Source organism: Delphinapterus leucas, chromosome 1 (assembly GCF_059928025.1).
Source record: "Delphinapterus leucas isolate spDelLeu-1000000601 "Yukka" chromosome 1, BTC_Dleu_Yukka2, whole genome shotgun sequence".
In the NCBI taxonomy this organism is placed as follows: domain Eukaryota; kingdom Metazoa; phylum Chordata; class Mammalia; order Artiodactyla; family Monodontidae; genus Delphinapterus; species Delphinapterus leucas.
This window is the reverse complement of record NC_143129.1, coordinates 176,267,700-176,410,991: the sequence shown is the minus strand read 5'-3', so window position 1 is coordinate 176,410,991 and position 143,292 is coordinate 176,267,700. Positions and strand designations below refer to the sequence as shown.

The window sequence follows — 143,292 nt, the reverse complement described above, 5'->3', positions numbered from 1 at the left end:
TAAGCCCAGGCCCAAATGATCCCAGAGCCTGCCCTGAACCACTGGGTTTACCACTTCAAAGCCATAGCCTCCCCATGAAGCAGTGGACTGACAAGGCAGTGGATGCCAGCTGTTTAAAACTTTTAAAACAAAAGAGAAGACATTTCTTTCTCTGTCAGAAAGAGGACCAGGATCCCAGTGGGAATTAGACGCTGAATCTGGGGTGGCTGAAAAACATTATGAGTGCAGTGCCAGGCTGAGCTGAAGAGGGACATATGTGTCCCATCTGTTTGAGCAACTTAAAAACAGTTCATCTCAAAGAAACATTTTCCTGAGAGGCTGGTCTATGGCAGGTCCTGTTCAAGGTGGTTCCGAAACAGTTGGGAAGTTGGGAAGAGACACATAGAAAACTTCACTGGCAATGAGTGGGGCTCTGGCCGAGGGAAGCCCGGGGATGAGTGGTTCCCATGCCTGGATGCAACCTGGAGGCCATTTAAAGGGCCAATACCGGACCCCACCCCAGCCAATTACATCAACATTGTGGTGGGGTGGGGTGGGTAATTTTCGAAGTGTCCCAAGCGATTCTGAGTTGCAATCAGGACTGAGACCCCCCTGACTCTCTGGGAGGAGGCTTGAGGTCTACCCAACAGTGTATCTAGGCTCATGGGGTGCTGAAGGAAGGTGGGAAACCAGGGAAACATAAGACACAGGAACTTCATTGAAATCCATGCTGGCTGCCATGCGTGCTTGAAATGAAAGTCAAGAAAGGGGGGCAGTGCAATGCAAAGACCCCCAAAGAGGCCAAGACAAATAAGCCACAAAGTTGCAAGAGTAATTTTATAAACTATGGTTTATAGTTCTATAATCTCCAATCAGATGTTAATTCTCATTGTCTTATTTTATCATTTTCTTCATCCATTAGCATCCTCCATGTTGAATGTACATCCTTCAACAGATTTTTGAAAAATGGCTCTGTGTGCTTTATGAATTTACATAAATATCTTTGTGCTGTGGATTGTCTTCTGTTTCTTCCGTCCTCAGGTGACACTGAACTTCATCCACGTGATTGTGCTGGAGCACCAGCTCTGTGTGCTATGTAGCCTTCCATCAGATGTTACCTCTCCAACCCCTGAGGGGTGCACGCCCGGGTGGCCTCCAGCTCCACACACCCCACAACTCCACAGACAGTGCTAAATGAACATCGCAGCACCAGCCCCCTTGCAGACCTGGCCTAGCACCCAGCAGTGGAACTGTGAGGCCATCAAGCACGGCTGGATAGCCCAAGGCTGTCCTAGGGGGATCTCATTGCCATTTTCCACATTGATGGTTTTGTCCCAGAAGGACAGATTGGCCCATGAATCCCATCTCCAGAGCACACAAAGTCCATTCACACAGCGTCACATTCAACTATAGTTCCTCCATGACAGAAGAACAAACACTGTGAAGTTAGGGGTATAGTCCACAAGATCACCCTTGCTTTTGACTCTCACTCCTTTCAGACTTTGGGGGTCAAGACCATGCTTAGGTTCAATAATTTGCTGGAAGGACTCACAGAACTCATTGAAAGTGGTTCCACCCACGATTATGGTTTAGGACAGCTCAAGGATGTAGATTAAAAACAGCCTAGAAAAGAGATGCTTGGACAGAATCCAGGAAGGCTCCAAACACAGAGCTTCTTGCCCTGTGGAGTCACAGATCATGTTACCTCCTTCCGGAAAATAGGTATGGCGATACCTGTGCACACAGGCTATTGCCAACCAGGAAAGCTCACCTGAGCCTTGCTGTGCAGAGTTTTTTTGGGGAAGCCGAGGCTGACTGCCCACGTGGCTTACCTGCAGTCTCCAGACACTGGAGGTGGGGCTGATCCTTTAGACAGCCCCTGTTATATCTGCCAGGAGAGACATGGCTCTGTGCAGAGGCAGACAATCCCCAAAGGTTGGTGGCCCTACACAGTAAAGGTTTGTTTTCTCCTTCGTGTTCCTACACCATTTGGAATGCTTGGGCCCCCAGGTCACTGTAGCTGAGAAGGGAAGTAGGGCTGAGGCACACTGGCTCTTAATCGCCTCAGCCCAGAAGCTACCCATCATCTCCTCTCCTGGAATTGGCCGCATGGCTCCAACTCACCGCTGTAAGGCAGTCTGGGAGATGTAGGGCCACCCGTGGGATATTTGTTGGGTGGAGGCCCTTCCCCAAGCAGCAGCCTTCTGAGCATGAGATGATCCCCATCCTTTCCCATCAACCCAGGGGAAGTAGATGGGCACTGATTGGGAAACAGTTCTCATGGAGTCAGTCCATCCATGCCCTGTAACCGGCCAGAATTCCTGGAGAGCTCCCAACACCCCATGCCAACTCCTGAGAGGCTGAGAACATCGAAATAATTCAACCAGCGCAGACAGTTGATGATGAAGGAACGGGGCTGTCCCCCCAGGAGAACAGAGGGAGTGAGGGAGAGGGCTGAATGGGCAGGGGCGGCCTTTCAACTGTGGCTTCTGCAAGGATCTTGCTAGCAGTTTGGCCATTAGGAATTCCAGATGAGGCTTTGTCACAGCTGAGGCCAAGAGGGGACTTGCATGGACTCAGAGTCCTTCATGGGGATTAGGAGTTTTGTCCTCACCTAGCTCTGTGGGCAACTTGGGGTTAGAGTCCCTCCAGGGCCACCATAGGGCGTAGAGCTTCGCTGGTGACCAGGGCTGGAGGCGGACCAAGGATACTGCTAGGAGGAGTTCTGTGGTGAAGCTGGGTCTCCCCATCCCCTTGCAGACACTGAGGTCCTTGCAGTGAAGAAAGACAAGCTGCTATGACCCCAGAGGAGCCCTGCTCTCAGCCAGGTCCTTACTCTGTTCAGGAACTATCACATATACTCGGTATTATCTCATTCAATCCTCACGACACCCCTGCAAGCTACAAATTATTACCCCCTCACTTTGCAGATGAAGAAACTGAGGTCTAGAGAGGCAAAGAAAATTACCCAAGATCATACCAAAGGCAGTGAAGCTGGGATTTGAACCCAGACAAGGAATCAGTATCCACACTTCTAAACGCATTGTATGATGGGAAATTCTACAAGAGTAAAGATGTAGCCATCACCTGGCTTCAATAATCATCAACTCACCACCAAGCTCATTTCATCTGTACCCTCGCCCACTTCCCCTCCACATCCATGCTTTGGAGCAAATCCCAGATCCCACCTCATCTTATCCTTAGATATTTCAGGAAGTGTCTCTAATAGATGAGGAAGAGCCCACATTCTTAACCACAGGGCCTGGCACGGAATGGGCATCAATAAGTATTTGTTGAGTAAGTGAATGATATCTAAGGGCCTATCAAGCTGAAAATATATCTACAAGTCTCTAAAAGGCAGGTGGGAAGATAATGGGCTTTACCATAAAGTTTGGGTTCAGACCCGGCTCTGTCCATTGCAATGGCTATGGGACACTGGGTGAGCTCATGGACACCACGTGAACTTCAGTTTCCTCCTCGGAATCTGAGCATCATGACACCGTGACTTGCAACGTTGCAAGGCGTGAACGAGAACATGAATATGGGCACATGCCCAGCAGACTGCCTAGCTGAAGCGGGTGGTCTGCAGGAACAGGGGTCAAGTGACTCAACTAATTTCTCTGTGCCTGCCTCGTCATCTGTGAAATGGGATAATAATAATACCCATTCCAAAGGGCTGCTGTGAGGATTGAGTTTGTCTATGCCTAGCACTTAGTAGGTGCTCAACGTGAGCTATGAAGCATTAGAAGCCTGATGCATGGACAGTAACCATTTAGGATAATGGTTTTCATGCTGTAAAGATGGAACAGATAAGGAACAGGCTATGCTGCGGGTTAGTGATTCTCAACCAGGGGCAATTTGGGTCCGCCCAGGAGGCGTGTAGCAGCCTGGAGATCATTTTGGTTGCCACAATTGGGCGAGTGGCCTGCTCCTGGCATCTAGTGAGTGGAGACCAGAGAGGCTGCTAAACCTCCTACAATGCACAGAACAGTCCCCGCAGCAAAGAATTATCTGACCCAAATGTCAATAGTGCCCAAGTTGAGAAATTCAGGATTAGAGGAGGACCAAGAGGGGGTTAGCTCCATCACACAGAGGCTGGGAGACTGAGACTTCAGGCATCCCACACTGTGTCCAGACTCACTAAATTAACAGAATTTTTCCATCTTTATCAGACAGGGTAGCAGCTGATCTGGTCCTTTCCGGAAGGCAGATGGATGGGGCTACGTGTCCGTTTTCAGTCGGGTATGCTGTGGCGTATAAAGTATCTTCTCCACGCTTGTGCAGCTGGTCTGGGAGTGGCCAGGTCCTGGAGGATGAAGGATGCTGCAAAATGAGGGTCCCCAGCTCCCAGCAGGAAGGGAGGGGGAGGAGAAGTTCCATTAGCAGCTGTATGTGTCTCTGGTCCCAACCTGGAGACCAGGGGAGGGGTCTGGGATGGGAGGCGCAATCAGAGCAGAAGCGCGGTGAAAATTGTGCTTGGGCTTTGGAACCAGATGGACCTGTGCTCAAATCCTAGCCCTCTCAGTTACCACTGGGTGACCTTGACATGGGACTTAACCCCTCCAAGATGATTTGTTTCCATCTACAAAATAGGTGTAAAAATACCTACTTCATAGGAGAATTTATTCCAACAAATATCAAAAGCAAAGGCCCAGAGAGGACAAGGGTGGTTGTCCAAAGTTCCAGAGTAACCAGAGCTTGAGCCCATGTCTTAAATCTCAGTCCAGGCCCTTCCCAAAAAATTCATTCATTCATTTGTTCAGTCCGCCAATCGGGTGAAATGGGCTGGGGCCAGATAATGGGAGGCCTTGTAGACTCTGGCAAAGAGTTTGGATTTTATTTTAATAAATTATGGAGTAGAGATTCAACAGGCCTGTTCAGCCACGCTAGAACTGAGAATTCCCAAGTGGAGAAAACATCGCCTGACAATCCTGTATCTGGAGGAGAGGGTGATGCTCCACGGGTGACTATGGAAGTTTGGTTGGTATTAAAGTTTGGCTGAGACCACTTAGGGAGTGAGTGAGGTAGAAAAGAAAATAAAAGAGAGCCAAGGACTGGGCTGCAGTTACTCCAGCCTTTAGAGTTCACAAAAAAAAAAAAGAAGAAGAAGAATTCAGGGACAGGATCAATGAAGGAGCAGCTGGGGACAAGAGGACAAGCAGGGGAGGATGGTGCCAGAAGCCAAGAGGAGAGGCAGGGGATGAGGCAACACACTGGCACATAGTAGGTCCTTAGTGAGATGATGTAAGCAAAGCATCTAGAAGATTCTAGGCCAGCAGTAATTGGTAAATACCATCATTAATGCTTAAACATGCTTGGAAGATTGCCAAGAAAGCACCCCATCTGCAAACTCTTCGCCACTGCCCATCAGTCCACTATTAGCCCCTCTTCAACGATGCAGATTCTCCCCAGCCAGGCAGGCAGGCTTGAGGCCCCAGCCCTCCAGCCCCAGGATCCACTCTGGTTGAATCATTTCAACATTCTCGGACTCCCAGGAGTTGGCACAGAGCGTTGGGAGCCCTACAGGAATTCTGGGTGTGTATGAGGCATGGATGGACTTGCCATGCGAACAGGTCCCACCACCCCAGCACCTGTTCACTTCCCCTGGGCTGATTAGAGAGTATGAGGATCATCACATGTTCAGACGGCTGCTGCTTGGGGAAGGGCCTCCACCCAACAGCTATTCTGTGTGGATCACAGAGGGATGGGTGAGTGGGGCGGGGCGACAAAACATACCAATGTCTAGGCTCCCCCAGACCCATTAAATCAGGACCTCTGGGAATGAAGCTCAGGCATCATTATTACTACTACTACTGCTGCTATTATTATGATTTTTTTTTTTTTTAGCTCCCCAGTTGATTCTGTCACACAGCCAATATTGACAATCAATGGGGAAACTGAGACCCTGGAACTCTAGCCCTAAATCTCTCCTACCTGAAATTCCCCCAGGCTACAAACAGAAGGATGGCATTCTCTTCCCTTCATAAATTAATGTCCAGGGAAGAAGTGTGTTGGGTGGTGAGAGCCCAAGAGACTTCATTTGCTCAGGCTGCTATAACAAATTACTATAGACTGGGGCTTTAACAATAGACATTTACTTGCACACATTTCCAAAAGTTGGGAGTCTGAGGTCAGGGTGCCAGCATGGTCAGGTTCTGGTGAGGACTTTCTTCCTGGCTTGCGGATGGCTGCCTCCTGACTGTGTGCTCACATGGCCTGTCCCCTGTGCACTTGGAGCTCTGGTCTCTTCCTCTACTTATAAGGGCACTAATCCCATCATGGGGCCCCACCCTCATGACCTCATCTAACCCTAATTATCCAAAGACCCCATCTCCAAATACCATCACATTGGGAGTTAGGACTTCAGCATATGAATTTGGGGGAACACAAAAACGTTCAGTCCGTAACTGAAGCATTGATGAAAAACCCAACTAGGTTAATTTTTAGCTGTGTGGCCTTGGGCAAGTCATCCCCAACCTGAGTCCTAGAAAAGGTAAATCCTTAAATAGCAATTGCATGACTCTTTACAGTTGACAAGGCATTTTGACACACACAATCTCCTTGAATTCTCCCCCATAATCCTGTGAGGGAGAGGGAAATTATTAGTTCCATTTCCTGGTTGGGGAAACAAGGTTCAGAGACAAAGTCACTCACCAAAGGACACTCAGCTTGGGTTTGAGTGCAGGTGTCTTTCTCCTTTGCCAAAGGGAGCCTGGTATTAAGAGGAACCACATATAGTCTCCTTCAAGACAGTGCCTGGAACATAGAGATGCTTGGAAATTGTTGGATGAAGGATGGAAGGAAGGAACGAAGGAAGGAAGGAAGGAAGGAAGGGAAGGAGGGAGGAAAATAGGGAAGGTGGGAGGGGAGGAGGGAGGGAGGGAAGGAGCTGGGCTAAAAGATGGGAGTAGGTGCTTCTAAACAGGGTCCCCCAATGACCAAGGAATATGTCCCAGTGAAAGGAGAGCAAGGAATTAACCACCTGGGCAACTACTATATGCCCAGGAACATGCTAACCCTTTACACATGACATGGGGCACTTGAAGTTGTACCTTTGCTAGAAGGGATCAATTTTACGTGGAAAATTAAGGCCCAGAGTAGGTGAATGGAAAAGAGCATCTAAATTCTGGTCCAGAGCCCCTTCTGACACTTCCGTTTTTTATTTTAAATGCTATATAAGTTTTTTTTTTTTTGGTAACTCTGGGTAAAATTCCTCTGAAAAAACAAGGCCCCAGTTATGGTTTTGGCCCCAATGAGAAATTCTGTGTCTATAAGGCAGATGGTAAACTGTTGGTAACTATTGCATAAATACTGGTTGATTGATTTTCTTCCTGACACCCAAACTTCCTTAAATCTCCCACCCTGTAGTAAATGCTACCAAGAATTGATGCTTCTGACATCCCAGACACTGGGCTGAGCACTTTACCTATGCTGTTTCAAGGGTTGGCAAACTTTTCCTATAAAGGGCCAACAGTAAATATTTTAGCCTTTGCAGGCCCTGTGGGCTTTGTCACAACTACTCAATCTGACGAAGAGTAACAGCAGCCATACATAAACCCAGGAGCGTGTCTGTGTTCCAGTAAAACTTTATTTATAGACAAAAATTTGAATCTATATAATCTTATGTCACAATATATTATTCTGTTTTTGATTTATTTTTCAACCATTAAAAAATGCAGAAACCATTCTAAGCCGGCAGGCTGTGTAGACAAGTGATGGACGGATTTGGTCCACCGGCCATCGTTTGTTGATAACAACCAGATGAAGTAGATTTGGTTTTTATCCATTTTAAAGATAAGGAAACTGAGTTTCAGAGAGGTTAAAGAATTTGTGTCAGATCACAGAGCTTGCTAGTGACAAAGACAATCAGGCAAAGACAGCCAGACTCTTAACCACCCTGCTGCCATGTGAGCACAGAAACTTCACTCGGGGGAAGTCAAGCTTCCGATTTTACAGACGGGAAAACTGAGGCCCAGAGTGGGGATCAAGGCTGCAACCTGCTCAGGGGTGCAAAGTTAGATGGAGAGAGAGCCCTGCCCGGCCCCCCGACTCAGTCCCAGGCTTGTTCCTCCACATTGTGTAGCTTCCTCATTTATTCCAATTATCATTTGTTAAGCAGATCTGGAAATGCTGACATGAGAGTCGTAGGTGTGGGGGGGGGACGGCGGGAGGGGGCAGAAGTGAGATGGACAAGAGGCACTACGGCATCCACATGCATCCACACACATCCACACGCACGCACACACAACGGCTTCCATTTCCTGAGATGTCCACCTGCTTTTATGAATATAAGTGGATTTGTAACAAGAATTGCAGCTGCATATAAGGCATTCAGACATGGAGACAATTTTACTAGATAATAGACTATCACGCAGGATACAATTTAAATTAAAAAATGCAATTTTCACCTTGAAATGAACAAATGATTACAATTTCTATACAAATTAAGGCATTCAGCCTCTCTTTCAGTAGTGGCACCAGCCCATGAAATATGACATAATTACCATGAAATACATTTTCAAATATTTTGATTTTTGTCCGCCGCTTTTTAAAAAACATAGGCCGCCTTCTAGGTCTCCGAGTGTGCGTTGGCATTTCCCACCTTCTGGGAAAAACACATTAAAAAGAAAAGCCAAAGTCCCCGAAGATGAAGTTGGCCCCCCTCGCTGCCCCCCCATCTCCCATCTCCTCACCCCTCAGAGTTCCCTGCCCTCCCCCTCCCCCTACCTTGGCTCAGAGATAAAATTGAAAAAAGGCAGACGGAGGAGAGGGGACGCAGGCGACCCGCTCCAAAGCCTGAGATTTATCTAAATTGCTACGCTTATCTGAAGAATCGCCTCTGTTGGTTATCTCAACGCCAGCCACTCCGACCCTCCATCTCTCTCTTCTCTGGAAATCGCTTCCCCAGCCCCCTGCTCTCCCCTACCAATGCACCCCCCTCTGCAACCTCCAGTCTTATTTTTTAATTATTTTTCCATCCTGTTGTCTCTTTATGGCTGAAGACGGAAGGATGAGCAGCCCCGGCCTGTGGCTTGCTCCAGCCCCCATGGGTTAGATAAAGAACTGTGGGGTTCAGCAGGGGTGGAGGAAGCAGGCGGCCAGTGGGTCTTAGTTCCTGGGTGGGGCTCTCTGTTCAATGCCCAAGCTGGGTAACTTTGATGAAGGTCATTCCTACGCTAATCCGTCTTTTCCCTGTGTCTGTAAGCCCGCCATCTTGAACAACCCATCCCTTTGGTCTGAGCTTTGGGTGGATGGACCTCTTGGACCATTAGGTATGCATCCAAATCACCTAAGAGCAGACCTCCAACCTTTCACCTGGTTCTCGGTCTTGGTTCTGAGCCTCCTGCCCTGACCCATCGTCTGCTGTGGGGGCCTCAGCACCCCCAAACCCCCCACCGCTGCCCTCAAGACTTGGTTCCTATCGGGTGTGTGTTCTCACGTCACTCTCTCTGTCAGCTGCGTCCTGCCTTTCCCTCCTTGATGGTAATCCTGGCTCAGCAGCAGTCCATCCTGGGCTAGTCAAGAGCCTGGCCCGAGTGTCCTTCATTCAGCATGGTCAGCCTTCTACCTTCTCTTTGAGATGTAAAAGGAGCCTGAGGAGAAACCCAGATGATAAGATGCCGGGCTTAGAGCCCCTGGCTTTTTCTTAGCATGTTTGCTTTTGTTTTCCAAGCACTTTCGCTTGCTTCAGCTCCATCCCATCTTGCAACTGCCCTGCGTGGAGGACCTCACCCACAAGGAACACACAGAGCATGTTACCGAGGAAGTAACCAGGTATTCTAGATCCATGCAGGAAATTGCCAAAGCAATTCCATACCCCTTGCCATGGCTCCCAGCTGTTTGTCTGGAAGATACTTCATGGAGCTTTGTGAACTTGGACCATAACCTCTTCCTCTGACTCCCTCCTACCTTATGCTCCACCCACTCACCTACCTTCTGACCCCAGGGCCAGAGGAAAACTGGGTCATACTCCAGCTCAGAAAGCAAAATGGGCTGTCCTAGTGGAAACAGAATGGGTTTTAGGGTCAAGCATTCAGAGTTTCAGAATCTAACCTCCATCTGTTTCTTGCTCTCTGACCTTGGCCAAAGAAATTGGTTTCTGTGCCTCTGTTTTCTCACCTAGAAGATGGAGGTAATGATACTTCTACATGGAGGCCGTGAGAACTAACTTTGAGAGCATGTGGCAGGCTTTCAGCAGGTGTGAACTTCCTCCCCTCATGCAGTGGCTCCCAGCTTGCTAAGGGATTTTGAGATATTAAAAAAAAATCTTTCCAGTTCATCAAGAAGCCCCAAGCCCCATAATGTCTATCACTTAGAAACATGTTGGAATTTGGGAGCGAGTCAAGTTACTCTGCATGAAGCAGACACCAGGGTATTGAAAGATGAATGTGTGAAGGTCCAGGGAGGGGTGGTAGGAGCTGAGGGGAAGCAGAAAGGAAAGATTATTATTTTAAATTGTTACAAATTATTGTTATAAATAGAATAATGTTTGTTAAGTAGCTGCTCTCTGTTACAGGCACTGCGCAAGGGTCATTTTCTCATTTAATCTGCACAAAAATATTATGAGGCTACTTTCAGCCCCATTTAACAAAATGGAAAAACTGAGTCACAGAGAGGTTATGTTACTTGCCTAAGTTCACACAGCTAGGAAGTGGCAGAACTGGAGACCTGGCTCTTGAAAACTGCCATAGTCAAGTGTTCTAGGTAGACCAGATGACTGTATTTTCCCAACTATTTATTTTTGTCAGTAAAAAGATATGAGCAAATATTCTTTTTTTTTATATTCCATATATATGTGTTAGCATACAGTATTTGTTTTTCTCTTTCTGACTTACTTCACTCTGTATGACAGACTCTAGGTCCATTCACCTCACCACAAACAACTCAGTTTCATTTCTTTTTATGGCTGAGTAATATTCCATTGTATATATGTGCCACATCTTCTTTATCCATTCATCTGTCGATGGACACTTAGGGTGCTTCCATGTCCTGGCTATTGTAAATAGAGCTGCAATGAACATTGTGGTTGTCCCAGGAAACAAAGGCATGTCAACAGCTAGTGGGTTGAGAATGACATGTGCACAATTAGCTTTATTCCAAGACAGAATTCACTGATGCCAAGTATAGGAGGCAGTGTTACCAAGCACCCCTGTGGCACTCTGGTCACACCATGACCTAGGGAGCAGCTGAGGCAGTAGGTGTGGGGAGATAGGGGATGCATAGTTAGGAGGAGGTCAGATTCCACTTGTGGCTCTGCACAGCCTCCCATGTGGCTTGACCAGATCACTGGGTATCTCTAGACCTCTTCGTCTTCATCTGTAGAATGAAGGTCTCACCTGAAATCAATGGTCTGCCCATATTTCCACAAGCCTCCCAAGGTACAGAAGAGGGACCATGGGTGCTGTGCCCAGGGCATTTGGAGAAGGCAAATAACCCCAAACAGCCCACCCCAAACCAACATTCGTTTAAATGGTCACATTTTTTAATCTTAAAAATGCATTCTAGGGACCTCTCTGGTGGCGCAGTGGATAAGACTCCACACTCCCAATGCAGGGGGCCTGGGTTCAATCCCTTGTCAGGGAACTAGATCCCACATGCATGCCACAGCTAAGATTTCGCATGCCACTACTAAGGAGCCCGAGTGCCGCAACTAAGGAGCCAGTGAGCCGCAACTAAGACACAGTGAAACCAAATAAAGAACTAATTTTAAAAATGCATTCTAATTTTGCATACTGTTCCCACGTGCATGCTGTAACATAAAGATGGTGCCAGTTCACTTCTGAAATTTCCCCCTCACAATTCTGTCTATAATTACTACTACCAAGCCCCCGAAAAGTTATACTGCCTCTTTGCTATGGCTTTGCCTATCTACAGATTCAGCAAAAGACAAGATCCTCTTCAATAAGCCCTTCCAAAGACAAAGTTCTTCTAGTATAATGTTCTATCGGTTATTACAATATCCACACATTGAAGTCATTTTAACACCCTAACGTTATGACACTGTCACCCTTGATTATAACATTGTTCTAACAGGCAGGCGCTGCCTCGTTCAGACATTCAATCTGTCTGGTCTCCACCGAAGCCCTCTAATCCTCAATTCACCTGTATCTGATTCTGTCATGGACAGGATGGTGGCCAGACCCTTGGCGGGCCGGTGCAAACAAGCCCCATGAACAAGCCCTGGAGAACCTCCTGGTAGGTACCCAGGCAATATCAGCCCCTCCCCTCCCTCTTCCGCCACACAAGGGGAACAGAGTGAAGGCAATTGGTCATCCTGGGGCTTCCCTGGTGGCGCAGTGGTTGAGAGTCCGCCTGCCGATGCAGGGGACACGGGTTCGTGCCCCGGTCCGGGAAGATCCCACATGGCCCGTGAGCCATGGCCGCTGAGCCTGCACGTCCGGAGCCTGTGCTCCGCAACGGGAGAGGTCACAACAGTGAGAGGCCCGCGTACAGCAAAAAACAAAACAAAACAAAACAATTGGTCATCCTGAATATGGAGCAAAGTGACTATCTTATAAGTTGTTTGAAACCCTCTTACGCAATGTAATAGCAGGTTAACAATTGTTGTTATAGTTAACATTCGCTGGATGCTTTCTAAGTCCATGCAGTACATCATTTAATCCTCACAACCACCTTACAGGTACCATTATTGTTCCCAGTTCACAGGTAAGAAAATGGATGCTCAGAGAAGTTCAATGACTTGCCCAAGTACCACACCACTGACTGTCTGACCTCAGCTCATGCCTCTGTTGACCCAATGAGTATAGATGGAACTGTGGGGAATGAGGAATCAAATCCAGAGCCTGACACAACATTAATTAAATACGTATTGAGTAAACGAATGAGTGAATGTTCAGTCCTCTTAGAACTGTAGCGACCTTAGGAAATCACCAACCAAGACTCAGATGAGTGGAGGATTAACTCTGTTTTAAAGATGACAGGTGCTCAGAGTGGCTAAGCTTTTTTGCAAGATCACACAGCTACAAAGCGACAGGGATGGGGTGGTAGGTGGGAATGGTTGGAACACAGGTCTGCTGCACGTGGCAGAATTTTCTGTCCTTAACTCAGCTGCTTTGACAGTTGGGCAGGGCCATCATGGATGCCTTGGAAAGTCGTTTCCACCAGGTTCTAATGGTTTTGGATTCAGGGACTTCGGAGATGCTTTCAGGGAAACAAATGTGAAATTTATGTCACGCAGATCAGAGCCCTGTCTGTTATGGAAGCAGGAATTGCTAAGCCACATATTAAAATAAAACTGATTGGGGATAATGGGGGCAGGGAGAATCAAGATCCTTAAACTCCTTCATAATCATTGGCCAAGGGATTCCATCCCTGGGAATCCAAGCCTCAGAGAAAAAAACCTGTGATGGGAGCAAAGCTCTTTTAAGTGAATGCTCAGGAAACTGAAATAAAACGAGAACAACCCAAAGGTCCAACAATAGGAAGATAATTATGGGAAATATGGTATTTCCACTCAATAAGCTATTCTGTAGCCATTACAATGGACATTTATGACATTTTTAACCACACGGGGAAAGGTGATGCTCCAACAATGATCCAAATAATTTAGAATAGAAAACTGGCTTTCTGATATGATCTCGAGTATGTTGAAGTGCGTAGAAGGTAGACTGGAAGGGACAGTATGAAAGTGTTCATAGAAATTGCCATTGAGGACAGGATTGTGGGGATTTGCTTTTTACTCTCCAAAAGACGCTCTATTACTCTGATAACTAGAAATTCATAAAACAAAAGACAGACAACGAGTAAGTGGGAGAAAGAGGGAAAAAAATGCCCTCTTCCTGGTTATCACCTCTTGTTAATGACTACTCTCCAAGGAAAGCAGAAGTTGCCTCTACATGGGAAAGGAAAATGGAGTAAAGGAATTTAACAAAATCCAAAAAGCTTCAAGCCTAAATGTGTCCAGTGACTTAGAAACAAAAAAGGCTGTGAGGCTGCAAAGGAAAGCTCTCAGCCCTTTGTCTCCCGATGCACAAGGAGGACTCCTGGGCTGGTGGCCTCTGCTCCTCGTCCCATTCTCACATGAAAGGGGTGGAGTGTGGATGGCCTCCCAGGGCCCTTCTTGCCCAGATGCACCAAGGCCACCTCCCATGAGCCATCAGCATGGCTTCTTCCAAACAGAGGAGTCCATGGTAGTCAGCTGCAAAAAAGAACGAAATGACGCCATTTGCAGCAACATGGATGGACCTAGAGATGATCATACTAAGTGAAGTAAGTCAGACAGAGAAAGACAAATACCGTACGATGTCACTTATACTTGGAATCTAAAATATGACGCAAATGAACTTATTTACAAAACAGAAACAGACTCACAGACATAGAAAACAAATGTATGGTTACCAAAGGGGCAAGGGGGTGGAGGAGGGATAAATTAGAAGTTTGGGATTAGCAGATACACACAAGTATATATAAAATATTAAATAGATAAACAACAATGTCCTACTGTATAGCACAGAGAGCTATATTCGATATCTTGTAATAAACCACAATGGAAAAGAATATGAAAAAAGAATATATGTGTGTGTGTGTGTGTATAACTGAATCACTTTGCTGTACACCAGAAACTAACAGAACATTGTAAATCAACTACACTTCAATTAAAAAACTAGTAATAGGGCTTCCCTCGTGGCGCAGTGGTTGAGAATCTGCCTGCCAATGCAGGGGACACGGGTTCGAGCCCTGGTCTGGGAAGATCCCACATGCCGCGGAGCAACTAGCCCCGTGAGCCACAATTACTGAGCCTGCACGTCTGGAGCCTGTGCTCCCCAACAAGAGAGGCGACAGTGAGAGGCCCGCGCACCAAGATGAAGAGTGGCCCCCACTTGCCACAACTAGAGAAAGCCCTCGCACAGAAACGAAGACCCAACACAGCCATAAATAAATAAATAAATAATTTTTAAAAAATAGTAATAAACAGAGGGTTCCAGTTTCAATAGGACACTCATGTCACAGTATGCACAGTCCTCACCCCCTGGCTGAGCAATTGGGACTGAACAATAATACTTATTTTATAATTAATAATACTTGTCAAAGCAGCCCCCATTTATTGAGCACCTTATGTGTAAGAACTAAGACCCCGACACACATGACCTTACTTAATCCTGGCCACTACTCATGAGGCAGGTGCTGGGATTGTCCCCTTTGCAGATCTGCACGGAGGTTCCACTTAAGCTGCTCACTCAAGGGCCAATGGCAGAGCTGGGACTCAAACCCTGGTTTCTTTTTTTCACGGTACGCAGACCTCTCACTGCTGTGGCCTCTCCCGTTGCGGAGCACAGGCTCCAGACGTGCAGGCTCAGTGGTCATGGCTCATGGGCCCAGCCGCTCCGCGGCATGTGGGATCTTCCCAGACCGGGGCACGAACCCGTGTCCCCTGCATCGGCAGGCAGACTCTCAACCACTGCGCCACCAGGGAAGCCCCAAACCCTGGTTTCTTGACATTTACCACCAGGCTCGGCTCACTAGGCAGGAGCCTGGTGAACATCAGCTGGACCACTGCATGTAAGAAAGCATTTGTCTCTCTGCTGCCATAAGGAAATATGTGGTGCTCGCTTCGGCAGCACATATACTAGAATTGGAACGATACAGAGGAAATATGTGGATGCCCTTTAGTTATTAATCACGGAAAGGTCTCCAAGAGATCCAGTTAGGTTAAAAAAATGCAGAACTGCGTGTATAGTATATCACCATTTGTATGTGTATGAAAGAGGAAAAACAGAACATGTATACATGTGCTTGATTGAACATATATAAAAACTCTGCAGCTCCATGAGAAGCTGGTTACATGGGTTGTCGTGTGGAAAGGGGGACAGGGAGAGATGCCTTTGTCCTTTTGAATCATGTGGATGTATGAGTCAATAGCTAAAAATTTTGACACTTAAGGAAAACAAAGGATGCATTGGTCTTGAAAGCACAGATATGCTGTCATCACCAGCCATGTGTTCATCAGAACAGTCTCTGAACCATATCTTCTGAGAAGCTTTGGGGTTTCACAGCATTAGGCTTGCATTTCCTCGCTGTCGTTGCTTGAAAAGCTTATTTGGACCATTGGGCAGTTCTTTAAGGGAGGCTAAGTTGGTGAGAGCCCCAGAATTCCAAGGGCAGGGAATGTATTAGATGGTCAAGGTTTGAACTAGAGAAGCTAAGAAAAAAGAGACACATATCACACACACAAAAAGAGAGAGAGAGAGAGACATGCACACGCCCCCCAAAAGCTCAAGAACACTGGACCAAAAAAAAAAAGACAATTAAAGAGGATTTTATTCATTCAACAAATATTACATGAGCTCTTACTATATCCCAGAGCTGTTGGGCACTGGGGTGTGGCAGGGACAACATGGTCATAGTTCCTGACCTCAGAGGGCTTATCTTCTAGTAAGTGGAGACAGATAGTAAGCAACTGAACAAATAAAGATTAAAAATAATGATTGCAGGCGTACTAAGCATGGTGAAAGAGCAGAGGATGACAGGCTGAATTAGGTGCCTCTGAGGATGCTATATTTACAGGTACCTGAATGATCCAGAAAAGGCAACCACCCAGAAGCTAGGGAAGGGCATTCCGGGCAGAAGGAACAGCAAGTGCAAATGCCCTGTGGCAGAAAAGGCTTGGCATGTCCAGTTTGACTCTAGAGCAGAGTGAGGCAAGGGTTCCATGTCAACATTTTACAGGAGGAGGAGAACTATTTAATTTGTTTTTAAGACACAGATAACACTTCAATTTATTCTCTCTGTAATAGTTCAGATAAGACAAGGTGACAGAGACCCCTTCACCCACCATTGAAATTAGTCTCCCTGTCCAAGTCCATGTCTGTTGTCACTTTGGTGTTCACTCTTCCAGATTCCTTTCTAGGCATTCAATATATACACAGATATGCAGTTTGGGGTGGGAGATTACATGGGATCATATCGTTCGTTATTTTTCCGCCAGTTTCACTTGCTATATCTTGAAGGTCTTTCTTTGTCAGTCCCTATAACTCTAATTCATCTTTGTAAATTCACTCCTAATTTTTACTCCATAAACATTTATTAAATACCCACTAAAAGCCAGCCAGAATATGGAGATAAATAAGACCCAGACTCTGCTTTCAAGGAACTTACATGGTAGGAGAAAAGCCAAACAACAAATTAGGCATTTAAGCACCCGGGAACTGAGGGCTTGGAGGGAAGGATCAGAGTGTACGTTGATGGGGCCGAGGTGCGGGGTGGTGTGGGGCAGGCAGCTAAGCCAATCAGGCTGTGAAAGGAGAAGCATCAGTCACAGGAACAGGAAGGGTGGGCAAGCAGGAGTATTCCAGGTGAAGAGGAAGAAACACTCCAGACAGAGATCACAGTGTATACAAAGGGAGGCATGGAAAAGAACGGCAGGTTCAGGGAGTCACAGTAGCTCAGTCTGGCTGGTGGACCTGGTACATGGAGGGAAGGAGAAGCAGGTAAGCCTGGGGGGGGTGTGGACAGGACCCAGTGAACCATAATTTCTAGCACGTATGCTGTACATGCTACATGATAGGCGTTGTCCTAAGCGTTACCCATATTATCATCTTTAATTCTTGCCACCATCCTAGAAATAGGGATTCTTATCTCTGCTTAAATATGAGAAAATGAGACACAGAGGGGTTAAGAAACTAATTTGAGGACACACTGCTAGTAAGTGAAGGAGTCAGGGTTCAAACCCAGGCTGTGAGTGCTTTAAATCACTTCATTTCACTAGGTCACAGTGATGGGGCAGGGAGACAGGGTGAGTGGTCTGTTGATGGTTGCCAGGCATTTGTCCATGTATAAAGAGGTGGGCCAAGGGCTTCCCTGGTGGCGCAGTGGTTGAGAGTCCGCCTGCCGATGCAGGGGACACAGGTTCGTGCCCCAGTCCGGGAAGATCCCACATGCTGCGGAGCGGCCGGGCCCGTGAGCCATGGCCGCTGAGTCTGCGCATCTGGAGCCTGGGCTCCGCAACGGGAGAGGACACAACAGTGGGAGGCCCACGTACCACACACACAAAAAAAAAGATTGTAAAGAGGTAGGCTGGCAGCGGACCCACCTCAAAGACCGGAGTACCTGTGCAGCTGGGGATGCACTGGGGGAGGAGCAGGGCATCTGCCTGCGGGGACCTCACAGGTGTGTGGCAAAAAGCTGCTGATTCCGGACAGAGAAGAGCACAGCTCGTAACACTGGAGCCCCTGAGAAGTAGGGGAAGTTCCCTGTGGTCTGCTGGGGAAGGGGTGGGCTTGTTAAAAGATGCCTCAGAGGAACTGTGGACAAGAAGGGCCTGGGGCGAGGAAGAGGAGGATGTGGATCTGTGGCTCTCCTGCCTGAGTCCCCAACAAGCATCATCGGGAGAGCTTGTTAAACACAGACTGCTGGGCCCTACCTCCAGAGTTGGAGATTCAGCGGGTCTAGAATGGAGCTGGAAAATTTGCATTTCTAACCAGCTCCCAGCTGCTGCCAACAACTTTGAGTATCCCTGATCCAGATAAGGGTGGAGGAGGACAGACTCATAAAGGCCCTGATTCGGTGCCTGACCCCTATGATGCCTCAGGTCATGGTAACTACTCTTATTACATTTCCAAGGAAGAATTTGTGGCACAAAAGGGCTGAATGACTTGCTGAGACCCCAACCTCAACCCAAAGCTTGGTCTCCCACTCTGTCCCCCCGGCGTCTTCCATAGGGAGGCTGGGAAGGCCAGGAGGTCCCTCCAGGGCCTGTCCTCCTGGCCCATCACCTGGCCCTCAATCCTTCCTCTGCTGAGCGGGGGTGGCTGTAAGAGTCTGGGAAATGTGGTCAGGCCCAGGGGTGCCTCAGCCATTTGGGGGGGTGGGGGCAGCAGTGGGCACAGAAATTGTGGAAGAGAGAAAAGGATGGAGGGCATCCTGCGTATCATTCAACAGATATTCATGGAGCATCAACTGTGTTTCGAAGATGTTTGGAAAAGGACTTATGTTTCAGATGGGAAAACTGAGGCCTTCAGGGGAAGGGACTCACCTGGGGGTGGACCTCGGACTGGAACCCGGGTCTTCCTGACCTGGATTCCCCATTGGATGAGGGGCTCCCCAAGCTAGTCTAAGCCTCTGAGGCAGACTCCAGGAGATGTCTGGCCCCTCCTTCTGCCACATGTGTGCTGGCCGGAGACCCTGGAAGGCGAGAGGGGAACACCTGCCATTTGCTGAACCCCTGCTCTGTGCCAGTTCTCCCTGAAACACTGAAATGCAAGGAAAGAAGTTCCAAGTGATGAGGTGACTTCCCCAAGACCGTTTGGTGAGTACCTACTATGTACCAGGCTCCTGCACCAAATCAGCCCTTCACCTATGCAGAGCAATGCTGTGAGGTCAGAGCTGGTCAAACAGGTGAGGCAGATGAGGCACAGAGGTCCACCAGCCACCCAAGGTCACACAGCACTTCCACCCTCAGCTGGGGAGATGAGGATGCTTTCTGGAAGAGGGTGGAGCTGTGTAGACCGAGGGTGCCTGGGTTGGGGTGTATGTTTATCCCTCCACTGACCCTGGGCCCTGGGCCTCATACCCGGTTTCTGTCCTCTATCCCAGCAGCTGTGCCTGCCCCCACTGGCCCCCCGACTGTCACGGATTATCCCAGGGACCCTGGGGACAGGGGAAGGAACATCTGGATCCTGTTACAAGGCCTGGCTGGGGGTCCAGGGCGGGGTGCTAAGGCAGCAGAGCACAGGGCCTAAATGAGTTTCAGAGCCCCAGCAGGGCCCTCGTGTGGGCTGGCGAGGGGCCGAGGGGCTGCGAGCCCAGGCTGAGCAGGAAGGTGGGATCAGAGCCTGCCAGAGAAGCCTTCCTGAGCCGCCGGGGCCAGGCAGGAGGTAGGATTATGGAATTAGTTCAGGAGGCAGCGCTGGGCAGGGGTTGGTGAAGGCGGCCCCAGGCGGTAGTCCAGCCAGGCTCCATCCCCAGCTCCCTAGGGAACACTGGGCACTGGGGCCTCAGCAGGAATATGGTTTGGTTTAGGGGCCAGACCCGCGGAACAGGTCAAATCAAACTCAGCTTGAAATTCCAGGCTGGTCACGGCAGCTCAGGTGAGGGCTGTGTGCCAAAGTCAACAGCAAGGCCGGGAGAGGTTGCACAGGGCATGGGTGGCAGTCCTCACCAGACAGCATCCGAGGGGCAGCACTGCTGTTCAGGCTTCGGCACGCCCTGCTGGGTACCGGGGAATCGGGAGAGGGGGCCGGGGGGGATCACGAGAAGATGTCCCATAGTGACAATTTTCAAAGTCCTTACTGTGCTTTTAGAACATTCGGTTGTCATGGAAACTCCACCAAAATGGGCACGGTGGACATCCACTTGACGGATGAGAAAACAGAGGCTCAGTGAGGTCAGGTGAAGGGACCGCTTACTGCAGGAGGTGAAACTCAAGCTGGAAGGGGGAATGCGTTCCAGGAGGAGGATACAGCAACGAACGAGGCAGCACCGGCCACATGTGGGGTGGGTGCCTGTGGGGAGTGGAGGCTTTGCCTGGGGCCCTGTGAGCGAGGCTGAGGACTGTGTGTGAAGGGCTGTGAATGCCAGAGTAAGTGCTTTGGTCTTTGTCTTGGAGGCAATAGGGAGCCACTGAAGATTCCTGGGCGTGGCATTGCCATGATCAGAGAGGGGTTCTCAGAAGACTCATCGGGGCAACTCTCACAAAACGGGTTAAAGAGTGAACACAGCAAGGGAGACAAGCAAGGGCTGTGTAGGCAGGGCCCTGAATGAATGGGCCCCAGGACAGAGACATCCCAAGAGAAGGAAATAAAATAATCCTTATAATTATAGCTTGATGTTTACCGAGCACTTCCAAGTGCCGGCCACTGTTTCGAGCACAGACAATATCTACACAGGAAGTAGCATTATTGAGCCTATTTTATAAATGAGGAAACGGAGTATCAGAGGGGCCATTGGCCAGAAGGTCACAAAGCTAGTAAGTGGCTGAGCTGGGGCTGGGATCGAGGCCTTCTCCCTCCGCCCAGGGTATAGTTTCCCCAGATCACACTGCCTCCCCACAAGTGCATGGTGGAGATGGCAAAGCCGGGGTGGTGAGGTTTAGGTCAAGGGCTCTGGCACCATAAGAAGCAGGGCTGGATACCAAGGCTCTGACACTTGGCTTCCTGCCTTCCTGAGCCTCCCTGGGCCGAGCCTGCCCAGCAGACACTCAGCCCTAAGGCATGCCCCTGAAAGCTATGGCACAAAGTCTGAGCAAGACCGTGGGCAAGTGCGTACAGATGATGGCAAGGGGGTGGCATTTATTCTCCCTCTGTCCTTTAATCTGGGAAGGCTTCTTAGCCGGGGCGGAAGTTCAGGGGCAGGAGGCAGAGATGGGAAGATGGAAGAAAGGTGAGGTGAGAGGTCATGACAGGTGATCACCACGAGGAGGCCATGGTGGAGCCCTAACCAGAGTGCCTCCCCTGCACCCCCTCAAGCTTTTTCTAGAAAAACCTAACACTCCTTGAGCGTCACGGGCACTGTTCTAAAAGTGTTACATGTATTGGCACATTGATCCCCCCAGAATCCCTACGAGGTGGTGCTGTATTGCCCCCATTTTACAGATGAGGAAGCTGAGGCACAGAGAGGCAAAGTGGCTTGCTCAAGGTCACAGAGCACTAAGTAGCAGATCCAAGGTTCCAACCCAGGTCTGTCTGACTGCAGGGCCCACACACCTAACACTGTAACACTGCCTCCCAGGCCCTGGTCCACTAGGGACTTCACACCAACACAGCTCAGATTTAGGAGTGGAATAGTAGAGAGTTTCTCAGCGTTCAGTGGATCCAGAAAGACGGGTTGGCTGGCTTTGCAGAGAGGGTCCTCATAATGCTATCTGCCTTCTGATAACGTCATATCAGAAGAGCAGAATGGTCTTGTCGTTAAGAACCTGCGTGCAGAATCCAAACGGTTTGGGTTCAGATCTTACCTCTGCCGTTTACTGCTGTGTGTCCTTGGGCAAGTTGCCTAAGTTTCTCACACACCCCATTTCCTCTGTTTCCTTACACGAGGAAATGGGATGCGTGATAATACCTACTTGCCTCTCAGAAGAGTTAAGTTGTGAAGTGTTTTTTCATGTTTTTAATGTGTTTGTAATTTTACCTGGCAGAAAACAAGCCCTCAGTAGATGGATGTCCTGGCCTGGGTCCCAGCATCAGGGTGACCTTCACATTATCAGATCCCTGTGGCTCTGGGGGAGGGTGCCTCCTGCCTGAGGAGGGACCATCAGAGAGCTGAGACCCAGACCATCACAAAGCATTGTCATCTCAGCGTCTGAACCTTCCCTCCACACCCTCGCACCCAGGAGACATGCTTGCCTGCTGCCTCTCCACCCTCCACAGTGTCCAGGCCACCTAGGTCTGACCACACCTGAAAGTCCCAGAGAGCCTCAGATGCGAGGCCACACACTCACCTGGAGGCCTGCCACCATGGAGGTCTTTCCTCCTGGAGCCAATGGAGTCCAGAGCCCAGCCTTGGGGTGACCATGACTGGGACGCAACCTGGTTAGTTGTTCTGCGTCTGTAGGCTGATCACCTACTGTGTGGTGGGCACTGTCCTTGGTCCTGAAGATCCAGTTGAGAACAAAGTCCCTGCTCTTACAGGGTTCACTTCCCCGTGGGACAGTAAACAAATATAATGTGAGATGTAAGAGAGCATGTGAGGACCTGATGGGGTGCAGTGAAGGAAATAGGGTGGGCCAAAGAGGGGAGGAGGGAGGATGGAGTTTTTTGGAAAAGAAGGTTGTAGACATCTCGGAAAATTTTTAAAAAACTAACCCTTGGCTTCCCTGGTGGCACAGTGGTTGAGAGTCTGCCTGTCGATGCAGGGGACACGGGATCATGTCCCGGTCCGGGAAGATCCCACATGCCACAGAGCGGCTGGGCCCATGAGCCATGGCCGCTGAGCCTGCGTATCTGGAGCCTGTGCTCCGCAGAGGGAGAGGCCACACAGTGAGAGGCCCGCGTACAGCAAAACAAACAAACAAAAACTAACCCTTTGTTCTTCCTTGAAGCATTTGCTCAGTTAAGTGATAAAACTACACAGATTTACAATGAATACAGAAACCAAATTCTTGGTAGGGAACATTTTATAAAACCAAGAATCACTTGATAAAATATCCTTCCCTGGGAACCGCCCTAAATTATGGCCAGCTGGGGAGGAGCTGGGCTCTGCTTTGGCCTGCCTTGCTAAGCCCAAGATGAAGCCCCCCACCCTTCTAAGCCTCAGTTTCTTTAGCTATAAAATGGGGTCACCACCGCACAACCCCACCTGATAGAACAGCGGGCCAGGCTCAACAAGGGCATCTCCAGAAAGCTTTCCTGCAGGTCGCCCCTAGCCAGGCAGGTGCTGCAGTAAGCAGCTTTGCTGAGTGCCTGCTAGATGCGCTGTGTGGCACTCACAGCTGAGTCAGGATCTGGGGGTCCCTTCCTTGCTCGGCTCTCCTCCACGTCCTGGGATTCAGTGGTGCTAAACTCTCAGCTAGGGCTCAGCCCCTCGGCCAGCCTGGCTGGTCCTCCCCAGGCAGGAAAGGGCACATGGCTCCTTTAAGGCAGGCCCCAGCTGGGCTTCTTGGATATTGGAGCAGGACGAGATTAGGTGGCAGAGGCTCGGGGCCCAGGCCAGATGCGCCTGAGCGGGGCCTCGTTATGTATTCATGAGCTGTGAGGAAAAGAAATAAAAGGATTCATTATCAACCAAACTGTTACTAATGACATGTACCTGGAGCCCCAGCACCTCTGGAAATCTAATGCGACACACTCGGAGAGCAAATGTATTCCCGGGCTCTGCGCGTGGCCGATGGAAAATGTCTCCTTCCCGCCCTTCCTCATTGCCATTCACTGGGGCGACATTTACAATTCTTCTGCCATTATGTCTGACCAGGGCCTCTGAGCCTCTGTCACGACCTGCACATTAGCTGAAAATTGGAAATTCCACAGCGTGGCTGTGGCTGTGGCTATGGTGGGCTAGGACGCAGCGGGCCGTGGGAACCAGAGGCACGCTGAACTGAGTGAGGGGGTACTGAGAGGCAGGGGCTTGGGGACAAGAGGATGGACAGTGCTGCCAGCCTTCAGGGTCCTGCTGGCCCTGATCCGTCCCCAACCAGGTCACCCACGACACCAAGCCCAGCCCTGGGGTACCAAATCCCCTTGGGCGGCCAGGAAGATGACCCCACCCCTTTTACATATATACCTTTGCACTCCCTCCCACCCCCATCCTGCTGTGAGAGTCCTGCTGCCCCCTGCATAACCATCCCAATCCTTTGTTCCCTCAAAGCCTCAACGAAAGTAGTTACAACAACCAGACAAGGAACATTAGTCCAGATCTTATTTTGCAAGATAAAGGTGTACTGGGAGCACTGCATGGACACTGTCTCACCTGATCTTCACCACCATGCTCTGAGGTGGGTTCTCTTTTCATCCCCACTTTACAGATAAGAAAATCCAGGTTTAGGGCTCCCCTGGTGGCGCAGTGGTTGAGAGTCCGCCTGCCGATGCAGTGGACACGGGTTCATGCCCCGGTCCGGGAAGATCCCACATGCCGCGGAGTGGCTGGGCCCACGAGCCATGGCTGCTGGGCCTGCGCATCCGGAGCCTGTGCTCCGCAACGGGAGAGGCCACAACAGTGAGAGGCCCACATACCGCAAAAAAAAAGAAAACGAAAACCGAGGTTTGGAGAGGTGAGGGGACCTGTCCAAGGTCACACAGCTAGGAAGGAGCAGACCTGGGATTTGAACCGGGGCTAGGGTGCTTCTAGGAGTTGGGCCTTGCTTGGCACCAAGTGAAAACCCCAAGTTCAAAGCTCAGCTCCTCCAAGAAGCCTTCTCAGGCAGACCTCAGCCCACTGTGATGAGACTCCTGGGATGGGCACCTCTAGGCTGGCTTGGATCAGCTGTCCCACGGCACAAACCATGGACTTCTGTTTAATGCACTTTCATGGGAAAGATGCAGCTGCCTGTCCTGACGGCTATGCCCCAAGGAGAAGGTGCCCCATCAGCTGTGTTTTCTGCATCCTTCTGCAGCGTTTAGCACCCCTTAGGTGCACAGTTAAGTCTTGGCTTAACTGTCCCATAGGCTTCAGAGGCAGAGCTAGGGGACTGGGAGAGCCAGAGAAGACTCGTTTGGGCCCTACCCAAGGAAGAGCTTTGAACAGGATTGATGGATAAAATACAGTATTTCAAATAAGCAATGAATAACTTTTTAGTATAAATATGTCCCAAATATAGTTTATCTGAAATTCAAGTTGACTGGGTATCCTGTATTTTTATTTGCTAAATCTGACAGTCCTAGCTTTGAGATATCCCAAACTACCCCACAAGGGGTCTGGCTCACCTGGAGATATGAAGTCAGTGCTCCAAACCACTAATTCCCAAGCTCTTAGAAGTTTCAGCTAGAGATTCTATTTCCCAGACCTCCTTGTGATGAGGTGTGGTCACATGAGTAAGTTCTGGTCAGTGCGATGTGAATAAAAGTGACATAGGACCATTCTGGGTCATGCCTTAAAAGGAAACAATAGACACTTCTCTTGCCCTTTCCCATTTCCTGTTTGCTGGGTTGCAGATGAGATAGCAGGAGCTGCAGCAGCCATTATGGACCCAGAGGTAGAAGCCATATGCTAAGGGTGGCAGAGTTGCCCTAGCAGGGCTGAACCACTTATTTCTGGAGTATTACTCAAGGTGAAAAGAAATTAAATAAACAAAAAACTTCTAAGTTGTTTAAGAAACTGTATTGTTGGGTTTATTTTTTCTAGTAGCTTATACTAATATGTAATACTAAAATACTCTCTCACCAAAATGTCAGCTCCCATGAAGAAGGGACTTAGACTTATTCACTGTTATAATACCAGTGTGTGTCACCAGTCAAGTCATCGATAAATATTTCTTGAACAAATAATGAATGAATGACCTGGATGACCTCTAAGTGTATGTTAACAAACAGTTGATTAATCAATTAATTACAATCATTAACATTTAATGAAAGCTTACTAAATCATTTTATATATATCAACTCCTACGACCCTACCCTATGGGTAAGATTCCTATCCTATGAGGTAGGAACATTCGTATCCCCATTTCACAAATGAACAAGCTGAGGCAACTTCTCCCAGTTCAGAGAGCAGATAGGTGCTGGAGCCAGGGTGCAGGCTGTCTCTGGGGCCCTGTTGCCTAACTTCATTCTCACTCTTATTAGAGAAAAAATGAGTAAATGGGTGAGTGAAAGGGCAACTGTATAGCTTTATTTATACATTTATTCGTTTATTCAACAAATATGTCCAAGTATGTGCCAGGCACTATTCTAGAAGCTGGGAATTCAGCCATGAACAAGACAAACAAAAATCCACTCCTACAGGTCTAGTCAGAGAGACAGACAATAAACAAGATAAGCAAAACACATAGTGTTGCTGTAGGATTCCATTTATATGAAGCTCAAGAACAGGCAAAACTAATGTATGACAATAGGAATCAGAACAATGGTTGCCTCTAGAGGGAGGATTGGCTGGAAGGGGCACGAGGGGGCTTTCTCGGGTGATAGAAATGTTATATATCTTGACTGGGGAGGTGATAACATGATTGTATACATTTGTCAAAACTTTTCAGTTCCAGGTTGGTGAACACGTGGAGGTGCTAGGAGAGTGGCTCTTGCAGAGGGCATGGAAGGTCCACACCCTCTCCCCATACCTGCCCTCTGCATCTCTTCCATCTGTCTGCTCCTGACTTACATCATTTTATAATCAACCAGTGGTCTACCGTGTGGATGAAAGGCTCTTGGTGCTGCAGCCAGGAGTCAGTGCTGTGCCTCTGACGAGGGAGAGCCAACTTCAGGACATTGGTCCACAAGAGACTTCCCAGCTCCACGTAATATCAAACGGCGAAAATCTCCCAGAGATCTCCATCTCAACACCAACATCCAGCTTCACTCAATGACCAGCAAGCTACAGTGCTGGACATCCTATGCCAAACAACTAGCAAGACAGGAACACAACCCCACCCATTAGCAGAGAGGCTGCTTAAAATCATAATAAGGCCACAGACACCCCAAAACACAACACCAGACGTGGACCTGCCCACCAGAAAGACAAGATCCAGCCTCATCCACCAGAACACAGGCACTAGACCCCTCCACCAGGAAGCCTACACAACCCACTGAACCAACTTTAGCCACTGGAAGCAAACACCTAAAACAACGGGAACTAAGTACCTGCAGCCTGCAAAGAGGAGATGCCAAACACAGTAAGATAAGCAAAAAGAGAAGACAGAAAAACGCACAGCAGATGAAGGAGCAAGGTAAAAACCCACCAAGCCTAACAAATGAAGAGGAAATAGGCAGTCTACCTGAAAAAGAATTCAGAATAATGACAGTAAAGATGATCCAAAATCTTGGAAATAGAACAGGGAAAATGAAAGAAACATTTAACAAGGACCTAGAACTAAAGAGGAAACAAGCAACGATGAACAACACAATAAATGAAATGAAAAATACTCTAGATGGGATCAATAGCAGAATAACTGAGGCAGAAGAACGGATAAGTGACCTGGAAGATAAAATAGTGGAAATAACTACCACAGAGCAGAATAAAGAAAAAAGAATGAAAAGAAGTGAGGACAGTCTCAGAGACCTCTGAGACAACAGTAAATGCACCAACATTCGAATTATAGGGGTCCCAGAAAAAGAAGAGAAAAAGAAAGGGACTGAGAAAATATTTGAAGAGATTATAGTTGAAAACTTCCCTAATATGGGAAAGGAAATAGTTAATCAAGTCCAGGAAGCACAGAGAGTCCCATACAGCATAAATCCAAGGAGAAACACGCCAAGACACATATTAATCAAACTATCAAAAATTAAATACAAAGAAAACAAATTAAAAAAACAACAAATAACACACAAGGGAATCCCCATAAGGTTAACAGCTGATCTTTCAGCAGAAACTCTGCAAGCCAGAAGGGAGTGGCAGGACATATTTAAAGTGATGAAGGAGAAAAACCTACAACCAAGATTACTCTACCCAGCAAGGGTCTCATTCAGATTTGATGGAGAAATTAAAACCTTTACAGAAGAGCAAAAGCTGAGAGAGTTCAGCACCACCAAACCAGCTTTACAACAAATGCTAAAGGAACTTCTCTAGGCAAGAAACACAAGAGAAGGAAAAGACCTACAATAACAAACCCAAAACAATTAAGAAAATGGGAATAGGAACATACATATCGATAATTACCTTAAATGTAAATGGATTAAATGCTCCCACCAAAAGACATAGACTGGCTGAATGGATACAAAACCAAGACCCATATATATGCTGTCTACAAGAGACCCACTTCAGACCTAAGGACACATACAGACTGAAAGTGAGGGGATGGAAAAAGATATTCCATGCAAGTGGAAATCAAAAGAAAGCTGGAGTAGCAATTCTCATATCAGACAAAATAGACTTTAAAATAAAGACTATTACAAGAGACGAAGAAGGACACTACATAATGATCAAGGGATCGATCCAAGAAGAAGATATAACAATAGTAAATCTTTATGCACCCAACATAGGAGCACCTCAATACATAAGGCAAATACTAACAGCCATGAAAGGGGAAATCAACAGTAACACATTCATAGTAGGGAACTTTAACACCCCACTTTCACCAATGGACAGATCATCCAAAATGAAAATAAATAAGGAAACACAAGCTTTAAATGATACATTAAACAAGATGGACTTAATTGATATTTATAGGACATTCCATCCAAAAACAACAGAATACACATTTTTCTCAAGAGCTCATGGAACACTCTCCAGGATAGATCATATCTTGGGTCACAAATCAAACCTTGGTAAATTTAAGAAAATTGAAATTGTATCAAGTATCTTTTCTGACCACAGCACTATGAGACTAGATATCAATTATAAGAAAAGATCTGTAAAAAATACAAACACATGGAGGCTAAACAATACACTACTTAATAACGAAGTGATCACTGAAGAAATCAAAGAGGAAATCAAAAAATACCTAGAAACAAATGACAATGGAGACACGACGACCCAAAACCTATGGGATGCAGCAAAAGCAGTTCTAAGAGGGAAGTTTATAGCAATAAAATCCTACCTTAAGAAACAGGAAACATCTCGAATAAACAACCTAACCTTGCAATTAGAGAAAGAAGAACAAAAAAACCCCAAAGTTAGCAGAAGGAAAGAAATCATAAAGATCAGATCAGAAATAAATGAAAAAGAAATGAAGGAAATGATAGCAAAGAGCAATAAAACTAAAAGCTGGTTCTTTGAGAAGATAAACAAACTTGATAAACCATTAGCCAGACTCATCAAGAAAAAAAGGGAGAAGACTCAAATCAATAGGATTAGAAATGCAAAAGGAGAAGTAACAACTGACACTGCAGAAATACAAAAGATCATGAGAGATTACTACAAGCAACTCTATGCCAATAAAATGGACAACCTGGAAGAAATGGACAAATGTTAGAAATGCACAACCTGCCAAGACTGAATCAGGAAAAAATAGAAAATATGAACAGACCAATGACAAGCACTGAAATTGAAACTGTGATTAAAAATCTTCCAACAAACAAAAGCCTAGGACCAGATGGCTTCACAGGCGAATTCTATCAAACATTTAGAGAAGAGCTAACACCTAACCCTCTCAAACTCTTCCAAAATATAGCAGAGGGAAGAACACTCCCAAACTCATTCTACAAGGCCACCATCACCCTGATACCAAAACCAGACAAAGATGTCACAAAGAAAGAAAACTACAGGCCAATATCACTCATGAACATAGATGCAAAAATCCTCAACAAAATACTAGCAAACAGAATCCAACAGCACATTAAAACGATCATACACCATGATCAAGTGGGGTTTATTCCAGGAATGCAAGGATTCTTCAATATACACAAATCAATCAACGTGATACACCATATTCATGAATTGAAGGAGAAAAATCATATGATCATCTCAATAGATGCAGAGAAAGCTTTCGACAAAATTCAACACCAATTTATGATAAAAACCCTGCAGAAAGTAGGCATAGAGGGAACTTTCCTCAACATAATAAAGGCCATATATGACAAACCCACAGCCAACATCGTCCTCAATGGTGAAAAACTGAAACCATTTCCACTAAGATCAGGAACAAGACAAGGTTGCCCACTCTCACCACTCTTATTCAACATAGTTTTGGAAGTTTTAGCCACAGCAATCAGAGAAGAAAAAGAAATAAAAGGAATCCAAATTGGAAAAGAAGAAGTAAAGCTGTGACTGTTTGCAGATGACATGATACTATACATAGAGAATCCGAAGGATGCTACCAGAAAACAACTAGAACTAATCAATGAATTTGGTAAAGTAACAGGATACAAAATTAATGCACAGAAATCTCTGGCATTCCTATACACTAATGATGAAAAGTCTGAAAATGAAATTAAGAAAACACTCCCATTTACCATTGCAACAAAAAGAATAAAATATCTAGGAATAAACCTACCTAAGGAGACAAAATACCTGTATGCAGAAAATTGTAAGACACTGATGAAAGAAACTAAAGATGATACAAATAGATGGAGAGATATACCATGTTCTTGGATTGGAAGAATCAACATTGTGAAAATGACTCTACTACCCAAAGCAATCTACATATTCAATGCAATCCCTGTCAAACTACCAATGGCATTTTTCACAGAACTAGAAAAAAAATTTCACAATTTGTATGGAAACACAAAAGACCCCAAATAGCCAAAGCAATCTTGAGAACGAAAAACAGAGCTGGAGGAATCACGTTCCCTGACTTCAGACTATACTACAAAGCTACAGTAATCAAGACAGTATGGTACTGGCACAAAAACAGAAATATAGATCAATGGAACAGGATAAAAAGCCTAGAGATAAACCCACACACATATGGTCACCTTATCTTTGATAAAGGAGGCAGGAATGTCCAGTGGAGAAAGGACAGCCTCTTCAATAATTGGTGCTGGGAAAACTGGACAGGTACATGTAAAAGTATGAGATTAGAACACTCCCTAACACCATACACAATAATAAGCTCAAAATGGATTAAAGACCTAAATGTAAGGCCAGAAACTATCAAACTCTTAGAGGAAAACATAGGCAGGGGCTTCCCTGGTGGTGCAGTGGTTGAGAGTCCACCTGCCAATGAAGGGGACATGGGTTCATGCCCCAGTCCGGGAAGATCCCACATGCCATGGAGCAGCTGGGCACGTGAGCCATGGCCACTGAGCCTGTGTGTCTGGAGCCTGTGCTCCGCAATGGGAGAGGCCACAACAGTGAGAGGCCCACGTACTGCAAAACCAACCAAACAAACAAAAACATAGGCAGAGCACTCTATGATATAAATCAAAGCAAGATCCTTTGTGACCCACCTCCTAGAAAAATGGAAATAAAAACAAAAATAAACAAATGGGACCTAATGAAACTTAAAAGCTTTTGCACAGCAAAGTAAACCATAAACAAGACCAAAAGACAACCCTCAGAATGGGAGAAAATATTTGCCAATGAAGCAACTGACAAAGGATTAATCTCCAAAGTTTACAAGCAGCTCATGCAGCTCAATAACAGAAAAACCAACAACCCAATCCAAAAATGGGCAGAAGACCTAAATAGACATTTCTCCAAAGAAGATATACAGATTGCCAACAAACACATGAAAGAATGCTCAACATCATTAATCATTAGAGAAATGCAAATCAAAACTACAATGAGATATCATCTCACACCAGTAAGAATGGCCATCATCAAAAAAATCTATAAACAATAAATGCTGGAGAGGGCGTGGAGAAAAGGGAACACTCTTGCACTGCTGGTGGGAATGTGAATTGGTACAGCCACTATGGAGAACAGTATGGAGGTTCCTTAAAAAACTACAAATAGAACTACCATATGACCCAGCAATCCCACTACTGGGCATATACCCTGAGAAAACCATAATTCAAAAAGAGTCACGTACCAAAATGTTCATTGCAGCTCTATTTACAATAGCCAGGACATGGAAACAACTTAAGTGTCCATCATCGGATGAATGGATAAAGAAGATGTGGCACATATATACAATGGAATATTACTCAGCCATAAAAAGAAACGAAATTGAGCTATTTGTAATGAGGTGGATGGACCTAGAGTCTGTCATACAGAGTGAAGTAAGTCAGAAAGAGAAAGACAAATACCGTATGCTAATACATATATATGGAATTTAAGAAAAAAAAATGTCATGAAGAACCTAGGGGTAAGACAGGAATAAAGACACAGACCTGCTAGAGAATGGACTTGAGGATACGGGGAGGGGGAAGGTTAAGCTGGGACGAAGTGAGAGAGAGGCATGGACATATATACACTACCAAACGTACGGTAGATAGCTAGTGGGAAGCAGCCGCATAGCACAGGGAGATCAGCTGGGTGCTTTGTGACCGCCTGGAGGGGTGGGTTAGGGAGGGTGGGAGGGAGGGAGACGCAAGAGGGAAGAGATATGGGAACATATGTATATGTATAACTGATTCACTTTGTTATAAAGCAGAAACTGACACACCATTGTAAAGCAATTATACTCCAATAAAGATGTTAAAAAAAAAACTTTCCAACCATGCATGTAAGATCTGCACATTTTACTGTATATAAATTAAGCCTCAGTAAAAAATAAGTGAAATATATATGTATGGAAAAAACATATGGTATCAGGTGGTTCTCAATGCTAAGAGGAAACCAAAGAAGGAAATTAGGGTTGGGAGATTGGGATTTTACATAGGATGTCTGTGGAAGGAAGGAAGGAATAAAGGAGGAAGGGAGGAATGAAGGAAGGAAGGGAAGGGAAGGAAGGGAGACGAAAAGAGAGAAGGATGGAGGGAGGGAGAAATGGGTGAATAAATTAATGAAGAAATGAGTGAATGAGTGAATAAAAGCCATGTGTTGTTCAGAAAGGGGTATTCACAGCAGACATTCAACCACCCAGCGCTTCAGAGCCTTGGGCAATCAAGCTCCTCCAATGTGGGAGGGGCAGGGGCAGCTACTACTTGAGAACAGCCTCTTGCATGGGCTTCTGACAAGGAGTAGCGTGAGGACAAATCCTAAGTCCCACGGTCTAGGAGATAAACATCATGGGACAGACGCCCCAAGATAACTGCTCTGCTAATTAGGGGAAAAGATGCCCCCACCTGCTCACCCTGCTCCGCCAACCCCACTGTCTCTGCAAACATCTCCTTCACCCACATCACCCTCCCCAACAATAAATAGCACTGGGACCACTGGAAATCCACATGGAAAAAACGTGATTCTTAAACCCTTCCTCACACTATATCCAGTCATTCTGGATGGACGGCAGGTCTAAGTGTGAAAGATAAAATAATAAAACTTTTACAGGAAAAGGGAAAACCATCTCTGTGACCTGGACGTAATTTCTTCAACTGGTCCCAGAAAGTACTAACCATGAAAGAAGACAATTATAAACTAGACTATATTAAAATCAAGAACTTCTGTTCATCAAATGACATCATTAAAAGGTGAAAATGCAACCCACAGAGAGGGAGAAGGTATTTGCCTATATATGACAAAAGACTCATGTCCAGAATAGTAAATTTTTTTTCTACCAATAAATAAGAAATAGAGAAACCCATAGAAAAATGGTCAAGAGACTTGAACAGACACTTCACCAAAGAAAATATCCATGTGTCCTGACAGTGGTAGTTGCTTTTTTCCCAGAAAGACTAAATTAAAATGCTATATTTTTCACTACTAAAGACTTTTAAAAAGTTCTCATTCATTTCTGATTCAAAGACAATTAGCATTAGCTTGCTAAGTGAAGTACAAGTGAAGTGTCCAAGCCCTCCTGTAATTGCAGCCCACCCCGTGATAGAGAGTGTCACTGAAGCAAAACACATAAAATTAGCACTTGGGTCTGTGCTCACCCTGAACTTCATCATTGCTACCAAAGGCACATGCTAAGATGCAGGAAGAGGAATGCTAAGCTCTGACCTGCTTTAGCCCTTAACCCAGTCCCTGTCAATCCACTCAGTGGAAAAACAATCCTGAGATACGCTGGGAGGCTAATACCCAGGAAAACTTCCCCCAACCTCTCCCATCACTGTGTGATCCAACCAATACCTCTCTCTCTCTGTCTCTCTCTGACACACATACACACACACACACACACTCACACCTACTTCAGCAATGGCCACCAGGAAGTGTATATTGTTTTTTTGAAAACAAATTTACAGTTACCAAAGGGGAAATGTGAGGGGGGAGGGATAAAATTAGGAGTTTGGGATTAACATATACACACTACTGGGACTTCCGTGGTGGTCCAGTGGTTAAGAATCCATGCTTCCAATGCAAGGGGCACGGGTTCGATCCCTGGTCAGGGAACCAAGATCCCACATGCTATGCGGCAAAGCCAATATATATATATATTATATATATTATATATATGTATGTATACACACTACTATATATAAAATAGGTAATCAACAAGAACTTAATGTATAGCATAGGGAACTCTACTCAATATTCTGTAATAACCTATATGGGGAAAGAATCTGAAAAAGAATGGATATATGTATATGTATAACTGAATTGCTTTGCTGTACACCTGAAACTAACACAACATTGTAAATCAGCTATGCTCCAATATAAAATAAAAATTAAATTAAAAGTATGAAAAGTGGGGCTTCCCTGGTGGCACAGTGGTTGAGAGTCCGCCTGCCGATGCAGGGGACACGGGTTCGTGCCCCGGTCCGGGAGGATCCCACATGCCGCGGAGCGGCTGGGCCCGTGAGCCATGGCCGCTGAGCCTGCGCATCCGGAGCCTGTGCTCCGCAACGGGAGAGGCCACAACAGTGAGAGGCCCGCGTACCGCCAAAAAAAAAAAAGAAAGAAAAGAAATAAAAAGTGCTCAATGTCATTAATCATTAAGGAAACGCAAATTAAAACTATATGGCAGAATGGGGGTGAGGAGGAGACACCAAGCTTTGTTGAGGATGTAGAGCAACTGGGACGCTCTTACTCTGCTGTCAGGGGTGGAAACTGGTAAAACTACTTTGGAAAACTGTTAGGCAGTGTTCGTGGAGCTGACCATATGCCTTCCCTAGGACCCAGGCTTTCTCCTCTGTGATACCCATCCAACACGAGTGTTTACGGTCACCAAAAGCCTGCATGCCCATGGCAATACTGTTCATAGTAGCCCCAAACTGGAAACTCTCCAAATGTCCATTAACAGTGGAGCAGATAAATAAATTGAGGTCTATTCATGCAATGGGGTAGAATACTGCAGAGCCATGAGAATGAATGAACAGAGTACAGCTGTGGAAACCAGACAGAAGGGGTGTACACTGTGTGATTCCATTTCTATGAAAGTGGTTACCTTCGGGGGAGGGGGAGTGGTGCCTGGCAGAGGCATGAGGGGGGCTTCTGGGAGCTGGTGGTGTTCTGTTCCTTGATCTGAGTGCTGGCTACACAGGTGTGTTTACCTGGAGAAAATCCTTCTAGCTGTATGCATATGAATTCTGCTCTTTTCTGTGTTTATGCCCTATGTCAATAAAAAAATTTTTTTTTAACTTTAAAGTCACAATTTGGCCACTTACAGCCAGGCTCAGCTCACCAGCTCCTTGGCACCCTGAGGTGACATCTACTTTTCCAAACACTCTTAGTAGCTGAGTTTTTAGTGAGAACTGGCTTTCTTTGTAGTTAGGGGTATATTTTTCCAGGAATGGCTTTCTTTTTTTTTTCTATGGTTTTTGAGAGAGAGAGAGAGAGAGAGAGAGAGAGATAGAGCGCTGCATCAGGAATGTCCTGTGACGTGGGGTCAGTGGGAAGCTGTGGACACTTCTGGCCAAGGAAGGGTAAGTGGGGCTCTTATTCCACATATCCAGCACTTTGGGAATCACTAATCTGATGTTTTCCATCCAGTGTTACTTACCCTTCTGCCCTGAGAGCCCACCTCAGTACCTGTATAGAGAGGTGCTCAATAAGTGAAAACATGCATATAAAAGTAAGTGAATGAGTTAAACAAACGCTCCATCCGTAGCACCTCTGATGCTGGTTACACACCCGCAGTAGGAACTCATCCCCTCTGGAGGGAGTTTGACCACTGCAGAGCTCTGGTTGTCAGAAGGCTGCCCTGGGTTGAAGCCCTCACCTTTCTCCCCATCCTCCTCCCATTTCCCCAACCCCCCTCCAGCGTAAACCTCCCCCAGGGGCATGAGTCCCAGCCACCTCCCCACACACACCACCTGTCAGAACCAAGGAGGAGGAGGGCTTGCTTAGGCAGGTGGGTGGGAAAATGAAGGCAGGGTGATTCAGAGACCACGTTGTGTGTTCATTCACTCATTCATGTAGTCACTCATTCAGCAAACCTCCTCTGGGCTCCCGTTCCTGGCTAGACGCTGAATGAGGCATTAAGAACAGAGATGACCCAGCAGTCCCACTACTGGGCATATACCCTAAGAAAACCATAATTCAAAAAGAGTCATGTACCAAAATGTTCATTGCAGCTCTATTTACAATAGCCAGGACATGGAAACAACTTAAGTGTCCATCATCGGATGAATGGATAAAGAAGATGTGGCACATATATACAATGGAATATTACTCAGCCATAAAAAGAAACGAAATTGAGCTATTTGTAATGAGGTGGATGGACCTAGAGTCTGTCATACAGAGTGAAGTAAGTCAGAAAGAGAAAGACAAATACCGTATGCTAATACATATATATGGAATTTAAGAAAAAAAAATGTCATGAAGAACCTAGGGGTAAGACAGGAATAAAGACACAGACCTGCTAGAGAATGGACTTGAGGATACGGGGAGGGGGAAGGGTAAGCTGGGACGAAGTGAGAGAGAGGCATGGACATATATACACTACCAAACGTACGGTAGATAGCTAGTGGGAAGCAGCCGCATAGCACAGGGAGATCAGCTCGGTGTTTTGTGACCGCCTGGAGGGGTGGGTTAGGGAGGGTGGGAGGGAGGGAGACGCAAGAGGGAAGACATATGGGAACATATGTATATGTATAACTGATTCACTTTGCTATAAAGCAGAAACTGACACACCATTGTAAAGCAATTATACTCCAATAAAGATGTTAAAACAAAACCAAAAAAAAGAACAGAGATGAATAAGAAATCGATTTTTCCTCAAGGTGCTCACAGTTTGGTAGGGTCAGCAGGTAAAGATGCCTGTGTAGTGCATGGCTGCACTGGGAGCCGGTTGGTTGAAGGGGAGGGGGGACCTGGCAATGACAATCTAAGGGGGAGAGAGATTCATAAACAAATGATCCCACCCGCGCTGAGTGTTGCTGGAGTGGAGGTAATAATAATACTACGAATAACAACAGCCATGCTCTAAACACTGTATATTTATTATCTCAACTCATCTTCCTGATAATACTATCATTACCTTCCATTTTACCAATGAGGAAGCTGAGAGATTAAGTCACTTTGCTCAGGGCAGACACGGCTAAGGAGTGATTCAAACCCTTAATTGTCTGGACTAAGAGCCTCGATGTCTCCGTGTGAGTCAGGGAGTCTGGAAGCATGGAGGAAGGACATCTGCACAGATCATGGTGGAGTCTAGGGAAGGCTTCCTGGAGGAGGTGGCCCTTGATCTTGTTCTTAAAGATGTTGAGAGACTGATTATACAAATGCACAATGGCCACACCATACATAAAATTAGAACATTGACCCACAACCTGCCGCAAGCTGCCCAGGAAACCAACTCCTTATCTACAACAAATAGCCCAGGAAGTCAGCCTGCTATCAGTCAGCCATGCAGGAAGCCAGCCTGCCATCTTGAGTGACAATTCACGACACTAAACAAGAACTTTACAACAGTCGGCCCCAAATGGCCAGGACATGATTAATAACTGGCAGCTTCCCTCATTTTTGCCTATACTTCCAACTTAGGAGCAACCAGAGAAAGCCAGATATGCTCCACTGACCATGACATAGGATGCCCTGCTTCTGGTTAGTTCATCTGCAGATTCCCTGTGCCCATGGCCTCCAAGCAGGACACACCTGAAGCCTTCACTTTTTCCCGCTATAAATCTTCCCCACTTCTCTGCCTGCCTCTGAGTCTCTGCCAAAACACAAGTGACAGTGGCTGACTCCTTGCTATAGCAAGCTCAGAATAAATAGCCTTTGTTTTTCTCCTTTGGCTGGACTTGCTTATTTCCACCATGTGCAGGAGTTTGCTGGGTGGCTCAGAGAGGAGTATGTGCAGAGGCATAGAGGCGTGAATCAGCCAGCCACAGGGGATGGGGAGATTAGAGGTGAGGGTGGTGGAAAGGAGCCAAGAAAACTCCTACTCAGCCGACAATGCCCAGTTCAAGAGTTGCCCTCTGCACACACAGAATAATGAATACTCCTGGGATCTACAGAGACCAGGTGGACCTGCTCAGCCAGTGCTCCCCTGGGAGCCCCAGAGGCAGCTCACATCACCAGGTTAGGCTGTGTGGGAGTGAGCAACCCCACTGACCAGATGGGGATTCCAAGGCCCAAAGCCTCTGCTCCAGGCTGCTCAGAGCCTGGGCCCAGCCCCGCACCCACAGCCCTGGTGCCCCTCTCCCCTCACGTGTCAGCCACATCTTCTCCACTTTCACTGCCCTTCCTGGGTGTACTAACAGGCACAGGTTGGCAGAACATTCTGATTTAATCAAGGCTGGAGACAGGATCCCCCCGCTGCCACTGCTTGTACTGCCCGAGGCCCAGGATGCTCAGATTAATTCACAGGATGTCACAGACACTGTTCTGCTATGTTTGTCATCTTCCCCAGCCAGGTGTGAGGTTTCCCAAGGCCCTGGACATGAGGTCTCAGCGTCTGTGCCCAGAGGCACCCCCGCCACCACCGCTGCCCTCACATAGACCTCCCCCAGCTCAAGTAGATGGGCTGCAAGTGAGACTTATTAAGCCAGAAGAGGGGCCTTGGGCAGGATGCTAATTCAAATGTCTGCATCTGGAATGGGCCGTGAGATGGAGAGAGAGAGAGAGACGCTGACCCGAGAGGCAGAAGATCTGAGTTGGAGTCTCAGCTCCAGCCCAGGGGAACGTTAAGCTCCCAACCACTGCCCCCACCAATCCCCGCCTCTTTTCTTCATTTCAACAAATGTTGTCTGATCATGCACTGCAGGCCAAGGGCAGGGGATGCTCCAGTGAATAAGACGTGGTTCCTACCTCCAGGTGGTCAAAGTTCTCTGGGCCTCAGTTTCCTCATCTGCAGAATGGGACACCCATATCTCCCTGGACCACTTCACAGGGCAATTGTGAGGATCCCGGGACATTGTTCATGTGGCCACGTTGAGGGAGCAGTGGAAAGAAGACCCAGCATGGAGTTAGGAGGTCTGAGTTCAAGCCCCAGGCAGCCACAGCTAACTGACGAACTTTGGGCAAATCTCTGCCCCTCCCCGAGCCTGTCTGCTCAGCTGCAAAATGGGGAGAATACAAATCATCAAAATAAGAGTTATTTGCTACTATGAGCCTGGTCTAAGCACTTTACAGGTGTAAAATGATGGAAGTCCCACCACCTCCCATGAAAGAAGCTGAGACGCAAGAGGTCAGATAGCATGTTCAAGGTCACACGGTGGCAGGTGCTGGAGCCAAGTGTAAAGCCCTGGAGCCTGCTCTCTTCACCCCTCGTGCCCCACCACCGCTCACCTCCAGCCACATCTGAGGTCCATAAGCAATTGGCCCAAATGACCAGGCACCCCTACGCCTGCCACAAAGTTCATATAAAACAAGGCACCTGCAGTGCTCCTTTGAGGTCCTCAGCAACCAGGTCTGATTTCTTTCGTAAGTTTCTTGGTACGTGTTTTTACATTTGTTGGTTTGTTTGTTTTTTTAAACCAGACCAAGAACTCTTCTGGGGTCAGGGCTGTGCCTCGCCCGTTAGACAATTTTCCCAGGGCAGAGCTGTATCTCTCCCATCAGACAGGGAGTCCGTCAAAACAGGGACTATTTCTCCCCATCATTCTGGGAGTTTCTGGGGTGAGGATAGGAGGAGAGCACTGGTTCTCACCCCAGTTTTGCACCTGACTGTCCTTAATTGCCCCAGTTTCTGAGGGCCAGTCATTCCTGGAGACATCTGGTCTACCTCCTCAGGGGCCCCAGCTGCTGGGTGACCTTCTCCAGCCACCTTGAAGAAATTAAATACCCTTTCCTAAATTACTGCCAGAGTTGGGCAAATGTGAGAAGCCTGGAGCTGGGGGCATTGGCTGCTAAAGTGCTAAAGAGTTAATTCAGTTAGCCAGAGAGTGAAGCTGGGGCCTCCAGCCTGCCTGCAATCACAGCCCAGCAGACTTCGGCTGGACTTTCCACACCTCTGCCAGAGCTGCCCAGCTCCCATATGAAATCCCAGCTTCTCTTCCACCCTCCCCCCATCCCCTGCGGCCCTCACAGTTTCCACTTACACAAAAGCTAAGGCTCGGAAGGATAAGCAAGCCCAACCCTAGCTGGAGAGCCACAGCCTGACCCAAGGCCACCCAGCAAGTCATGGATTTCTGACTCCCAGTTCCAAGTTCTACTTTTGCACCTGCTGTTCCCTCTGCCTGGAATGCTGCTCCCCCAGATCTGTTTGGCTCCCTTCTCCTCATCCTTCAGGTTTCAGTTCAACTGTCACCTTCCCTGATCACACATCTCCAACACAACCCCACCCCACTCCCCAGAAATTTCCAGCCCCTTCCCTGCTTTATTTTCCAAGTGCACTTGTCACCAGCCAACATTGCCTTATCTCCCTACTTCTCATCTGACTCTGCTTTTGGGCAGTTAGCTCTGTGAAGGCAGGGCGTGGCTGCCTGCCGCATGTCTTTCTTGGTGGCAGCTATATCATCAGCACCTGGCATGTAGTCGTCCCAATAAATCTTTGTGGAATGAATGAATGAATGGGGGTCCATGAAGACCCTGCCACATGGGACTCGGTCCTCTTCTTCTGTGACGGTGGCAGGAGGGATACCAGGGGGCCGGCACTGCAGGCTGCGCCCTTCCCACAGCCCAGCTGTGGCTGCAGCCACCTCTGATTAGGCCCCAATTAGCAGAGAGGCCTTTCAGCCATCAACTTCTATTAGTCGCTCAGATTTTAGCTGCGAAGTCTGGCTAATGGCCAAGAAGGTGGTCTCCAGAGAGGCCAGTGGGGGAGGAGCCTTGGGAGGTCTCAGTGATGTGATTGTCTGAGCTCCAGCGGAAAGGCTGGGCACAGTGTGGGGAAGGGGTACAAAGGTTAGGGGCTAGGTGGGGTCCACAGCCTGGGATGTCACCTACTCTTCTGTCACAGGGTGAGCAGCTCACTCATCCACCCCCTTCCCTGCTGTAATTCTGTCTCTGCCACCACCATGTTGTGTGACCTTGGGCTGGTCACTTGCCTTCGCAGGGCCTAACCTCCAAGACTGCAAAGTGAGAGGACTAGATATTTTATTTTATTTTATTTTATTTTACTTATTTTTGGCTGCGTTGGGTCTTCGTTGCTGCGTGTGGGCTTTCTCTAGTTGCGGAGAGCAGGGGCTACTCTTTGTTGCAGTGCATGGGCTTCTCATTGCGGTGGCTTCTCTTGTTGCGGAGCACAGGCTCTAGGCGCACAGGCTTCAGCAGTTGCAGCCCGCGGGCTCAGTAGTTATGGCAGGCGGGCCCTAAATCGCGCGGGCTTCAGTAGTTGCAGTGTGCAGGCTCCAGGGCACACAGGCCTCAGTAGTTGTGGCGCACGGGCTTAGTTGCTCTGTGGCATGTGAGATCTTCCCGGACGAGGGATCGAACCCGTGTCCCCTGCGTTGACAGGCGGATTCTTAACCACTGCGCCACCAGGGAAGTCCCTGGACATTTTAGGGGATCTCCCAGCCGAGGGATTCTGAGGTTGCTTCTGGCTGTGATTCACACCTTGTCTGGATGTTCAGGAGCCTCCACCATCTCCCTGCCTCTTCTCCCGTCTCTCTGACCCAGCCTCCACCCTGCAGCCAGAGTCAAAAATCTGCCTCCTCTGCTGCCTCGTCTCTCACCACCAACCCACCGGTGCCCCCTCTTCCCTCCACCAGGAATGCCCTCCTCCTCCCTGTGGGTGCCTCAGCATCCTCCACTCTTAGTTTGTCTGTGATGCTTTCCCCAGCTCCCCTCAGCTTTCCTTCTGCTCCCCAGATCCAGACAAAGAGAATAGCTCCCTACTCTGGGCCCCTAGAGCACTTTGTTTCACCAACCACGTAACTTCATCACATTTCTCTTGACTGTTATCATGAGCACAACACAGTCTTTCCATCATTCATCTCTGTGTCCCCAGTGCCCGGCAAAGGGCCTGACGACGACGACGATGATGATAACAGCAGTAAACATCGATTTGTTGAGCATCTACTATGTGCCAGACGCTATGTTGTGTTCTTTATGAGAGTATTCCGTTCGACCTTCACAATAACCCTATAAAGGAAGATTCTTTAATTACCCCCATTGTACAAAGGAGACAAGTGGGGCTCAGAGAAATTAAGTAACTTACCTAAGGTCACATAACAAGTGGATGGCAGAGACAGGATTTAACCTCCAAAAGCCTGGCCACAAGATATGATCTCCTTTTGAGAATGTTATATGCTTCCCTGTGTTCTAAAACATTTAGTTGTTGCCAAAGAAGTTATGGGAAAATTGGGGAGGGTAGTGGGAAGAAACCTCCCTTAGGACAGTCGGTGATGTGCAACAAAGCCTTAAGAGTGGTCCACACTCTTTGATCCAGGAATTCTGCTTCTGGCAATCTGTTCTAGGTGAGTGTTGTATTATGTGGACCATGATTTATGCACAATGATATTCATCACAGCATTATTTATAACAGGGAGAATAGGAGAATGGTGAAATTAAATATGATAAAAGTTATGCAGTCATCACGAATAATGTTTATAAAGGGTTTGCAATAACACAGGCAGCGAGGGCTAACGTTTAATGCTGGGTAAAAAAAATCAGGGTTCAGGATGGCACAGAAGCACATAAAAAGAAGTTCAGCATCACCAGGTACTAGAGAAATGCAAATTAAGACCATGATGAGATATTGCCACGTGCCTATTAAAACAGCTAAAATAAAAACTAGTGACAACACCAAATGCTGGTGAAGATGAGGAAAAATGAGCTCTCATGTGGGAATGTAAAGTGATACAGCCACTCTGGAAAATACTTTGGCAGTCTCTCAGAGAAGCTAGGCATATACTTACCATAGAACCTAGCAATTACCATCCTCAGCATTTATCCCAGAGATATAAAAATTGATGTCCACGCAAAAACCTACACATGAATGTTCACGTGTAATAGCCAGAAGTTTAAAACAACCAGAATATCCTTCAATAAGTGAATATTTAAACAAACAGCGGTACATCCATACCATGGAATACTACTTAGAGATAAAAAGGAATAAACTAGTGATACATTCAACAGCTGGATGAACCTCTAGAGAATTTTGCTGAGTTTAAAAAAAAAAAAAAAAAGACCTCAAAAGATCACATACTGTATGATTCCATTTATATAACGTTCTTGAAATGACAAAATCATAGAGATGGAGAACAGATTCCTAGCTGTCAGGTTAGGGCTGGTGGCTGAGAAGAAATTAGGTGGAACACAAGGGAGACCCTTGTGTTCTGTATCTTGATTACAGTGGTGGTTACACACATGGCAGAGAACTAGGCAATTCAATGTCAGTTTCAACGTCAATGTCAATTTCCTGGTTTTGATATTCCACTGAAGCTCTGGGAGATGTAACCAGTGGGGGAGACTGGGTGAAGGGTACACAGAACCTCTCTGTACTCTCTTTACAACTTTCTGAGGATCTATAATTATTTCAAAATAGAAAGCTTTTTAAAATGCAGGATTCAAAGTATATACAGCATGATCCTCATGATGGAATAATACCTGTGGGGAAGCAGGAGCCACCCTGCTATAAGCTGGTAAACTTGATGAGCTCTGACCACTACTCAGACATTACCTTATTCCCATAATCTTCTCAGGGATTCTTATCCCCAGCTTACAAAGAGGAAACTGAGTCACAGAGAATTTGAGTGCCTGTCCCAGGGGCAGAATGGAGATAGGAACCCAGAATATCTGACTTTCAACGTCCCCCCACTGCCTCCACCTTAGATGGGGTTTATTTTCTTCTTTATACATCTCTATATTTTCTCTAATAAGCGTGTCTTACTGTGATAATCAGAAGAAAAAATAAGCAAACACTAGAAAGTGTTCCTTGGTGGGTTGCCTGCTTGTTCTGGAGCCTGTGACACCGCAAGTCTACAATTTCTGTCTCAAAGACACTCTATCCTGGCTGCTGGCACAATGAGACCCACCCCCAGGATGCTCTGGCCTGAGTCCCACACACTTCCCAATTAGAGACAGTGGGGTCTGCAGACAGAGCCCTAGGTCTGCTCTACACCAGATAGGAGCCTCTGGGCAAGACCTTAACCTGGGAACCTCAGTTTTCTCATCTGCAAAATGGGACTCAACAACACTTACCACTTCTCAGCATTGTTATGAAGCCCCAGTGGAATATGACCACTCACTGTGTACCTACTATGTGAGAGCATTCAGTTGTTTGAAAAGTAGAGCCTGAATTTAATGATCTGCCTCAAATCCGGCCTGCAGCACGATGGGGTAGAGAGAGCTAAGCAAACAACATCAGGGGTTATTACTGTTGTTGTCTCAATCTAGCTGGCTGCAGCCCTGTGTATCCAGATGCGTGCGGTGCCTTGGGAATTGGGTGGACCCCGGCAGGATGGAGCCTCCCTGGGAATGGCAGGCCCCAGAGGACTCAGGGGAGCAGGCCACAGCCCACAAGCTCAAAAGACCCCAAAAGACCCTGCTTCACCCATTGGTTTTCCACACTGAGAATCAATTTTCAAGGGTGTTTCCCAGAAGCAGTCTGGCCTCTCTGGTGTCATTATTCATCTTTCCCTGGCTGCTGGCCACCTCCTGGCCAAATCCTCTCCCCTCTCACTGCTTCTTGCGTTTGAAGCCTGGAAGTGGAAGGGCAGCTGGGCAGAAGGCTGGTTCCCGTAAATGCCCCCACCCCTCTGTGAGTCTGGATGCCAGCACCCCAGCCACCCACCCCATATCCTGGCCTTCACCAGCTGAGGCCCTTGGCAAGGCTGGACCAGGAATGCCACACTGGGGCCAGGAGTGCCTTTCCCAGGCTGGGGCTTAGAGGAGCGCGGTCCGGGCCAAGCAGCCAGCGCTGGCAGCGAGAGAGACTTCCTGCCCTCACAAGGGAGATGAGGCCACTGCCAGTTTCCCATGCCCAACCCGGTTTACAGATGTTCAAGGGAGCGTTCAGGGGAAGCACAAGGATTAAGGCGGGGGGTGGGAGAGGGTGGGGAGATGTGGCCAGGAAGGATGGGGGAGAGTCCTGGAGAGGCCGCAGGGAACAATGGAACAGGCAAGGAAGGAAGACACAAGCAGCCTCCACCGCTGACCTGCTGTGTGACCCCAGGTCCCGCATAGCCCTCTCTGGGCCTCATGTCTCCATCTGCCACCCAACAGGTTGGGAAAGATGGTTTACTTCACAGTATTTGCTGAGCACCTACTGTGTGCTGGGCCCCAGAGACAGAGCAGTGCAGGAAACGGGCCCCCTCCCCTCCCTGCCCTCTGGAAGCTGACGGTCTGCGGGGGAGGCGGACATCGCAGGAGTTCAGTGAGAAGTGTGGGATCAGCAGCGAAAGGACCGAGGAGAAGGCGCGAGTGACAGGAGTCAGCACCGCCCCTGGGGACGAGGGCGGGCTTCCCTGGGGAAGCAGAGACCTGGAGGAGTGAGAGGTGGCCAGGTGTCCTGGAGGACGGAGCAGCAGGGGTGGGACAGAGGACGCCGCCTTCAAGGACAAAGTGAGGCAGGGACAGCTGGTGTGTGGTGACGATCAAAGGATGCCAGGGGCTGAACATACCGACCCTGTAGGTCAAGGCAAGAATTTTGATCTTTAAGAACAGGAGCCATTGAAGGTGAAGATGGAATACGATCCGCATTGTGAAGTTTCTACCCAGAACCCAAGTGGAGAGATCCGGTGAAAGAAGTACTGCTGGGCCTGAGGCTAGTGCCCCTCTGTCCCCGTCTCATGCCCAGTGAAGCTTCAGTGGAACCCCAGGGTTCCAAGAAACCCAGTTTGGGAACCACTGGACTGGCCGTCCTCTAAGGGCCCTTCCTTCACCGACATTCTAGGCTCCGTGAGGATTTTAAGACATCCCCAAGTGGCACTCTGGCCCATGCTAACACCCACAGGCAAGGCTTTGACTAATCCCCGATCCCACCCCTCTCCATCCCAGAGGGGCAGCTCACCGGCCGTCAGGCACAAGACCTCCTCCAGGTCTCTGGAGGCAGGGCCGGAGAAGTGAGGGTGGGTGGCCCCCAGTAAAGGCCGCACCTTCAACTGTGCAGTGCTTCTCACTTGCCTCCTCTTGGTGATCTTATTGGTCCTTTAATACACAGATCAATTGTCACCTCTCAGTAAAGCTTCCTCAGACCCCTCCAGGCAAAATAATGCCTCCCTCTTTCCCTCAGGCTCTGAACCCTGGGTGCCATTTCCACCATACTTGCTGGTCATCTGTCGTCTGTGAGCCCTTGAGAAACGGGGATTCACCTGTGCGTTCATTCATTCATTCATTCCCTCCTCCCACAGGAGCTGGGAGCGCTGTGATGAACAAGTTAGAGGGCCTCCCTGCTCTCACAGGACTCATGGTCTAAAATGTGTTTTGTTCATCCCAGTACATCAGGGGCCAACCCAGGGCCTGGCATGGAGGGACCCCAGGGAGTCTTTGCTGAATAAGTGAATTTGAGAATGAAGGAGGGTAGATAGAAAGAGGGAAGGAAAGAAGGAGTGTCTGAGGGCTGGAGTGGGGGAACAGGAAAGCCCTGGTAGGAGGCTTTGTGGGCCCCACCTCCCCCAGTCTAACCCCACCCCATGCTGTTCCCCCTTTCTCCTTCAGGCCTTGCCAGATACCCCGATCCCCTCCCTAACCCAACTGAACAGTGAGCGATTCTCTTTCAGTCCAGGCTGGAGTTTTTCAAAAGGAAAACAAGGAAAGATGGTGGAAGCCAGATGACAAAGCACACAGGTGTGTCTGCAGGGCACGGATTCCTTAAGGCAAGTCTGGTTGGAGCAGCGGAAGAGTCACGAGCCATGGCATTGTCTCAGTCTGGCTGGGTGAGCGCTGGACCCAGAAAACAACAGCATCCCCCAAACAGCATCACCACCAGCACCACCAGTGACAATGTCAGCACCAACAGCAACACCACCCAGACCAATACACATGTTAGCACGACCACCATCCCACCACCAGCACCACCAGTAATCATGTCAGCACTACCATTGTCAACACCAACACCAATACCAGGAACAATGTGAGTACGAACAAAACACCAGGAATCGTTCTAGAACCGCCACCAACAACAACACTGACACCACCAATAATCACATAAGTACCACCACCATTAACACCAGAAATCATGTCAGGACCAACGCCAGCACCACCAGTAATAATGTTAATACCACTACCACCAACACCAACACCAGCGATCATGTTAGTATCACCACCATCAACACTACCAAGACTAACATCGTCCACACTGATACCACCAGCAATCGTGTTAACACCAGTTCCAACACCACCAGGGATCATGGTAGCATCACCACCAACAACGCCGATACCACCAGAAACGGCATCGGCACCGACATCACCAACATGAACCTGACCGCTCCCAGTAACAGCAAAAAGAACAACCTCAACACCAACCACTTCAACATTACCAAGAGCAATAACGCCACCTATAACTACAGTGAGTCCCTACAACCCCAGTATCACCAGTCAGGACATTAACACCACCACCACCAACAATGACAACCTCAGCACCAGCACCAAGCAATTCCACGTTGCCGACACCAACAATACTATTCCACTATCGACACTGCCACCAATAGCAACATTAACACCAACACCATCAGCATCAACACCGCCATCACCGCCAACTCCAACACCAATAACAAGAGCGTCACCGTTACCAACACTACCACCAATTATACCACCAACGCCATCTCCACCATCAGCAACAACAGTGACGATTATCCCAACAACAGCCACACCTACTCCATCAGCCCAGCAGCAACAACGTCAACACTAATAGAAAAGCCAACAGTGCCATTGACATCAACAATGCAAACTCCCTACCAACACGCCACCCCTGGCAGCGCTCACTTTGTGCCAGGCACTGTGCCAGGTCCTCTACACACATGATTTCAACCAACGTTCATCCCGACTCCACGCAGTACCTACTATTATCACCTCTTCTTTAACTGTGAGACTAAGAAAGTTAACGGTGTGTTTGAAAAAGAGTGTTGGCTCCTGACTCCCAGCCCAGCACTCTTGCCACTGTCTTTGTGCCTGGAAATCCTCCCTGCTACTGTACTATGTAAGGCTGGCCTGACATCTCTTCTCCCTGGCACTTCCTGGCTGTGGGACCTCAGGTGGGTCTCTCCAGACCTAAGATCTCTCTTTCCTCCCCTGTCCAAATGCGACAGTAAATCATTATATCCCTGCGTGGTAAGCAAACTCCTGCGATAAGGTAAGTAAGTCATCAGGCAGGGCCCCCAGCACCCAGAAGGCAAGGTGTGGGTAGCAGCTCTTATTGTTACTAGGGTTGGCAAGAAAAAAAAAAGAATGTCCTCATTCTGTAGGTCTGGGCCCAAAGTATTCATAGGGCGTTTGTAGCAACAAGCATGATAATAACAGCTAGTGCTTACGGAGGGCTCACTGCCTTGCCAGGCAGTGTCTCAAGTGCATCCCATGAGGAAATTGAGGCTCAGGAAATGGTAACATTAACAGAGCGAGGAAGTGGCAGGGGCAAGATTTGAACCCAGAAAGCCAGTCTCAGCCTGCGCTCTTAATCACTAGTCTATATCCCCTCCAGTAATATAATTAGCATCTACTGAACACCTACTACGTGCTGGTGCTCCCCATGTATTATCTCTAATCTTCACAACATCCTTGCAGGGTAGAGAATACTGACCCTGTGATGACCTTGAACTTGGGCTCCCCACTTTGGCCAGCTCCAAAGTGGGACTCTCACCCCCACTGTCTCCCACCTCCCCATCTCCCGGTCTGTGGGGCCCTGGCTACCCAAGAGAAACCTCAGCACCCCAGGGGCAATGTCCTTGGGCCTCCACCCAGGCCAGGTCTATGCCAGAGGCTGTTCAGACTCAGAAGGTGCTAGATTCCAGGTCTGCTCCCCTGGCTTTCAGGGCTCCAAACAGCCCCCTTAACTCGGTCACAGCCCCAGGAGAGCCCAGGGGCCGGCCGTTGGGTTTTTGGCATCCCCACGAGCAGCTGCCCCGGCAGAAGGGTTTCGTCTTTCCAGGCTGGACGGGAGAATCCAGCTCCCCTCCCCAGTTCTTGTTCCCAGCAAAAGACCTTGGCAGAACCCCTGATCCTCTCTCCTTCCCTGGGACGGATGGCTTCCAGCTGCCTGCCTCCTGGCCTGGGAAAATTCCTAGGAGCTCTGCAGGTCCCCGGATCTCTGAAACTTGAGTGGCCCTTCCAGAGCTCCGACCCTCTCCCTCCACCCCACTCAGGGCTCCCTGGGGCACCATTTTCCTTCAACGCCCCTGCCTTGTTTCCCTAGGAAAGCCCCAATAACAGTCATCACAGAAATAGAGCAATTTCAACCTGGGAGGGGCTTAAAGCAGAAGAAATTCTCCAACCTTGATCACCTAGTATGTGCCAAGCCCAGTGCTAGGCACCTTCCAATGAGTGAGCTGGTGCTTCCAACTTGCTTGTGAGTTTGATGCTTTATAAACAGGGAAACTGAGGCTCAGGGAGTCAAGACACTTGTTCCCAGCGCCGAGTGACGGCACCTCTGGGGAATAGCTTGCATTGGTCCAAGGTCTTCCACATCTTGCCTGTCCAACCCCCTCACTCCAATGGTGGGGAAACAGGAGAGGTGGCTGGCCGAGGGGACAACGGTTAGGGGTGTCCAGGCTGGGCGTGAGCCCGTGTGCATCTGGCTCCATTCAATCTCTGCCTCGTTGTCCATCTTCAATCCCTCCTCCACCCTGGAAGCAGAGCAGTTCTTGGTGCAGATCTGAGCATGTCTCTCTCCGGCTCTTAGAACCCTCAGTAACTCCCATTGTCTTCAGGACTCGTCCAAGTGCATGGTCCTGGCTCCGCAATCAAGGCCATTCCTACATCCCCGGCCGAGACTGCGTCCCTCCCTGCCTCACACCCTGTACAAAGTTCCCCAAACACATACTGCCCTGCTGGGTCTCTGGGCCTTCGCAGAGGCTGTTCCTTCAGCCTAGGTTGCTCTTCCCTCGCTGCCTGTGCTTCCCACTGCACTGTCACTGCCACCGACATGTCTGCCTCCCCTACCCGGCCAGCGCTGGCTCCCTCCCCCTCTGGGGATGCTCCAGGGCCCACCACCTTTTCTGGGAGGGATGCAGTGTGGTACAGCCGCCGAAGAGCCCGGGCCTTGGACAGACCTTGACTTGCATGGCAGCCTCATCACCTGGGCAATTCTGGTGGTGCTCAGGGTCTGCAACGGGGACAGAGGTCCCCCCAGGGCCCTCCCCCATCACGGCCTCCATGAAGGACTGAAACAGCCAGCTTAGGGAGAGTGAGGGCAACAGGTGGCATCCCCGCCAGTGGGGCCTTTCCCACACGCGGCTGCCAGCTGGGGAAGATGGATGGGCCCTCCCCGGCCAGGGCTGTGGAACAAGGGAGCTCATGTCACCAGGGGCTTCACATCCCTGGCTGGAAAGGGCCGTAAAATGTTCCGGAGCCAGACACAGGATTCAGGCCATTTTTCCAAGTCGTGGGAGATCCGGGATTTTTCTTTCTTTTTTTTCTTTTTTAGGACAAAAGAGAGAGAGAAGAAGAAAAGACCTTCCACGGTGCTGTCCAGCCCCCACCCCCGTTCCATTTGCCCGTCCCCCACCCTTCATTTGCCTGTCCCCAGGCACGGTCAGGAGACACCAACAGCTCCCCGGGGTGGTTTCCTGCTCAGGGTACATCGTGACCTGCTCTGTCTCCCCTGGGCTCTGTCCACTTCTGGCCGGGCGGAACTCTCCGGGCTTTACTTTCTCATCTGCCAAATGGATTGATGGGCCACAGACCTCTAAGATAGGCCCCTTCCAGGTCTGTTTTCTACAAGCCTAGGTTTATCAAGGGCGGATGTGGGGTTCCAGTGGAGTTGCTGAAAAACCGAGTCAAAAGCAGAGAAATTAGGCAGCGGGGGAGGAGGGCTTTTCCCCAACTCATGTGCCACTGAGTCAGGCATTCAAGTAAATATTGCATAAATGCAGGAGTTCTTCCTGGGCCTCACTTTTCCCTGCTGAGTTATGGGTGTGAATGTGCTTTTGATCCTTGAGAACTGGACCGCTGAGTGCTAAGTGCCAGAGAAAATGCCTGCCGATGGTTTACACGTGGATCTCTGGATCTCTGTTCACAACCCCCTGTGGGGTCACAGAAGGGGTGTAAAAGGGAAATTAACAACTTGCCCCAGGGTCACCCAGAGTGAGTGGGATTGAAACCTGGGCGTTTCAGGCCAGACGCTATGCCCTATCCCGCGGCCTCCCAAAAGAAGGAACTCAAACAATGCCAAAGGCTCTGAGCAAAAGCCGAAGAAAGCCAGGAGCGCCTGGTCCAGCAGGAGGGACCTATGACTCCCGGCCCTGCTTCCAGGGCTGAACTTCCACTTGGCCATCGCAATGCCCGTGCTCCTGTAAAACCCCAGGGGCCGAGATGCAGCGGTCCCCCCCCAGCCCATCCCCGTCAGCTCTTGGCCCTCATCCCACACCACGCTCCAGGTCACCTCCCTCCTTGGCCTGTTCGCTGCTTCAGAATCAAAGCACTTTGGGAACACCGCCCCACCCCCATCTTAGCTCCCTGAAGACAGAAACTTGTCATTGTTTTCTTGGGCCTCCAGAGCGCTTAGCAGAGGGCCTGCCACTGATTCATTCCTTCAACAATCATTGACTGAGGACCCATTATGTGCTAGACACAATAGTGTAGGCCCTGGAGACACAACAGCATCTCCTTCAACATAGCTCCTTTCCTTATGGAGTTCGTCTCCTCATGGGAGGGACAGGCATGGATAAAGCCCCTGGGTCTGTGCTGATAGCCAGGGAAAAGCGAGCAGGCTGCTAAGGATGGTTGCCTTAGGGTGGTTGGAGGGGAGGGGCCATCTCTCTAAAGAGATGATGTTTATGGGACTTCCCTGGTGGTCCAGGGGCTAAGACTCTGCACTTCTACTGCAGGGGACGTGGGTTCAATCCCTGGTGGGGGAGCAAAATCCTGCATGCCACGCGGTGTGGCCAAAAATAAAATTAAATTAAAATGAAGAGATGATGTTTAAACTGAGACTGAAGCATAAGGAGGATCTGGCTTACTGGTCCCTGGGAAGTGGGGGAAATTTAGCCCTATTCCCTGTACTTACAGATGGGGAAACTGAGGCCCAGAGAGCTCACACAGCCCATCAGAGGCGGAGCTGGAACTAGGTGCCAGATGGCTTGACCCTCCCATGAGGACTTGGTTTCTTTTCCTCCCCATGAGCCCAGAAAGGGGGCAGGGGAGGGTCTCTAAGCCTGAGGCCCAGCCCAATGAAGAGACAGGGGAGGTGACCCCTAGAAGGGCCTCTGGAGCTGGGGAGGGGGCTGAACTCCACCTGCAGGGCACAGAACCCCTCCCGACAGCAGCCCAAGTCTCCCCAAGGCCAGCCGCCCACCCCACTGACTGGGCTTCAGAAAATTGATTTTCTAACAGCCATCCATCAACCCAGCACGTCCAGCTGTTGGTGTGACACTTGCGTCCCCAGAGCCTCGTCCACCTGAGGAAACTGTTCCTAGAGCCCTCCCCACCCCCTGCTGCCAAAATGATCTCTGCAATTCCAGGAGCTGGTTACTGGACACCAGAGGAAGCACCTCCCTGCCACTCACACCGCTGCCCCCATCAGGACTGAAAGGGGTTTTCAGGGTCACCTGGTTCAACCCCTTCCCCAAGACGCCTCCCTACCTCGTAACCATAGTCTGCTTGAATACCCCTCAGTGACGGGATGCTCAGCCCCTACTGGCGTAGCCCCGTGATAACTGAGGGTCCATTGAGTAGGGAGCAGTTGGGAGTGGTCATTATTTTAAGTTTCAAGATAACTAGGCAAGGTGATATTATTCTTCTCATTCAAGGATGATAAAATTAGGCTCCAAGGTCACCTAGGCAAGGTTCCCAGCTGAGGACTGGCTCACCCTAAAGCTGGGGGGTGTCAGCAGACCTCCTTCGTAATGTTAACAAGTCCCTTCACCCTGGGGTTTCTCCCACCAGCCTTGGTTCTACAGAAGCCCATGTGATCTTCATCCCAGGTCACTCCTGAGGGTTCTGAGCTGGGGCAACACCTTCAGGCCAACTTCAAGCTTCTCTACTCCCTCAATCCAAGTCCACCAGCTGTGCAACTGGCTGTGATCCGGGGTAATGGAAACTGTTATCTGGGCCTCAGCTTCCCTGTCTGTAAAATGGAAATACCAATCCTTGAGAGAGGTAAGAGTCTCTTACTACGGATAAACTACACCAGGGGTCCAGGAAGGACCCTGTTGTAAAGACCGTGGGGCCCAAGACCAAGAATCAATATTCACCCTTGTTAAAGACAGTAGGATAGGGGCTTCCCTGGTGGCGCAGTGGTTGAGAGTCCGCCTGCCGATGCAGGGGACACGGGTTCGTGCCCCAGTCCGAGAAGATCCCACATGCTGCAGAGCGGCTGGACCTGTGAGCCATGGCCGCTGAGCCTGCGTGTCCGGAGCCTGTGCTCCGCAACAGGAGAGACCACAATAGTGAGAGGCCCGCATACCACAAAAAAAAAAAAAAAAAAAAAGACAGTAGGATAACCCCTAATAAGATAAGCAGGAAGCTGTTGGGATTCCCAGATTAGAGCTGACGAGTGAGCCCAGAGAGGGGAGGCAACCCACCTGAGCTCACACAGCTTCAAATGGGCAGACCTTAATCCAGAGGCCTTCCTGCAAGTCCCTGGGGGCAGCCAAGACCCCAGAACACCTACACACCTTTCCGTTAAGTCCCTCCATTACCCTGAAGGACCTAGTTTGGCAGGGTCTGTGGGAGAGCTGTGCCCACCACTGGTAGGAACAGGACCACAAAGGGTTAAGGTTCTGCCCGGGTTTGCCTTGATCCTTATAGGCAAGCAGGACCCCAGGCAGAGCGGGGGCTTGGGTTTCATGCCCCCCCCCCGGCCTGGCTATAAAATACGATCATGTCTTGCTGCTGATTGATGGTCTTGGGGGAACCTTGAGGAGGTGGGCTGGGGTGAGATCAGATTTTCAAGGGCTCAGCCACCGATATTCTATCCAGGGCCCTCTGGATCCCGCCACGGGCCCATATCCACAAGCCCCGTAAGTCCTGGAGGAGGCTGGGGAGTGGAGAGGCCAGACAGATCGTCCTCCACAGCCAAGCCACAAGGCAGAGGATCCCTGGGCCCAGAGCCTGCCCCGAGAATGGCCCACAGGGTTCCCTCCAGGACTCCCGAGAGACTTGGCCTGTGCGATCATTCATCCATCCATCCATTCATTTCTCAAGTACATACTGTGCCTGGTCAAGAGGCTCCGGAGGTGAGCAGAACCAGACATGGTCCTGGGCCTCATGGAGCTTTCAATCTAGAGGCCTAGGAAAGACCAACTCTGAGATTTCATTCCCACACAGGGCATGTGGGACTGAGGGCCAGGTCAAGGCTGAAGTGTGGACTGGGGCTTGAGCTCTGCCTCCAGGCTGACCTAGGCTCAAACCCCAGCTCTGCCACTTAGGAACTAACCTTTCCATGCCCCATCTATAGAATGGGCATGAAAATGGTATCTGCCACTTGGAGGACCGGTGTAAAGCAAATGAGGTAACGAATATAACATCTTAACATCATGCCTGGCATCGAGTAATTAAATAAGTAATGTTGCCTGTGATGCTCTCAGATCCTGGAAGAGTGCCTGGCCCTCTACGGGAATGAATGAATGAGTGAATGAGTGCATGCATGAAGGTGGTGTGCCGGGCTGCACGAGGTGCTGTCTACAGGACGTCTCATTTCACTCCCACCGTGAAGGTGTGGTGCGGAGCAACTCAGTCTCAGGAAGCGACGTGCCCCAGGCTATTCGGCAGCCTCCACAGCCTCCTGCATGCCTCAACTAGAGACTTAGCACCCCGTAACTGAAGTCCCCATCTTTGCCCTCCCAGCTAATCATGAGTTTCCTGGGGACAGAGGTGGTGCCCATCTGCGTCTGGGCCCTCCGGTCACTCATTTAGCTCCAAGACCAGAGGAGGGATGAAGGGAAAGGAAGAGAGAGAAAGGAGGAGGGGAGAGAAAAGGAGGACACCGCCGGAGCTCAGCAGCCCAAGGAGAAACTGTCTTTGCAGAACAACGCGGGTCCTCTTTTCACCCTGTAGATGTCAGCCACGGATGCTCAGAACCCAGCATGGGGACACCTGGGTCAGCGCCTGAAAAAGCAAGACTTGGCCTTCAGAACAGCCCCACTCAGGTCTGCCTCTGAGGAACCACGCTGGGAGAGAGCTGTTTAAACCAGACCCCACTGAAGACCCCTCAGTGCCCCCCACCCCTCGCTGAAGCTCACCAGGACACCAGTGCCCGCTTCCCCGGGGGGCCCCTCAGAGCTACACCAACCACCCCATCACATGCCCACCTCGTAGCCCAGGCCACGCCCCTCTGGCTGCGTCCATTGCTCTTGTGTTCTGCCTTCGGTGTTGGTCCGCGTGAGCACACGTGAGTTAAATGTGTGGGCTTGAGAGCCTGGCTACCTGTATTCAAACCCCACCATCACCTAACAACCTTGGGTGAGTCATCTCCCCTCTCTGAGCCTCATTTTCTCCCTCTGTCAAATGGCGATAATAATGGTGAGATAGTGCAGACTGTTGAGTTCCTACTAACCCTGGCACATAGTAGGTGCTCATTTAGCATCTGTTGACTTGTATGAGCAATCGTTATCTCCAAAGCCCTGTCAGGTTACCTGAGCACATCCCCCACAAACACACTAAGAAGGAAGAAGAGCCCCCAGCCAGCAGCTGGCCCTCAGCCCTGCCCCCAACTGCCCTCTTCTCAGCACCCCCAATCCCCTGGCCCCAGGGTCCCTAATCCACCCCAGAGTGACACGGAGCAAGTGCTCCATCCCAGCATTCGCCTGCTGCAAGGGGCCGGGGGATCACACAGGCCAGGAGAAACCCAAGCCCCTAGACCCAGCGGAATGTCAACAGCAGATTAGACCTCCTGCTGTTCCCAGGACCCAAGAAGAGAGGCAGGGCTCTCACCCCGGAGTCCTCCCCTACCATCTGCTCAGGGGTAGAGACCAGGTGCCCACCCCATCAAAGCCTAGAATGCCAGAACGGTTGATAGAGCCTCTTCGCTCATGTCACAGAAGCTCAGAGAGGGCAAGGGGCTTGCCCAAGGTCACACAGCAATCTTGTCCAGAGCCAAGGCCAGGTTCCTGCTTTCTGCTCCCAGACCTCATCATCTTTCAGTCCCAGTCTCACTATGTGACTTGTTCTGACTGTGATCTTGACCAGGTCAATGAAGATTTTCTCCCTCAGTAAGACATCAGTTAACAGTCCTCTATGCCTCAAACACCCTGGACTGATCCAGCCCCCACCCCCGTGCTCCCCACCCTAATCTCAGAAGGTGCCCCCAAGTCTCTTCAGCCAGGTGCTCAGAGAGGGTTTGCAGACTGGCAGCCTCGGGGACCATGGGTGTTTTATTTGGGGAGGTGAGGGGGTTTTTGCACCGTAGCTGTGGGAGGTTTAAAATCCATATTTCTAGCCTCTCTTGAAAAAAATGTTCAGGCTACATAGTTCCCCAGAGCCCCACCCAACCACTTTGCCCCTTTACAGGAGCAACCTGGCCTCCTCAGGCAAGTCAGTCTGTTTGCAACCCCTTTAGGGTTTCCCGTGGGGCAGGGGAGGGGAGGGGGTGGTGGGCTTAGAAACTAATCTTTATTGAGTGTTTAAACGCTGCTCCAGCCATTGTTCTGGGCACATTATGTTTGTTAAGATCTTTAGTCCTCATGGCAATGGGAATTCCTGTTATTCTCTTGATGAAGATTCCAGACTCAGGACCGTCTGGCACACAAAGACCACAGTCCAGAAATGGCAGGATCAGAACTCAGGTCTGGCAACTCCAAAAGCCAGAGCGCCCACCACCCCTTGTTCAAAGCACCAAGCAAGGCTACTGCTTCCCAGCCTTACAGATCTAAGCCTCAAATTCTCTCCCGATCACATCGTTTTCTCGTTGGCCTCTCCTGTCCTCCCCATCCCCCCAAACCCCTGGAGTGGACCTGAGTTTAGAGGAGACACCCCCTCAACACACCAGCATCTGACCCTCAGGACCAGTTTGCTGGGGTTTGACTTCTACCCTTTGTAGCACTCCCTTTGTCACCCCACGGTGCCGCCATGATGCTAAGACAAACGACAAGGGTCTGGCCAGGCCACCTTCCCCCCTCATCTCCCTTCCTTCCTCCCCTGAATGCCCCAGGAAAGCCACTCCCTTTGCTATGACTGTCCTGCTCTTCCGTGCCTCCCCACCGCAGTTCCTGGGCCCCCTGCCTGCCCACTTCCCCTGGCCCACACCTTCCCCTCCTAGACTCCGCTCAGTCGCATCCTCCCCATTCCAATCAGACTTGACCTACTGCTCTCTGGTAGATACAGGTTTCAGAGTAGATTTCAGTAGAGCTGAATTTGAATCCAGCTCTGCCGCTCACCAGCTGAGTGGCTTCGGGCGAGTCACCATCCTCAGCATACCTCCCCTTCCCCAGCTGTCACCGGAGGCGAGTCCCCACTGTGCTGGGATTTTGGGAGGATTTATCCCATCCTCCCTCGAACAGTTATTCATTCCGTGAGGATTCAATGTAACAAGGTTTGCAATGTTCCTACCACATAGTACGTGCTCACTAAAGGCCTCCAGCTTGTTAGAATCCTTTGTCCACCTCTCTTATCTTATGCTTTACGTTTTAAGCTCCCTGAAGGGAGGGTCTTTTTTTTTTTTTTTTTTTTTTTTTTTGCAGTACGCGGGCCTCTCACTGTTGTGGCCTCTCCCGCTGCGGAGCACAGGCTCGGGATGCACAGGCTCAGCGGCCATGGCTCACGGGCCCAGCTGCTCCGCGGCATGTGGTATCTTCCCGGACCGGGGCACGAACCTGCGTCCCCTGCATCGGCAGGCGGACTCTCAACCACTGCGCCACCAGGGAAGCCCCAGGGTCTTATTTTTTGTTTGTCTTTTTTGCCTCTGGGCCTCGCAGGCCACCCGGTGCATAACAAGGAGTCCATAATTTGAATATTACATGAAGAAGCATGTGCACCAGGGTTTGGGCCCAAAGTGTCCTCTGCTCTCTGACAGCAACAGTGAATCAGGGTCAGAAAGCCAGATAGGCTGATAGAGAGGAAATGTCTTACATTTCAGGTCCCAACAACCTTGGTCACCTAGTCAGTCAATTATCACGGATTTATCAAGCACCTACTATGTGCTGGCTTTACTCTAGGGAGTGGGGTTACAGCAGTGAACAGAACAGATGAAGTCCCTGCTCTCAGAATATTTACATTCTAAGTCAGGGAAACAGATCATAAACCTAAAAACAGAAGAAACAAGCCAGATGATTTCAGATGCTGGAAAGTGCTACTAAGAAAGTCAAGCCTAGTGAGGCTATTGGAGATCAGCATTAGCCAGGGTAGTGAGCAAAGGCCGGCTGAACTGACAAGGAGACAACCATGTTTGGATGTGGGCAAAGCAGTTCAGGCAGGAGGACGAGCATGTGCAAAGGTCCTGTGGTGGGAACAACCTTGGCGGGTTCAAGGAAGAGGAAGGAGGACACTGAGTCTGAAGCAAGGAGCGGGTGATGAAAGTGAGGGGGAGAACCCTGGGAGATGAGATCAGAGATCAGAACAGTGGGAAACAGGGTCCCGCATGGGGGACCGTGTTCAGGAAACGGAGTTTCTTCTAAGAGGACGGGAAGTCCTGAAGGGCTGTAGCAGGAGCGGGGGGTGAGTGACAGGATCGAACTCCCACTCTGGCAAGCTGCCCCTGGCTGCTTTGTGGAGGATGGACCGCAGGGGTCAAGAATAGGGGCAGAGACCAGCAAGGGGGGCATAGCTGTCATCCAGGGGAAAGGATGTGGCGGCACTAACGAGATGGGGCCAAGATTTGGGAAACGTGCAGGAGGCACCATCCCCTGGCTGCTGGATGGGGTGTGAAGGCGCAGGGAAGGGAAGACGGAGGACAAATGCCCACGGCCCGCAGGAGCCACGGGGCCTGTGGACGAGTTCGCAGGAGGGAGCCTGTGTTCAGCAAGTGTCTGTAAAGGCTCACTGCTATTATCAGTCACCGTGTGGCTGAGTAAAGCACTCCCGCTCTGAAGCTCAGTGTCCACACCTGTAAAATGGGGGTGAGAACGTCTGCTCACACGGAGTGTGGCGAGGGCTGTATGAGACAAAGGATGTGAAGGGCCTGCTCAACTAGAAAATACAGTAAAATAGAAACTAGAAAAACTAGAAACCATGTATAAGATCAAAAAGCAACAAAATACTTTCAGTACCGTCATGACTCCTCTTCCCTGCCTCCCTGCCCGGGCTCACCAAGCTTCCTGCCAGAAATCCACCCCCTGCCCACTTCCGCTGGACCACACGTTTCCCTCCTTCTAGACTCAGCTCAGTGTGGTGGACACGTGACCCTGCAGGAGGCACCCTTGGTGCAGCTCAGATGAATCCAAGGATTCTGCGTCCACCATCCAGTTAACCTCCTGCCCTGTGGCAGGTTGGAGGGATAGGGTGCCACTTGGGCAGCAGAGAATTTCTCAGCTTTGGAGCCAGGAGGCCTTGGGCCTATTCCCAGCTCAGTCACTGACTCCTGTGTGACCTTGAGCCAGTTGCTTTCCCTCTCTGGGCCTCAATTTCCCCTTCAGTAAAGCAAGGGGATTGGGCCAGAGGACTCCCAATGGCCCTTCCAGCTGAGACACTCTTAAAAGCCTGTTCCCCTCCTCCTTTGTCACGCTCAGAATTTCGATCTCCTAGCACCTCCCCAGGAGGGCCAGCTGGCCACACCTGGGACCAGGCTTCCCCGGGGTGAGCTCACCACTGGCCTAGTTCAGACCTGGCTGATTCCCCCACCACCTCGAGCCTTCCTCTCCCTGCTTCCTCTCCCACCTCCTGGCTCTAGCTCTGCCAGAGTAAATTGTCCCGTAGCCTCCACCCCTGCAGGAAAAGCAGAGAAGCGAGGCCCACGGTCCTCGAGCTTCCCCCCCTCCACCCTACCCAGCACAGCTGTTTCCCCACATCCCAGCCGCCTCAGGATTACCAGGCTCCCAGGGACCCCAGAGGAAGTGGATTACATTCTTGAGGGCCTTATGTCAGGCTCAATGCTTCCCACTCCCCTCTCTAGACCCCTCCACCCGCCACCAGCTCTCCAGACCCACCCCTGCATGTCCCTCTGCCAAGGCAGCTCAGGGGGCGTGGAGCCAGTCAGGCCCGGGCATGAATCCTGGCCAGGCGAGTCTCCCACCTCCCTTCTCTGAGCCTCGATGTTCTCACCTGTAAAGTAGAGACGAGGGTAGTCAAAAAGGGGGACATCCAAAGAGGCAGGTGTGAATCTAGGAAGTACAGGGCACATAACACCAGCCACCTTCACCACCGGGCAGTCCCGTCCTAGGGGCTATGTACAAACTTATTTAATCCTCACAAGAATCCTCAGAGATAGGTAGGTCCCATCGTCATCACCTCCATTTTACAGACAAGGAAACTGAGGCACAGAGAGTCTGAGGGGATTGTCTGAGGCCACACAGCTAGTCCATGGGATTCAAAGCTGGAATTCAAACCCAGGCCTTTCTGGCTCCAAAGTCCACAGGCTTAATTACACCACAGTGTCTGGTAGATAACGGTTAGTTCCCCTCGTCCCTATTTCCCCATTCCTCACCTGCCCCCCACCCTTGTGGTCAATCCAGTGTGGGGAGAGCCCTGGGTAAGGTGGGAGTCACACAATGGCTTTCACCTGTGTCCCTTAAGCCACTGTTCTGCCTCCCCTAGCTGTGTGACATTGGGCAAGACACTGCCCTCTCTGGTTGTGACTCACACCTTGGACGCGAACATCAGAATGGGAGGCGCTGGTGCGGAGGAGCGAAGTGTGTGTGTGCGGAAAGGTCAGCACCCAGAGGCACAGGCAGAGCGGGGAGGGGGGCTGGCAGCCCACGATGCATCTGCAGATACACTTCATACATGCAAATGGGAGGAAGGGATGGATGCTCAGACATTCCTCACAAATTGACTCAACCCTGCCATGAAACGTGTGGTCCTGATACCCCAAGGGTGCCTTCTGCAAGGTCACCACCTGCCTTCTACACCAAGAGTCCAAATGCACCTAGTGTGTACATCTTTAAAATGGGAGCTAAATCCCCTAGGAGTCACAGGGAACCCAGGGACTATTTCGAGGGAAAGAGCTGGCCCAGGATCACACAGAGGATCGTGGCAGAGCTGGGATTGGAACCAGGGCTCCAGACTAGAGACTGGGGTTCTCATGTGGCACTTGGCATGTCGTGGGGACACAAGGCACTGTCACCCTTCACACTTGGCCATGGCTCTTATCTCTCCAGCCCTCTCTCTTTCTCCATCTCCACTCCCTCTCCTCCCTGCCTCTCACTGTCCCCTGAGTCTCTGAGCGCCACACCTTTCCTGCCCTGAAACCACCTCCTCCTTGGTGCCTTCTCTGATCTTCCGTCCCCTGGCTTTCCTCTGATGCAAAACAACCACTTGACATCTGGCCACATGTTTTATACCATGGTGTGTGTGTGTGCGTGTGTGTGTGTGTGTGTGTGTGTGTGTATAGTTGCTACTTTATTGATGATGCCTGAAAATCAAGGCTTCTATTTATTTTTTTCCCAAAAATGTGCTGGCACTAAACACATCGCTGTTTCTTTAACTGACAGGTTAAATGAATACATTGTAATCCCCTCTGTCACATCACCACCATCACCTCACCACCATCAACTACACCGGCAGCAGGAAAGGCACCAACGCTGCCATCTTCATCGCCTTTGTCACAAATGCTACCATCGTCATTGTCAGCAACAGCAACAGTCCAGAGGCCGTCACCACAGAGCTATCGTCCCCGTGATTTCCTTCCACACATGTTTGCCCAAAACCTCACGTGGGCCAAGCTCTGTGCTAAGAGTTTTCCATGCAATCCCCTCAGTTAATCCTCATGACGACCCTAGTCCCAGCCCTGCACCCATGGGGTAGGTACTCTTGTTGTACCCGTTTAACAGTTGAGGGAACGAAGACACTGAAGGGTTTCTTGAATCTCTAAAGTGATAGAGACAAGGGAGGAATCCAGGCTTGTCTGACTCCAAAGTCCATCTTCTTAAACATGCTTTGTATCACCACCCCAAAACCACAGCAAAATTGTCATTGTTTTCACCACCAAAAAAGTAACCAACAGCAGCATGGGTCTTATCATTACGGCCATTGCCAGCACCATCACTGCCAAGAGCTATTGCCATTAACCTCCCCGTCACTGACTCCACCATCACCACCAGCCACATCATCATTTTTAGATTCAGCTCAGTAAACATTAGCCTAAGACAGAGGAGTAAAGCCCTGGGAGCCATGATCACATCCATCATCGGGACCACTTCTTCCTGCTCCATGAAGGATGGCCTGGAGAGGAGCATTTTCCCCATGATTATGGAAGGAAATTTTTCTTGGCCAAAAATTCAGGCCTTTGTTAGACTGCATTCAATAAGCATTCATTCAATCATTCATTCAATTCAATCAGCATTTATTGAGCACCACCATGTGAGCCAAAGGGATACACAAGCAAACAAAACAGAGGCAAGGCCCCCTCAAATGGAGTGAGGAGGACAGATGTCAAATAAATCATTACAGGAGGGACAGAGCACAAAAGAAACGGGCTGAGTGTAAAAAGGAGTGGAATGGAATAACCTAACCTAGGCTGGGAAATCCAAGAGGGCTTCCTGAAGGAAGTAACAGTTAAGCTGAGACCTGAATGCCAAGTGGCAGTGAGCTAGGCAGAAAGGAGATTGTGTTGAGGCTACTGGGAAGGAGTTCTGGTGAAGGACACAGCATGTGCAAAGGCCCTGAGGTGGGATGGCACCTCCTCTTAGAGGAATTAAAGGGAACACAATGTGGCCGGTGCAAGATGACACAGAGGAAGGTGGAGGTGACCAGAAATTAAGGCATCCCTACTTGCCTCATGGGGAGTAGAAGGAGGATGGAGTAGGGAGCAGGGGGGTGGTTCTTTCTGGAATTTGGAAAGAAAGCACCCAGTCACAGCAGAGAGGGCATGGGTAACCCAGCGTGAGGCCCAGAGGAAGCAGCCCAATGGGCTGATGGGGGCTGATGAAGTGTTATGGACAGTGCTTGGCGATTATGCAGGGAGAATCGATTGCTCGGGATTGTGCCTGCCTAGCACAGAGACACAAACACTGAAATGTCAAGCCTGTGATCTGAAAGCATCACCCAGCAGCCAATGAGTGAGCACGGCCCACGGGTGCAGGCAAAGATGGGGAGATTAAAGAAAACCTGACACCCCCAAATAAAAGCAGGGCATCTCAGAAGATGCTGACATGGAGAAGCAAGTGGCTATGCTTTTCTGGGCTCTTGTGCACGCAGGTAGCTCAGCTCCCAGAGACACGGCAGGGAGGAAGGGAGGGAGGCTGGGCCTTAGCTGCAAGATGTGTCTGCAGATATATTTTTAACATGCAAATTGGGGGAAGGCAAGGGACTCAGGGAGACTGCCGAAGGCTCACTCCCGGGGACACGCTGGAGGATGAAGGAGGGGGCTGGAGGGAGGGCAGATAGAGGAAGAGCCCAGGTGAGTCAGAGGAGGGCCCGTGGAGCCCTCCTGGCCGTGCCCCTGTCCCCGGAAGCCACCTCTGTGCAGAGTTGGCCAGGTGCCTGCCCCCCAAAGAAGGCTGGGCCAGCTTGGGCAGCACCTCAAAGCCACATTTCCAAGTACCTAGTCTGCCACGCACTTTCCCACATCTCATTTGAATTTCTGGCTATACCTTCAAAGTGGGTCTGATTCTACAGGTGGAGAAACTGCAGTTCAGAGTGTTAAGGGGCCCACGCCAGGCATTCAGGTAACTAAGTAATCACCACCATAGCAACAGCGAACAGTAACGGAGCTCTGACGGCCACGTGCCTGGCCCGGTACTGAACCCTTTGCGTGCTCCATCACATCTAAGCCTCAGCACTGTCTGATACTCTAAGAAGCATCATCATCCCCATTTTACAGACAAGGAGACTGAGGCTTTCATAGAAGTAACTTGGCCAAAGTCATCCTGCCGATCAGAAACGAGCTGGCATTTGACCTCTGTGCAGGATAGAGAGTTTGCCCCTGGAGACCTCACTCCCAGGGTCCACAGTGGCGAAGAAAACATCTCCAGGCATAAGAAAATTCCCGGCTCAGGGACAGAGCTGGAAGTCACAGGACACACAGGACCTATGGGAAGGAAGAGAGCAGGAGGAGGGCTTGCTCCAGGATACAAATTTCAAACCACAACTTCCCAGGCCTCCTGTGTTCCAAACCTGAGGGCCCAGGGAAGGGGTCAGGGAGTCCCTGCCGCACCTATGCAAGTCCCATTCTGCAGAACCATCAGCCGCCATGGAACATTCTCTGCATGGCATCCAGACCAGCTTTAAAGGGCAAATCAGATCTCGCCTGCTTAGACCTCTCCACGGCTTCCCCGTTGCTCTGAGAATAAAATCTCAAGTGCTCGCCATGGCCTGCGAGGCCTGCTCCATCCTCCGGCCACCATCCCAACAGCCCCTGTCAAGCACCTGCTGCCTCGGCTCAGCCCCTCCCCGCCCCCCCCCCCCGCCTCAGCCCCAGGGCCATCCCCTGGAGACCCTCCCTGACAACACTGCGCAGAGCAGAGCGGCCGGCCACTGCTTGTCACGTTGCCAGTTCCATTCTTCCTGGCACTTACTTCAGTCTGAACAGGTCTCGTTTATGCTGGGTTTTTTTTTTCCTGTCTCTCATGGCACGAGCGCAGGGACCATGTCTTTCCTGTTCCTAGCTGTGTCTCCAGCATCTAGAACCATGCGTGGCACATAGCAGGTACTCAATAAACTTTTGCTGAATGAATGGGGGCGGGCAGTACCCAACAAGGCTTCTTGCACCAGGTCGGAGCTCAGCACGCAGGGAAACTGAGGCTCCCAGAGGCTGACCCCTCGCTGCAGGCCGAGGCCAACGTTCCCAGGCCACTCTTGCCACAGAGCTGGGAATTTTCCACTGTCTGAGTTGCCTCCTTTGACATCAGGAGTCATGGCTCTTTTCCTTCATCTTGCCCTTGACCCTGAAAATGTCCTCCAGTCCCATCCCAGGCTTGGGGCCTGACACACATCAGCGTCACGGCCCATCACCCAGGCCTACTTGGCGTAGAGGAGATTTAGTGACAAGTCTTAGGGCTGGACTTTTGCTCAAGACCCAGCTCCACCAGGCCTGTCTGACCACAGGCAAATTCCTCTACCTCTCTGATCCTCAGTTTCTTCATCTGTAAAAGGGGGACATTAGGAGGGTGTTAGGTGAGACCGTGTGTGAAAGAGCCTGGCACTTCATCACACATAATTCAGTGCACTTAATCATGGTGGCAGCGCTGCCTGCTCTCAGCTTGAGAACCGCTGGCTCACTCCCCGCCAGGTCAGGGTCTCTGGGCACCAACAAAGAGGTTAATTCATCTTTGCAGCCTGTCTGTCTATACCCTCTCTATTCCTCAAACCACTTATTATTCCTTCTCATCCATCAGCCCAGCCCAGAGGTTGCCAGGAGTTTGAGATTCGCCCACACAAGCACACACACACAGCCAAACACGTGTGCACAGATACCTGTATGGGCAGCTGTAGACACACACGTCTCCCCACACACAGCTGAACAGTTGTGCCCAGAAGGACAGGGCGCTGGGGGGCTTACACACACACAACACCCACTCACACACGTGTGCACCCACACCCACATGCTACACCTTTCACGTGTGCACGTGCAGACACACAGACCACAGACACGAGCTCTCGTGCACTCACGCTGACCCACAGGAGCCCACACAAGCATCCCCTGCCATGAGCCCTCCTCCCCTCACACACCCCCAGCCAGGCAGGCCCCCCAGCCACGTGGGCTACACGGAAGCACACGTGTGATCCGTGAAGACAGCCAGGCTGGGCATTTGGTGCCAGGCAGACAGAGGTGAACAGCCTGTGTGTGCCTGTGTGTGTCTGGTGTGCGCATGTGTCTATGTGAGTCTGCGCTTCCCCAGGGCAAGTGATGGGCCATGGAGGGTGTGCCCGAGAGTCCGACCTCCTAGGAGAGGGGACCCCAGGCCCCAGCAGCACTGCCAGGCCCTGGAGCTGGGAGCTCGGGAGACTCCTGGCCCTCCCCTTTCCCAGTAACGGGGTCAACAGCACCACCTGCCGCCGGTTTCTGGAACTGCCCCGCAGAGAGCGTGCCTGGCCCTCAGCTGGCTTTCCCGAAGGACCTGAGATCCTGAGAACAAGCTGAGACTACAGGGACACCCCAGTCCTGTGGTCCAGAATGGGGCTCCTGGTCAGAAGCTCCTGGGAAGGTTGGTACCCAAGTTGGCACCCCAGGTCAGGGAGTGATGAGATCCACTGGTCGCCCCAGGAAGAGGGGCACAGCCATCTCACAAATGGAGTGTTTTTCTCAAATTCTTGGGGTGAAGCAATGGGAGACACATTGAGTCCTGCCCAGGATGGGAAGACCCACTGTACAGATCACGTGTTCTCCCACACGAATGCCCACACCTGACCCCCTGTGAAAGGGGGCTGCAGAGGCGGGGAGGCCCAGGCAAGAAACCGCAAAGGGATGAGGGCTGTGAGGGAGACCACAGGTGGCTGGGAAGGTGGCCCTGGCTGGCTCTGGCACCATGCTCCTATCCCACCGTGCGGACACCTGCTGAATGCAGGAGGGAAGCAGCCTCAGAGTGGAGGTAACCTGTCCACGATTTTACAGATGGGGAGACTGAGGCCCAGAGGGAGGAGGGATCCCCGAGGTCACAGGAGCCAATGGCCAACTAGGAATTGCTCCAGGTCCTCTGTGTCCCAGCCCAGCACTCCTGTCTTCCCCGTGGCCGGCTCCTTCATCCCCTTGGGCCCAGAATTACCCTTTCTAAGGTGGGGGGCTCTTTTCACATCCCTGGCGGATGTGGCTGAGTTAGGCCTTGAAAGGGTCCGTCAGACCTTCCTCCCAGAGCAGAGGGCAATGCAGGAGGCACAGGAGGCCTGGGACAAGGTGGCTTCTACCAGGTTCCTTAGCCAAGCCCTAGGCCAACCCCTACTCCTGCCTCCCTCCTTTTAAGTCATGGATGTCATAGATCTTCATAATAGTAATGGTCAGATCCTAGTAGCTACTGTTTATTTTTTTTTTTGCAGTGAGGTAGATTTTATTTTTTTTAATTAATTTTTATTGGAGTATAGTTGCTTTACAATGTTGTGTTAGTTTCTACTGTACGGCAAGATGAATCAGCTATACGTATATACATATCCCTCTTTTTTGGACTTCCTTCCCGTTTAGGTCACCATAGAGCACTGAGTAGAGTTGCCTGTGCCGTACAGTAGGTTCTCATTAGTTATCTACTTTATACATAGTATCAATAGTGTATATATGTCAGTCCCAATCTCCCCATTCATCCCACCTTCCCCGCTTTCCTTCTTGGTATCCATACATTTGTTCTGTGTCTGTGTCTCTATTTCTGCTTTGCAAATAAGATCAGCTATAGCATGTTTCTAGATTCCACATGTATGTGTTAATATGTCATATTTGTTTTTCTCTTTCTGACTTACTTCACTCTGTATGACACTCTCTAGGTCCATCCACGTCTCTACAAATGACCCAATTTCTTTACTTTTTATGGCTGAGTAATAATCCATTGTATATATGTACCATATCTTCTTTATCCATTCCTCTGTTGATGGACATTTAGGTTGCTTCCATGTCCTGGCTATTGTAAATAGTGCTGCAATGAACATTGGGGTGCGTGTGTCTTTTTTAAAATTAATTAATTATTACTATTTTTTTGGCTGCGTTGGTTCTTCGTTGCTGTGCAGGCTTTCTCTAGTTGTGGCGAGCGGGGGCTACTCTTCGTTGCGGTGTGCGGGCTTCTCATTGTGGTGGCTTCTCTTGTGGAGCACGGGCTCTAGGCACGGGCTCAGTAGTTGTGGCTCACGGTCTCTAGAGCGCAGGCTCAGTAGCTGTGGTGCATGGGCTTAGTTGCTCCGCGGCATGTGGGATCTTCCCGGATCAGGGCTCGAACCCATGTGCCCTGAATTGCCTGGTGGATTCTTAACCACTGCGCCACCAGGGAAGTCCCTAGTGTGTCTTTTTGAACTATGGTTTTCTCTGGGGTTTTTTGGCCGCGCCACACAGCATGTGGGATCTTAGCTCCCCGATCAGGGATTGAACCCGTGCCCCCTGCTGTAGAAACGTGGAGTCTTAACCACTTGACCACCAGGGAAGCCCCTATTAACAGTTCATTAAGGAGCTTGGGGCCATCCTCCTGCAGGATGGATCCTTCTTATCCCATCTACGGATGAGGAAAACAAGGCTCAGCTTAGTGCCCTAATTTGCCCAACTTCACATCACCCCCACGTGACTGCCCCAGGTCTCACCCCTGGGACAGTGACCCCCAGCCCAAGTCCCTCTCCTCTGCCCCCACTACCAGATACTGGCCAGGGCAGTGTTTGCATCTTGAATCCATTCAGCAGTGTTGATGGCCCACAGCAACACGGATCCGAAAACACCCAGGAGTTCATTAACAAGTATTTACTGAGCACTTACTATGGGCCAAGCACCATCCCAAATGCTGAAAATGCAGCAGAGAATAAAACAAAAAAACTCCCTTTTACTGAGGAAACATAAATAAGGTGAATTAGCAAAAGACACATCTCACCAGATTTCAATACAGGCTGTGGAGAGAAAGAGAGCACAGAGGCAGGATAAGGAGCGTGTGTGTGTGGGATGGAGGGTGCGGCTAGGAACAGAAAGAGGCTCGGGAGGTGTAACTGAGAGGGAATGTTTGAGCGGAGACCTGAAGGAGGTGAGAGAACCAGGTACATGGATGTGTCTTCCAGGCCGAGCCAGTAGCCTGTGCAAAGGCCCTGAGGTGGGGCCATGCAGGTTAATGTGTTGGAGAAACAGTGAGGCGGCCGGTGTGGCTGGGGCAGAGCGAGCAGAGGGGGGAGGGGGAGGGGGGAGGTCAGGGAGGGAACAAGGAGACCGGGCAGGGCCATGTGGGTCCCTGGCAGGACTGTGGCTTTCCCTCTGATGGGATGGGAGTCGTTTTGAGCAGGGAAGTGGCAAGATCTGATTTAAGTTTTGAAGGGCACTTTGGACAATATGTAGTTAATAAACCACAGAGGCGGTGTGGGCAGAAGGTCGGAGACCAGGGAGGGGCTACCCAGGAACCCAGGGTAAGATCAGGGTGTGTCAGGCCGGAAGAGGTCATATTTGTGATCTGTTTTGAAGATACACACACACACACACACACACACACACACACGTGAAGCTGTGAGCGAACCCACCCTCAGCTATAAAGGAGTCAGCTACACCAAACCATTCATGCTCTCCCACCTGGTCCCCTGGGTGATCAAACTGCACACAGGGTGGAGGGCCAGCTGGACCCACCCAGGCCGGGCCACTAAGGGACCCCGGTGTGGACATCCTGCTTCACTGAGCCACTGTAAGAAACGGCTGAAACTCTCAGCTCCTGTTCAACCCCCTCATTATGCAAGTGGGGAAACTGGGGCTCAGAGCAGCAAACTCGGTCGCAGTGACTCAGGGAGTCAGAAGCGGACCCAGTCTCCTGACTCCCTGTCCAGTGCTCTCTCTATATTGTGCCACAAGCCCAAGGCCTGCCCCTTAGGACTGTGGTGACAGAGGGTCAGGGGCCAGGTCAGACCCGCCCACCCTTTTTTGGAGAAGGGGGTGGACGATGAGGGGCTGAAGAGGAAAATAGCTCTTCCTTCCAGACTCCATCCCCACTCTATTCTAGCCCATGGTCTGCTCCACTTCAGCCAGAATCTGGATGGATCCCCTAATGACCCAGATCTGACAAAGAGAGAGGTCTACGTATTGCTGGTATAAGAAAGGACAAGTGATCTTGGCTTTTGGCCTCTAAAAAAAGACACTTGGGCTTCCCTGGTGGCGCAGTGGTTGAGAGTCCGCCTGCCGATGCAGGGGACACGGGTTCGTGCCCCGGTCCGGGAAGATCCCACATGCCGTGGAGCGGCTGGGCCTGGGAGCCATGGCCGCTGAGCCTGCGCGTCCGGAGCCTGTGCTCCGCAACGGGAGAGGCCACAACAGTGAGAGGCCCGCGTCCGGCAAAAAAAAAAAAAAAAAAAAAAGAGACTTAATGAAGGCATTCAGCTGGAAAGGAAAGGACCAGAATTAACATCCTTATCACTGTCACCATCACCACCACCACCTTCACTACCATCACCAGCATCACCAGTACAACCACCACCACCACCACCACCATCAACACCATCACCACCCGCCACACCTCGCCAACCTTTCTACCATCACCACTGAGCCAGATCTAGGTTGGGTTACCCCAGGGAAGAAAGGGGACCCCCTGCAGCCGACACTGAACTCGGAAATCTAGGTGAAGGGAGTGAGCCTGAGTCTCAGCCCCCAGAGAGGGCCAAACGGCTCAGCGAGTCACCAGGGAAGTAGAGCTGGGAGGACTGGAGGGACCTAGAGTTGGGACGGGAGATTAGAAGCAGGAGACAGGGCCCCATCCAGGGCAGGGCAGGCTGGCTAGAAGAAAGAGGGACTAGGGAGTCTGACGAGCCAGGAAGCAGGTTGACCGTCATCTACATGGAACACCAGAGAGAGGAAGAGAGCAGCCCCTACAGGAGCCCGCTCGTGAGGTGAAGGCCGGGGGGAGCAGCTTCTCAGAGTTGGGGTCCAGCAGGCAGGTAAGCCTACCCCCATGTGAATGAATATCAACATTGTAACACCATGGCTTCCCACTCTCTATAATGGCCATGACCTCCATCACCATGGCAACAAGCCTCATGAATGACACCATCATAGCTATCGACACTCTCACATCCCCACAATGAGCCCCGCCATGACGCCACCGTTCCCGAAGCAGATTTCTGCTGCCCATCAGTAGGCCTTCTCCCCTACTTCCCTTACAACAGCGCTCCCAAGGATGTTTGATGGATGCGGGTTGGGTTCTCCCAGAAGCAGACTCTGAGGTTAGTGGGCAGGTTTACTGGGGAGTGCCCTCGAGGTTGACACCTGTGGAAAGGAAGCAAAAGAAATGGGATTGGGCAGAGGCAGAAGCTGGATGCAGAGGCAGCTCAGCAAAGGACCTCTGAAGATTGGATGGTTTTCTACAGTTGAGAGACTGGCCTTGACATTCCTCGAGATTCCCACAGCCTACAGTTGTTGCCTGTAAGCTCCCCACTGGATGGGGATGTAACTTTAGGCGAGACAGCTGTCTCCAGCCAAGAGCCATTTCTAGGGAGGACTGAGGACTACCAGCCAGTAGCCCTCCCAGAAGCGGGGGGAAGAAGTTCTTCAGTCCTGAAAGGGGATCTGGGTGATGCATTCCGTGTCCACCAAAGATGCCACTAAATACCACATCCCCACCCTCCCTTGTAGCAGGGTGTGGCTAGATGGCTAAATTCTGGCCAGTGCCATGTAAGAGAAAATTATGTCTGCCACTTTCAGGTTGTGCCTGAAAAGGAATGAGCATGTAATCCTCTTCCCACTTACCTTCTCACTGGCTGCGATGCAGATGTGATGGTGGGAGCTGGAGCAGCCACGCTGGGCCCAGAGCTGGATCCACATGTGGAGTGTGGCAGAGTTGCCCACCAGTTCTCACCCGCACACTGCCAGATTGTTACATGGCAGAGAAAGAACTTCTGCCATGTATAAGCATTCAGGGGGTCTCTTTGTTGTAGCCTACTCTCCTTTACCCCAATTGAGTAACAACCACCTACATTACCATTCTGACAACAGTATAACCACTGTGTCCACCATCACCAACACCAAGTTCAACTCCAGGTTCAACCCTGACTCTGCTGCCCACTTGCTCTAAGACCTTGGGCATGTCTCTATACCCTTCTGGACCTCAATTTCCTCTTCAGAAAGTATGTAATTTATAATATATAATTTTGTATACATTGCAAGGGTGTCATAAGGATGAAACAAAATGATGTATGTGTGAAGGAACCCCATGTATTAACATACAAGGTTTGCCCTCCTCCGCACCTCCCCACCAGCTCTGAATCCAGAGCTGTCTCCTCGGTGGTGATTTGTACTGCTGTTATATTACCTGTTAACACAGCATCATTACAAAGGCCACTACAATGTTATCCCCACCCTACCCACTAGAAGCGTCACTTCCACTTCTACTTTAGAGTCAGAAGACCTGGATCCCAATCCCAACTCCATTCTTTATCAGATGAATGACTCAAGACTCCCTTGAGCCTCAGTTCTCCCATCTGTAAAATGGGAATAATAACAACCCTCAGGTAGTGACTATGAGGATGAAATGGGATGATGGGTGTAAAATGCTCCACACAGCTCTTGGGTCACAGGAAACACCATAAATGGCACCTGTTGTCACCATCATGGTTGCCATTTACCTTCATCAAACACCTTCAGTTCACCAACACGAGAAAGCCATGAACCAGATCCTCCCTGGGGCTGGAAATGTGCTGGGCGGGATGCAAGACACCCCCACTCGTGGGGGCTCATGACTCATGCTCAAGGAACCTGCCCCGACATCACAGCTGGGCAGGAGCCCCAGGGCTGGGATCAGGCACCAGGCAGGACTAACACAGCCCAGAGCCCACGGGTGGGCAAGTCTGCCCCTCCCCTGGAGCCCGAGATTCCAGCCATAGGGAAAGGAGCTACAGGACGCACAGGTGCATTTCAGAGGTCCCCCTAAAGGCAGGTCTTAAAGGTCTCTGGTTGGGACAGTCTGGCTCATGGTTCAAAGCAAAATCAAGGGGGTGACCCTTCCAATCAGGCCTCACTGTTACTGATGGCTCAGCTCCAAGGCCAGATGCCTGGTGTAACCAGGCCCGATCAATCCTCTTCAGGCTTGTTCTTCTGCCCACATGCTGAGAGACGTCCTTGGCAAAACTACCCTCCTTCTGGCTGATGCCTAATTGCACCACGCCAAGCATCGCCCTCAGTGTTCCTCTCAGATGAATACTGACTTTCACCTTTTGTGAATTTATTCTGTGAGGTTTTCCCTTCAGCAGGAGGGATCAGACAGGTTGGGTGTGGGTACCAAGAAGGGAGGGGAGGTACGCTAACAACAAAGTTTGAAAAACTCACCGTTTTGCCACAATTCGAAGCAAACTGAGATAAAACATCTGGGTAACGACAATCCCCGCCTCCACATCCCCATGGCCCCTGAATTAACCATAGTCATGACCGTGATCCATCACATTGCCTGTCCTCGCTTTCACTGCCCCACCCCCTGAGAGGATTTATCTCCCTGCCCGTCAACATCAAGCCAGGTCATGTGACTTGCTTTGGCCCATGAAATGTGAGCACAAGTGACATATGACACCCCAAGAAGAAGCCTCAGGGGCATGATATGCCTTTACCATCGCTCTGTTCCCTCTGCTGTGAGAGCAGGGTGTTTCAAGGCAGGCCTGCTCCTTCAGCCTGGATCCTGGAAAGAAGACACATGGAGAAGAGCTGCAGTGAGCCCACACAAGAAAGAAAGAAATCTTTGCTTCTGTAAACCATTGAGATCCAGGGGATGTTTGTTATGCTAGCATAACCTAGCACACAATGACTGATACAACAGCTAACATTTATACAGCAGTTACCATGGGCCAGGCGTAGTCTGAGTAATTTACATGAGTAAATCTCATTTGACCCTGACAGCAACCCTGATAAGATGGTTCCAGTTATTAACCCTGTTTTACAGATGAGGGTAGTAAATCTCTGAGAGGTTAAGTATCATGTCCAAGGTAGTAACGAGCAAAGCTGGGATCTGAATGGAATCCATCCACCTTGAATAAGCCTAGACGGTTTTCTCCCATTTTACAGATGGGGAAGCTGAGGCTCTGAGAGGTAACACCACCTGCCCAAAGTCACACAGCTAGAGCCAGTCCATTTATGTCATGTGGCCCACAGCAAGTCATGCAGGGAATGAGAACCAAGGTCTCCCCTCTTTGAGCCTGTAGCCTGCCACCACGTGTCTTTGCCAGGGCAGGACCCACTGGCTCTCGGACATCCCTGCCACAGCCAGGGTCAGGACGCCACTCTCCAAGAGCCCTTCCCTCCTCCTTGAAGTTCAAGCTTAAGTTTCAGGAGCCCAGGCGCCCCTCCTCAGCACAGGGGCAGAGGCATAGCCGCATCTGCCCGGGCTCTTCAAAGCCTTTTGACACTTGTTAATATCCTGCCACTTCTGTGCACGAGGATCTGGTTTGCATTAGCACCCCAGGCCCCATGGTGGTCAACACAGGGCTTGGGCTCTGTCCAAAAAGTATCAGACTCTGCTGGGGCTCTTCTAACTACTTATCTAATGTGGAACATCGAACGGTTTGATCTGCCAATTAGGCTCCCCCGGAGCTGCTAACTGGAAGCAGATGGGCCTATGCGTTATTGTATGGAAAACCCCACACTCCCATCTTCCCTGCAGAAGGGGCAGGAGGGGCCCGGCCCACCCTGGACATCCCCCATGGTCGCTGCTCTGAGGGCCTCCTTTGGGGGTCTTATGGGGGAGATCTGAGGCCCAAGGAGAATCCGCCTCACCTCCTGCTCCCAGAGAGATGGAGGAAATATTGCTTCTGGTTATGCAGTGAGCCAGGATGGGGACCCACCCAAGCGGTCCCAAGTTCCCGGATATCACAAGCTTCTTTCTGCCAGTTCTCTGCATCTAGTGCTCTAAACCTGCCCAGGAGACCTTTATAAAGCGGGTCAGCGCTGGCCACCAGGCTGGGCCCCAGGCCTGCCCAGAAGCAAGGGGGTGGTGTGAATGCCCTCTGGGGTCCCTTCTGACTCTTAAGTGGGCCGGATCCACCCACCTGACAGCTTCCCCAGCCAGCGGCTGCCCAAATCAGGAGCCCCCTCCTCCTTCCAGGGCCAAGCTGTCCCCAGGTCCACGGCCGCCCCACGTCCACGGCCGCCGCAGGTCCACACTTGTGTCCTCTCTCACCTGGACCTGATGCCCAAGGGGCCTGCCCGCCTCCTGTCTCACACCACACGGCCTGCTTTCTCCCTTCAGAAAGCCTTCAAACTTCCCTCTTAGGACCAAATGGCTTACCCCTGCCGGGCACTCACTCTGCCAGGAAGCCTGCTGAGTGCTTCACAAGGGCAGCTCATGTCATCCTCACAGCGGTCCTGTGACCACCCCCCATTTCACAGAAGAGGGAACTGCAACGCAGAGGGGTGAGTTCACTCTCCCAGAGCCACACAGCTGGATAGGTGCGCTCTCTCTCTCTCTCTCTCTCTCTCTCTCTGCTCTCGCTCTCTGCCTCTCTGTCTCTGTCTCTCTGTCTCTGTCTCTGTTTCTGCCTCTGTTTGTCTATCTCTCTGTCTCTGTCTCTCTGTCTCTGTCTCTGTCTCTCTCTCTCCTTCCCTCTCTCCCTTCCTCCCTTCCTTTCTTATATCCTCAGTTTCCTCTCCCTCTCTCTCGTTCTCCATCTCCCTCCCACCTCCTCTCCCTTCCCCCCTCCACAACTCACCCTCACTCTCAAGCTCAGCTCCACGCCCCCCCTCTCTATTTTCTGGACCTACCGGGTCCTCCTCTGCTCAGGCTGGCCCCTGCCTGGTGCGCCCTCCGAGCCCCCCTCGCGGGGCCGATGGCTGCACACCCCTCAGGTCTTGGCCCGATGTCACCTTCTCGGGGCACCTTCCTCCCCCTCCCAATGCGAGGCATCTACTCTGGGTGCCCCTGCAGCACCTGGAGACTACCCCTCACACAGTGTCACATGGAGTCCTGGGTCCCCCACTGGAACATGAGTGCCTGGGAGCAGGGACTGATACCTGGGGTGGTGTCTCCTCGGGGCCACACAGCGCCTGACCCTAGTGGTGTTTTGTAAACATTTGTGGAGTGAATAAATGAACAAGGGAGTGAGAGAAGGGGTGCACGAGTGAATGCACCTCACTCACAGACCTGAACTGCTCAGCCTGACCATCACCGTCCACACTTCCCGACCTGCCCCTGCTTCTCTGGCTTCTGACCTCACAACCCATTATAGCTCTGTTTCTTTCACTCACTCATTCAACCAGCATTTGTTGGGCACCTACTCTGTACCAGGCACTTACCTAGATGCTTGAGATACGTCCGTTAACAAAACAGACAAAACTCCCTGCCCTTGTGCAATGTATGGTCTATTGGGAAAGAAACACAATGAACAAGACAAAGAAGTAAAATATATAGTGTGTTAGTGGCCAGTGTTAAAGAGAAAAACTTAAACAGGAAGACAAAATGCATGAGAGAACAAGCCATGGGACTATCAGGAAGGACATTTCAAGAAGAGGGAACAGGGACTTCCCGGGAGGTCCAGTGGTTAAGACTCTGCTCTTCCAATGCAGGGGGCCCAGATTCAATCCCTGCTCGGGGAACTAAGATCCTGCATCCTGCACGGCGCGGCCAAAAATATAAAATTAAAGTGAAATAAAAAGTAAAAATAAAGAGGAGGGAACGGCCAGTGCAAAGGCCCTGAGGCAGAAACATGACATGTCTGGGGCATGGTGAGGAGGGTGCTGTGGCTGCAGAGGAGTGTAGGAGGGAGGTGGCGGGCAGCCCTGTGGGTCTGACACACGCCCACATAAGGACTTTGGCTCTTCCTCTGAGGGTGCTGGGGAGCCACGGGGTACTGAGCAGGGGAAGGCGATGAACTGACTTAGGTTTTTAGAGAACCATTTTGGGCACTATGGGGACGAGGGCAGAAGCCATTAGGAGGCTGTTGCTGGAACGTAGGTTTAAACCAGGATATAGTTTGAAGGTAGAGCCCACAGATTTGCTGACAGATAGGACGTAGGATGAGAGATAAAGAGAAGTCGGGGTGATGCAGAGGGTTCTGGTCTGAGTGATGGAGATGCTGCCATATTTTTTTTTCTTCAAAAAGTGAGATTTAGAGAAAGATATCCTACTATTTCTATGAAATTTCCCAAGTAAAACGGTTACTTGGTGAAACCGGAACAGATATTTGCTTTTTCTTTCTTAAAACAATGGAATTTAGTCTTTGGGATTTTCTCTTTCCAAGTTAAGAGTTATATAAAGTATACCTGAGGTAAGTAAACTGTTGGAGACCAGGAAGCACTAGAGACTTGTGCTTGCCTGGGAGGCTCAGTCCCAGCTTGCTGGCTCCCCTCTCTCACCCTCTCCATTCCCCCCGCAGCCCCTGCCACCTGGGAAAGCAGCACCTCTCTCCTGGCCCGGCCCCCAGATCACAGCCAGCTCCCACCAGGTCCACTCCAGCTCTGAGTAAGGCCCCGGGCATCTCACTGCTCAGCCAACAATGCCTTGAGCGACGAAAGCATTGGAGATGAGACCACAGGGGAGACAAAGGCTGCACAGAGAACAGTTCCTGCCCTCCCCCGCAGGTGGTAGCAGACCAGAAAGGCAGCGGCCATGTCACAAGTGCTGGACCAACAGAGGTTAAGCCCAAGTAGCTATGGGAGCACAAAGGAAGCCCTCTGCCTAAGGCAGGGAACTCTTCCCAGGGGAGGAGGCGTTTGAACTGGGCCTTAGGGGACACATGTAAGTCCACTGGGGAAAAGACAGAAGGGCCTGAGTAAAGGTGTGAAACCAAGCAGTGTGTCTGGGGACTAGCTGGGGGGCTGCTGGAGATGAAGCTGGAGAGGCGAGCAGGGTCCAGATTTTGAAGGATCTGACTGGCACACGAAGTGGGTGGGGCAGGATCGTGTAGGCCCTGGGGAGCCACAGAAGGTTTCTGAGCAGGGGAGACCTGTGACTGTGATGGGAATAAGGGGACGTCAATCAGCTGGCCAGACTGTGGATTTGGGCAGGATGACAGGGGCCTTGGAGAGGAAGGCTGGAGAGGTGCTCTGGGAGAGATGGTTACGGGTCAGAGAGTAAGGAGAGGACCAAAGGAGAGCTCCGGGTCGGTGGTCACAATCAGGTCCTAAGAGCAACTGAGAACCTTTAGACCAAAAAAACAAATGATCTGAGGAGAGCACAATAGCTGAACCCCACCCCAATTACCCCTTGAACCCAAATCCTAGCTCCCTCACTTATGAGCTGGTGACCCTGGGCAAGTTAATCAGCATCTCTGAGCTTCAGTTTCCTCTTCCCTAGGGTAAGGACGCATTGGGTTGCAAGGGGCAGAAAATCCCAAGTCAAACTGTCTTGAGCAATAATGGACGTTAATGGACTCGTGAAATGGGAGATTTCAGAGGTGGGGCTGCCTGCCCGCAAGATCCATCATCTCAAAGGTTTCCAAGGACCCAGTTTTTCCATCCTCCCACTTTGCCTCTAAGGCTGACTTGCCTTGTGGTCCTGCAAGAGCTGCCCCCAGCTCCTGGGTCAACAGCCTTGCTGGTTCCTCAGAAAGAAGCTATCCCAGCAAGCATCCTGAAAGTCGCTCTGATTGGACCAACCCAGGTCATGTGCCCACCCCTGAGCCAATCACTGCAGCCAAAGGAAGAGTGTGTGTGGATTGGCTTGGCCTGGGTCACCTGCTCCATCCCCTGGAGCCAGGACACGGGAGGCAGCTTCCCTATAACCATATAGATCTCCCTCGGGAGACCAGGGGCTGCCAGGGAGGGAGGGAGGAAGGGGATGCTGGGAGGTATCAGCACGTGGCCACCGAGGGTCACAGGTACCCATCAGGCAGGGTCATCATGGGGATTAGAGATAATGTATATGAAGCACATGGCACACAGTAGGTGCTCCTTCAAAGGCAATATGCTTTTTGTTATTACATATAAAAGACCTTCATGGGCTTCCCTGGTGGCGCAGTGGTTGAGAGTCCACCTGCCGATGCAGGGGACGCGGGTTCGTGCCCCGGTCCGGGAAGATCCCACATGCCGCGGAGCGGCTGGGCCCGTGGGCCATGGCCGCTGAGCCTGCGCGTCCAGATCCTGTGCTCCGCAACGGGAGAGGCCACAACAGTGAGAGGCCCGCATACCGCAAAAACAAAAAAACAAAAAAACAAAAAGACCTTCATGAGAAAGAGGAATGAGATTTAATTTGTGGTCCCCAAAAATAAAACTAGTGGCCACAGATGTTTCAGAATCCCGGGGAGTTAGGTTTTGATTCAATCTAAGAAGAATTTTATCAACATAGCAACTGGCATTGTCCTCAGTGAGCCTCCTGTCACTGGAGGGGAACAAGAAGGGATTAAGCTCTCAGCTCGGGGTGGCTATAGAAGGCGGTGCGGAGCAGATGCCTCTGAGGTCAGTGGGATTCCTGGATTCTCTCTCTAATGGTGGTCTGCGAGGCAGAACCAGGAAAATGAGGTCATTATCTCTTAAAAAAAAGATGTCTAAACCAAGGCATCAGAAGCTTGCAAGAAAAGAGAATTAAGAGCTTAAAACTCCCTGAGCCTCTGACAAGCTGGTCCCAAGGGCGGGGGGCACGGAACACAGGCACATCCAGGAACAGACTGCACAGAGCTGCTCCCCAGAAACTCAGGGCTGGATGGGGTCTCAGCCGAGGCTCTGGGCTCCCCTGTGAGGCAAGCGGAGGGGACAGAAAAGGGATGGTCACACCAATAGTCCGTCCTTGGGGTCTTGTCCCAGCAAGTCTCCAGCCCACCAGGCCAACACCCAAGACTGTGGGAAGAGGATGGAGCCAGAGAGGAGGCTGGTCACAGAGGTCAGGGACATCCAGGGACAGCACCTCAGGCAACCCCAGGAGCAGGGCCAGCCAGTCTGTGCGGGGGACGCCGACAGTGGCCACCAGGGAAGACAAGGTTCAGATACCTAGGTCAGGGTCCCCCACATGTAGCCCCAGCTATTCTTCCACGCTCGGTTCTACAACCCAGCCACCCTCAGCCGCCTGCTCCTGCGGGCCTCCCTCCACTCTGCCTTTGCTCTGCTGCCTGTCCCACCCACCCCGCCCCTCCCCAACCCCCGCTCCTCCCCAAACACTCATACTTCCGGCCTTCCCAAACTTCTCTGTCCTTCAAGGCTCTTTTCAAATGCCAGCTTCCCCCAAAGTCTTCCCTGGTCACTGCATCCACCAGCCATCTCTCTAAAATCTGAAGCCCCCCCAGCACACCACAGGGCCCTGGCGGGGACACTGCACCCCCTCCACCTAGCCGTGATTGCCATTCCCCTGCACCAGCTTTCCAGGCAGGGCTGTCTGGGTCTCACTCCACAGAGGGCCGTGGTTCCTGGGGTGAGCTGTGTGGGGCTGGGGACGTTTCATAACCCTTTTGAGTCTCTTTTTTTCCCCATCTGTAAGATAAGGACCCTAACAGCACCCAACTCATAGGGTTTGGTGAGGAATAAATGGATAAAATTACAGTACAGTTCTTAGGGAGGGCAGTAAACCTTAGCTGTTGTCCTCATCAATTATAAGTACAAATATTTGTAGCGTCCTTCCAGTACCGCAGGCCATGAAGAATGAACTGAATGAAGGATGTGATGGTTTGGGGAAGGGGCAGTGGGTGGTGGAGGAGATAGTGGAGGAAGCCGACAGTGACTTAGTGGTTCGTCAGTATCCACGGAGCACCTGCTCTGTGCCAGGCTCCAGAAAGAGGCTTAGGGAAGAGAAACAGGGACCGTCCACGGAGAAGCGGCCCAAAATATGAAGGCCGTTGCCCCAAATCCCAGATGGTTCAAGCCAAGATCCTGCCACCCACCACCTTGAAGCATGAAAGAGGTAAATTCAGGACAAGGACTCAGTCCTGCCCTCCCAGCGGCAAATAAGCTTAGGGAAGTTGTTCCTGCCAGGGTTGGGGCTGGCCAAGCTCTCAATCACTCCCGGGGATTTCTGAGAAGGCCACCATGTCACCGCAGTTATGGATTCTTCAGGGCCCCCATCTCCCTGCCTGAGTGCACTGAGGCTCTGACACTCCCTCTCCCAACTTGGAGCTGGGCGCACCCGAGCCGGTCACTCAACCTCTCTGGGCAGGCAGCAGTTGTACGGAAGTTGTGGCTCCCTGGTGAGCTGTCAGAGGCCAGGTCTGACCCCTGAACAGGGAAGACAGGGCCCCTCCTGCAGCTGGAGCCCACCATCGTGGGTGGTTGACATGCACACGGCCACACCCAGCAGAGCAGCCTCTCCCGGGTTTGGCAGTGCCATGGTACACAGTGGCTCTGGAGCACGTGAGAGGCTCGAGCACCCCATAACAACACCCAGTATTTACTGGGTGGGGGCCAGTTTCCAACAGAGGCTAGTGCCATGGACTAGAAGATATACCATGGACGACATCAGGGTGTAAAAAGGAAACACAGTCTTATTTTGCCCCTGATGGTTCCAGGGACATGTGGATTTGCAACGGTTGGCATTTACTGAGTATGCACTTCGCACCCCTTGTCTCTGATCCTTCAATGCTCCCATTTTAGGGACGCGGAAGTGTAGGCTCAGGGGCAGTAAATAATTGGCCCAAGGTACACAGCTCGGAAGTGGCAATGCTGGGATTGAAACCGAGGTCTCCGATTCCACATCTTCTTAGGGGACCTCCGGAAAACAAGAAGGAAACTCATTCGTTTCACCCAAGCGAGGTTTATTCCCGAGCATTTATGGGCTCAGCCGTACTCAGAGACAACAGAGAAGCCGGGGATTCGTGCTCTGGGGGAATCTCGGGGATGAGGCGCGGACACACGGGCAGCTAGTGAATGAGGCAGGGCAGCATTATTTGAGCTCACATCCTCCAACCCCAGCCCAGCCCTCCAGCAGGCGTCCCTTCACCGTGAACCTGCAGGTACCCACAGTGACCACCAGATGGCGGCTGTAGGCTGCCAAACTGGACTCAGTCCTTGGAGACCAATAGGTCAGCTTGGGTTGTTTTTCTAGAATGGGGTGGCATTGCCTGGCAAGCTAAACAGCTCGAGGGAAAGGAACGAAGGGCAAATGTTTCTAGACATCCATCGCTAGGTGGGTAAAAATGGCCAGGACGCAGAGAACCTCGGAGGAACGCCAAATCAGATACCAGGGCATGGTGGTAATCGTTGGGGGTGGCTTCCTTGGATCCATCTGGAGTTGAACAAACAAGCCCCTGGCCTCCACCTCCCAAAGCTGGGGCCCTCATCCCAATGCGCAGATGACAGGAGTGCTATCCCCTCCCCATGGTGTAGCCCTGAATCATGCTGTTGAAGTAGGCTGGCGTGTTGCACTCCAGGTAGAAGAGGATCACGTAGCACTTGGGGCCGAAGTAGCCCAGGGTGATGCCCAGGAGGTAGAGCACAGTGACCAAGAGGTCCAGGATGGTGACCAGCACCCCCTCGTAGACAGACACGAAGGTGCAGAGGAAGACGGCGGAGGTGAAGTAGAAGGTCATGCAGAAGGTGATGAACTTGGCCTCGTGGTAGCTGGTGGGCAGCTCCTTGCCTATGTAGGCGAAGCCGAAGCCCAGCACGGAGACGAGCAGGTCCAGGCTGGTGTTGATCAGCAGCCCCCGCTGGTAGCTGGAGTTGCAGGACAGGGTCGTGAGCTTGGGGTCATCGGGGTCAGTGCGGGCAGTAGGGTTGGTGGTCACGGCCAGTATGCTGCTCCCCACGATGACCGTCTTGAGCACCGTGATGAATGCCACGAAGACGTAGGGCCCATGGCAGCGGACCCAGAAGCCGTAGGCCCGTGGGAGGCGTCTGGCCACCTCGAAGATGCAGATGACCTGGAAAGAGCGCACGGTGATGCAGGAGAGTGTGAAGAAGGCCTGGAGGCAGAGGCACGTGGAGACCACGGGCGGCCCTACTTACACGGGGACCACCATGTATGCCATCAGCTGAGGCGTCAGCATCAGGAAGCACACAGGCCCCCCAGCCGAGTGAACCATGGGCGTCTGAAACTGCCTCCAGAAGATTATCGAGATGGCCAGGGTGCTGAGGAAGCCCAGGGCAGCCAGCACGACCACAGTGATGGTGGGTGCCTCATGCCATTCAAGGAAGGCCAGCTGCCGCTTGAAGCAGGTGGTGTCTTTCCTGTGGGACCACTCGTAACTTGGGCAGGGCTGGCAGTCGAATTCACCTGCAAGAGCCCACAGCAACTCCCATCAGCCAAACCTGCCTTCTCAGCATCTACATCCACTGGGCCTGCATTGGGCCAGGCCACGGCAGGAGGAAGAGAGAGAGAGAGCTAAGGGCGACCAATGCTCACTGAGTCCCTTACACTCCCCGACTCATCAACTCCTCACAGCAACCCCATTTCACAGATTAGGAAACTGAGGCTCAGCCAGGTAAAGTCACAAAGCCAGGAAGTTATAGAGGCAGGATTTGAACCGAGGACTCCTTGACTCAGAGTCTAATAACTATAATTCCTTCCTCCCAAGACCTCACCCTCTGGTGGGAAAGACATAATTCTTGGCCTTTGGACACTTACGTACCATGGGGGAGACCCCAGAGACCCTGCCGAAGGTGAAGGGCCCTGGAGACCACCCCCCTCCCAGGGCAGGGCAGTGGCAAGGCAAGCATGTGGGCCCATGAATCATACCTGCAGCTCGGTGTTGAGGAAGGTGCCACAGAGGCAGTCAATACGCTCGAAGCAGCAGGGGTGGATGACAGCTGGCTTCTTCTTTTGCCCAGGATGGCAGTCCTTGGAACACACAGACACAGCGATCTGGAGGGAGGAGAGCAAAAGACCCTGAGTCCTCTTTCCCACTCTCTGGGGGCTCCCTCACCCTCTCTAACTCATCCCCAGCAGGATGCTCAGGGGAGGGGAACTGGCTTCTGTCTGGGAGGGGGAGGGGTGCTGGGATTGCCATTAGAACTGGACCTCTGTAGACACCTTCTTAGTTTCGCCCAGCAAAGACCTAATCCACCTTCTTCGGGTAACAGCACCCAGCTGTTGAGACGGAGACTTTCTGAGGTTGCTGAGTGAATAGGATATAACTCTGGAGCTGCTAGCAGCCTGCTGGTTTCCAGGGGGAGGACATGCCTGAGGAAGGATCTGGGAGATGGAGAGAGTGAGACCCTGGATCCAGCCTTGCCTGAAGCTTCCCCTTCAGGTCAACTCCTGGAATTTTCAATGATGTGAGGCAATAAACTAACTTTTTGTTTATATTGCTTTCTGTCGCTTACCACCAAGAGTCCTAATTAACACATCTTTTATGGAGGGGCAGGGGTTTTCAGGTGAGCAAGAGCAGGTAGGCAGTGGCCATGTCTATTGCTTTTACTGCTATATTTCTTTTTTCTTTTTTAAAAAATAAATTTACTTGTTTATTTATTTATTTTTGGCTGCATTGGGTCTTCGCTGCTGCATGTGGGCTTTCTCTAGTTGTGGCGAGCAGGGGCTACTCTTCATTGCGGTGCACAGGCTTCTCATTGCAGTGGCTTCTCTTGTTGCAGAGCACGGGCTCTAAGCATGCGGACTTCAGTAGTTGCGGCACGTGGGCTCAGTAGTTGTGGCACATGTAGTAGTAGTAGTAGTAGTAGTAGTAGTAGTAGTAGTAGTAGCAGCTCCACAGCATGTGGGATCTTCCCAGACCAGGGATCGAACCCATGTCCCTTGCATTAGCAGACAGATTCTTAACTATTGTGTCACCAGGGAAGTCCCTGCTATATTTCTAGAAATGAGAAGAGTGCCCAGCAAAGAGGAGGCCTCCAATGATTGTTTATTAAATGAATGAATGAATTACAAGTAGAGGAAACAGTAAGAGCAATGAAGTGGAGGAGAGGATGGTTATGGCATTTTGGGGAAGAGGGTGTGTCCGAGCCTGGCTAAAGTCAGGCTGCATGGGGAGAGGGTGGGAGAGAGTGGAAGACTGAACTATGACACTAAAAATGTAGGGGTGGTGGGAAGCAGCCATGGCTCTTGGGAGTGGCCTGAGTAGATTCGGGTTGTATAAAAATCATTCTGACAACCAATGAGGAGGGTGTTGCAAGAGTACACAGATAAAGGACCAAGGGCCCAGACAAGAGGAGCCATGGTAGGACCACTCGACCTCAGAGCCCTTCTCTTCTGGCCTCTCAGAGACCACCTGCTTTCCTGTTCCGCCCCTCTAGTCTCTTGCACATACATCAGATGATGTTTCTGGATGTCTTGTTCGCTCCCTGAAACCTAATGGAAGAGCCTCTCCATCAGCCAAGTTAAGTCTGATCCCCTGCCAGCCTTCCCTCTGTGGTCTTTTCTGCCTCCTGTGGGACCACACACATGTGCAGGCGTATGCCCACCAACACACACACACACACACACACACACACACCCCTTATCCAGACCTACACCCCACCACTCCCTTGCCATGTACTCTCCCCCTCCTCCAAATTCATCTCTACACTAACTCTGAGCCCCTAAGTAACCGAATTAATCCTGCCTCTTACCCATGGAGTCTCAACCTGATAGTCACACATTCATTCATTCAAAAAGGCATTGGGTACATACTGATGCCAGGCACTGGAAATATAGCTGTGAAGCAAATGAGACAAAGTCTCTGTTCTTATGAAATGAATATTTTCACGGGGAAGAGAGACAACACACATATAAATCTGTGCTACAACAGATGGTGATAAATATTGTGAAGGAAAATAAAGCCATGCAAGGGATATGGAAAATGATGGAGGAGCTGATTTCACTTTCACATTGGGTGAGAGGGGAAGGAAGGCCTCATCCAGCAGGTGACATTGGAGCAAAGATGTAAAGGCTGGGAGGGAGCAGGTCATGAAGATATCTGTTTAGGCAGCAGGGACAGCATGTGCAAAGGTCCTGCGGTTGGGAGACTTGGCATAGTCGAGGAGCAGTAAGGCCAGCGTGGCTCTAGCAGAATGAGCAAGAGGAAGAACAGTGGATCTGTTCAAAGAGTTGGAGTCGGGCTTCCCTGGTGGCAAAGTGGTTGAGAGTCCGCCTGCTGATGCAGGAGACACGGGTTCGTGCCCCGGTCCGGGAAGATCCCACATGCCGTGGAGCGGCTGGGCCCGTGAGCCGTGGCCGCTGAGCCTGCGTGCCCGGAGCCTGTGCTTCGCAATAGGAGAGGCCACAACAGTGAGAGGCCCGTGTACCGCAAAAAAAAAAAAAAAAGAGTTGGAGTCAAAATACTTTGGCTTTTACTCTGAATGAAACGCTACTGGAGGATCCCAAGCAGAGGAGTGACAGGATCTGACCTTCATTTTAACAGGATTGCGCTGTCTGAATATAGATCACGAGGGGTAATGGCACAACAGGAGACCAGGCAGGGTGTTATTGTAATAGCCCAGCTGAGAAATGGTGGCGGTTCTGACTAAAGAGAGAGCCGTGGAAGAGGTGAGAAGTGGTCAGATTCTGGATGTGTTTTGAAAGTAGGCTGGACAAGATTTACTGCTGGGTTGGATGAGAAAGAAAGGAGTCAAGGATGATTCAATGCTTTTGGTCAAACAACAGAAAGATGGTGTTGCCTTTTACTGGAATGGGAAGACCATGGGGGAGCAACTTTGCATAAGCAGGTGAATATTTGACTTAAAGTTGAGGGGAGAAGTCCAGTCTGAAGATATAAAATTGGAAGTTATAAACCTATGGATCATATTTCCAGCCCTGTAGACAGAGAAGAGAATAAGTCCATTGGCTGACCTCTTGTACCCTCCAGGGTTTAAAGGTCAAGGGGATAAGGAGGGACGAGGAAATGAGACCTAGAAGGAGTAGTCATAGCTGTAGGGGAACCAAGAGAGAGACTGGCCCAGAATTCGAGTAAAGATATTGTTTCCAAAGAGAGGAAGTAATCAGCTGTGTCACATCTGTTCACAGGTTGACTACGATGATGATGGTTGGATTGGCAATATCTAGACATCAGGGACCATCACAAAAGCAGTTTCAGAAGAGTGATGTGGTGGAAAGCCTTGCTGATGTAGATTCAGGAGAGAATGGGGAACTTCTGGTTTCTGGTCTGGCATGTAAGGAGCTTGGAAGTCATCACCTCCATCCTCACAACAAGGAAAAGGCTGAACAAGCTAAAAATCAACAACCCTTCTTAGGTCCATCAGAGAATTGGGGTCATGGGGCAAACTACAGATCCCAAAACTGGGGAGACAGGTGCACACAAAGAGTCACAGCTTAGCAGGAGCAGGAAATGCTGCTGGAGGCAGCAACTGGTAGGAGCAGCTAGAGAGCAAATGACCAATTGCTGGGACTGAGCTCAGACTAGCTTGAGAGAGAGCTCTAGGGGCGCATCCTTAACCTCAGGAGCCCCACCAGCTTCTCAGGGTAAAGACTGCTCTCCAGCAAGGGGAGAGGAAAAAGCAACCATTCTGAAATACACCCAGAGCATTCTGTTCTCCTTAACAAAGGCCTGCCCTCAAGGGAAACTATTTTGCCACAGCTGAATTGACATAGGGGAAAGGAAGTACCCAACTGCAGCCCCCCTCTGGCCTTCCTGTCTCACCGAAGGTGGGGAGAGCTGAGAGGCACTTGTGAAGGGCACAGCCCAGGGCACAGGCTTACCAAAAGAATAAAACCTGGTCACAGATGATTCCAGAATTCTTCCCCTCCTCCCACATCTTACCACCACATCATTCAGGCTCCTGTATAATAACAGGGGATTACAACCAAAAGAACTGCAAGGCTCAAATTCTGTTTAAGAAGGAGTCTCTAGGGAAACCCAAAGCCAGAAGGGAAGACCAAAAGAGGGAGACATTAGAGGAAATTTTAGCCTCTGACACCACAGCTATGGCAAAGAGTAAACATAGCCTCACTCCTAACCCAAATAAACATAAAACCTCATGCTAAAATTTATTTACCTCAGTTCCTTTAACAAACACATCATGTCTGGCTTTCAACAAAAAATTACAAGGCATGTTAAAAGACAAAAAAAAAAATGTCTGAAGAGACAAAACAAGCATCAGAATGAGACTCATATATGGTAGAGATTTTCCAATTATCAGACAGGAAATTTAAAATAACTATGATTAATATGCTAAGAGCTGTAACTGAAAAAGTGAACAACATTCAAGAAAAGATGGGTGATGTAAGCAGAGAACTGGAAACTGAAAGAAAGAACCAAAAGGAAATGCAACACATTTTGAAAACACCTATGGTAACAGGTTACCTATGTTACCTATGGTAACAGAAATACAGAATGTCTTTGATGGGTTCATCAGTAGACTGGACACAGCTGAGGAAAAAGCCAGTGAGCTTGAAGGTATATCTATAGAAACATCCCAAAGTGAAAAGCAAAGAGAAAAAAAGTGAAGAGAAGAGAACAGAATACCTAAGAGCTATAGAACAATTGTAAAATATGTAACATACATATAATGAGAATACCCAAAAGAGAAGAAGGAAAGGAACAGAAGAAATATTTGAAGGAATATAGGCTGAGAATTTTATAATTATGAATGACAGATGCCAAATCACAGATCCAGGAAGTTCAGAGAACACCAAGTGGGATAAATACTTTTAAAAAACTACTCTTAGGTATACAATATTCAAAATGTAAAAAAAAAAAGATAAAGTCTCAAAGGAAGCCGGTGGGGGGGGGCGGAATACCAACAAAAACGTTTACTAGGGAAAAAGAAGGACCTTTATGACAATAGAAGGGTCAACAGATCAAGAAGATATAATAATTATAAACAGATATGCACCTAACTAGAGAGCCACAAAATACATGGAGCAAAGACCATCAGAATTAAAGGGAGAAAGGACAATTCAACACATAATATTCCCCAGTAATAACTGAAGACTTCCATACCTCACTCTCAATAATGGATAGAACAACCAGACAGAAAATAAGTAAGGAAATAGAGGACTTGAACAACACAATAAACCAACTGGATTTAACAGATATACATAGGACATTCTACCCAACAACAACAGAATATACATCTTCTCAAGTGCACCTGGGACATTTTCCAGATAAGGACAGACCTTATGTTAAACCATGAATTAAGTGTGAATAAATTTTAAAAGATAGATATCAGGCTTCCCTGGTGGCACAGTGGTTGAGAGTCCACCTGCCAATGCAAGGGATGCAGGTTCGTGCCCCGATCCGGGGGGGTCCCGCATGCCGTGGAGCAGCTGGGCCCATGGGCCATGGCCGCTGAGCCTGCGCGTCCGGAGCCTGTGCTCCGCAGCAGGGGGTGCCACAACAGTGAGAGGCCCGCATACCGTAAAAATAAATAAATAAATAAATAAAATAAAAAATAAATAAATAAAAAAAGATAGATATCACACAAAGTATCTTCTCTGACCACAATAGGATGAAGTTAAAAATCAATAACAGAATGAAAACTGGAAAATTTGTGAAAATTAAACAATGCTCTTACACAACCAACAAATCAAAGAACTCACAAATGGGATTAGAAAATACTTAAAGATGAATGAAAATGAAAACACAATGAACCAAAACATGGGATACAGCAAAGCAGTGCTAAGGGGGGAATTTAAAGCTATAAACACTTACATTGGAAAACAAGAAAGATCTCAAATCAACAACCTAACTTTACAGCTTAGGGAACTAGAAAAAGAAGATCAAACTAAACCTGAAACGAGCAGAAGGAAGGAAATAATAAAGATTAAAGCAGAGTGAAACAAATTAAAAAATAGAAAAATATTAGAGAAAATCGATTAAGCCAAAAGTTGGTTCTTTGAAAAGATCAGCAAAATTGACAAACCTCTAGCTAAAATGGCTAAGAAAAAAAGAGAGGATTCAAATTACTAAAATCAGAAGTGAAAGTGAGGACATTCCCACTGATTCTACAGAAATAAAAACAATTATAAGAGAGTACTATAAGCAATTACACACCAACAAATTGGATAAACTAGATGAAACAAATTCCTAGAAACACAAAACCTACTAATACTAAATCACGAAGAAATAGAAAATCTGAATAGACCTATAACTAATAAAGAGATTGAATCAGTAATCAAAAAATCTCCCCACAAAGAAAAGTCCTGGATCTGATGGCTTCACTGGTGAATTCTACCAAAAACTAAAGAGGAAGGAACTCTCCTTAACTCATTCTATGAGGCCAGCATCAATCTGATAACAAAGCCAGTCAAAAAGACTTCAAGGAAAGAAAACTACAAACCAATATCCCTTATGAATAGCGATGCAAAAATTCTCAACAAAATACTAGCAGACTGAATTCAGCAGCATACTAAAAGGATTATACACCATGATCACATGGGATTTACTCCTGTAATACAAAGATAGCTCAACATATGAAAATCAATCAACATAATACACCACATTAACAAAATGAAGGGAAAAAAAAACACATGTTCCTCAGTCATAAGAAAGAAGGAAATTTGCAACAACATTGATGGACTTGGATGATGTTATGCTAGTGAAATAAGTCAGACAAAGACAAATACTGTATAGTATCACTTATATGTGAAATCTAAAGAATACAACAAGCTAGTGAATATAACAAAAAAGAAACAGACTCACAGATATAGAGAACAAACTAGTGGCTACCAATGGGGAAAGGGGAAGAGAAGAGGGTCAGTATAGGGGTAGGGGATTAAGAGGTACAAACTACTATGTATAAAATAAGCTACAAGGAAACACTGTACAACATAGGGAATATAGCCAATATTTTATAATAACTATAAATGGAGTATAACCTTTAAAAATTGTGAATCACTATATTGTGCCCCTGTAACTTATATAATATTGTACATCAAGTATACTTCAATCAAAAATAAATAAATAAAATAAATTTAATAAAACACATGATCATCTCAATTGATGAAGGAGAAGTATTTGACTCTTTCATGATAAAAAAACACTCAACAAACAAGAAGTAGAGGAAAACTACCTCAACATAATAAAAGCTCTATGTGAAAAGCCAACAGTGAATATCATATTCAATGGAGAAGGTCTGAAAGCTTTTCCTCTAAAATCAGGAACAAGGCAAAGATGTGCAGTTTCACCCCTTCTATTAACACAGTACTGGAGGTCCTAGCCAGAGCAATTAGGCAAGAAAAAAAAAGTCATCTAAATTGGAAAGTAATCAATAAAATTACCTGCTTACAGATGATATCTTATATGTAAAATATCCTAAAGATTCTGCAAAAAAATTGTTAGGACCAATAAGTGAACTCTGCAAAGTATCAAGACACAAAGTCAACACACAAAAATCCGTTGTTTTCTATACACTAACAATGAATAATTCAAAAAGGAAATTAAGAAAATAATTCTATTTACAATAGCATCAAAAAGAATAAAATACTCAGGAATTAACCAAGGAGGGAAAGACTTGTACAATGAACACTACAAAACATTTCCAAAAGAAATTAAATAAGACACAAATAAATGGAAAGACATCCCACGTTTACGGATTGGCAGACTTATTACTGTTATGATGTCAATACTACCCAAAGCAATCTACAGATTTAATGTAGTTCTCATCAAAATTCCAATGAGGTTATTTTGCAGAAATACAAAAACTGAAATTCATATGGAATCTCAAGGGACCCTGAATAGCCAAAACAATCTTGAAAAAGAACAAAGCTGGAGGAGTCACATTTCCTGATTTCAAAACTTTCTACAAAGTGACAGTAATCAAACAGTGTGGTACCAGACTAAAGAGACACACAGACAAATGGAATAAAATAAAGTCCAAAAATAAAACCTCACATATATGGTCAAATGATTTTTTTTTTTTTTTTTTTTTTTTTGCGGTACGTGGGCCTCTCACTGTTGTGGCCTCTCCCGTTGCGGAGCACAGGCTCCGGACGCGCAGGCTCAGCAGCCATGGCTCACGGGCCTAGCCGCTCCGCGGCATGTGGGATCTTCCCGGACCGGGGCATGAACCCGTGTCCCCTGCATCGGCAGGTGGACTCTCAACCACTGAACCACCAGGGAAGCCCTGGTCAAATGATTTTGACAAAGGTTTCTAGGTCATTCAATGGGGAAAAGATAGTTTTTTAAGCCAATGATGCTGGGAAAACTGGATACCCACAAGCAAGAGAATGAAGTGGCCTGTACTTAACACCATATATAAAAATTAACTGAAAATAGATCCATGACCTAAATGGAAGATCTAAAACTATAAAAACTCTTAGAAGAAAACACAGGGCAAAAGTTTCACGACACTGACTTTGGCAATGGTTTCTTGGAGATGACACCAAAGGCACAGGCAACAAAAGAAAAGAAGTGGTGAAATTGGACTTAATGAAAAATTTTAAATTTATGCATCAAAAGATACTATCAACCAAGTAAAAAGACAACCTATAGCATGGGAGAAAATATTTGCAAATAAGATATACAAGGTATTAACACGCAGAATACGGAGAACTCCTAAAACTCAACAACAACCAAAAAACCAACCTGATTCAAAAATGAAAAAAATAGGGGCTTCCCCGGTGGTGCAGTGGTTGAGAGTCCGCCTGCTGATGCAGGGGACAGGGGTTCATGCCCCGGTCTGGGAAGATCCCACATGCCATGGAGCGGCTGGGCCTGTGGGCCATGGCCGCTGAGCCTGCGCGTCCGGAGCCTGTGCTCCACAACGGGAGAGGCCGCAACAGTGAGAGGCCCACGTACCGCAAAAAAAAAAAAAAAAAAAAAGACAAATACTGTATGATTCCACTTATATGAGGTATCTATTGCTGTCAAATTCAGAGATAGAAAGTAGAATGGTGCTTTCTAGGGGCTGGAGGAGAGGAATGAAGGAGGAGTTACTGTTTAATGGGCATAGAGTTTCAATTTTGCCAGATGAAAGTATTCTAGAGATGGATGGCAGTGATGGTTGTACAACAGTATAAATGTACTTAATGTTACTCAACGGTCAACTTAAAAATGGTTAAGACGGTAAAGTTTATGTTATGTGTATTTTACCACAATTAAAACACTGGGAAAAATCTTTTAAGACGGTAACGTTTATGGGTTTTTTTTTACCATAGTTAAAGATAATTTTTTCAAGTAACAAAACTTATGAAATACAATGAAAGCAGTACTTAGAGGGAAGTGTCTAGCTGTCAATGCCCACGTTTAAAAAGAAAGACCTCAAATCACACTCGCTACCTCGTTGCAGAGTTACGTACTCTGCTACTGTCTGTCATGACAGACTCCACAAGGAGCTTGATCACTCTAGAAGACGTGGGTCCAGCAACCACAGGGTGGGAAAAGGATTGGCCACACTCACCATTCTTTGCAGAGGCCCATGGTAGAATCAGGGCTTCTCACCTCCAGAACCTTAGATTCTGCTAGAATAAAGCATGGTCTCCAAAGGGGGAATACTCCCACCAGCAGACACAATAGGGCTCTATGGTTACCACCTGGTCATTTAGGGGGTCTCATGCCAGCGAACGAGAAAGCCAAGAAAGGAGAGGTAAATGACCTGGATTAGCAGGAGGGGCTAGGAGTGCTGCTAAGGGTAGGAAGGCGTAGGACTGGGATCCAAGGTGGCATTTGGTGTTTCTAGCCCAGTGATGACTGCTACTAGACAGCCACCGGACCACAAGCCAGCCAGGACAAGGTGACAACAACCTCTGACACCTTGGGGATGAATGTCTGGACCACCCCACATGCCAATGACCTAGAGCAGCCAATGGCTGAGGGTGAAGGAATCCAGAATGGATGGTGGCAGAAAGAGAGGTTGAATCAGGTCCACCCGGGGCCCAGGGCAGCAGCAGGGCCCGTGGCTGGGTTCACTCGACTCCCCTTGTGCAGAGACCAACCTGGCCGCTCTCTGCCCAGGGGCTGCAGGGTGAGACGCCCGCAGGGAGCTGCTGGGTATCACACGAGTGCGACCTGGAAACGCCAGGGAATTCATACCCCCTGGCACAACCCTTGACCACTGGGAGATATGGAGCCAATGGATCAGTGCCATCCTCTTCCCACCCTCGGGGACCGTTCTAAAGTGACTTCTGAGAAGGTCCAGGTAAGACTGAGATCCCATGGCTCACAGCAGCACCCAGCTTGAGAACATTCCCTTATACTGACTCTTTCTCTGTTAAATACTCCCCAGCCTCCTGTTCCCCCAGATCATATCCTGGGATAAACCATCTGCTGGCCAAGCTGGGCTGAGGAACCTGGATTCCAGGGGCCCAACACATGGGGCCAGAAAGCATTTCCCTGTAATTCTCCTGAGTAGGCAGGGCAGGGCCTGTTATTGGCAGGGGCCTGGGTCTCTCTGGGCTCCCCTTTTGGGTCTGAGCCTTGCTTCCCCTTCCTCACCTAGCCCCACCTCCAACCCCAGCAGTGGCTCTACCCCCAAGCCCCAGCCTCTCTCCTAAGGCCAGACACTGGTGTCAGAAACAGAGGAGGAGACACTCAGCTTCTACTCTGCACCAGGTAATGTACATACATTATTATTAATCCTCATAATAACTCAGCAGCATACACATTACTCCCTCTGTTTAATAAATGAGAAAGCCGAGGCTCAGAGATATTAAATAACTTGCCCAAAGTGGCACAGCTAGTGGTGGCAGAACTGGGACTTGAACCCAGGCTGCCTGATTCCAAAGCTGTGCTCAGATCATCACCACCTGCCTCCTAACAGATGGGCTGTATCAGAGAGGCCTGAGGGATATCAGGGGAGGATAAAGACGGGGATGCGGGGAGGCTGAGCGATAGAGTAGGCAGCTGGTTCCAAACTATGGGAAAGTCAGTGAACTGTTTAAGCAGAGATGTCTAATGCTGAGTAGAAAGCGTACATCTCTGGTGTGTATCTCCTCTTGTCCTCTGGATCCTCAGTAAAACCTTCAACACCTTCCACAGGCCCGAGGTAGGGTGTGTGTGTGCCTGTGCCTCAACCAGGAAAACACAGCTTTAAATTCCAGGCCTGAATCTAGGTGATGCCGAACTGGGACCATGAACCTGAGAGCTGATGGGAATACACAAGCTCATCCCCAGGGCCTCCACCCTGGAGAGGCTGCGGGGAGAACTGGGGCTCCGGCCTGCGGGGCTTCATTCTAGGGAATTTCACCCAAATCTCCAAGGACAGACTATCATGGGTGGTGATGATTAAGTTAATTTGTTTTTTTAAAGGAATTTTGTTTTGTCACCACGAAGGACTCCTATGTGTCTGGAGGCAGGGCGTGATCCATGGCCTCTCCCACCCATTTGCCCAGAACCCACCAAGGGAAGGGCAGGATAGAGCAGAGCAGTGGGCAGCTCTGTGGTCTCCATGGCAACCACGGACTCTGCACCTGCTCCGTGGGGCCCTGGCTTTCCACAGGCCAGAACTCACCTGCCAAGGGTAGACCACCTCCTTGTGGCAGCCTGTCTGGTTGCAGCCCAGGAGGCTCTGCAGCGCGTGAGCCACGGCGTAGATGGCGGAGTACACGCTGTAGACCACGCGTTCGCCAGAGAGCGTGAGGATGGTGTTGAAGGACTCAGAGGTGTCCATACAGGTGTCACGCTCCTGGTTGCAGGTGGCCCCCAAGCTGCTCCTGTTGAGCGCGGGCCGGCTGACCTGGGAGCGGTGCACGCGGAACTCGCTGAAGCCCGGGATGGGCACGCTCTGCCCTGAGTGGTGATGCCCAGGAAGGTGCCTGTGCGCTGCAGCTGGGTGAGGTGGTGCTGGACCGGCTCGATGGCCCAGGGTTCGGAGGCGACCCACACTGTGCCTGTGGAGTTCTGGCGCAGAACCTCGCGGAAGAAGTTGAACAGGGCCAGGTCTGGCGAGGACACGGCCACGACACGCTCCATGCTCTGCTGCAGCTTGCCCATGATGGCCTCCAGGCGCTCACGCTCCTGCTGCGTCATCGTCCGGTTGGGCTGCGGCATGGGCAGCGACTCCCGGCAGGCGATGTAGATGTCACGGTGGGCCAGGCACTCGCTGAGCAGCTGGCTGCTGCCGCGGCCATAGTCATCGCTGCTTGTCAACACAAGGATCCAATGCCAGCGGAAGTGCCGCATCAACTGCACCATGGTCTCCATTTGGTGATGCACACCTGGCGCCGTGCGCAGCACAGCTGGGAAATGCAGCTGGTCATTGATGGCACCGTAGGTGATCTGCCGGAGGGGAGGGTCCAGCAGGTATTAGCGAGGGCCTCACAGGGTCCCCCCCCAGGGGGGTTCCACCCACCACCATCATCCTTATGGCATTTGAGGAGCACATAGCGCCAGCCACGCCCAGGGCTAAGTGGTTTACTCCACCATCATCGTGGACATCACAGTAATGACAATGAATGAGGACCTACTATGTGTTGGACCCTGAACTAGGTGGTTTACTCCATCGTCACCATGGTCATTACTGAAATAACATTTCACAAGAATCTATCATGTACCTGGCCCTAGGCTAGGTGCTTTACGTTAACATCATCATGATTATCCTTGTGGTAACACTTACCAAGCACCTACTGTGTGCCACGCCCTGGGCTAAGTGATGTACACCATCTCACGATGGTCATCAGCCTGGCAGCCTTTAGCGGGCACCCACCACATGCCAGGCCCTGGGCAAGATGCTTCTCATCGACGTCAGCCCCACCTCAGCCTTTAGCAACACTGTTGACCACCTATTGTGTGCCAGGCCCTAGGCTAGGTGATTTCCATCATTATCATTCTCATGATCTAGTAACATTTATTGAGTGCCTACTGTGTGCCCCTGAGCATAAAGCTTTCCTCCTCACCATCGTCCTCCTCAGATTAGTCACATTTCCTTCCGCAGCCTCTGGGATGGCACAGTCTCGGTTTTCTTCCCCTTTCACTGGTTGCTTCTTCTCCTCTTCTCTATGACCTCTTGACCTTGGGGGACCCCAGGGCTCAGCCTTCAGTCCTTGTGTCTTCTCCATCTGCTCCCCTTCCCTTGGTGATCTCATCCAGGCTCCTGGCTTTAAATACCATATCCGCGCTGACAACTCCCAATAGCCCTGCCCCGGACCCCCCTCTGCTAAATTTCAGACTCATACCTGCAACTACCTCCTTGACATTTCAAACTTAACGTAGCCAGAACTGAACCCCTGTCTCCCCTGAACCTGCTTCACCCACAATCTCCCCATCTCCCCTGATGGCGAATCCATCCTTCCAGTTACTCAGGCCAAAACTGTAGAGGCCTCATTGGCTTGTCTCTCTCAAACATGCCACCTTCAAGCCATCCGCACATCCCACTGGATCTACCTTCAAAGTGTGTCCATTCAGTGCCTACACCTCCCCACACCACCCTAGTCCAGCCACCATCATTCCTGCTATGAGTTACCCCGATATCCTCTCCCCTCTCCCCTCTACAATCTACACTTAGCGTGGCTCCAGGGCGACCCTGCTCACACACACACCAGTCACATATTCAAGACCCTCCAACAGTTCCTAATGCCACTCAGGAAAAGCCAGAGTCCATCAGTGGTCCCCAAGGGGCTCCATCATTGACCCCAGCGCTTACCGCTCTGATTTCATCTCCTTCTCTCCCACTAGTCCCAGCTCTGCTCACCCAGTTCCATGGACACACCAGCCACCTCCCAGCCTCTGCATCTGCTGACCCCTTGTCGTGGAGGCTGCTCTTCCTCCTCCAGCCCCTTCAAGCCTCCATCCAATCTCCCTGTACCCACTCCGCCTGGCTGCCGACGTGCCCCACCTCCCTTAACCTTGACCTGACTTTTCCTTTTATCCATTTCACGTCTCACTTCCTATCATCCTATATCACATACTTATTTACATCGATCGTCTGTCTCTCCCCACTGGAAGATAAACTCTATGAGGGCAAACTTCTGTGCATTTCCCCAGCTGCATCCCCAACACCTACAGCAAGACCTGGCACAGTCGGTGCTCCATAAATATTTGTTAAATGAATGAAAGAATTACTTCAGTCCCAGACTAGATTCTTCACATAAGAATATTAACACTGATTGAGCACCTACTCTGAGTCAGATCCTTGGTGCTTGATATAATAAAAACAACAGCAAAAATTACAGTATTTGGGGCTTCCCTGGTGGCGCAGTGGTTGAAAGTCCGCCTGCCGATGCAGGGGACACGGGTTCGTGCCCCGATCCGGGAAGATCCCACATGCCGCGGAGCGGCTGGGCCCGTGAGCCATGGCCGCTGAGCCTGCGCGTCCGGAGCCTGTGCTCCGCAACGGGAGAGGCCACAGCAGTGAGAGGCCCGTGTACCGCAAAAAAAAAAAAAAAAATTACAGTATTTGTAACTACCCACTGCGGGCCAAGTCTTGTGCTAGCTGCTCTTTAATGAGCAGATATCTTATGCCACTTCTGGACTACGCCTTTTTGATCACGATGGTGAAAATAGTTAGAATAGCAGTAGTAATTCTATAGCACTTTTTTGAGGACCTGCTGTGACGCAGATTCTGTGCTAGGCAATTATATAGGATAACATTGAGCGCTTTCTGAGTTTTTATCCTCGCGCAAGATGCTTCACGTAACAACAGTAACATTATTGACTACCTATTGTGCACTAGAAATTCTTACCTAAATTGAACGCTTTGATCTTCAGACAGTCCAAGGATGGGACTCTTATCATCCCACTTTAGAGATGGGGAAACTGAGGCTTGGGAAAGTTAAGAGGTTGGCTCAAGGCCTCACACTGGCCAAGACTCAGAGGCAAGATGCACACCGAGGTCTTTCTGCCTCCAAAGCCTGAGCTCTTAACCGATAGGCTGGCTACCTTGCCAGGGCTGGGGTGGATGTCCTGACCTTGCTTCTGCTCCCCAATCCAACACCCCCGGGACGGGTGGGGGTGTTGAGCCCTCAGGAAAAGCGCTCGGCTACCCTCCTTCCCAGCCCCTTCTCCCAGGGCCCAGGGGCCTCACCTGTGGAAGGGGAAAGAGGGAGAGGAAGTGGGCCACAGTCATGGGGGACTCGGAGTTGTCAGGGCCGGTGATGGCCACCACACAGGGTATGTAGTGGCTGTAGTCTTCCTGGATGGGCAGGAAATAGTCGTCCTGTGACAGGAAGTAGAGCACAGGATGGATGTTGTTGGACATGTAGCAGGTGTCCACCATCTCATAGCCCAGCAGCACACTGGGCAGCAGGCTGCTGTCATTGCTGTCATTGTTGATTTCCTCCACTGCAAAGCGCATGGCCTGCATGAGGTTGTAGCCCAGCACCTTCATCTCATACCTGGAGAGGCTGCAGTAGGGTGGGGTTGGCAACGGGTCCAGAGTGAGGAGGTGAGGGGAGGGGAGGGGAGGGGAGAGCCAGCCTGTCCCTCCTGCCTGCAGTAGGAAAGCCAAGGCATCGCCCAAGAAGGAACCACTCCAGAGGGTTCTGGCATTTTTACCACATCATTTCACCATCGCCATCACTTCCATCACCACCATCATCTCACAGCCGCTCCACCATCACCAGAAGCATCAAAATATACAACATGCTTAGTACCCTCACCCTGACCACTCTCAAGCCAGCATATAATCTTCCCCAACATCTTATAAATGCTTCATTTCTTATAGCCAGGCTTTAATCATCTTTGCACTCTCCTTCCTTCCCTTCTCTCTTTCTCAGAATGCCTCGCCCTCTCTGCACAAGATCACTATTTTATAAGCCCAGGCTGGCTCCAGTATCCCAGCCTTCATGCCTGCCTGAAGGTGGCCCACTCAATCTCTGAACGATGCTGCCACCCCAGTGGGTTCACAGGGGATGGAGTGCAGAGGAAAGCCCCCCTAGTCCTGGAAACACCCCTGCCCACCCAACCACAGCCCTGGGGAAATACAAACTTTCCTTCCAGTCTGACAACCTGCCTCCCAAAGGTATAACAGTCGGGTCTTGGCATGGACTCACTGGGAGTCCCACTGCTGCCAGAGGGAAGGGGGTTGGTTTTGATGGCCTCTAAGACCCCTCTAGGCTCAAACATCCCATAACTCTTTAGTAAGAGACGTGACATTAAGACACCAGGTTTCAAAATTTCAGGACATAGTCGCCATAGATTTTAATAAGGCGGACTGTGCTGGGCCTCCCTGAGAGCCAGTGGGGTGCATCCAGGATGGGGGCTTGGCAATGAATGAGGAGACGCATTCTGACCCGTTGGTCTTGGCTTGGCCTCCCCAGGGCCACAGGACCAGCCTCGGCTCCCACCCCGCCCCCACCATCACTTCCAGCCTCACACTGGAGACTCACTCATTGCACCTGGGCACCTGCAGGTAGTTGAGGTGGACAGTGCCCTTCACGTTGGCATGGAAGGTGAAGAGGCCACCCAGGAGGTAATCCTCAAGCAAGTAGAACTCCGAGTTCTCAGTCAGCTCAGCCAGGGCCCGCAGCAGGAAGATCAGGGAGCAGACCACCCTGCCCTGGGCTCCCATGGCTGTGAAGTGGAGGTCCCAGAGGTGGCTTTGCCTCCCTGGAGAGCTGGCAACCTAACCCCAGGGGATTTGCGCAGACATTTACATATGGGTCCTGTCACTGTCCAAGGAGCAGGAAAGCACCTGGGACAGGCAGAGAAGTTTGAGGGCTCTGAAGGAAGGGGAGGAGGCTGGAATGAGGATGATCCCTTCTTAGGGCACAGCAGAGCCTGGATGGTCCAGGAGAGCCCCATCTGGCAGTAGACAGAGCATGTCCTGCTAACCTGGCCACACCTACACCTTCTGCCATTTAGATGAGGTCAGGTCACATCTCCCTGATGTTTCAAGCATTTGGGAGTAAAGGACACAGATGCTCCCATCAGGAGACAGAGTAGGGGGGCAAAGGGAGCCCACACTCCAGAGCCTGACCAAGTTGGGGCTGGCACGTGGTCGTGTGTCCCGCCCCTGACCCATAGTAGTTGTTCCAAAACAGCAGCCACTGATTCTAAGAACCAGGCATCACGCTGAGTGCTTGTCACTCACCATCATTTAACACTCACAGTAACTAGGACTATTACTAACCCCATTTCACAGGTGAGGAAACTGAGGCACAGAGAAGGTAAGAAACTCAGTGTCGGTTGCACAACAAGCAGAGCTGCGATTCAAATCACACAGCCAGACCTCAGGGCCTGGCTCTTAACCTCCATGCCATATTACATCGCGAGCACCTTGCTTTTGGTCAAAGTAGCAGAACAGCGGCAAAGAGATTGGGAAGTGGGAGTGGGCTCCCACATCTGTCAGCCCAATAATCCATCATCACCTCTGCAGAGGGAGCCCTCTCTAGGTATCCCCCCTTGGATCCAGGACCCAGGGCCAGGGGTGTTGGCAGAAAGGAAAGTTGAAAATTCCTAACGTTGAAGGTGACTGCCCCCAAGGAGTGGAATGGAGGGAGACGGCTCCAGCAGATCAGGGACTGTTTTAATCAAAGACCCTTGTCCACAGAATGCTGTTTTGGTCCTTTCCTGACCCAACAACATGGCCTAGCAGGAGCCTTGGGGGCCTGCTATAAAACGCCCAGCCTAGGTGGATATGTCACAGGCCTGAATGCTGCTCCTGGAGCCCAGGCTTATGGTGGGAGGAGGCTCCAAGGGACAATAAGGGGATTGGAAACTCAGTACTGTCCCCCTGCCCACCCCTGCCAAACCCTGATCCTCCTTCAAGGGCCAGTTGGAGCCTCACCTCCTCCTAGAACCCTTTCCTGGTGCCAGTTCACGGGAACAACTTCTGCTCTGCGTTGCAGTGACTCTTCCACCTGTATCAGCACTGCGCCCCTGGTGACAGACCTACATCATTGACCAGCTCCTGCTGACATGTGTGTCTACACTCGAGGAACATTGAGGCAGCATGTCCAGCCGGCCTGGACTGGACATCAGCTCTGTGTGCTGTGTGAGAATGGGCAGGTTACTTAAGCTCTCTGAGCCTCTGTTTGCTACTGAAATAGGAATAATAATTCTAGCCTCATGAGATCGGTGTGGGGATTAAATAAGAAGGCATGTGTGAACGGCGGGGTGCAGGGCAGACCCTGGAGAAAGGTAAATTTGCCAGAGTGCGAGATTGTCCTTTCTTGTAATGAAATGAACTGCCCTGGGGGGCACCCCGGGCTCTGAGCCCAGCTGAAAGAGCCCAAATCTTCTCGAAGTTACCCTGAAAGATACTGGCTGTGAATTTAGCAACTCCAGAGGGAGCACCCCCTCCCTCGCCCCTGACCTCCCCTGGGGTGGAGTCAACCCACAGACATTGAAAACAACAGGGGGAGGCCTCTGGGTGCTGTGGAAAGATGCAGGATTTGCTGCGTGATTTGGGGCCTGGCCCTGGCCCTCTCTGGGTGTATGTCAAACAGTGGGGGGTGGGGAGATCCAACCCATAGAATGAAAGGAAGAGCCCTGCATGGGATGTCTGGAGGTGTGGGTTCTGGTCCTAGCTCTCCCCTCTCCTGACCTCAGTTTCCTCATCTGTACAATGGGGAGGTCCTCTTTGGAACTTATTCACCCTCCGTGTCAGCAGGTCAAAAGCCCCAGCACTAATTCACAGTGTCTATCGGTTCTCTCCAGACTCCTCCCCCTTTTGCCACACCCCAAGCTCAGACCCTTATAACTTCCTGTCTGGACCTCCCCGTCTGCCTCAGGTTGACAGTTTAAATCCCTGAAGGACAGCTCTGAGTCTATCACAGCTTGGCTCTAACGCCCCCTGGGACTCCACATTGCTGTAGGATCACAGCCGAGCTCCTGGCCTTGGCTTTCAAGGCCTCCCCAGCTTGGCCCCAGCTCACGCATCCTGCCCCGCCTGCTCTCTCCTGCGCTGTGTGCCCCAAACTACAGCCACATTGGCCTCCTTGGAACGCGGTCCCTGGTGGCGTTCTAGGAGCCCCCGAGACCACTGTCCTCTGCCCGGCCAGATACTTAGGGAGCCGTGAAGACAATAACTAAACAGCACTTTTCTGGGGTGTATCGTATGCCAGGCACAGTGCCAAGCACTTTTTGTGCATCATATCGTTTAGCTACCCTGCAAAGCAGCCATTATTACTCCCATTTTTAAAGTGAAGAAACTGAAGCTGAACAGTTAAGCAACTTGCCGAAAAGCACACATTTAATAGGGAGTGACGCTAGAATTTATTTATTTTAATTTTTTTGGCCGCACCGCACAGCTTGCGGGATCTTAGTTCCCGGATGAGGGACTGAACCCGGGCCCACAGCAGTGAAAGCACCGGGTCCTAACCACTGGACCGCCAGGGAATTCCCAATGACACTAGAATTTAGACCCAAGCTGCCAAGCTCTCAACCCTGTACTGTCTGATTTGGGTGTGTTCTGCCCTCAGGAGCTACACCCACCACGGGGGTGGGGACTGGTGCCGCCCTCTCCCAGTGCAGGTCCCACCTCAAGGCCAAGGTGTTGGTGAAGGACCAGTTCCAGGCACAATGAGTGTGTGCGTCAGTTTGAAGAGGGAGAATAAAGATGCCAGTTGCTGGGTGGCCCTGGAATGTTCTGGAGGCTCCCAGTCAAGTCAGATTATTTAGCAAAGCTTGGGGGTAAGGGGTTGGTAGAGAAAAAGAGCATCTAAGTTAACTGGAGCCCCCTGGGTGTGGCGTTGTGGAGGACAAGAGTGGCTGAGAAAACCATGTATCCAGAGGGCACTAGCAGAGCCCACTATGTGCCAGGGCTGGGTGGGGCACAAGGGACACAGCCAGGACACACTAGGGATACGGCTTGCGGTCTGGAGACAGAAATCAGGGCCATGTGCTCGTGAAGGCAGCACATGCTGGAAGATGCCAGGGGCACCAGGGCCATCCATAGTGTGGCGTATTGTATCAGAGCTGAGAGGGTCTGCAGAGCTCCACAAACCTACCCATTATACAGATGGGGAAACTGAGGCCCAGAGAGGGCCAGTCGCCAAAGGGCCGGAAAAGCAGGTGGATTTCCCCTGGGCTCCAATCAAGTCAAAAGCATGTCGGGACAGCTCTATGATGACCCACGCTGTGCTGGTTGCCAAGAAGGGGTAAGGAGGAGGGAAGGTGTGGGCCAGCCAAGAGCTCCACGGGGGAGGCAGCGTCTGTGCCACGAAGAATGGGAGGAGGATGGGGATAATGAGCACAAGTTATTTCTATCATTAACACGTTTGCAGGGCTCATTCTATGCCAGGCTGCCATCCCGTTTTATTCTCACTACCTTTTGAGGTGCTGTTATTATCTCTCCATTTTTCAGATGAGGAGACTGAGGTTCAGAGAGGGACAGTAACTTATTCAAAGCCACATGGCAAGTATGTGGATTGGAGGAATCCAAGACCCTAATGGGGGGTCATGGGAATGGTGTTGGCCAAGGCACTCCAATGAGGAAGGAATGATGGGGTCCCCCTGCTTAGTGGGGGCTATTAGTCCAGATGGATGATCTTCTCTGAAGACTAAAATCTGAAGAAGGAGCTCTGGATAGAAAGTCAGAAGTCTTGGCTTCTGGTTCAGCTCTGCCCCAACCTGAAGGCTGCCCTCACACAAGTGGCTTCCATTCTCTGGGCCTCAGTCTCCCCACCTGTAAAATGGACTCGGTGCTTCTTAACATTTCAGGGGCAAGGATCCTTTTGAGATTCTGATGAAAACCCTGGACACTAATACACACACTGACAGATGCAGCCGTGCGCCCAGATCCAGGAAGACACAAGGCTCAGTCCGTGACCCTTGAGATGCCCTGGGCTGGATGATCTCCGCGGTCCCCTCTAGCCTTGACATCACCTAAGAAGGGCAAGTGGGTGAGGCTAGGGCACTGGCTGCCCTGAGAACAAATGTCCAGGAACACCAAGGCCCTGCAGTTCTCCTTCAGGGCTGCACCCAGAGCACATGCCCCACGGTGGCCCAGGCTGAACACACTGCCATCCTCACGGCCCAGTCCAGGGCCCGAGGTCCCCATGATCACACCTGTGTGGCTACTGGTTGCCAAGGTGATGGAGAACCATGACAGACTTATGCAAAGTTCATGGGGCAGGGGCGAGCCATGGAAATAGGGGCCCGGGAGATGCTGCCCATTTGCCTTACATCTGCTTCCCTGGGTGCTTATAGAAAGGAACTAGCCATGTTTGCTTTGGGCAGGAGGGGGCCGCCCTGAACTTCCTCCCTCTCCCCGCCATGGTGGTTGGAGGGGCCTAGAGTGCAGGGGGGAGCCCCCAAAAGGGGCATGACCCCAGGGACTGGGTGCTGCATCGGCTTCTCTCCCCTACCCCACCTTTGTACATCCTGTTTGCTTCTGTGCCCCACCCACCATTTCCCCTGTCTCTTTCCTACCAGTACTGCCTCCTCCAGGACAAAATTGGGCAGCTGGAAACCTAGCTCCAATCCAGCTGAGGGTAGAACAGGGGTAGGCAGGCAGGGCTTCCCCAAGGAGGGTCTGGGAGCTGCACAGCCCCTGAGCCAGCTGGCTTGGTTCAGAGACACCTTGGAAGAGGGCACAGGATAGGCCTCAGAGCTGGTTATCAGAGGACCCAGCCTCATTGGTCACCCCTCTGAGATGTCAAAAGTGTAATGGGTAGGGTGACCCCTAGAAGCTGGGGACCTAGGGGTCAGCTAAGGCCTGAAGGAGGGACTCTGCTGTGGTTGGGACACCTTCTTGAGTCCAGAGATCCACGCAAGCCAGCTTTGTCTCATTCAGAAAAAGATCTGAAGATTCCAAACAACCACAAGCCCAATAAGAGCCCAAAAGGTGATAGTCGCTAAAGGGAGCATAAAGGGCTGGGATGGGGAAGGGGGCTGGTCCTGTTCTGTGGGGCTCTGGACGGCCCCACCCGCACCACTGGACAGGGGCCAACCAGCAGGCCCTAACTCCGCTCAGCTTCCTCGCCTGTAAAATGCGCACAGCCACCTCAAACAAGGGTGATTAAATGGGATGAATACATCAAGCACCTACCTCATACATGATAGTGAATATTACGTTACAGTGTTGATGGCTTTTGTCCTAGTACGGAACTGGCATGGGACCCTCGGTTCTAGGCCCAGTAAAGGGCTAGGGTCTATGATTCTGTATGACTCTCCTTCCTAAGACTCAGATCTCTCCACAAGCCTCACTCTCCTTCCGACAACACCTGCCCGGATGCACCTCACCAAGCAGGTGCCCGGCAGAACATCAGCTCCCTCGTTTCGCCCTGGCCTCTGTGCACCAAATGCTCACGAGACTGAAGAGTACCTGCCACGCACCTGGGGCCTGGAGGGAGGGCATGGCAGAGCCCCAGAACAGAATGCTCATGTACCCCGGCACCTAGGGTCATATGGTACCTGCTCCACCATCCAGGGTGGCTGTCAACAACCCGGGGGAGGGGGACAAGGCTGGCTATGTCTGGAGCCAGTGTCAGCCACACCTACTCCCATCCACCTGCTGGATGGCTCCCACCCAGAAGCTGCTGCATTCCTTCGAGGGACCAGGACAAGGGGGTGCTGGTATAGCCAGCTCTTGCCCCTGTACCTGTCGCTTACTGAACAAGTCTCCCTGAGGCTCCCTAAGCCTCCGTTTCCTCATCTGTGAAATGGGGCCAAAATACTACTCCCTCCCTCCCAGGCTGGTGTGGTCCAAGCTAATTAGCAGGAGCACCTGCCCATGGATAGGTGCTCAGGGAAGCCCAGCTTCATCTCCTTCCTGGGCACAGGCATCCAGGATGAGGGTATTGAGAGGGTGGGCGAAGGTAAGTTCTCACTCACTGAGCATCTCACTCTGCAGGGCACGGGACCTGGCATTTTGTTCTAAAACATGTCATTCGATCCTCAGCTCCCACAGAAACGTCAACTCTGAGAGTGGGGAGGCCAAGGCACAGGTAAGAGGGGTTAAGGCAGGACATCAAGGCCGTGCTCAGTGCCCAGGCAGGCAGACATGAGAAACAGAAACTCAGGCAGTCACCTCCTACTGGTGCACTGGTTACTTCACCCATGCGTGCCTCAGTCTCCTCGTCTGTGAAATGGGACTAACGGATGTCCCTTCGGGGGCTGCGATGAGGATCCGAGGGTGTGACGTCTAAAGCATTTAGCGCAACGCCCGGCACACAGCCTGCGTTCAAGTAATGGTGACTCTTACTATCTCCTACGCCGCCTCTAGACAGAGGACCTACAGGAACTGTGATAACGAATGTGTCGGTAGGGGAATTAATGAAAATGAAGGCGTGACTCTGTGAAGAGTGTGGGTCTGCACCCTGCTGCTTCCTCTTGCCCCCCAGGAGCTCCAGGTCTGCCTGGCGACCAGGGCACTGGTGGCCCCTCATTTCTTTAGCATGCACGCCCCACTGGCGGCACCGCGGTGGCAGGGACATCCAGCCTCAGTCAAATGGTTCACGCTCCAGCCCAGGCCTGCGGCTGGGCCCCCGGCCACAGCAGGGAAATGAAGAGGCTCCTTGGGCCACCGTGGACATGGGGACTTACTGCAGTGACCATGCAAAGAGGCCTCGATCACCCGGGTGGGCACTGGGCCTTTGGGAGCCACCAGCCCCACGTCTGGGGGACAAGGGAGGGCAGACAGAACAGAGTGAACGATAGCTTTGAGCCACCCCCTGACCTCGTTCAGTGGGGTCAGAGGCACCAGGATAAAATGACACTGGTAGAGGCATAGCTCCTGGGAGGCATAGGTCCCTGGGAGTCGGGGACCTGATGGAGCAGGTGGCAAGGACCATGGGCTGTGGCACCCGTAGCCCTGGGCTCTAACCCAGCCCTTTACTAACCAGCTATGTGACCTTGGGCTTGTCATTCTACCTCTGAACTCCATAGCCCTTCCATAGAATGTTGTAATAGTTACCTGGTAAGGTCAATGTCAAGGCTCTGAGACTAGGTAGGTAAAACACTACCAGTCATCAGCCAGCTCTGCGGCTGTCTCAGCGTGACCTTGAATAAGTCACTCCACTCAGCAACGTTAACGAGGCCTATGTATCCCCCAACGACAAAAGGCAGCTGCCTCCCTTTCCTTCCGTGAGCTCCAGCCAGAGCACTCTGGGGGCTGCCCTTTGTCCCTGACTCAAGCCCCCTTTGGCACAAATCAGTAGCAGCCCCTGGGTGAGCCAGGGCACGGGTTCTGCCCGGAGTTGGGTCCCCTTCCCTCCCCACAGCTCTGAGAGCCTCCAGCCAACAGCCCTAACCAATGGACCCTCGGACAGGGTGGCGTCTGTGTGGTTCAGGACCAGCTCTGTTTACATTACCTGTGGTTGGAGACAGGTCAGGACACACGTGTCTTCCCCTCCAAGTCAGCTGGCCCAGGTGGGTTTAGACCCACGGATTCCAGGCTCAAGCTAACTGGCCACGGTTGCTCCCTGCCATGTCACCTGGCCAACTGAGCCGATCTTTGCGAGCCATGTGTGGACATCTGGGTGGAAGAGAGAGAACGGGTTTTGGAATCAGACGGACCTGGGTTTCCACCCCACTGATAGCATACCCTCAGCAAGTCCCTTCACCTTTCTACACCCCAGGGCCCTCACCTGCGAAATGGGAGCACAGCAGCTCTTCCTAAGACTTGTGAGTGAGAAAACATACGCATAGTCTTTGGCACGTGTATGGCTCAGGGTTCTGAAGAGAAGCAGAACCTCTATGAGGCGTAGAGAGACAGACACAGGGAGAGAGATTTATTGTAACGAAGTAGCTCACGTGATCATGGAGGCTGTTAAGTTCAGAATTTGTAGTGCCGGCCAGCAGGCCAGAGACGCAGGAAGTTGCAGTTGAGTCCAAAGGCAGCCACTGGCAGAATTCCTTCTTGCTTGGGGGAGACCAGTGTCTGTTCTGTTAAGGCCTTCAACTGATTGGATGGGGCCCACCCACATTATGGAGGGCGATCTGCTTTCCTCAAAGTCCACTGATTTAAATGTTATTCTCATCCAAAAAAACACCTCCATGGAAACATCCAGAATAATGCTTACGTAGATATCTGGGCACCATAGCCCAGCCAAGTTGACCCATAAACTTAACTATCACAGTACATAACAGTGGTTGTTATAACATGGATAAATGGGTTACATTGTTGAATCATTACCTATCTGAGCACTTATATGAATTAACTCATTGAATTCTCAAGACAACCTGTGTGCATGTGAGTGCACACATGTGCGTGCGTGTGTGTGTGTGTGTGTGTGGTTATTTCCATCTAAGACATGAAGAGACAGAGGGTCAGAGAGATTGCACAACTTTTTGGAGCCGGGATTTGAACCCAGGCCCTCCGGCGCCAGAGTTCCTGCCACCCACAGCAGGGATTCCCGGCATCAGTGCTCACCCTTCCTTCCATCACACCAAGGGCACTGCCCTCCTGACACCTAATGACACACTGGCAACTCCGTCGGATGTAGAAGGTGACCAGTCCCCACCAACCCCACCAGAAAGACCACCGACTTGGTTAAGTAAGAGGCATTTTATTAGGTGGCATCAGGCAGATCCTATTGCCACCTCACAGTGTAGAACCAGTAGAATCAGGAACACCTCCAGCCCCCCGCCGCCTGACCTGGCCCCTTGTGGGAAACAACCCGGGCAGCATCAGGACCCACCCCTGACCGGGGGCCAAGGTGTGTGACCGCGCACTTGGGGAACGGCCACTCCAGCCCCGCGGGGGTCCCATGCCAGCTGTGCTTGAGGAGGGTCCAGCCCTTTCGGGGCCCCCTAAAAGCTGTCCTCCACAGTCACCACTTCTCATACCCTGGCCACCAGAATCTACTCAGGATGCATTTGCAAGTGTCCACCGATTGGCTGCGTCAAGGAACAGGCCTCTTAGGGGCCAGTCCACACAGAGCCACTGACATGCAAAGGAGGAATAATTTGAGAGGCAAGCCTCAGCCCGGGCTGGACGGGGACCCAAGGAGAGGTCTCAGGGTGCTGGGGAAGGTGGGAGCAACATGTACCCGGGCCTGTTCAACCACAGCCAGTGGGTGCTGAGCTCCTGCAGGAAACCCCAGGCTCTAGAGGCAGGACCCGAGAGCTAAGGGAAGCAGCAGGAAGGGCCCCCCAAAGTCTGCCAATCTCACAGCCCAAACAGAAAGGACCAGCACATCCCACATCTTGGCAGGTGGCCTGCAGCAGTCCCCTCAGACCCCCAAACGGAGATAGCCAGGAATCCGTGGGTCTCAGGTGAGCTCAGGCACTCTGGAGCAAGGCACATGGGGTCTAAGGCATTTGGTTGGGCACAGGTACCTGCTGGTACAGGCGCACCTGGGCAAAGAGCTAGTGAGCCGCCCGGACTACAGGGGGCAAGGCCAGCTGGTGCCCCCATGCCCTGCAGCCACGATTTGCCAGCCCTGTAGGCCACTGTGGCCACACGTGACCCTGGACACCCGGAGAAGCCGGGGCCAAGGCCAGGAGCCTCTGTGGGTGGTGAGGTTTGCCAGGGGCCCCCAAGATGCCTCCTTTTCCTCCATGGATCCGTGAGCTACTCTACCACCATTCCTCAGGTCCCTGAGCCACTGGGCCACAGTGTAGAGGAAAGGGAAGGGGACATATGGAGAACCAGCCGGGCACCAAGGTCACACCTACCAGATGGAATTTCTAGGACAGCCGATGGGGTCAAGGGTGGCGGCCCTGTTCTCCCCACAGCGTAATCTCAAACCAGAGCCCGGCATCTGACTCCAAGGGTGGGACAGGCCAGGCCAGTGGGGGGCAGGGGGCAGGCCTCGGCCCTAGAAAGAGGGTCGTCCCGTGGGGAGCGGGTGGAGGGCCTGGGGTGCACTGACGTCAGTCGTTTGGACAGACAGACGGGTGGACGGCAGAGGCGCCGAGCGGGGCTCACTGCATGTACGGGTAGCGCCAATCCCCCAGAGGCTTGTGGGTCTCCTTGATGACCTGGGGTGACGTCCACCGCAGGATGTAGTGGGGCCCTCCTGGCTTGTCATTAGTCCCTGTGGAAAAGACAGCTCTGTTTATCTCCAAAAAGATACAACGGCTCTGGGCAGAGGGAAAAGGAGTGGGGAGGAGCTGATGGAATAAATGGGGCACCATGGGCAGAGGGAAAAGGAGTGGGGAGGAGGAATAAATGGGGCACCATGGGCAGAGGGAAAAGGAGTGGGGAGGAGGAATAAATGGGGCACCAGCACGGGCAGCAAATTGCCAAAGTAACCCTAACACAGCCACAGCAGCCAGGGTTTCCCGAGCGCATCTGTGCGGAGGGCACTCAGCCGGAGGTCGGGCAAGGCAGGAGCTGGTGAGCAGGCAGGACGCCCATGCTCCCCAGGTCCCTGCACCCCACCTGCAAGAAGTGTCTGGGAGGCAGTGGGGCACCGTGGAGGGCACTGGACTGGGAGTCGGGAGACCTGGCTTCCGGCCCTTGGGAACTCTGGCAAGTCACCGCCCCTCGCCGACCCTCAGTTTCCCTATTTGTAAACAGGAGGGGGATGGACTTTGGTAGCCTGGAGTATGACAGTAAAAGGTGTGGGCGCTGGGACCCAAATCCCGGCTCCACCACTCTCTAGCCATGTGCCCTTAGGCAAGTCACTTCACTTCCCTGGGCCTCAGTTTCCCCCTGCATAAAATGGGAAGAAGAATGGCAGCACCTGGGCTTCGGCGGCTGTTGGCAGGACTGAGTTAGCACAGGGCCCGGCCCACGGTGCTCAGTAAATGGTGCTACTGCTGCTCCTCTTAACACCCTTGAGATGAAGGACCGAGGGTCTCCCGCCGGGAACTCGGCCCCCCTCTGGAAAGGGGGCCCCACTCACCAGAGGTTCGGGCCCCCCCGAAGGGCTGCTGGCCCACCACCGAGCCAGTGGACTTGTCGTTGATGTAGAAGTTGCCGGCAGCGTTCCTCAGCATCTCTGTGGCCTCCCGGACGACATCCCTACAAGGCAGGGCAGTGGTAAGAGGGCGGCCAGCTCACCCTCATTCCAGATCCAGGGCCAACCTCCAACACCCCCGTCCCAGCCCACATGGGCCACCCTGGTGAGCATGAGGCCAGCCGCCAGCTATGGGCCCTTGACAGGCTCCCAGGAGTCTCTGAGCCTCAGCCTCCTCCTCTGAAAAGGGGGTTAGCACGCCTCCCTCGCAGGGCATCTGTGAGGGCTGGATGAGGCTCAGGCTGTACGTACTCGAGGGAGTGGCCCATCTCGGTCCAGTTTTCCTGCCTTTGGGAGCTGGGGAACCTCCAGACCCCTAGCCTGCCCCTCAGGTTCCAATCCCGCCTCCACTCTTTTTTTTTTTTTTAAACAATTCAATGTTTTCTTTTTTCTCTCTTTTTTTAAAAATTTATTTTATTTATTTATTTTTGGCTGCACTGGGTCTTCATTGCTGCGCGTGGGCTTTCTCTAGTTGCGTCGAGCAGGGGCTACTCTTCGTTGCGGTGCGCGGGCTTCGCATTGCGGTGGCTTCTCTCGTTGCGGAGCACAGGCTCTAGGCACACAGGCTTTGGTAGTTATGGCACGCGGGCTCAGTAGTTGTGGCTTGCGGGCTCTAGAGCGCAGGCTCAGTAGTTGTGGCACATGGGGTTAGTTGCTCCGCGGCATGTGGGATCTTCCCGGACCAGGGCTTGAACCTGTGTCCCTTGCATTGGTGGGCAGATTCTTAACCACTGCGCCACCAGGGAAGCCACCCCCCTCCACTCTTAAAGGCAGACAAAGGGAGACAAGCAGTACCACGGAGAAAGGAAAGGGCAAAGCCTCGGGTTTAGTGTCCCGGTGCTCAAGTTGGAATCCTGCCTCTGCCAGACAAGCAGTGCACCCGGGCCCGAGCCTCTGTCTTCCACCCTGCAGCCCCATCAGACCCGGGGAGCAGGTCAAAGGCACCGATTCCCCAGCCCCACCCCTAGACACCTACATTCAGCAGCCGAGAGTGGGGCCCCGGAATCTGCATTTTAACAAAGAGCCCACTGCCTGTGTCTACCTGCCGGTCAGGGCAGAGGTGAGGAGAATGGAGAGAAGCAAGGGCAGCATTATTACTAGGATCAGCGCCCAGGAGGCAGTCTCCAGGGACAGCAGGGTCCTATGGGGACAGGACACCAGGACTAGAGCGGAGGGGCTGCGGCCACTCACTTATCCTGGGCAAATACTGCCCCCGTGAGGCCATAGCTCGTGGTGCTGTCGACCAGCCTCAGCGTCTCTTTGTACTTGTCATCCGGGTAGACGTACACGGTCAGCACAGGTCCGAAGATCTCCTGGGAGAGAAGCCCCAGGGTCAGGCCCCACCTGGACCAACACCCCGAGGCCTCCCGTCTCCCTGCTCTGGCCTCCGCCTCTCCCCATCCCCCTCCTCAGCCCCTGCAGGAAGGGCCAGGCGCTGCCTCCCGCTGGGTTCCCTCGGGGTTGGCTTCCACCCGGCCCACCCCACCCCAACCTGGCAGAAGATCCAAGGAGTCTCTGGCCTCCCTGCCAGCCAGACCCACACCCAGAGTCAAGGGCCCAGGCCCTTGGAAAGGAGAGACTTCTGGCAACAGCCGGCCCAGGAATTGCCCGACGGTATCACCGTCCCCTCTGCCATCGAGGGGCTGGGGGAAGACCCCCACCCCTGCACTGTCCTCCTGACCCCCCCTGACCTCTCGGAGACTCAGTTTCTCATCTGTAAAATGGGAACGATATGCCCACCTCATCTCTGTCAAATGCCCGGCCCACAGTTAAGAGTCTACAAGTGCCAGCCACTGAGACGGCCGCAGGGACCTCGGTGGCTGCGGACAGCGCAAGTGCCATGACACCAGCCCGGGTCAGCAGTGTCGAAGACACAGCACTGGATTTGGGGTCAGGAGGCCCTAGCTCAGGGCCTGGCTCTGCTCTCACCGGGTGTGAGATGGTCCCCTCGTAGGGCCTCGCTTTCCACATCTGCGAGATGGGATGACGCCCCGTGAAGCACCAGGGCCCTGTGCGTGTGCCATGCTCGGGGGAGAGGCTGCCTCCTCCCGGCCCCGGGCCGCCCGCCCCATCACCTCCTTCATGATGGGATCCTGGGGGTCCTTGCTCTCGATGATGCAGGGCTCCACGAAGTAGCCCACGGAGTCGTCACACTGGCCCCCAGCCAGGACGGTGAGGCTGGGCGAGGAGTGGGCGTGCTCCAGCCACTTCCTGATGCGGCTGAAGGACTGGGGGAGTAGGGTGGGGTAGGGGGCGTCAAGGGCTGGCTGGAGGCCATTCCCAGCAGCAGCCCCCTGACACACTCACCCCAAACACCTGTCCCTGAAGGGCCCAAATTCTGAAGTGGGGGGAGCGGGGGGAGGGGGCCCTGACAGCAAAAGTCGGGGCCTGGCTGAACCAGGGCAGAGACAAGGGCAGATGTGCACGCTTGTGTGTGTGTGTGTGTGTGTGTGTGTTACAACTACAAACATCACAAGCACACATATGCATGTATGGCCGTGAATTTGTAGGTTTACGTACGTAGGCACACATATGCCTGCACTATATGGACGTGTTTGTTATGTGTGTTTGTGCGTGCACACCCACAAGTGTGCCTATATACACATGTGAACCTGTACACCAATGTTTCTCTGCAGGATATGTGTGCATGCGGGCGTGCGTGTGTACGTGGGTGAATCTACAGGCATGCTCCCACTCAGAGATCTAAATGAACGTGCTCGCGGCTGTGCATGTACGTGCGCGTTCGGGTTGATGCATGCGGTGTACAGGCCTGTTTGTATGTGTGCGTATGAACACAGGCACTTAAAGGGGGCTTGTCGAGCCTGGGGCAGGGTGTGCGGGAGGCGAGTTGCCCTCTGGGTACGGATGCCTCCACCCTTTTCAGAGCTGGCAGGGGTGGTGCGGGTGTATGCGTGGCTATCAGGCTGCCCTGCTCGAAGCAGCAGGTCTGGGTCGCCCCTATAGCTGTTCCTACGCCTCCCACCCAGTCCAGGCACGGGACCCCCGGGAACGGCCTGCTTCCTGCTCATACCTTGGCATCAATCACGGCGGAGAAGAAGCTCCCAAAATCCTCTGCAGGCTGGAAGCAAGGGAGACATGGGAGGAGACAGAGTCGGAGACAAAGGGAGCGCCCTCCCCGCACCCCCTCACCAGCCTCCAATCCCATCAGCCCCCCGCTGGGCCATGGCGGGGAGGCCGGCGCCACTCACGTTGCCCACTTTGATCCTGCTGCGCTCCTCCAGCAGCCGCCCTTTGATCTGCGACCACAGCGAGCGGGGCACGTAGAGGCGGGAGCAGGCCGAGCACTTCTGGCCGCCGTACTCGAAGGCTGAGCGCAGGGTCCCGCTCACCACGCTGTCCACGTCGGCCGAGCGGTGCACAAAGTGGAAGTTCTTCCCGCCACACTCTTCAGGGGTGGGGCGGGGCGGTGGAGGAGCATGAGGAGGGGGTGGGCTCCCCAGGCCAGCGAGGGGCCCGACGCACTGCCCACACCCGTCCGCAGGGCCCTGCGACCAGCCCCAGTACTGGCAGGACAAGGGCACGAGAAGGCAGAGTCGGAGCCCAATAACCTCCCAGAAACTGATCAGCCAGGCCTGTCCTCCCACCCTAGGGATGAGAAAACGGAGGCCCAGGCAAGGGCGAAGGGCACCAGGGGGCATCAGGACCAGCTCCCCCAGCTCACAGATGAGAAAACTGAGCCCTGGGGCTGCTGCCCAACATAAAGGCAGAGGAAGGACCAGAACCCAAGGCTCCCCAAAGCTGGCCCACTCCCTGCAGTGGGCACGGCTTCCTCTGAGCCTTCCCCTGACCCCCACCCAGCGAGAGGAGAGGGGCCCGCCCCAGGTCCACGGCCAGGGCTGGCCCCTCTTCCTGATCCACGGTGGAGACACCCCTCCTCGATCTCCTTGGCATGAGGGAGCCTCGGCAGATCACCCCACCCTCGGGGCCTCGGCTTCCTCACTCCGTTAAACATCAGCTACTAGCAGCTCGTTACAAAGCACTTCGGGCTCCGTCTCGCTGAAGCCTCACAGCAGCCTCCCATTATTATCCCACTTTAAAGACAAGAAAACTGAGGCACAGAGAGATAAAAGTCTCATACTCAAGGGGGGAAGCCGTAGAGTAAGTAGTGGTCTCTCTCCCTCAGGGAGATGGTGGGAAGGAGACAGAACAGAAAACCATGGACAGCTCACACAAGGGACTCACTGTCCCCCATCTCGTGAAGGCTGGACTGGCGCACACTGGGGAACCGGAAGTTGGAGATGCAACAGCTGGCCCTGAGGAGGGTCACCTGCCCTGACACCCCCATCACAGCTCCCACCAGCTTAAGAGGCAAACGATTATATATAGGATGGATAAACAATAAGGTCCTGCTGTAGAGCACAGGGAACTAGATTCAATATCCTGGGATAACTCATGACGGAAAAGAATATGAAAAAGAATCCATGTATACGTATAACTGACTCACTTTGCTGTACAGTGGAAATTAACCCAGTATTATAAACTCAACTATACTTCAATAAAATTTTACAAAGTTCCCACCCGCTCAGGCGTGGGGTCCAGTCTCCCTGTGAGCCCCCACTTCACCCCCAGGAGCAAGAATGCTGAACCACCAGCTCCAGCTCTGCCATTACTGCACTGTGTGAGCCTGGACAGCCCTCCCTCTCGAGAGGTCTCAGCGTCTTCCCAGAGTGTGTTCCATGAAAAACATGGTCCAGGGGCTCCTCTGTCAAAACAGGGTTGTGTATTCCAAAGAGTTTGGGAAACACTGCACATCAGCCTTTGCTCTTGAAGATGAGCAATGCGTATATTAGTGCATTAAAGGCTCTGAGAAGTCCTGCAGGTGAGGAATCCGTTTTACTTTAAACACAGTGCACTCCAAATATCCTTGACCATGAAACTGTTTCTTTGTGGGAAAATTATTTTGACAAGACCTGGCCCTGCTGACCTCTCAGCACCATCTCCTGCCACCCGCCCTCCCTCCCTTCCCCAGCTACACTGGCCTTGTTTCTTCAAACACAAGCTCATTCCCACCTCATGGCCTCTGCATTTGCCATTTCCTTGGCCTAGATCTGGGCTGTGCAACAGGGTAGCCACCAGCCACAAGTGGCTATTTAAGTTCAAATTAATTAAAATTAAATGAAACCAAACTTTCACTTCCTCTGCCATGCCAGCCACGTTTCAAGTGCCCTGCGGCCACACGTGGCGAGAGGCTATACTATTGGACAGCACAGATACAGCCCATGTCCATTACTGCAGAAAGTTCTAGCGGACAGTGCGGGTGCCCATGATGGCCCATCCTCTGGACCTTTGCGAAGCTGGTTTCTTTTCATTGCTCAGGTTTCAGCTCAAATGTTCCCTCCCTGAAGAGGCCTCCCACCCCACCAGCCACCCTAAGTCACAGTCCCACCACGCCCAGCCCTTGAGGATCCCTGCCTGTCACCTCTTTGCCCTCCTTTAATTATCCACAGCCCTTCTCACTCCCTGACATCATTTATCCAGTTGTTTACTGTCTGCCTCCCGCTGTTGGAATAGAGGTTCGTAACGGCTGGGTCTCTGGGTCTCATCATCTTTTGCATCCCCAGTGTCCAAAAAGTGCCTGTGAACATACTTAATAATTTACTTGCTGAAGGATGGATGGATGAATGAATGAATGGAAGGAGAAATGCACACTCAGAGGCATAAATGCTCTGTGTAAGTGCCAGAGCAGGGGCTCCACCCTGAAGGAGTTCTCTGCGTCTGCAGGGCCGCCCCACCTCTGGGGGCATCACCTCCGCCTCCTTTTCTTGCATGGCGGCCAGGGCAGGGAGGGGTCCCTAGGGCTGTAGGGCAGGGCACGGGGAGAAGGGCCCTTACCTCCGGCCAGGCGCGGGAAGGTGTGGAACCGGTCCAGGTTCTGGGCCACTTGCTTCCACAGGTGTTTGAAGGTGCTAAAACCAGAGGACAGGGCAGTGACTAGGGAGCCGGGCTCAGGCACCTGAGAGGGTGAGGGGCCTGGGGGCTAGGGAGCAGGCCCTAGCAGAGGAAGAGCCTGGAGAGCCCAGGGAGGAGTGCTAGGGGCAGCAGCCCCACAGGAGACGGGCAGGGGTCACAGCGGTGGTGGTGGTGGTGGTGGTGATGGTGATGGTGATGGTGATGGGGAACCGAGTAGGTGGTAGCAGCTGGAAATGGGCTGCATTCTGGGCCTACAAGGAGGGAGCAAGGGGAGGCCTGGCGGCAAGATAGTGCAGAGAAGGGCCAGGCTTTGAGGCCAGGGCATGCCGGGTTTGAGTCCTGACTCAGGCATACACGGTTGTGTGATCTTGCGACCAACGCTTAACCTCTGTGAGCCTCAAATTCTGTGCCACATCTGGGAACTGGAAAGAACAATTCCACGTGGCAGGGCTGTTCTGTGACGGCTCTAATGCGAGTCAAGTGCTTGGGACAGTGCTGGGTATGCTATGGGTGCCTGATGGGGGACAGGCACCACCGTGGTCTGCGAGGGGCACCACGAGCTCACGCCCAGGCTCCAGAGAACCAAAGAGGGTCCTGGGAGAGGCAGCTCAGGCCCCTACCTCCTCCCTGGGCTCCAAGTGTGACCAACCTCAGCACCACAAAACAATAAAAATGCTAATCACCAGGGAGCTGGCGACACAGTAGCTAATACTAATTTATGACTTTCCTACCTTTAAGCCCGCTGCTCATCAGAGCATGGCAAATGGGGGCCAGGCCCGCTCCACCCGCTAATAGGCAGAGACCCATGGGGCCCGTGGCTGGCAGAGCGGGCCTTTTGGAAAACAGCCCTCCTCAGCAATTCTAACGCTGCCACCGCCACCCGGCAAACCTTAGCAGGAGTTGTTGTTGCAAGGGAGCCTGAGGCCAGGCAGAGAGGGCGAGAAGCCACCGCAGGTGTCCCTAGGATACCTGGAAGGCCCGGAGTGCAGACCCCAACATCTCCAGCCAGATGGCCCATGGGGACCTCAAACTCAAAGTGACCACCATGTGATTCATCTTCTTCCCTAGGCTCCCAGGTGCCCAGCCAACTGGGTTGCCCACCTTGGTGAACGATGCCCACCTCCTGCCCCGAGCCTGGATGTTCCCACTGAACACCCCCAACCTTGACCCCACAGACAGGTGATCGAGTCTCCCTGATACTTCCTCACTTGAATCAGCCCACCTCACCCCGTTCCCACGACTCCACCTGAGTTTAGGCGCCCACCATCCCTCCCCGGACGTGGACACCTCCTAACCTGTCTCCTGCTTCTACCCACCGGAGACTTGTGCTCAGAGTAGCCAGAGCGATCATCTAGATCAGAGGCTGCACACGCAGGGGCCCGGAGGGGCCGGACAGAGAATGAGCGAGGCCGTCCACGTAGGCAGAGGCCCAGGGCCTGTCAGGATGGGGGGAACCAGAGACCTCCCACCCGCCTCCAGCCAATGGTGCCACATGGAAATGCAGGCCCAGTGGGACCAGGTTCTTAAGAGAGGCCCAATATTTGGATTTTTACATGAAACTGTCCCAATGGTACAAGGTTGGTCCATCCCTATTAGGAGTCAAAGAAAACAGAGCCACTTGCCAGGGCCAACCGGAGAGCTACCATCTGCAATCCCTGTTTGAAACAAAAGAAGTCTGATTAAGCCACGCCCCCTGCATGTAACTTTCCGTGGCTGCCATCATCTTCAGGATAAAGTCCAGACACCTTAGCAGGCTCATGGGGCCTTATAGTCACAAGACTAAATCCCCCAAGAGGTAGGCCCTTGCCCACTCCACGTGTTCACTGCCCAGTCTTAGCACCGGCAGAGCCTGGTATACATGGGGGCTCGATCAACACCAGCTGAGTGAGTGAGTGAGTGAGTGAATGAGCAGTTGTGATCGAACCATATCCTGCCCCCACCCTCTGACCCTCGGCCCCCAGCTCCACACTCCAGCCCCACGGGACCACGTCCACAGCCCAGAGCCCAACAGCTTCAGCCTTATGCCTCTGCATATGCTGTTCCCCCTCCTAGAACGCTCTCCTCCACCTCTGCCTGGCCTACTTGTTTGCTTAGATGCCACCTCCTCCAGGAAGCCTTCCTGACTCTCCTCCTCCAGTTTATCCCAAGCTCCCTTGTGCCCTTTCCAGGGATGGTAGTGGCATCGAAATCCATATCACTAAACAACTGTAGGCCGCTTCCAGCCTGTCACACTCCTTCCTGTCCATTAACTAGTTTGGCCTTCACGATTACTCTGCAAGGTAAGAATCATGACTGCTGTCATAAAGGTGAAGAAACAGGCTCAGGGAGGTGAAGTGGCTCACCCAGGGCCACATAGCACCTGACCTCTGGGCTCACAGCCCCAGCTCCCGGACAGAGGTCACGAGGTCTGGTAAGCGTCCCCAGGCCACCCTGCCCACCCCACCTCGGGGACTTACGGCACGCTGCCTGTGAAGTTGATGCCACACAGGTGTTCCGAGCTGGTGACAGTGTCCCCAAACGTGGGCCCATCAGCTGGCACAAACTGGATGATGTTGGGGGGCAGACCGGCCTCCCGGAGGATGCGGTAGACGGCATAGCTGGCCAGCATGGCAGTGTCACTGGGCTTCCACAGGACCACGTTGCCCTGCCCGGGAGGCACAGTGATGACTCATGAGGTCAGGGGCCGCCAGCCCCGACTCCCACCCTACCCTGAAGCATGGCCATCCCTCACCTGGAGCCACCAGGACCCCATGCGAGCCAGGATATCCCCTACCCAGCCCCATTCCTACAGGTGCCCAGGTGCTGCACACCAGGCCCTAGAAGCCCTTGTCAGTGAGCTCACACCCTGCCCTGTCTGCTCCCACACTCTGGCTATGAAAGCCTCCCTTCCTCCGGAAGCCTGTGCCCACTGGTCCTGCCAGCACCCCTCGGGCAGGTCTGTTCTGGGTGTTTCCAACTCGCTGGATGCTCACGGGGCGAGGCTGGGCAAGTGCTCACAGGGCTCTGTCTGCACGTGTCCTGGATGAGGGCACGTGGGTGCCGGGTGTGTGTGCGTCTGTCTGAGTGCAGATGCACGAGGATGGCCCTGCGCACGAGCACCCTTCCAGATCACCCAGCTGCCCGACAGCTGTCAGCCCTCCTCCTGCTGTGCCCCGAGCCACCCAGGACCTCCGAGGGTAGGGCTGCATCTCCCCCATCGATTGGGAGCCGATGGCCACCTTCACCATGATAACGACAGTGGAGCCCACCAACTTCGAGACCACCTGCCCAGAGACAGACCAAGCCCAGATCCGTACCCGTCCCGTCATTTGCTAGCCTTGCAACCCTGACAAATAAGTCGCCAGGCACAGAGCAGGCACTCAAAGGTGGGCTGTAAGTGGCATCATTAGTAGCAGCCCCTATATAACGCTAAGCCCGCGCCGGGCCAGGCCTGCCTGGCGTTAGATGCGTCACAAGCGTGGCCTCCTTTGCTCCTCATGACCCTGTAATGTAAGCTTTTCTTTTACTTCCACTTTGTAGGTGAGGAAACTGCCTCAGAGGAGGGCGGGGACTTGCCTGGGGTCACCCAGACAGAGTGGGGCAAAGCTGGGACCCAGACCAGCCTCTGACCCCCAAGCCTTTTTCCACAGCCCCCAGCTGCCTCCACTTTCTGTGCTTCTCCCCGCGACGAGGGCTGGGACCCCAGGGGCTCTGACGTGGCCTCCTGTCTGTTGACAGGGGAGAGATGACCCGTTCCCGCCACGCCCACCTGCTGCCCACAGCTCACCATCAAGGCCGGCGCCCCCGCCAGGTTGCCGCCGATCGCAGTGAAGTTAAAGGGGGAGATGGCTGCCACGAAGCCCTGGGGAGGGAGGAGGTGGTGAGGCCAAGCCCAGGGCTTCCGGCAGCCCCCAACCCCCGCTCCACCACCTGGGGGTACCTCCAGCCCCCGGTACACCACGCTGTTGGTGCTGGGCGGCACACTGATGGGCTGCTCCCCCTCCAGCTCCACGGCAAACTTGGCGTTGAATCGGAAGAAGTCAATGAGTTCGGCTGCAGCATCGATCTCTGCTTGGATCACCGTCTTCCCCTGTGAAGCAGGAGGGCCGGGGGGTCAGTGGTGGAGGACGTGCCTCCCAATAGCCCTCTTCTGACACTGGACCCTGAGCCCATGGTGACACTGGGTTGCAGGTGCATTTGGGCCAAGAACCAGGAGACCTGAGGACTGTAAACATTTCCTTAGACTGTCTGTTCCTCCTGACGGTGAACGTGAGCCGTGAGGAAAGGACTCTGGGCAGCAAGAATAGGGCTTTATCGGGTCGGGCGGCCCCTCCTGGGGTCACTGGCAGCTGCTAACCCTGCTCAGGACGCACAGCAGGGGAAGCTGAGCTAAGACGCACTGCCTCCTGCTCTGCGTGGCCACCATGCTTCCTACAAGCTCCTGAGTCTTAAGTCAAACAAAGAGGCACCTTCACCTGGTCTTGGAGTGTGTGCGCCTCTTCCTGCCCAGGTGTGGCTCACCTGGGACACTCTGGAGCCCGACACCCACCCCAGGGGCTCTGCTGAATCCGGAGACACTTAGCCGGGTGTGGAGCTGTCATACCAGCTCCGTGCAGCAGAGGGCGCTCTCACTACGTGATGGCGAACAGGAAGAGCGCTGGGGTCACCCAAACCCCCTAAGGCGAAATTAACCGTCTCTCAACTGCTAATGCCACTCCCTGGCTCAACATGCATTCAACTCAAAAAACATCTACCAGGCACTTCTGTGACTCCAGAAGACACGGTGCAAGACGCAGAAAGAGAACACTAGCATGTGATTACAATGCCCAAAAAGCTTGTAAAGGGGAAACAAACACAAAGGAAGTCATTACACCCCGATGGGATCTGAGCTGTAGCCCACAGAGGAACAGCATGTTGGGGAACGGGGGCGGGCACAGAGGTAGGACAGATCATTATGGACTAAGAAGGTTCTAGAAGCCTCACAGAGGAGGCGCTATCTGGGCTAGACCTTGACAGTTAAGAGTTCATGAGGCAGAGAAGACAGGGAGCATTGCAGGTAGGGGACCCGGGGCAGAGGCAGGAGATGGGATGCTTGAGGTGTCCAGGAGCCTTGCTAGGTCCAGGCTGGTGACATCATGGGTGGGATGGCCTGGCAGGAAAGGGCAGAGCGGCTGGTGAGCTGGACAGAGGTGGGAATGGAAGGGCTCTGGGGGCTGGCTCAGGACTTGGGATGTGACCCTCAGCCAGAGAGAGACAGATCTCGGTGGTTCGTAAGGCTAGAGTGACCTGCTGGAGATGTCACAGAAACTGCTCTAAGGGCTGCAGAGGTCTGATGGAGCCTGGAGGACCGCGTAGGGCAACTGTCAGTCCAGGCAAAGCACGACAAGGGCCTGGCCCAGGGCGGGGACAGAAGTGGATAGGAGGGGCCATTTCCAGAGTAGGACACTCGAGCGTAGTTCAATCCACCTTGTCTACAAAGTATATAGGTCTGTCCCCTCTCCGAGGCCTGGTCCCTCAAGGACACCTCCTGGGCTCCCGCACGCAGAGCAGGTCTGGGCACCCAGAAGCCACTCAGCTGACGCCTGCTGAATTGGATGGGGTACGACTGCCTCCCCTACATCCCCGGTTGTGCCGGTGCGCATCTCACCTGTCCCACCATGGTCTTGGCCAGGACCTCTGCCCTGCGCGGCCCACTGAGCATATCTGCTGCCTTTAGGAAGACCTGGGCCCGGTCTGCAACAGGCTTCAGGTCCCACTCTTTCCTGGCGGCCAAGGAGGCCTCGATGGCTCTGTGAAGCAGGGCCTGATGAAGAGGGAAAGGTTGGGGGCTTCCTCCTGCAGCAGGAAGGGTCCCAGAGGAGCGAGGGAGGGAGGAGAGATCTGGAGGTCACTCTTCACCCAGGGAAGACCCCTGGCTCCCTCGGCCCTCAGCCCCCTCCCACTACAGCGGCAGACGCCATGTCCCATGGCCAGCTGGGCTGCCCCAGGCTCCGAGCCTGCCCTGCTACAGTCTGGAGGAGTCCGAGGGGCCTGCCAGGTAGGGCAACATGCCAAGGACTCGCTCCATTCTCTCTCATGGTCTCATCAGGGCCTCCTCTTGCTCCTGGGGCCTGGTGCTCCTGAACCCGCTGTCCAGAGCCTCCAGCCCTTGAGGTCCGGGCCTGACCTTGCCCTTGCCCTTGCCAGGCCAGAACTGCAGCCAGAGACAGACACCTGCCGCTGGCATCCCAGCTGCCAACCGCCCTCATCACCACGTGACACCAGCGCCTTGACCCTGTGGCCTCTCGCTGGCCCTCCCTGATGCCAATTCTCTGCCCGGCTTTCCATCCACGATGCCTCTAATTTCCCTGACTCAGCCTTCCAGCACCCCCTCCCCCTCCCTAAATCAGGGTAGCCTCACAAGGGGCATGTGCAGGGATGTCCCAGCCCTGGCCAAAGCAGCTCTCATTAGGCGCAAGTTAACCCCGGCACGCCTGGCCCAGTCAAAGACACGTGCCCGGGGACGCCCTCAGTGCCAGCCACCCCCCGGACGCCCCCACCCTCCATGGCCCGAGAGGGGAGCAGTGACTGACCTCTACCCCCATGGCAGCAACTAACCGGACAAGACGGGGTAGCACCCCAACCCTAAAGTCGCCAGGGACTCACCTTGTCTGCATAGCAGAACCTGGCCACCTTGTGTCCATGGTTAAAGGGCTAAAAGAAGAGAGAAGAGTGAGGTCGCTGTCCAGGAGGGAGGTGCCAGGTCAGGTGGGGATGGAGCCAGGCTCAGAGCTGGCATTCCAGGCCACTTGCTCTCTGCCCTCCAATCCCCATGATGCCTTCTCCAATCGCCCGGGCCCACGCTGACCTCTCCACCTTGAGAGTTACAGGGGCACCTGCTGTTTGATGAGCTCTGGAAGGTTCACGGTGCAGGAGAAAGGTATGAACAGAACAGTCTTTGAGGGAAAGCATGGACGTTTGGGTCAGACATAGGTTCGAATCCCGGCTCTGCCCCCTACTAGCTGTGCAGCTTTCTGTAAACTGACTTTCCTTCTCCAAGTCTCCCCATCAGGGAAAGCACGGAGAGGAGGACCAAATGGGGTCACAGGTGAAAAGTCCTCCAACATAGCTCCTGCCCTTACACCTGGGTCTGGCGTGAGGCTCGGTGGTGGGCTGTCACCACGGGAGGCCCTAGGCGATGCACTGCGTTGTGAAACACTCAGGATTTCTGCCGCCCCCCAAGGCCCTAAAGGAACAGAGCAACTGCTTCTCGAGCCCCGTGCTTGGGACCCAGATTAACTCGTCTAAATGGGATGAAACCCCAACAGACGTTTACAAACAACCCGGCAGTGCTGAATGTCAGCCTGGGCAGCAAGGCGGGGGAAACACCACTTCTTTCCCGACCTATTTTTTACACCATAATTATCAGCACTTTCGCCACCTATAAGTCCTCCAAGGGACTGTTTAGGGCCTTCCTGTCTAATAAGGCAGCCGCTAGTCACACATGCCTACTGGAACTTCAACTCACGTGGCACAAGCCAGGTTTCATGTGCTCGATAACCACGTGGGGCTGGTGGCTGCCGAAAGAACAGAGTAGATTCAGAACATTTCCACCATCATCTCAGAACGTTCTACTGGGCAGCACTGGTCTGGTCTGAGTGCAAAGTGGCCTCCCCGGCATGGTCACCTGTATCCTGTCTATACCTGAGATTGGCCTGTGAGCCTCAGGGGCTGAGAAGCTGGGGACCCGGGCCCTTCTATTCAGCACATCCAATCCCAGTGGACTGCGGACACCCCAAGTCAGCAATACATCCCGGTAACAGAGCTCCTGCCCTCATGCCGCCACGGCCCCAAATGCCAGGGCTCCAAGGATGACACATGGCCAGGTCAGTGAGGTGGTATGGGAAATGAAAACCAGAAGTGCCCACCAGGGGGTTATCAAAATCCCAGTGTCTGGAAAAATACTCAGGTGCTGCAGTGGCCATGGAGGCCGGCGGAGCTGCAGGTGAGGTCGGGCTCTGGGCGGTTACAGAGACCAGGTGAGCGAAGCCGTGGGAGCCTCGCTGGGCTGACACCTGGCACACACCCGTGCAGACCTGCAGAGCCTGCAGACCCCAGGCTGTGCTGACACTCCAGGTGTGGGCACTCTGGTTGCGGATCCAGCCGCAGGGGCTCTAAGATGCCTCTGTGGGTGACCCCTGCCCCAGGCCATCTTCGGAACCGTCAGAGTAGGGGCCCTGGGCCCGCCCCCTTAACCCTGCACATGCTGCTCAGGGCTCCATCTGGACAGATGTGTGCTCAGCCCATTTGCAAAAGGGCCAGCCCTTCACTCCCCTAAATCAGAGACCTGTGAGTTTCCTGATCCGTCCAAAGCACATGCCAGCTCCTGGCTTCATAAACTCCAAACAGGTGGGTTTCTTAGGGCAATGTCATCATGGGGCTTGGAGCCCAGCTTGCCACCCTAGCCCACCATTAGCCCCTAAACCGCCTTGTGGAGAAATCCATCAGGAATAACGGAAGATGCTGTGTGGACCCCTCAGGATCTTTCTTGCCTGTGGACAGGACTCAGTGATATCACAAAACCCCACGTGGCACCTGCGTGACAACTGGGGTGGGTTAGCAGAAAGTCTCTTGACAAGGTAGTGAACAACTTCCAATGGTTAAAAACAGTTCTGCCTCTCACTTCTTTTTAACTAGCTCTTTGTTTTTTGTTTTTGTTTTTTTTTTGCGGTACGCGGGCCTCTCACTGCTGTGGCCTCTCCCGTTGCAGAGCACAGGCTCCAGACGCGCAGGCTCAGCGGCCATGGCTCACGGGCCCAGCCGCTCTGCGGCATGTGGGATCTTCCCCGACCGGGGCACGAACCCGTGTCCCCCGTATCGGCAGGCGGACTCCCAACCACTGCGCCACCAGGGCAGCCCTTAACTAGCTCTTTTTGGCGTGAACTAGCTGCAGGCCCCTGGTTAAGGAGCACTGATAGCTACTGTCAAAGCTAACGCTAGTCAGTTTCCCGCGTGCAGAGGCTCCAAGTGTTTGACACGGACTAATCCGTTGAACCCTGACGACATCCCTCCGTGGCGTGATTGTTACCCCATTTTACATATGAGAAAGCTGAGGCACAGAGAGGTCAAGCAGCTCAAAGATACATAAGCAGCAAGTGGGCAGAAAGGGGCCTCCTCACGGTGACTAGGGTGGGATGCAGCTGGGTCTTAGGAAGACCCGAGAGGCCCAGCCTGAAAACCCCGAGGCTCCTTCTCCTTTGCCTCTGCTCCTCTGAGACTTGGTGTCCTGCATGTTTCAACAGACCCGCTTCCTTAGTTTCTCTCATCCTCTGTGGGGAGGTGTTCAATGCCCTCCCCACAGCTCCCAGCCCCGCAAAGAAAGATGCTTGTGGCTGGTTCCAAGTTTCCAGGGCAGGTAATTCCGACTGGCCCAGCTGGGGTCAGATGCCCATCCCTGGACCCAGCATCCCTCAGGTAGCAGCACCACACGATTTCAAAGGCTGCCCTGGCTCACCGCATGGGGGCAGGCGAGGAGCTCATCAATTTGAGCAGACACAGCCCCCCCCAGACGCCCAGTGCGCCTCTCTACCTCGCATGGAACCCTCAGTGCTTTGTTCCAAGCTGTTCCCACGGCTTCGTACACGACGCCTTCCCCGGCCTCCCAGGCCACCCACCTGCTGTGGGCTCCTCATCGTGGCCCTCCACCCGCCTTCCCATCCCAGCTCCCTGGCTGCCCACGGGAACCTGGCCCTCCAAACATCTATGTCCGGACTCACTTCTTCTGCCAAGCCCACACTCCTAATCCCTCCTCTGTCCTGAAATCAGAAAGCATTCCAGCGAGCAATGGGCTTTTTCGGAAAGTCTCACCCTCCTTAACCCCCTCCGATGGCTCCCTGGGCTCTTGGAAGAGGCTCTTAACCACAGCCAACAAGAACCACACGTGGGACGTCCCTGGTGGCACAGTGGTTAAGAATCCGCCTGCCAATGCCGGGGACATGGGTTCGGGCCCTGGTCCGGGAAGATCCCACATGCCGCAGAGCAACTAAGCCCGTGCGCCACAACTACTGAGCCTGTGCTCTGGAGCCCGCGAGCCACAACTACTGAGCCTGCGTGCCGCAACTACTGAAGCCCGCGAGCCGCAACTACTGAAGCCCGCGAGCCTAGAGCCCGTGCTCCGCAACAAGAGAAGCCACCACAGTGAGAAGCCCATGCACCGCAACAAAGAGTAGTCCCCTGCTCACTGCAACCAGAGAAAGCCTGCGTGCGTCATCGTGCAGCAAGGAAGACCCAACGCAGCCAAAAATAAACAAACAAACACATAAATAAATAAATAAATAAAAGAACCACACCCAAATCCCCTGGCCCCACTGGCTTCCTCTCTGTTCTGCAGCTCACCAAGCCCCCTCCTGACTCTGCACCCGCAGACCCCTCTGCTGGCGATGAGTCCCCAGCCCATCTTCACCCCTGGGGTTCAACTCAGATGTCACCTCCTCAGAGAGGCCTGTGGACCACCTCGCCTTACGTGGCCTCGCATCTCCAGCCCATCACCAGTGCCTTCCACAGCCCCTCTCACCATCTGGAATTCCGTTTGTTTCTTTCCTGACATGTAGGCCAATCTCACTCTCCCCTAGGTCAGCACCGTGAGGGCAGAGCCATGTGCCATGTTCACCGCTGTGTCCCAGAACCCAGCCCTAGGTCTGGGGCCGAGGAGGCTTGGATGGATGAATGGATGGATGGGTGGGTTTTATTACCATGATTTACAAGTACCCCTCCTAGAAAGAGCTAAAGTCAGCCTTTTGGAAACTGTTTTCCAACTTCAAACAGGTTTCTAGCTAATAATGCCATAGAGTAAACCACTTTGTTTACATACCGTGGCATTTATTTTGCAACTGGTTCCATTTGCACAAAGCTGGAAACTCCCTATGTATCCATAACATCAAAACGTATATATAGGGCTTCTCTGGCGGCCCAGTGGCTGAGAATCCGCCTGCCAATGCAGGGGACACGGGTTCGATCCCTGGTCTGGGAAGATCCCACATGCCGCGGAGCAACTAAGCCCATGAGCCACAACTACTGAGCCTGTGCTCTAGAGCCCGTGAGACACAACTACTGAGCCCGCGTGTCGCAACTACTGAAGCCCACGTGCCTAGAGCCCATGCTCCGCAACAAGAGAAGCCACCGCAGTGAGAAGACTGCACCGCAAAGAAGAGTAGCCCCCACTCGCTGCAACTAGAGGAAGCCTGTGTGCAGCAACAAAGACCCAACACAGCCAAAAATAAATAAATAAAATTAATTAATTAAAAAAAAAAAGTATATATATGTGTACACAAAGACAAATACACACTTCCCTTTTGTTCATAGCCAAGGTGCATATTTGCTTTAAGCCTTTCTGGGCTAAAACTGTCATGACCATAACAAGGGATAAAAAGGGATGGGGTGGTGCCTCTGCCTGGGGTTGGAGCAGACCCAGGGGTTCACCCTCAGGCCACCTTGTAGGGAAGCACCGCAGACTTCCCATTCAGCTGTGAGTCCTGGTCAAGATCCCCAACTGTCACCAAAGAATGTCACTCTTACTCTTGAACAGACTGGCACCGGTATGGGTGCCATTTCTTAACTGTCAAGCCAGACTAGATGCCTCCCAGGGACTTGCTAGGAAAGGCACGCTGTCTTATCGCTGTCCCATCATCCAGCAAAATCCCCGCTGAGAGAAAGACTTAAGGAGAATGCAGGAGGGACACGCAGACCAGCTACTGCTCTGGCCGGGGCTCTGAGAGGCCTGCCAGGGCCAGAGAGGCAAGAGGGATGAGTGGAGAGGGCTAGGCTGGGGACTGGAGCCACTAGAGGGTCACCCCACATGCGGACTCACAGGAAGGCCACTTGTGTGGCCACATCTTCCTTCTCTCAAGAGAAGCCAGACATTTGAATTCGTACATGAAATCGCCCCATGTTTAGGTTTTGGAAACAAAGCTACCAGCTATCGATTTGCAGTCTGAGCTCTGGATGGAAAGCCCACCCCAGCAGTGGACATGGGGCCTGCAGGGCGACCTCTGGGCATCCTCAGGCACTGGGCTTTGATGACATCCTCAGCCCACACGACAATGTGTGAGAAGCAGCCCCACCAAACATCCGTGCATGAGATGTGTGACTCCTGCGGGGATCTGTCACGTCACTGTGTCCTTCTGACACTTTCAGGAGAAATTTCTCTCTGGGCCCAGTATCAGAAATGGCTGTGCTTCTCCTACCACACAGTGGGGGATTTATTTCAGGAACACTCTGACTAGGGCAAGTGATGTGCTCTCCTCTCCACCGGAGACCAGGAGGCCTAAAGGCAAGTCTGTGGCCGCCTCCAGCAAGTGCCTAGGGCCTCAGGGTTATGTGACCAGCAGGTCACAGCAAGAATATTATCTTGCCGCCATACGCTAATTAACACTCTGCTTTGAAATCCCCTTTAGACATAGTCAGGGTGTGAATGAATTCACTTGAATCAAAATCAAGGGGATATGGCTCTGGGGAAACTGCATCCATCATCCCTGTTCCGTATCTAACTGTGCCACCCCAGGAGGGTCACTGATTGTCTCTGAGCTTCTCCCCTGATCTGCAAAATGGGCAGCTAACCTCCTGCTCTTCCAGCCTCCAAGGGGGTTGGCAGGGACTGAGGGAGGAGCTTGTGCAGAGGGGACAGGGTCTCAACAGATGTGCCTGTGGATGGAGTCTGGGCTCCAACAGGAGGGCTTCTAGGAAGAGGTGACACCTGGCCACGCCCTGGGTGCTTACCTCTGCTGAGCTCATTGTCAGCTAGCCCACTGGTCCCCAAATACGGACCAGGACTTTGGTGGCTGTCTTTCTTTGGAAGGATTATCTTTTTTTTTTTTTTTTAAGTATAGTTGATTTACAATATTGTGTTAGTTTCAGGTGTACAGCAAAGTGATTCAGTTATACATATTTTTTTTCAGGTTATTTTCCATTACAGGCTATTACAAGGTATCGAATATTGTTCCCTGGGTTAGACAGTGAATCCTTGCTGCTTATCTACTGTATATATAGTAGTGTGTATCTGTTAATGGAAGGATTCTCTTTGATTCTGACATTCTATCCTTGCTTCCTACTCCCTAGGCTGGTGAGCGGGTCAACTTTTCCAAAGCGATGGCAAAGCTGGGGGCAGCTGCTGTTTTTAACTTCTTGGCAGGCGCGATGTTGGCACCTTTTACGAGAGTCCCCTAAGACTGCCTTTGGAAGTTTTATACCGGTGCACGGAATTCAAAATCTTGCAGGGACTCTAAGTCCTTTTGGAGGCAGAGACCCCATGTTGCATGCTTATGTGCTGCCCGAGAGACAGACCCCAGATTCAGGGGAGAGGCTGAGCCCTGCCCGCCCACTGGACTTACAGACGCCTGGTACTGCACGTCTGAAGTCCACACCTCCTCGTCCCCCACCACGCACGGGATGGCTTCCGTCCGGCCCTTCAGCTCCTTCAAGGCCTGGGGAGAGGAGGAGAGGTCAGATGAGCACTTCCTTCGCCTCTACTTCCCGCCTAAAACACCGATGCAGAGTCTGCCAAGGCGGATGCCCAGGAAGGAATAGAAATGAGGAGGGTGCTGGGCGGGGTCTGTGGTCAGAGACGCTGTGATTGCTTCCCAGGGGCGGGGGCAGACTCGGCTCCCACACTGTCACTTCCTGTCCTGCAGGAAGGTAAGGCCAGTGTTGCCAGGTCTTCCCATTAGAGAAAAGATTTAAAAACCTGTGTCTGAAATTTATGTGAAATCTCACAATTTTAGAACACTGGCAATTAACGGGAGAATTTTTTTTTTTTTTGTGGCCACACCTTGCGGCTTTGCGGCTTGTGGGATCTTAGTTCCCCGACCAGGGACTGAACACACGCCCTCATCAGTGAAGGCGCAGAGTCCTAACCACTGGACTGCCAGGGAATTCCCGGGAAAATGTGTTTAAGCATAAAATATCTGTGGACTTATGACCGCTGACCTGGCACCCCAAAGAGACCCAGGTTGCCACCCTGCTGCTCCCAGGTCCCCCACCCCCCTCCAGATGCACAGCTCTCCCCAGATTCCCAGTTTCCTCCCGTGGCTGGGAGCAGAGGCAGGAAGGCGTGGGTGGCTGTCGGCACGGAGAGGTATCATGGGGGCTGCTGAAGGCCGTCTCTGCCCCAGGCCCTACACCACTGGGTGCCCCCCACCCTCCCATTACCTTCTGCAGTGCATCTCGCTCAGGGCTGCCCTGCGTGAATGCCAAGACGGGCTCATTGGCCACCTTCAGGGAGGAGACGTGCTTCCAACACAGCCTGGGGAGCGAGGGTGGGGAACAGAGGTGGACAGGTCAGCAGTGGCCACCACCAGCCCCAGCCCTTCTGTCTCCGACAGGGGGTCCTCGGTTGGCCCAGCATCTTGAAATCCAGGGCAACTATAGAACTGGGGGACGAGAACCAGCCTTGGGATCCAAAACCCAAGTTCAAGTCCAGACCCTGTCACTTTGTGTCCTCGGGCATGTGACCTGCCTCCTCCGAGCCTATTTCTCCACCTATCAAGTGAGAATCATCATAGAAACTCACATGGTTGCCTGAAGTTTTTTTGTTTTCTTTTGTTTTGTTTTGTTTCCCAGCTGCACTGCACATCACATGGGATCTTAGTTCTGCGACCAGGGGTTGAACCTGTGCCCCCTGCAATGGAAGCGCAGAGTCCTAACCACTGGACCACCAGAGAAGTCCCTGGTTGCCTGAAGTTTAAATTCATAGGTGCAAAACCATGGCTTAGTGTTTTGCACATAGAGAAGTCTTATTCTCCCTTTATTTCCCCACAATGCAGACTTTCTTCCAAACAGACCCGAGTTACTTCTTTCTCTCAGCAGGAAAGTCAGAGCATTCCAGAGCTCAGTCTCATCAGAATGTGAAACAGCTGAGACTCCCTTGGCACAAAGAGCTGAGCTCCGGGTGGGCAAGAAGGGCCAAGAGGTGGGCCGTGAACTTGGAGGAGTACTCTGAGCTCGGTTTACAGACACAGGGAGAGCTGCTGTTGGGGTATGGGCTCTGATTCCTGGGTACTGAGCTCCAAGAACTCCTTGTTCTGCAGACGCCATTCAATCTTAACCTGTATGACCTCCCTGATTAGTGCCCACCAGCGGCCTCCACCCCTAATGTGTCTGGAGGTCCCAGGGTGGGAGGACAGGTGGGTAAGAGTCAGTCATTCCACTCACGGACGTAGAGAACAAACTTGTGGTTGCCAAGGGGGAGGGGGTTGAGGGAGGGATGTAGTGGGAGGTTGGGATTAGATGTGAGCTGCCGTATAAACAATAGCAAGGTCCTACCGTAGAGCACAGGGAACTACAGTCAATATCCTGTGATAAACCATATGGAAAAGGACATTTAAGAAAAGAAAGTATATACACGTATAACTGAATCACTTTGCTGTACAGCAGAGATTAACACAACATTGTAAGTCAGCAACACTTCAATTAAAAAATTTTTCTGTTAATGAAGAATTATTGTTCACAAGTGGTCCGAAATAAGCCACACAGTATTCTATTGTCTTAATACTGGTGAAAATGGTATATAAACAAAATAACATATACTTAAATGAAAAGAGTTGTAAATACAGCCTTAAAATTTTTCAAAAACAAAACAAAAGGGTCAGCCATTCCAGAGCTGGAGGAACCCCAGTGGTGGGACTTCCCCTCCAGGCCTCAGTTTCCCCATCTGTAAATGAAGACAACAGTGAGGACAAAGCCCGCCTAGGGCACAGGGGGCACATCAGATTTGATAACACCATTGTGGCATCCCAAGGGCCTCGCCAGTGGCACGGTGATAGAAATCAGGTAATTTTGATCCTATAAGTAAAAAGACTAGATCAAGATCAAGAGAAACCTGGATTTGAATCCAGAAAAACCCAGATCTATCTCCCCCTGGTGTCAACACCCCACGGGCAGCACCCGTGGGTGGACGAGTCGGATAACTGGTCGCTGAGGTAGGGAGGACACACACCTGGGGGACCATAGGACCTCCAGAGATGAAGGTGTTGGAAAGAACCTGTCATAGGATTTGGGTTATAGGGGGGTAATTTGGGGAGGGTTAAGGAAGCTGGGGCTGGCTCTGGATCAGGAAGCTCGGCAATTCTACGGTGGGGTGAAAGAGTAGCAGTTCCTCACTTGGCGAGGGGGGGGATGCCTGGTACTTTGGGGGTGGCATGGTGACCTCTGTGCTTAGACAAAACTATAGAGGGCCTGTTCTGTCCACTTCATCATGGCCTCCGGTGACCTTGTCTGAGGCTGGGTTTCTGCGAGGTTGTTTATGCCCAAGAGATCCAAACACAATGGCTACGAGTACTGGGCACTTTTTTTTCTTTCTCACTGAGACTGGGTCTGGGGGCTCAAAGACCCAGCCTGGGAGGCCAGGGGGAAGGACACAAAACCAGGGGCCGTGAGGGTGGGTCCTTCATTGATTCTACAAGACGGGCACCTGCTCCGTCTCTGGAGACAACAGCGGTGACCAAGACAGCAAGGCCTGTGGTTGCATGCAGCTGATCTCCAGTGGGGGACGCGGGTAAGAAAGGAACACAGCGGTGACCAAGGGGAGAGGAAAATGAGGAACGGGAAGGGCAGGGCTGCTTCAGCTGGGGTGGTCAGGGAGGGCCTCTCGGAGACGACCTCCGCCAGAGACCTGAAGAAGGTCTGAAAAGAGCTGGAAAGAGCGTTTCAGACAGAGGGACAAGCAAGGGGAAAGGCCCAGAGCAGGGAGCATGAGTCAGGAAGAGCAGAAAGGGGCCTGTGCAGCGGAAGGGGAGGGAACAGACAGTGGGGGGGCGGGGCAGGGCCGGGTGCCCAGGAGGGCAAAGAGAGCCTTGGGGCTTTCTCCTGCCCCTCCCTCCAGGTCCACCCCAGCCCTACACACCACACCCAAGGAAGCCAGCAAGCCTCAGGCCCCACCCTTCCCCAAACAGAGGAAGAAATGTGAGGCCCCTTCACCCTCTGTGGAGCTGTGTGACCTTCAGCTGGATTCCTCGGTATAACACGGAGACACCCATCTCCTGGGGTTATTCTGGAGATCTGAAGAAATAATAATGCAAAGCTACACGTGTGCCCAAAACCTGAAAATCCACACAGCCCCCTTCCACTTACTGCGTGCGGTGGGGAAGAATGCAGAGGCCAGAAAATGTCAGCGGCCACAGGTCTCAACAGCCCGGCAGGAAAGGGGAGGGTGGCGTCTACTCCTCCACCCCCCACCACCTGGAAGGTTCCAGATGCCTCTCTCTGGGCCTCAGTAGCAGCGCACCACCACAAAGCAGTGAATCAGATATCACCTGGTCCTCTTCAAGCCAGGAGAGAGCCGCTGCGTGCTGGGCTGGGAGCCAGAAGCGGGGCCACCCAAGCCCTCTCTTGACCCCAAGTCCTGGAGGGTGTGAAAAGCAAAGGCTCTGGAAGCAGACAGAGCCCGGACGGACCCCCACACCTGCTCGAGACCTCAGCACATTATTACAAACTCCGCAGGCCTCTGTTTCCTCACCTGAAGAATGGGTGACACCATGTTCCGCACAGGGTCACTGTAAGGATGACAAGCCTTGCCTCTCCTCACCCTTCCTGCTCTTAGGTTTTCCTAAGAAACTGTAAAGGTCTTCCAGAATGTTTACTCCACCAGGCCAGGCTTTCAAAGGCAAAATGGTTCCCAGACACCCCCGAGGATCAGGGGCTGGCCTGGGGGCTCAGCAAACACTGCTGGAATAAACGTAGCCCCGTGTCCCACCAGGGCAGAAGTTCAAAAGGTAGCAGCTACCAGCCCTCCTCTCCCTGTTCCCTCCCAAGCAACGTCAGAACCAGAAATCCTACAGGTCTCCCCCGACCTTCCCCAGGGCAGAGGTCCACTGTGACCTCAGGATCACATGCCCCCGTGGCTTTCTCTCTGCCTGGAAAGTCTCCAGGCCCCCGCCCCACTGTCCATCAGTCCGAACGTAGCTTAGGGAAAGAGACTAGTTCAAAGATCAGCCTGAGTCAACTAGAGCCAAAAATAATCCAAGGATGCCTGACAAACTTTTTTTTTTTTTTTGGCTCATGTGCCCTTTGGGATAACAGGAGCACCCTTCCACTGGCTCACGGAAAGGCAGCGTGAACCACTCGCAGGACTTGGGGCCTCTACAAGGATCTGCGAGGCCCTTCTAGGCAGGGCTGTATTCCCATTCAGTCAGTCAGTCAGCACATATCTATCCCTCATGGCATCTGAGCAGAGATAGCTCAGGTGAGGTCAAATGGCTCACCCAAACCATGTGTTCATCGCACCTGGCAGGTGCTTGGCTCTGGGACACAGAGGTGAATCCAACCCAACCTTCTTAGGGCAGCTCTCAGCCCTCCCGCTTCAGGAAAGAAGCACGAGGCAGAGTCTGAATTTGACTCAGTTTCCCCTAACAACCCGGGGTGCCCCTTCTGCTCACCTGGGGACTTCACGGCCTGGGCCTGAGACCCCAGCTGCCCCTCCCCACCCTCGGCAGGTACCAGGATCTGAGCTAAAAAGGCTGCAACACCAAAACATAGGCTGCACCACCAAAACATAGCCTGCAACCGGTGAAATTTAGAGCCTGCAAGCTCTGAAATTTACAAAGGGGAAAACTGAGGGGGCTGCTGCGAGGGGCTGAGCTGCCAGGGGTTGAGCTCCCAGGCCACCCCTCGGCCTCCACCCCGGTCCAAGGCACCATCAGCTTTTGCCTGGACAACTACAACAGTCATTCCGGCTCCACTGACTCCAAGCTCCTCTCAAAACTGCTGGAATAAACTTAGTCCTGCGTCCCACCCAGGGCAGAAGGTCAAAAGGTAGCAGCTACTGGTTTTCATAGTCTTAACATGAAAACATGATCAACACAGAGAGACAGAGGGTAAGTGCTCAGCTCGTAACTTAGTGGCTTCCCATTTTCTTCTACAATAAAGAATCAGAATCCTGGGACTTCCCTGGTGGTCCCGTGGTTAGGACCCCGCACTTCCACTGCAGGGGGCACAGAATCAATCCCTGGTCGGGGAACTAAGATCCCGCATGCCACGTGGCGCGGCCAAAAAAACAAAAGAATCAGAATCCTTACTGAGGCCTCCAGACTCATTTCCCATCACCCCCCATCCCCTTCCACCTCATCTGCTGCAATCCTGCCACCCTGGTCTCCCCACTCCACCCCACCCCCATCTCCCTCTGCAGCGGATACCAGCCTGCCCTGCCTGGATGGGACCCCTATCAGATCACCTCACAGGTGACAACCCTCATTACAGAGCTCTGATTGTCTGTGCTCCCACACTGCCCAGACCACAGTAAGCATATGAGAAATACCTTTAAAACAATTAACACACAAGTGGACACCAGGCCCCCGGGACGGACGGGACTCCCAGGCAATGTTCTTTTGCTGGATGCAGGTCCCCGGCGGCTGGGGTCAGGGCAGCCAAGGCCAAGGAGAGGACTAGAAAGGAAATTGCCTTTGCTTCATTGAGCTTCCAGGCTGTTATCTGGGACCTGATAAGACCAATCCTCCTTATCACTGAGATAAGGGACCAGTGATGGAGGTGAGCTGAGAGAAAGTACAGAGCCCAGGGCAGGGCCAGAAGGGAGGGGCCTGAAGCCCAGGATGAGCTGCCCTGGAAAACTTCAAAGAACTTTTCTGAAGCATTTACGGCATGCCTCTGGCATAGTGCTAAGTGATGACCGCATTGAATCCACCCTACAAATATATTACCCTGCAAACTCTTATTACCTCTATTGTACAGGGAGGAAGCTGAGGTTCAGAGATTAAGGGCTCATGGTCACAGCTGGTGGAGTGATGGCGCAGGATCTGAAGCCAGGTTCCCTCACTTAGGAGACACGCTTTGGCAGAAGCATGGGGAGCATCTCAGACACCTTTGGCCAGCTGATGGGACAGGTTCATCCTCCTAACCGCCCAGCTGGCACCTCCTCTCTTCCCAACGGAGCAAAGAGGCCACCCTGAGGTGGGGAGGGAAGCTCAGGGCTTTCACTGCATAACAATGCCTGCTAGTGGGGGAGGGGATCAAAATAATGCTTGATGCAACACATTACTTTTCTACGTGCTGGCCACTCTTCAAAGTGGTTTTCGCATATGAATTCGTTTACTCTCTAAGACAATTCCACTATTATCTTTCTTTTTCACGTGGGAACAAGAGGCAGCACAGAGAGGTCGAGCAACCTGCCCAGGGCCACACAGCTGCTAAGAGGTAGAGCCAGGATCCACCCCGGGCTGTCCTGTGGGCCATTCCAACAGCAACTGTCCAGCACCTGCTGTGTGCCGAACCAGGTGCTGGGCACCGGAAGCCAAGTTCCCCAGGGTCCGTGTGCTGGTGCCGACTGCTGCCTGAGTGGGGATTTTGACACCTTTAGAAGCAAGTATTATGATCATTGTAGGTTCTACTTATTCTTTTACTCAACTTATTCACAGAGCGCACACTGAGTCCCAGGCCCCCACCAAGCCACTTGTCACATCATCTCTAACCCCTGTGCTACATGCCTGTTAATAGGATTATTCCCATTTTACAGACAGGGCACTGAAGGGCCAAAGGACAGCTGCCTTGGCAAGGCCACAAAGTGCTGGGTGAGCATGAGTTCACCAGGGGAGGACATTCCAGGCAAGAGGCACTGCCCTGGCCACCGCTTGGAGGAGTGAAAGGGCAGAGTATGTCCAGGGAATGGTGGGAGGTACCAGGCCCCCGCCCTGCACAGCTTCTGCCCATCCCAGGGGAGGGCAGGCTGGGACAAGCACTGGGGGGTTTTGAAATGGGGAAAATTAGACAGGCTGGTGGGCTGAGAGGGGTCCAAAGTTACCAGGATTTCTGCAGGGGAATTCCAGCCCGCAAGCCCCCTGACACTGGGGGGGTGCTGAACTGGAGTCACCTCTGGACCCCGGCACCCAGCGAGGTCTGATACAAGAGTATGTAAGGGACAAAAATTAACATTTATTGTAAGCTTCCTATGAGCCCGGGTTAGTTCTTTTTTTTTTGCCGTACGCGGGCCTCTCACTGTTGTGGCCTCTCCCGTTGTGGAGCACAGCCTCCGGAAGCGCAGGCTCAGCGGCCATGGCTCGTGGGCCCAGCCGCTCCGCGGCACGTGGGATCTTCCCGGACCGGGGCACGAACCCATGTCCCCTGCATCAGCAGGCGGACTCTCAACCACTGCGCCACCAGGGAAGCCCCCCGGGGTTAGTTCTTTTATTTATTAAATTTATATATAAATGTGCATCTTGGCTCTTTCCAAAGAGAATTTGCAGAGGACACCCATGACAAAGTTAACGAAATAGAGAAAAGGGCAGGCAGGTCAGGGCCAAAGGAGACAAAAGGCAATCAACTGGGAGGTCTGGTGTTTACCAGCTTAAGGCCTTGGACAAGTTTTCCTTAACTTCCACAGGCCTCAGCTGTTTAATCCGTGAAGTGGGGATAGTAACACCCACATCATAGGCTGCTGAGGAGCTAAGTAGCATCATCCACGTAAAAGGTAAATGGTAGCCCGTAGTGACCATCCCTGGGCCGTCCGTAAAGGCCAGGTGTTTGTCATGATTGTCTCCCAGACTGGTTGTGATAAGTCTCTGTTGGCAAGTAAGGAATCGCGTGATCGTTCTTTCATTCACCAAATGTTTGCTGAGGGTTACCAGGTGGCAGTCACAGTTCTAGGCCCTGGGGACATATAATAAGGTAGAGAAGTCTCAAGTGAAAAAGCAAGCTACAAAAATGGATTTGCAGGGGAGCCCATTTTTATGTTGTTTTTCTAAAGCGTATATATTCCTGGAATATTAAAAGGCTAGTAATCAAAGTGACAGCAGTGGTTACGTCTGTGTGGTGAGCTGCCGGGCGATTTTTTTGTAACCCTTTTTTTTGCTTTATCTGTACTTTGTACAACGGACACCTACTAATTCAATAAAAAGAAAATGTACAATCAAGAGTATGTTTAAAAATTGGTTGAGATTCCTGGCACTCCAGGCAGAAAGGGAAACACTACAGAACATCACCCATCCCAGTTCCCCAAGAGATGGTTTTTTCTCAGCTTCATGTACAGGACACTGAGAGATATCACTAAAAATGTCCTAAAGCTGTTGCTCCATACACGCAGACGCGGCACACGCCACAGGAGTGTCCTGAACATCTGTCGACTAAATGAACAAGTGACCAAACGCCACACCTGTTCTTCTAGAACCATGGCTCTCAACTAGGAGTGATTTTGCCCCCCAGGTGACATCTGGCAATGTCTGGAGACATTATTTTCTTGTCACGACTGGGGGATGCTCTGGCATCTGGTGGGTGGAGGCCAGGGATGCTGCTAAACATCCTGCAATGCATAGGACAGCTCCCACAGCAAAGGATTATCAGACTCAAACGTTAATACTGCCGAGGTTGGAAACCCGGTCTGGGGCAGCGGGCCAGCTGCTGTATCTGAAGAAGTAACCTGAACTGGCAGATCTGGTTGCAAAACGCTTTCTCTGGTTGCAAAATGCTTTTTCTCCACTCAGGAGGCTTTGTAATTAAGAGCATGAGTCTGGAGTCAGACTGACTGCGATTTTAGTCTCACATTTGTCTTAACAGGCAGATAAGTTTCCCATCTGTAAAATGGTAATAATACAGGGCTCATCTGCACAATCAGGCCTATGGTACTTGATTGCTTGATAACTATTGCTGTTATGAGCTTTTTTTTTTTCAGAATAGGGATTTCTTTCTACCAGATATTAGAGGGGGTTTGTTTTTGTTTTTGTTTTTTAATGTTTAAGGCTTTCTTTCCCATTACACTGAAAATTCTTGGAAGGCTCCCGTCCACGTGTAAATCCCCTGGGTACCCCCCCCCTCCCCGCCGTAGGGTTTAGCAAAGCACGTGCACACGGTAGGTACTCAGTAAACAGGTGAATCTATGTGGCTTCCATCTAGGGTCTGAGAGGGATGGTCTCAGAGTGCAGGGAGAGGCCTGCAAATGGGACCACGCTGAGGGTGTAGTGAGCATGGCCCCCATCCTCAGTTTGGAAAAAGAGCCCTTCCTGTCCATGTCCTCTTCCCTGTCCCACTCCCCCATAGAGAATACACAGCGGCGCTGGGACTCATCCGTGCCCAGGGCACCCCTGCACCATCCCTTAGGACACTGATTAACTCAGAAAGGGCATAGCTCATCAGGCGAGACGTAACTGGTGAGTCCTAGAGGTCAGGCAAACACTGGGGGCAGGGGCTGCCCAGCTCTGAAAGGGAGATGGACAGAAACACGGGTCCATAGGGGTGCAGCCTCACCAGACTGTGAGCCCCTCCGGGGCAGGATCTGTGTGCCACCTACCTTCTCCACCAAGCCCAGAGGCAGAAAGGGGCTCTGAGAACATTTGTCGCTGAGTGGGCAAGGGTCCAGGAACCCAACTCCACAGTGCGGGGGTTTGCAAATCTGGGTTTGCAGGGCAGCTCCGCTCTGAAACTGCACCTTGGTTTCTTCATCTGTAATTTGGAATAACAGCTACCCCCAGGAGAAGTTTAAACAAGAGTGATAATGATGGTCATGATTAATAGTAACTGGGCACTGCCTATGTGCCAGGCACTGTTCAATGCACTTTACATGTAGCAACTTATTTATTAATCATCACAATAAGGCACACACCCCAAGTGCGTGGCACAGGTTTGGCACGTTCTACGCACTCCACAAGTATTATGATTCCACCTATCAGAAGAAAGGGGTCCTTTTCTCTGCCCAACACAACTTTTAAAAAGGGGAAGGAGAAAAGAGAGAAATAGAAATGCCGGTAGACAGAAGAGAGGGAAGACCCAGGGAGGGTCCTGAATGTGAGACCGAGGGTGGGGAGGTGAGAAGCGGGGTGTGCTAAAAATAGAGGTGCCCTGGGAGGAAGGCACTGACTGCACTCCGGCGGTGGGCAAATTTCGAAGATCCAGCATCAGAAGAAGGAGAAGTGATTAAGCGGCTACTTTCTAAGCGTGGGAGCCAACAGGGCACCGAGGCACCCCCACCCCGCAGCAGGATTCGGGAAGGGGGTCCCCCTAGCTGAAGGAAGAACTTTGGGAGACGAGGGTATAGCAATGGGAGGAAGGCCTGCGTGGGGGTCGGGCGGCATCAGAGGAAGTGACCCCCGGCGGAGGGGAGCCCCTAGGAAACCCGGCGAGGGTCTGGCAGGGAGGGAGTCCGGCTCGGGGGCGAGGGAGCGCCCAACGACTCCCGGGACCCCGGGGCAGCAGGCGCCGCGAGGGGCCTCCCCAGGCCTGGTACTCACTCACCCGGCAGCCCTCCACGGGCGAGCCAGCAGGGCGCGGCGGAGCGCGGGCGGCGACAGCAGCAGCATCTTGAGCTTTCGGCACTGCTGTTTGCTGGACCGTTCGCCCCCGGAGTGGCTCTACTGCGCTGCCCCGCCCTGAGCGCACCACCTCGGCTGGCGGGGGGAACATGTCACCCCATCCGTCCTCCAAGCCAGGCTCAACCGAAACGCCTCCGTATTTACCTTCTGCTAATAAAATAATTCCTTTTTAGGGCATGATAAAGGACGTTATGTGACATAGGGCAAAATTGCCCGAAAGAGAAGCCTTGAAATGTACACACTTCCCCCTCCTCTCTTTATGGTATGACCCAGTCGCCCTCCAAAGGGAGCCGAGGGCAAAAGGGAGTGAGCTCCATCGACCAATCAGAATGATACATGGAAGCTCCTGGACCAATCAGAGGGACGGTCATGTAGCAGTCTCCTTAGGCCGGGATAGAGGGGCTGAAGCAGCCAATAAGAGAGCGGGAATGGGGCACGTGTGAGGCGGCGCGGAAGGACAGCGGGTCTGCCAGTCAGGGCCAGCTAGAGTCCCAGCCCTACCACTCTCGCTGTCCTTGGCCAGTGGCTGCTAGACTATTCGACCGTGCAGGGCTGCATAGCGGCCAGCCCCCTACCTCAACTCGGGGGCTGCAGCCCCTGGAATGAGCCTGCTGCCCCTGGCTCTAGCCTCCTGGTTGGGACTCAGCCGCCCTCCACCTCCCGGCCTGGCGCGGGGCCACCCAGCTTCCTGAGGCCTAGCGCTTAGATAAATCAGCCTGCTTCTTTGCAGATTACGATCGATAAAAGATACAACCGGAGCCAGTCTATGCTCAGGCTTTCCTTCAAAGCCTATGGAGGCGGAACCAGTTGCTCCTGTGCTTTATTTTTGCGCCCCGCACCAAAATTTGAATTTTCGGGGAAGTTTTCTGCCTGATGAACACGTGAACGTTATTTAAAACTCGGTTTCTGAAGTCTTCCAGAGGATGTAATCTTAGGGACCCATTCGATTCCTAAAGTACTGTTACAGCGTTTCTAACGCTCGCTTCTAATATATCTGTTTATATTTCCTCTAGCAGCGTGTACCGAGAACTTGCTTAGGAGTCAGAGTTCAGTTGCTGATCATGGTTTCTCCCTATGACAAGGGCGAAATACGTAATTCTTCCTGGGCTTCAGTTTCCAAGTCTGTAAAGTGGGGATAATAATACCCACCTTAGGACGCCCTCATTATTTCACGCTACTCCTTTCTCCAGGAGGGCACACTCTTTAAGGCACTTTGGAGAATTTAAACAGAATGGGGAGTGGGAAAGGAAACTACAGTCGTCTCTCGGTCTTGGTGGGGCCTTGGTTCCAGGAGCCCCTGCAGATACCAAATCCACGATGCTCAAGTCTCTTACATAAGATGGCACAGTACGGTCAGCCTTCCCTATCCAAGGATGAGAAACTTGCAGGTTCGGAGAGCCATTTGTACGTTAAGCACAAGTCTTAGAGATGGTAAAAAGTTAATTGGAATTGGCAGTGGCTGTTTTTCTTCATCCTTGAAGAAAACCCTAGTCATGGGCCCAGTTCACACAGGTCAACGTCTCCCTGAATTCAGCCATGAACAGAAAGAAACTAGAATATTGGACAGTGTCAAATCCAGAGCCTAGGAGGTAGCCTTTCAAGGGCACTGTGAGGAGGTTTATGAAATGGGGTTGATTGATTAACAGGACCTCAACTCCAAACCAGGCTATGCCAGTTATTCAGTCTGTGAT

At 51.7% G+C, this 143,292-nt stretch overlaps 2 protein-coding genes across 8 annotated transcripts; both read right to left on the bottom strand.

Moving 5' to 3' along the window:
- Nucleotides 1-77,384: 77,384 nt before the first annotated feature.
- TAS1R2 (taste 1 receptor member 2) lies at nucleotides 77,385-108,879 on the bottom strand. The gene is given in 7 exon segments (XM_022552145.2): nucleotides 77,385-83,091; nucleotides 83,535-83,660; nucleotides 95,138-95,416; nucleotides 95,419-95,904; nucleotides 96,522-96,722; nucleotides 98,648-98,957; nucleotides 99,951-108,879. Coding segments are annotated over 7 exon segments (2,514 nt in total). The 5' UTR covers nucleotides 100,133-108,879; the 3' UTR covers nucleotides 77,385-82,161.
- Nucleotides 108,880-109,000: 121 nt separating this feature from the next.
- ALDH4A1 (aldehyde dehydrogenase 4 family member A1) lies at nucleotides 109,001-141,707 on the bottom strand. Of its 7 annotated transcripts, none has more exons than XM_022552144.3 (15): nucleotides 141,525-141,654; nucleotides 131,508-131,601; nucleotides 130,691-130,783; nucleotides 123,972-124,019; nucleotides 122,974-123,129; nucleotides 121,267-121,416; nucleotides 121,114-121,188; nucleotides 119,804-119,991; nucleotides 117,270-117,343; nucleotides 114,626-114,822; nucleotides 114,448-114,495; nucleotides 113,492-113,644; nucleotides 112,608-112,729; nucleotides 111,303-111,421; nucleotides 109,001-110,489 (listed from the first exon to the last, which is right to left on the bottom strand). In XM_022552144.3, exons 1-15 carry the CDS (start codon nucleotides 141,587-141,589, stop codon nucleotides 110,377-110,379), a joined length of 1,695 nt encoding a protein of 564 aa, XP_022407852.2. In that variant the 5' UTR covers nucleotides 141,590-141,654; the 3' UTR covers nucleotides 109,001-110,376. The 7 variants fall into 7 exon arrangements, with proteins under 7 accessions (XP_022407852.2, XP_089756158.1, XP_089756161.1 ...); XM_089900032.1 differs by lacking the exon at nucleotides 141,525-141,654 and adding an exon at nucleotides 134,274-134,354; XM_089900035.1 differs by lacking the exon at nucleotides 141,525-141,654 and adding an exon at nucleotides 131,869-134,259.
- Between the last annotated feature and the right edge of the window lie 1,585 nt (nucleotides 141,708-143,292).

What these genes read in the sequence shown, in the direction of transcription:
- ALDH4A1 (XM_022552144.3), bottom strand. Translation starts at nt 141,589, where the DNA reads ATGCTGCTGCTGTCGCCGCCCGCGCTCCGCCGCGCCCTGCTGGCTCGC. An exon ending in CTTCCCGCGCCTGGCCGGAG is followed by an intron (nt 114,823 to 117,269) that starts GTAAGGGCCCTT and finishes CCACCCCTGAAG; the next exon opens with AGTGTGGCGGGAAGAACTTC. An exon ending in CGGGGGGGCCCGAACCTCTG is followed by an intron (nt 110,490 to 111,302) that starts GTGAGTGGGGCC and finishes TCTTTTCCACAG; the next exon opens with GGACTAATGACAAGCCAGGA.